At 34.5% G+C, this 144,179-nt stretch overlaps 1 long non-coding RNA gene and 1 pseudogene across 1 annotated transcript; both read right to left on the bottom strand.

Moving 5' to 3' along the window:
* Window positions 1-34,857: 34,857 nt before the first annotated feature.
* Window positions 34,858-133,141, bottom strand: LOC141522980 (uncharacterized). Its single transcript, XR_012478281.1, has 2 exons — window positions 132,974-133,141; window positions 34,858-35,062 (listed from the first exon to the last, which is right to left on the bottom strand). It is a non-coding gene; the product is annotated as an uncharacterized LOC141522980 (long non-coding RNA).
* LOC141522979 (large ribosomal subunit protein eL36-like) lies at window positions 37,139-37,511 on the bottom strand (annotated as a pseudogene).
* Window positions 133,142-144,179: the final 11,038 nt, after the last annotated feature.

The following is a 144,179-nucleotide window of genomic DNA, read 5'->3' as shown; positions in this document are numbered from 1 at the left end:
GCAACATGGGGGTGATGATCAACCTTGATGGACTTGCTCATTCCTTCAGTGTAACAACCAAGGACAATTTGGGGCTGTCTGTGATGGAGGATACCATCTGTATCCGGAGAAAAATGAGGGACTTTAAAACAAAGACCTAAGACTATTACCTTCAAATTTAAAAAAAAAATTGTATTATGTAATTTTACTATTTCGTACTTTATTTTTCTTCCTTAAGGATATGATTTTTCTCTCATAATATTCAACTCAGACCAATGTATAACATGGAACCAATGTAAAGACTAACAGAATGCCTTCTGTGGGGGATGGGGGGAGGAAAGCAAGAATGGTGGAAAAATTGTTAAACACAATAAATAAAATCTTTCAAAGAGAAACAAAATAAAAAAAGACAAAGAACATTTTTAGGGCAAAATTTAGAGCAGTATATACAGTTCATAACTATTACCATGTCCATTATAATTACTACCTCCATTCTTTGTTCCTCTTCATTATAGATATTTGTATTTACTTTTATGATACATATAAAGGTAGTAGCTTTTATGAAGGGTATGGAAGATAAGTGAAAAAGAAATATCAGTCTCTTGTAGATCTCCTAATGTTTTTAGAGTTTTTAAATTAATAACCAAGATATGTGACTCATTCTTGTGGGAAATTACATGTGGATTTTATTGGAACCTAAATGTGAATAAACAGTTGTTTTCTGAAGGAAAAACAAGCAAACAAACAACTAAAGCAACTAATGCCCCGTTTGGCTGCACTTATTTATATATTGTTCATATATCCTAACACGGTATCTTTAGGGGTCCCTGGCCTTGTCATCTGGCCTTTAGCTCATCTTAATTTTTTTTTATCTTTCTCAAATAAAGTAAGGGTTATTTTAGCACAGGCTATCATGCTTTTTTTCCTCTTTGTATTCCAACAATTACCATTGCTTGGCAAATATCAAACATTCAATAAATAAATGCTTTTTCATTTCCCCTTTTCCACTACCTTCACCAGCATCTTACTGCATTCTCTGAAATTTTCTTCTACTTCAACTCATATCTCTTCAAATGGTGTAGTTATTTGCATGCCGTCTTCCCAATTAGAAGAAAAAAACCATATATTCTTTTTTCAACCCTAGCACTTAGCAACATGTCTGCCTCCTAGTCTCCAATAAACTCTTGTTGATTTTAAATCATTTCCAAAATTGAAGTTATGATTCCACTTTATTTATTCTTAATATAAACTATACTTCAGTTGAAGGTGAGGGATTTAAGTGATGCATGCTGTTGACACATTCAATACAACTAAAAAAGAGCAAAAGAATGTTGAGTACCCTCAAAACCACAAGGATGGGTAAAGAAACTGAAAATGTTTAACCTGGAGCAAAGAATTCTTGAGAGCTCAGAAGAGAGCTTCAAGGATTTGAATGGGTGTAACATGGATGAAGGACAAAATCTCTTCTTTTTGGCCTTAGAAGAAAGACCAAAGAACAATTAATGGATGTGGGGTGAAAGAGGAATTAGGAAATTTGAAAATGAAATCTTTACTAAGGTGCTTTGGAAAGTAGTGAAGACTTTCATCATTAATGTTTTCAAACAGACTCCTAATCACCCCCTGTTGGTTTGTAAAGATGATTCTAATTCAGGTACTTTTCAACATGATGCAATTAGATTTGGAGGTTCATGGCAAATCTGAGATTCTGGGATTCTTTGACATATTGGTAACACTTATTCAACTAAATAAGAGTGGGCAAATTTATCTTGCAGGAGAGGAGTTTGAAACAGAATAAATAATTGAAAATAACAAAATATATAATTGAATGAGAAACATTTTATCAGAGAGGGGCATTTTTTCCTTCTTTAAGGAAATTAAAATTTTAGTATTATTCCCAATATGAAGGAGATTCAGTGTGGTATAGCAGGTAGAGTGCTATGCTCAGAATTAATAAAATTTGGATTCAAATTCTTCTTCTGCCCTGTAATGAGTAAGTGGCACTAGGCAAGTTATTTAACTGCTTAGAGTTTTGTGAAAATGATCTACCATTAAGTTATAGAGACTTGCATTAGTTCCATTATATGGGAGTCAACTCATTAATTGAATTTATAGATTTAGTCTTTTCCCAAAAATATAGAAGTTTTAGTTAACTTTGTATCAACAGCGTTTCTGGAGAAGATTAAATGAAAACATTAATTATACAATTTTATTTATCCAACATTCAAAAAAATTGAAAAATAATAATTGTTCACTTAAGGGGGAAAAGGTTACAACAGGAAACACATTTCACTAATGGACCAAAGAATGTGAATGGAATGGGGTTGCCAAATCTGCGTGGAGGACACATCTGGAAAATGAAAGTTTTAAGACAAAGTGACAGTCCATTGAAATATTTTAAGATTCTTGGGTTCAAAATGCACTGCTCAGTCTGGTAATACAGAAAATACCATTTACAATAGTATATAATTGAAGTCTGGCATTCATTTCCTTTGATCTTCTCTTTGGGGAAGCCTTGCTATTTGAAGCCTGCCAAAGGGGAAGAATGAGCAAAGTAGTGAGCTTGATTGACCACAGTTTGCCCAATTCAATTGGCATCAAACAAATTCTCAGGCTCAATGTTACTTCTGAAGCTTTTGCTTAGCTCGAAATAACACTCTGGAACCTTTTATCATTCGGCCCATGAAGTTGAGATAATCCTATAGCAGTAGAGGAAGTGTTGTCCAGGAGATTGACTGGAAAGGATATCATTAAAGCTGTATTATTAAGTTATTTAGGAATTTTCAGTGATGGCCTTCTAGAACAAGGTTCAGAGAGGATATTTAATTTGTTTTGCCAACTGGATTTACTAGAAACCAAAAGATGCAAAGCAATCTAATTCAAGAAAAAGAGTACTATGTGAATGTGGAGACAGAATAGCTAGGTTCACATCCCATCTCTGATGTTCATTCCCTATATATTCTTGGTAGAAGAGGAGTCAAGATAGTCCTGAGCTCTCTTCACTTTCCCTCTCAAACATTAACCAAGCCTCTAAAGGGATTCAAAAGATAGGATGAAGCAATATTTCAGCTTAAAATATATTGGGAGAACTTTAGAAAAGGTCTGTTTGTCTCCCTTGAGGAAAAGGGACAAAGCCAAGCCTAGGGAGGGGGTGGGAAGTCAACAGGTCAGCACCTGGGACACCTCCAAACTCAGATCAGCACCCAAGACACCTCCATCTCAGATCAGCACCTGAGAGCCTCCATCTCACCTCGGCAGGTCAGCAGTATAGCAGGGCTGCTATGAGCACGAAAAAGCCACCAGCCCCTGTGACACCAGGGACTGGGCACACCCCCCCCCCTGCCCCCCGCCAACAGCTCTGCCTTAGAAAACACAAATCAAAGTAAAAAGAAAAAAGAAACAGAAAAAAATGAATACTTTTGAATACTATTGTTCTATAAGAAACCATAAAGGGCCAGACTCTAGAGATGCACTGAATGACTTATGGGATCTGATGCTGAGAAAAGGGAGTAGAACCAGGAGAGCAATGTACACATCAATAACAACATTGTGAGATGATCAGCCTTGTGGGATGCAGCTGCTCTCAGCCGTCCAGAGAGCCAGGACAATGCTACCCTCATCCAGAGGAAGAAAAACAAAACAATACAAAAGATAAAAAAAAAATCCCTTCCAAATCTGAACACTTTATATGTGAAATGCTAACCTGGCTGTTCCCCTATTCAATTTCAATTAGGTATATTAGGTCATGCCAAATATTTTATATAAATCTTGTTGTAAGAGAAAACAATTAAAATAAAATAATAAAGATAAACACTTTTTAAAAAGTCTGCTTTAATCTCTATTCACATTTCAAAAGTTTTCTTAAGAGGCAAACAGAATTTTCATCATGGGTGCTTTGGGATTGTCCTGGATTATATACTTCATCAGAGTAGCTAAGTATTTCACTTAGCTACTGTCCATTCTTACAGAAATGTTGCAATATATATATATATATATATATATATATATATGTATATATATATACATATATATATGTGTGTGTGTGTGTGTGTGTGTGTGTGTGTGTGTGTGTGTGTATATATATATATATATATAAATCAATCCTTCTTCTGCTTCTACTCATTTCACTTTGCATCAGTTCATATAAATCTCTGGATTTTCTGAAGCTGTTTTACTTATCATTAATTACATAGCTTTTAAAATTATATCCCACAAATTGTTCCACCATTCCCATATTTGTGGACATCCTCTTGATTTCCCAATCCTTGACACAAGATGAAGAATTGATGTAAATAGTTATTTCTACATCTGAGACTTTTTTCCCCTTTTCTTTTATTTCTTTGGTATACAGACCTAGTGGTATTATTCCTGGGATCTACAAAGAATATACACAGTTTAGATCCATTAGGGAGTTTTTCCAAATTCTCCAGAACATTTAGAATAGATAACAATGCCATCTATATATGTTATATCATTTTTTTCCATATTCCTAAAAGTAGTCCTAATTTTTTGTCATGTTAGCCAATCTAAAAGCTATGAGATTAAATTTAATTTTCAATTTCAAAGAAGAGTAATTTTAATTTGCTTTTTTTAATTGGTGTTGATTAAGAACACCTTTTCATATGACTATGGAGAATTTTCATTTCTTCCAAAAATAGCCTGTTCAAATCTTTGAAAGGTCTTTGTCAAAGAAAGTTCCTGCAAAATGTTTCCTATTTCTCTTTTCCTTCAAACATTGGCTACATTAGTTTTGTTTGTGCAAAAGCTTTTTAATTTCATGTAATCAAAATTATTTTTTTATTCCCATAATCCCTCTAATCTTTTATTTGATCATAAATTCTTCCTTTATTCATAGATTTATGAAGCATTTTTCTGTTTCACTAATTTACTTATGTCTAAATCATTCATATTTTGACCTTATCTGGATATATGGTGTAAAGTACTGGTACATTATTAGTTTGTGCCAAATTGATTTCCAATTTATCCATAGATTTTGATGAACTTTTAGTTTTTATCCCAAAATTTAGGGATTTATCAAATATTAGATTAATATGTTCCTTCAGTATAGTATATTATATTCTACCACTCCCTTAGCCAGGACCAGATTGCTTTGATGATTACTACTTTGCAATAGAGTTTGAAATCTGGCACTGCTGGTCAGTAGAGTTAACTTTCATTCCTTCATGTCCCAAACATAAACTATATGGACCCAAGGAAGTTAACTCTCTGGAGAAAGTTAGGGTCACAGTGAATAGAAGCTTGATCTTAGAGTCAAAAAAGATCAGAGTTCACATCAGATACTTATGAGTGATATGACTATGAGGAAGTCACTTCTGTTTGACTCAGTTTCCTCACCAGTAAAATGAGGATAGTAATAGCATCCATTTCAGACGTTTATTTTGAAGATCAAATGGAATATTTTTGGGAAGTGCTTAGTTCAGTTTTTGACTCATGGTAAATGCTAAAGAAAAGTTTGTTTGCTTCTTTTCATTTTTAATTCAGTTTCCTTATGTATAGATTAAATTCATTAAGTAGCATAAAGGCTTTGAGGGCAAGGCCTCCTTATTACTTCTAGCATTAAAATAATGACTACCTGGTCTATAATCACTGTGTGCTGTATGGAATCAAAAATTTGAATGTTGAAGGGAGGTTCTTGGACTAAATGATCTCTAAGCTCTTTTCCATCTCTCATTGGATATTTCCTATATGCATCATTTTCTCCTATGTTTGCATTCTCCAATACAGTGTCTTTCACTTACTTATTCAGAAAATGCTTATGGAATTGACCTCATTTCCCCCTAGTTTCTCTTTGTTTGATGGAATTCCTGGGGATGTGACAATTACATTGGAAGAAAGTAATTTCTTCTAACATTCTCTAAATTTTTGCTCTCTCACCAAATGCTTGGTTTCCTTGACTTTGTTAAACCATTAATTTTGACCAAGTGTTATTTTTGATTGTTTGCTATTTGTTTGGGGTTTTTTGGCAAGGCAATGGGGCTAAGTGATTTGTCTAAGGTCACCCAACAAGTAAGTATCAAGTGTCTGATTTGAACTCAGCTGGTCCTGACACCAGGGCACTATCCATTGGTACTCCATCCACTGTACCATCTAGGTGCACCAATCATGTATTATTTGTAAGGATCCCATTATAAACCTTTATTATTGCTCACATGATGTCATAATACCCACTCTCTATTTCCAAAGATATTCTCTATTCCCCCTTCAAAAATCTCCTTTGCTGTCTTTTTTGGGGGAATGTCTCTTCCTTATGAAGAATGAATTTTGCCTACATTTTTATCAGTTTAATCATTCAACAGCTATTTATTTAGGTCTCACAAAACTCATTAATTAGTGAACCCACTGGATCTATAATGACAAAAGTAAGCACTCTTGGTACTTTATAGTTTATTGGGAAATGTACCTTGCAACACTATAAAGCTGGGAGGGATACACAGGATCTGGAAAGACTGCTAGTTGGAGATGATACTGTACCAATCTCAATAAATACTAAAGATTAGAAGTGTACATTAAGAAGGAGGGGATACCGGGTAAAGGGAATCATCTCAGCAAAGCAATCCTTAATAGATGAAGAAATATTTGTGTACATGTCTTTGCCCAGTTTTCAAAGATGCCCAGTGTGATTGGACCTGCATCCTTCTCCACCATGGGACTGGTCTCTAACTCCTTTTAACCTTTTAACCTTTTCTAGCAGCTACTAAAGATTAAAAGGAACAATGAAATTGGATATCTATAACGAAGCTTAATGTTCATAACAGAGAGTCATATTTACCTAGAATTATGAAAATGAAATACACTCAAAGTCTATTTTGAAATAAAATTAATAAAATGGATAAATCCTAAGATATTATTTTCTCATACTTTTATTGAATCCCCCATATGAATCCATAATAAAGGGCAGCATTGGTGCAAATGTGAGGAATAGTTAAAGGATTATAATGGCATCCTAATAAACAATATATCATTGGTGCACCTAGGTAATTATTAAGTATCTGAGGCTGGATTTGAACTCAGGTACTCCTGACTCCAGAGCCAGTGCTCTATTCACTGTGCCACCTAGACTCCCCAAATAGTCAACTTGTTAAAGTCTTGTACTATGCACTTGGGAAGTCCCTGTTTCCCAGTCAATTTTCTCTGAGTTATAGATAACCTCAAATTCAATATATTTCAAGGTGAAGAGATTTCCCAGGAAATCTCTTAGGAGTTCCTAAGGATTGGGAAAAGGATGAAATCTCTTAATATACACACAATAAACATTGATGCAAACATCACACATACATACACTTATATTTAAATGTATATTTGTATTTAAGAGTATGTTTATTTTAGTACTTTAAGAAAATATTTAGATAAACTTAATGGAGAAAGATCCCCCAGCAGGTTGTGGCAGTAGATTGGGCATGATGTGATTAAAGCCTGTACTAGAGTGGTGGTAATGTTAAGGTAGAGAAGGTACACATTTAAGTGATGTTGCAAAGTTATAATCAACAGTCCTTGTCAGTGAGGAATCCAGTATGACTCCTCATTTTTAGGCTTGAAGGATTGGGGATTGGTAATGGTGCTTTCCTCAACAGCAAAAAAAATATTAATAACTTTGTGGAGGAACGTTGGTGAGTTTGACAACATATTGGATCATTTTGAATGATCCAAGACTTGATAGCCTATGATTGGTGATATGAAAAGGGTACTAGGGATTCAAGGGAGGAGGACAGTATAAAATCGCATTGGTTCACCAAGGGATCAGGGTGGGTTAGGTGATCACAGAGTGACTAATATGGGGAAAATAGCCTGGATGAGATTTGAAAGATGAAATGATTGAGGATGAAGGTAGAAATGAAGAATATAGCTTTGTATAGGAAGTCATAGAGAGATATAAAAATTAAATACAATTTGGTCATAGAAGGTGATTTCAGAATTCTTGAACATAGAAGTCACACATTAATGAGTAATGACTAAATCAAAGTTATAATCATCTTTGTGTGTGGTATGGGAAGAAAGTAGTTTTAGAAAATGGATGTTTAGAATATTTTAAGAAGAATCAATATAGAAATTCTCATCCTTTGGTAAGAGTATAGGAGTTGGAAAGAAAGATATTGTGAGTCAGGTAAGAAACACATAATGGAAACAAGGCAAGTAGCATGGGGGTCTATAGACAATAGCTACCAAGATTTTTGATTTAGTGGAAGATACAAACATCATAAGCTTTGAAAAAGAGAGGTGACTGAGTGATGGATAAAAGGGGATAACTTAGATGTGTAATCGAGTACAAGGAACATTCCAATTTCCTCACCTCAGTCACTGAGTTAAGGAAAATAAATTGTCACATCCAGTACTCAAAAAATGGTCATAAAGGGTAGAATATCTGGGGGGTGAGGGGTCAGATTTAATTAACAATTTTTTAATGGAAGGAGTATGAAAGGAAAAGATTTAAGATGAAAGGAAACTTATTACTTATAGATCAAGCATTCCCTAGGATACAACAAAAGGATTGTATGAAGTGAGGTTGAAATTTGGGGGTAGGAGGATCGAGAAAGTCGGGTATGAGTGTGGAAGTGTAGAATGAGATTTGCATGATGACATCTAGAAGTTCAAAGTCATTGGGTTGTAAAGGGTATGACCAGGTGTGAGAAGGATTGGGGATTGGTAATGGTGCTGTCCTCAACAGCTAAAATAATATTGATAACTTTGAGGAGGAAAGTTGGTGAGTTTGATAACATATTCGATCATTCTGAATAATCCAAGACTTGATAGGTTATAATTGGTGATATGAAAAGGGTACTAGAGAGTCAAGGGGGGAGAACAATGGTTCCCCAAGGGATCAGGATGAGTTAGGTGAGTATTGAGTTGAGGGTACACTCCTCTTCCATTAGTGGATAGGTACTGCAAGAAATGAAAGTCCAGAAGTCTAAGGAAGGATTGCTTTTCTTTTTACAAGAGTTGCTCCATGTCTCAATTGGGAGATTGAACTAAAAGTAATAGGAAGAATTTATCTTTGTTGGCACAAATGTAAGGCTGCTTTGGGTCCCACCTCAAGGAATACACTGTATCTAGCAGGAGACTGAAGGCAAAAAATGTGTGGTGACCTTTCCTGAGAATATGAATCTCCAAATTTATCCAGGCTGATTCTTGGCAACTGATAACTTTTTCCTGGATGTCTCATATCTGTAGGATAGAATGGTCTTGGGTACCAGAGGGGCAAGTTTCTACTGCAACAAAACATTGTAAAAAATGATTATTTAAAAAAACCCAACAACTTGAACTTGTAATAAGAAACTGTTTATTAATAATTGATTGGTAAGTAGGAAATGATCCATGAAAGAGAAAGAATTTGAAGCCTAAACATGATTTTAATGAGAGAAGTTTCAGAAGGAACTCCACAGGTGAGTGAGTATCCACCATGGGACAAATTCTACAAGGGGGAAAAACAAAACAACAAAATAGGGCAAGCAGAAGCTTTGCCAAATAGTGAATAAAGAATTTACAGCTAAAAAAAATTATTCAAGGTAAAAAGTTTGTTTGAGATCGAGCCATAAAGGATTTGATTTATGATAAGGTAAGAATAACAGAAAGCACAGATATGGTCAGAAAGAGAGAACAATTTTTGGGAAGAGGGAAATTTGAAAGAACAAGATCCGTTCTTCTGGAGTACACTCATAGTAATAAAGTACAAAATTGCAAAGACAAATATAGGCATAAAGTCTGGAAACACTTTCTTATGATTAAAACCTTTTAAAGTGGAATGAGTTAACAAGAGAAATAAAATGAGTTTCTACCCTCACCCTCCCTCCATTGGAGGTCTTCAGGAAAAGTTTGGATCACCATTGGTTGGTTGGATATTTTGTTTTGTTTTTGCAAGGCAATGTGGTTATGTGACTTGCCCAAGGTCACATAGCTCATAAGTGTCAAATGCTTGGGACTAGATTTGAACTCTAGTCTTCTTGACTGCATGACTGGTGCTCTATCCACTTTTAGCCCCTAGCTGCATCATGGTTGAATTTTTTTTGCTAGGATTTTTATTTAGATTCAGGTATACTTGATGGACACTGAGGAGATCTCTTCAAAGTCTGCTATTTTGTGAAATATTGATTTGGTTTCCTATTGTCTTGTCAGAATTAGGAAAGGGGGGAGAGGTAGCCTCCCATTCTGTAGTAAATTCATACTTGAAAAGTGCCCTGCCAACCATCAGTCACTTTGTAATTTGTAGATTTTAGCTGGATTAGAAGACATCTGTTTCCCAATTTAATCTTAAACGTCTCAGGATGACATGCATAAAATTCACAAACACTGAACAAGCATGAATAAGTTACAATATTTATGATTCGAAAAATTAAGCACATTTATGAGATTCAAGGTCCATTTGAGCATTTGAGAGTACCTCAGAATTTAAAGGGACCATTAGGGGTATTAATCCACAGTATAATAATCTCTATTTTATTTTCTGATTTGGTGTCTATGACTTTTAATCCATAAGGGGATACTTCATATGGAAAACTGCTTTGGGAGGTTAATCATTAGCTCATCCTGGGATCAGCGATTTTATCTCTGCTTATCTTTTATACATATCATGCTTTATATAAAGTGAACTTTAATGGATTACAAGTGCAATGGGGCTACTTCTTTAAAGTGTGTTACGGAAATGGGAAAGGGTCTATCCACCAACCCAGGTCTTTACAGACTAATTAAGTAACTGATATCTGGCCCATTACCTTCATGGAGTATCCATTTTATGTGTGATAGATCTGGGAAATATCCATATTTTTCTGGGATGCCATAGAGAATGTAGGAAAAGAATATTTTCAGGATGCTTACCAGCTCATTTTTTAACAATGTGAAGATTGCCAGCAGATATAACTCAGATTTTTAATAAGAAATGTGAATTTCTGGAAGAAAGTACTCTTAAATAATAAAATTCACAAAATTGCCAGAGTCACCATTTCTCTGGGAATAGGGGGTTGTCTCAAATCTGGCAGCCACTGAAAGGCCTTGACATCAGTTGGCAGCATCTAGGTGAATGAGTTACCTTCCACAGATGGATCTGGCAGCCTTCAGGCTCCGATTCACTTACAGGAATTGAGAACTTTTTAATCTTTATTGTTTTCTGTAAGATACACTGTCTGGAATCCACATAGCAAGAACACTACTGTTTATGACACTCACTTATTTTCCAGAATCGAGTGGGGAAGTGTGCTAGAGCTGGGTGTGGAGAGCTTATCTAGATAAGAAGTTTTCATTCTGACCCTGCAGTCCACTAACTGCAATTTCAGCCCATTGCCTTTATTTGAGTAAGTCATTTTCCTCATTTCACCCACAAAGGGCAGGGAAGGGGATAAATAGATATTGACTATTTTAATACAATCCATAATTTTATAAATAGAGATCTGGGCGTACTCAAACTCCCTTACAGACTTTCAATCTGGAATCAGAGATTTTTAGAGCTTAGAAATTTAGGAGTCATCTCTTTGACCTAAAAACCCTCATTATATAAATTTAGACAATATATCTTTGTTCAGTGATTAGAAAACTGCTGGAAGAGAATGAGTATTTTAAATCACTTTCTATGTTCACTTGAACTAAGAATTTTTGGAAATACCTTATTTATCCTCACAAGCAACCATGTGAGGTATGTGTTGCTCTAATCATCTTTATTTCAGAATTAAAGGTAACTGAGGGGGAAAAAAGAAGATAAATGATTTGCCTAGAGTTACACAAGCAGAAACTGTCTGTGACTGAATTTGTCTTCCTGACTTTAAGCCCACCATTCTGTCCACTGTGCCACCTAGTTGCCCAGTGACTATCCTAATATCTGAAAATAGAATGATGCAAGCATAGTGAAGGAATTCAAAATGTGACCTCCTTTACCCCTCAATATACCTAAGATATTAAAATAGTGTCACTTCCATTTTTAAAATCAGGAAAGTGAATCTTTGAGAGATCAAGTGATTTGACCAATCCCAACGATCTGGATGACCACTTATTGGCTCCTCACCAACCCTAGACTCAATGTATCAATGCTAGAACTAATAGACTTTATAGTCCTTGAGGTACAGAAGGTTAAGTGACTTATCTGTGTTCATATTTTCAATATGCAGCAGTGAGATCTAATCCCTTACCATGCTGGTTCTAGCTAGCTATCTAGATCCTGTGATATTGCCTACTCTCCATTTTACTAATGTATTTACAAATCCAGCCTTGAATATGCTAATTTGCCACCCTATCTTACCTTTACCCTCAAATAGGATATATAACCTTTCAATTTGGTGCTCAAAATTTTGTTTTATCACCTTTATCAGCAAATATTTAGGGAAATTTTATGAAATTATTTTGTCAAATTATAGAATCATCTTTTAAGGTATAAATGTATATCATATATATCAATATATAGGATAAATATATAGTATATAATACATAGACTAAACATATGTATGATATATATAGGATAAATATATATAAGGGAAGTATAGAGTGGGAGAAGAATTTAAGAGAAATAATCACTCAAATAGCACTCAGAAATATCTCTCAGATAACGAGTCTATCACATGATTCATTGTCTGATTCTTTTCCCCTTCATTTTCAAAAAGCACCAATGGCATCATGGGTGAAGTGTTGACTTGGGCATGAATCTGAATATAAGTGAGGCAGACTTGCACAAAACCATCTCTCTTCCTGAGTCCTCAAAGTTCACTAACAGGACCACAGTCAATGTGACTGTGGAGACAGTGAATGATCTTGACATCTTTGATGTCTGACCAAATTCTATAATACCTCCTTCATTTGCCTTCATGACCACTGGGGGAGTGTGTTCGGGGGGAGAAATGTTCTCATTCACACATTTCACTGATAGAAGTCTTCATATGCTTGGGGTAGACATCTACCTAATTCACCGACAGGTCTGGCACCTGTCAGTTTAGTTGATTTGCCATGTTAATTTACTGGGGTGAAGCTACTACATACATTACAGCTCTTGAAACCACAGGTGACAATTTGGGGCTAGGTGGATACCAAAAGTGGGTGAGCAGCCCAGAGAAGGGCCCACAAAAGTACCACTTCAGAAGTGCTCATTCTCCTTGAAAACCGATACACAACCATTGTCTGATAACTTAGTATTGGCTGCTTAGATAATCATAAGGAAGGGGAAAACAATGAGATCTTTATTTCTGATTTTTGCGTTATATCTTTTGAAGAGAACTATTTCTGCTTCAGTGAGATTATCAATATCTATCACCTGTAATTTCTACAGCTATACATCTATTTAAAGCAACAATAGAATGGAAAAGAAAATCAGTTATCATAAGATCCAGGAGTCAGCTGGATTACAATCTGTCTCTGATATTCCTACGTGATAATGAACTAGTTTTTTCACCTTCCCAAGGCTGAAGTTACTCATCTGTAAATCTGAGATAATACTGCCTCTGATACTCACCTTATAGGCTTGTTGTTAGGGGCAAGTGAGATACTTAGTATAAAATGGATCTTAAGCTTTAATATATTATATGGAGGGCAGTTATTCATATTAATTTAAAGTTCTGTTCGACTATTAGAGTAAAATTTAGGTTTATACTGAAAATATACATTTACAACAAGGTATTCATTTGCAAACAATGCAAACTAAAGCCAAACTAAAGTTGATGCCAACATGCAGATCAAGTTGGGGCAAGAGTGACGTTGTTTCATTTAGAAGCTACATCTAATTATTTTTCTTAATTTTTTTCCCTTATCCATAAATATCCCCAATATGAAACTTTGTTTTTCTTTTCCTATCTGTACAGTCTTATCGGTTTCAACAATTTTTCTTCTCATTTTCTTTCCTCCATCTCTTCAAATCAGGATACACTTCGACTCCACTCTGAAAACAATGTTTTCTTCTATAGAAATGAAATTAACTTCCAAATCTTAATTCAAGAAGAAAAAAAAGTCTCAAGTAGAAACTTGGTTCCCAATTTTGTCTTTCTCTTCTGAAATTCTCCGCTTTAATAATCAGCTAGAAGGATAATTTCCTGCCACGCCTCTGAGAACTTCAATCACCTGCCAAACACATCAGAATCATTAGTGGCACTTTCCAATTTCCTTTTGACTTTATCAATTTTGCCTTTATGAATATCTAGAACTGGCAGTCACTCATCTTTGATTAATCTTGGAAAAGTCTTTGCAGCACCTTTAAGTATCATTCCAGAAAGACAGCTGACCTTTTTATTGCCTTCAGGTCAAGGAAAAGCTCCTTCCCATCCCTGAGTGGCCAAAGATTGCTACTATTCTTCTGTCATTCCTCTTAATTTTGATGGATAGTGCTCTGCCCTTGGTCCTTAGGGATTCAGATAATACATTATTGGAAGACAGACAGCTGCTTCATCTTGCAAGATTCTGGCTTTCTCAATTTATAGAGCACCTTTTGTATTTCTTAACTCTAAATATTGAGTTGCAAATGAGACAGTCCACCACCCCTTCTCTGCCCCAAGCACCCTCTTGAAACTGAGATTCCCCATATCTTAGAATTCATCTTCTTTGTTTCCACAAGGAAGTTATTCTTCCATCATTTCAGACCAATCAATTTTACCCTATAAGCAATTGGTGGAATAAAAAATTCATTGATTCATTGAACATCTTTTCATTTTCTTCTAAGTAGGAGATCAGCCTGTCATTTTCCAAGAGTCACCCTTAGGCTATAGGAGAAATACAAATATGGGACATTTTCTGCTGGTACCTTCAAAATCTTAGCCCTTTATATACAACAAACACGAATACCTTCTTTTTCAATGTTCTGGCTTGGAGGTTTTTTGCACAATTCCTCACAATTCTTACTACTTCATAAATAGTAACTATCACAAATAAGATTTAAACTTAAATGCTAAATTTATTCCCTCCTGTCTCTGTACCACACTGTTTTTTATTGGGTTTTTTTTTTTTTTTGCCAAGAAAGTGGGGTTAAGTGACTTGCCCAAAGTCACACAGCTAGTTAATTATTAAATGTCTGAGGCCACATTTGAACTCAGGTCTTTGTGCCTCCAGGTCTAGGGCTCTATCCATTGTACCACCTAGCTGCCCCTTAGCAGAGTGCTTTTTATCATCGTATAGACATGTTAGTTAATTTAAAAGAATTTAATTAAAAATCAATAGAAGTAACTTATTTTGGCGGCTACTTACATGCAAATTAATAAATATCAATGTACATTTCATGTCATAAAATATTTTCAGATAGTGCCTTAATATTAACATCAAAATATTCCATCCAATTATTTTGTTTTCCTATTCTTATAAACTTGGAGCAAATTTGTACTGATTTTTTGGAATTCATTTACTTACTGTTTTTATTTACATTTCAATAAAAGTTCTTTTGAGAATTGTTTATTATGTTCTTAATAGCATTCAATTACCTTAATGAACCTGGATTTATTTTAGTTATTTCACTATCTGAATAATTCATTTGTTTTCAGGCTTTTTTGTTTCTTTGTTTTGTTTTTGCAAATTTATAAATTGTGAAAAAATATGAAGAGGGTTTTTGTTAGCTTTTGATCATTAGTTTTAATATATTTCATCTGGATTTATTAGATCAAAAGATATTTTTAGACTGTTATCAAATGCTGCCACATTACTTTAGAGAAATATTTTGTAAGTTAGTAGTTACACCATTGGTGCATGTGAACCTTATTTCCTCATTGACTTATCACTAATGTTTGAGAGTTATTGATCATGTTTTACTCATTTTATAGTTATAAGGGAAAGCTCACCCTTATTTAATTTTGCTTCTCTTTAATCATTAATGAGGTCAAGCATTTTTTTCAAGTAATTCAATTCGTTTTCCTATTTTTTTAATTGTTTTTGTCCCTCAACACTTAGCCATTGTGGACTAGGATTTATCCACTCTAACTTTTAATAATTACTTGTTTCCGATAGCTAGGCTTTTTTTATTAATATCTTACAGTTGATTTAGCTAATTCTTTGATATTTTTAGGTCATGATTTTTTTTAATACACAAATATCTAATTTTAAATTTCTAAAGGAAAAATTTTGTAAGTTGACTTTTGGAATGAATAAAGCACTGAATCTATAATCAAGGAAGCCCAAGGTCAATCCATAAATCTACATTTATGTCTGGGTATGTTTCTATATTTCTGTCTGTCATTGTTTCTTCAAATGTAAAAGGGGAATAATACACCTACCTGCTAAGGCATTTGTGAAAGGACAAAATGAGATAAAAATTTCAAGCTATTTAAAAACCTTTAAAAAATGCTAGTCATTTAAAAAAAATAATTCCTTCCAATTGCTACATTGATAGAAAACTCACCTGATGAATTTAAGGAGACGAATTTCTGTGGAATCCTAAGAATCAATATCTAAGTAGTTAGGAACACAATGAAAATGATCATAAATGGAAAAGAATAACAGTTAATGTCCATAATAAATTTATTTTAGGGAAAAGAAATCTGCTTCCTGCCCACAATAGAGCAGATCTTTTGTGATAGTATTTTTGGTTACTGTTTCTTTTCATTTTGCTTTATTATGGGAAATCCAATTATGGTTAACTATATTTTGATTGACCTCCAGCGAAAGTCCTGTTTCTGGAAAGAAATGAGGTCCAGGTTGACTGAGAGAAATTGGCTCCTTTGTTTTCACCTGACTTTGTGAGGATTTTACTTTTATAGTTCCACTGGGTAGCATTACACTACAAAGATTCAAAGTTAAAGGAGATAGCCCACCTTTATACTCAAATCAAATTTCTTGGTTCCCCCAAAATTCCTGTCAAAAGTTGACTCTCCATGTCTTTGAATCCTATCTTGCTAAGGTTATTTTTGATTATATAATAATACTAAAAATCTGCAATAGAGCAAATTAGAGGAATATAAGAGGAGGGAATAAATGTAGATTCTTGTTCCAGGATAATTGATAGCATAAACTTCATTTGAAAGGTTAACAGGCACTTGATGACTGTTGAATCAAGTACAAGCCCATGTATCTATGTGATTATGTTCTGCTAGCAGATGGCATATTCCTTTTTTATTAGATTAAAATTCCTTACAATTCCATCATGGCTAACAAATACTTAAAATAAGGACATTCTAGTATATCATGTAAAATTAAATTTTCTAAAAACAGTTCACAATGTGAAACAAGGTTTTTAATGAAACAGTTGGAGCTCATCTTCATGAGTAAAATGCCACTTATTATGTGATCTTGAATTTTTCACCTGTTTCCAAAAATCCTTTTTCATTAGCATCATCAGTAGTAGGTATAAGATATCTTCAGTAACAAGAGATTTTTGCATAAGTGGGCAAAATGGTGTACTTGAAAAAAGTAGTGCCACGAGATATTTTGCTTTAGTTGCTGAAAGCACTTAGATACGTTTCCTGTGGCGACCTTGGGAAGATGAGAAAATCAGGGAGAAAAAGACAAAGTCTGTGTCTGATGCAACTAACGCCTTCTAATCAGCATCACCCACCCACCACTCATTCCCAGGAGCATTAACCCTGAAATGACGTTCACGGTGACACTGGGTGACATTTAAAATCACCTAAACTCACCAAAAAAAGTGTGTTGCCAGTCAGGAAATCACTGGTCATTTAAAGTCTATTCTTAATTATTGCATGGCATTAGAGGCTGTTTCTCTAAGAGACTAAAGTTTCTAAAGGTACTGGATGGTAGGCTCTCAATCCTTGCCAATGAAATATAGAAGAGGGATGATGAGTGAAGGATATTTGTGTGTGGCTCCTGTTCAACCTAAGCTGCAGGAAATATACAGTCTCTTTTGACTGATTGCCATGGGGACAGGAACCCAACTTTATCTATCTTGTGATTCAATTTTTTTTTTTATTTTGCATTGCTTTGTTTTGAATTTTTTTTGGTTTTGGCAAGGCAATGGGGTTAAGTGACTTGTAGAAGCTCACACAACTAGGCAATTATCAAGTTATGAGGCAACTTTGAACTCAGGTCCTCCTGACTTCAGGGCCAGTGCCCTATTCACGTTGCCACCTAGCTGCCCCTCATCTGATTCAGATGAATGCCCCAGCCCTGACCACTCTCAGGAATTATGCTTAAAATCCTCCTCATTCAGTGGGCTCTGGGACTTGCTGTCATTTTGCTGATGCTTACCCTGATCTATGTCATTGATCAGAAATAGAAATTAACTATGAGTCAGTCCTGTAAATCACTGATCACCCACTACCTAGTTCTCACACGACCAGGGCAACAGGATGTGGCCTCAGATATCAGATGCTAGAAACTGATAGGAATATAGAGAAGGGGAGCCTATTTCCATATGGAATTCCCTGACATTCTTTAAGGAAGTAGAGTTACTGACATAGAGTATGTGTCTTATCAGGGCTATTCTGCTTTCCAAGAAGGTCCACATTGACAATGAGGTTGTCACAGACATTGCCAGAGCTAGCTCAGTATTTGGGAGGCTTTGAAAGAAAGTGTGGGAGACAAGAGGCATTATACTAACTACCAAACTAAAGGTCCATGAAGCTGCTGTCCTAACCTCAATGCTATAGAAACCTGGACAGTCTACAAGTGCCAGGTCAGGAAACGGAATTTCTTCCATTTAAATTGTCTTAGGAAGATTCTAAAGATCATCTGACAGGAGAAGAAGATACTAGACACTGAAGTTTTTTTTTCTCAAGCTAAACTTCTTAGCATTCCAACATTACTACAGAGAGTACAACTATGATGGACTGGTCATTTTGTTAGAATGCCAGACGGACCTTTGCCAAAAAGACTACTTTTATGGAGAACTCCCACAGGGTAAGCTCGCACAAGGCGAGTCAGAAGAAATGAAACCAAGACAGCCTGAAGGTCTCATTGAAGAAATTTAGAATTGACTGTACAGTATGGGAGACCCTTGCACAGGATCATCCAGCATGGCATGCCTTCAGCAGTGAGGGGGCTGCACACTATGAGGATGGCAAAATTGAAGCAGCTCAAAGGAAATGACATCTGTAAATTCAGAGTCCCCACCCCAGGTGTTCCTATGTACTATTTGTGCACCACCTATTGTAGAGTATTCTGAACTTTTAGTGATCTGATTAGTCCCAGTCAGACACACTGTCCTCTGTCTCAAACATAGTGATGTCATTTTAGTCTTCTTTGATCACAAATGACAAGAACCAATGCTACTTTTAGAAAGGTCCTCACTTTTCAATTATTTCTGTTTTTTTTCTAGTGTTGACTTTTGGGAACAAGAAAACCAAGGCAGCAGTGCAGCAAAAGACATACTCAGATTATCAATGATCATTTATGAACCTTGACCCAATCATTGTGTCATTAAATGAAGTTTCAAAGAAAGGTAAAAAAGCAGAGTCTGCTCTCAGTGAACTCATTTTAAAAAATAGATTACTACTATATTTTGCATTTACTTTGCCTTGTATTGCCACTATACATTTCTTTTCAGAAATTAATCCCTTCTGACAATAGTTTTAATAAAAAGAAAAGACAAAAGGGGAAAATATCATCAAAATCAATCATAGCATTTATTCGCCTCTTGATGACTTTCCATATCTTCTATACCATTCCTCCACCTGAACTTTCTCTTTGTCAATAGTTACCTCATCTTTCCACCTTCTGCTGTACAAACCATCATTTGACATATTCTTTACTGTATTATTGAGTTCTAAAAGGCTAAACATTGGCTCCACAAAAGTCCTGCCTTTATTTCTCCTTTCTTCTCTCACTATCACCCATCCCTTGAAAATCTGATTCATGGAATCAATCAATATTTCTATGTCTGTGATTTCCCATTTTATATAACCAGGTTTAAATTTTGCACTGTGTTTGTGGAAATCTCTCTTTAAATGTGTTGGGGACATCTGAAATTCAACATGACCCAAATGAAAAGCACTATGATCTCTCAATAACTCCCCTTCCTCCATACTTCCTTCTTTATATGTGATGCACCATCCTTCGTAAAGTAAAGGAATCCTTAGTTTTACTTAGTAAGTAATGACATCCTTAGCTCTTCTCTCTCTCCTTCACTTCATGTCTGAACATAGAAAATTCATCTTTGTAGAATTTCTCCCTGTATCTCCTTAAGATTTACAGACCCACCATTTTAGCAAATATCTCCATTTCCCCCACCTACATAGCTTTCAACTTTATGTCTTTGCTTCCAGATCCTCTCCTTCTTCTCCATCTTACTTCTTCAAGCTTAAAATATTCTTTCCCAAAATAATTCAATTTAATTCAATACAAGAGTAACTTCTGAAATATCATTATCCTTTTGACTCTGTGTGAGTCCCTAGGGATATGAAACCAAATGTATAACATTTCCTGTCCTTCAAAAGCTAACATCCAACTAAGGGGTCCCAATATGTATACAGATGAATAATTGTTAAACATATAAAAGTTAATAAGGAGTAATACATGAATGAAGCCAGAGAATGCTAACAATTAAGAAAAATCAAAACTGGACCTTAAAGGAAATCTGGGATGTAAAGAAATAGAGAAAATGGACAGAAAATATCGTAGGCATGCAGGCAAGACAATATAACAGGATGAAGGCATAAGATGCAATCATGGATTTAGGAAACAGCAAATAAGCCAGTGTATCTGAATTGTGTAGTGAAAGGAGGGCAAGGGTGGTGTGGAATCAAGGAGCCAGAGGGCGATGAGTAGTAAATATAAAGTTGTCATCGTCAATACATATTTATTAAACACCGACTATTTATTAGACACATACACAACCATAGAACAGATCCTTTCCTTAAGAAACTTACATCTCATGGGGGGAGAAAATATACATAAGCAAGATTGACATGAAGGGAAGGGGAAGGCATCCAATGAAAGACCAGAGAAGTTGAAACTTTTCCTTGAAGTAACAGGGACTCACAAAAGCTTCTTGAGGAAAGGAGTAGCAACAAAGAAATCATGCTTTACCAATCTTACTTTAGTGAACATGGGAATTACAGAAAGTAAATATTGTGTGCATGGTTATTTCACTGATAAGGGGGAGAAAATTGACGAGGTCATACTACCTAGATGATTAGAGGACAGGAGAGGCAAGTAACAGATGATGAAATATTAGCATCTTGGAAAATTTTGAGTTCTTTCATTTTTGTGCCTTATGAGATGTAAAAAAGTCATTTGTTTAAGATTTATGACAACTTTATGATGACTTAGCGGAAGATGGGTCACAACCTGGAATGGGGATGGATTTATAATTCAAAACAAAATATTACACTAGTTTTCCAATGCTGAAAACCATCCTTGAAGTTTATAGAACCTCTTAGAATCATTGCTTTTTCATAGTTTCCCCTCATTGTGCTTCTAGAGAATAATGGTGAGCAAGATTCATTTTTTTCCATCCTACCTACTTCTCTCCCTTTTATTAAAGCATGCCGCTTTCTCTTGGAGTTACCCAACATCAGACCTTGTACCTTTCACAGAATACACAGAGTCAGAAGAGGTTGTTCCAAAGCACAGAAGATGAAAGCAAAGTATAGTTTTAAGAGGAATAAATTAGCTGTGGCAATGAGAAACTAGGTGGCAAAGAAAGAGCCCCCAAAGTAAGCCAGACTGAGTGACCTGAACAAAAGAGATACTCCATCAAGGCAGGAACATCATCAGGACTATGGAAAAGATAAAAAGACATGGGGTCTTGCAAGATTGAGGTTATAATTTGTCTTACTTTCATGTTTTTTTCTACATGTGTTTTAGGTACTGTAAGAGTCTGTTTCTTTCTACTTTCTTTTTTACTGATGATCCAAGAATTTGTGGTTTACCCTAGTTTTTATGAGAAGCATGTTTGATTACTTCAGTTCAAAATAGAACATTTTATAAACTATCATTTGCTTTGCTATCTTTGGGATCTTCAGTTTGACTATTGAAAAAGTGAACCAATGAGGACTATTGAACTATAGTTTTATGAGTTCAAATACACAGAGATAAAAGAAGTAGTCACTCTCTAGTGACCCACATCACTACTGATGTGAGTCAAATTGGAAAGGTAACCTCTTTTAACTATGTTACAATAGGAAACCAGGGAGGAAATTATTGCAAAAGTGAAGAAAGTTCTAACTAAATCTTACCTCAAGGGTCAACATTCACAGGAGAGTATTGCTCTTCAACTTAGTTGCTAATATACCCTTCAGAACCTATGTGGTATTCATTTTGCATATGCTTTTATATGTGTGTTGCTTCTCTGAAAGTTTTGCTGTCAATCTCTGGAGGGCAAGAGACCCTATGCTTGTTTTATATGGCCATCAAGTAGCTGAGAATTAGTGAACAATTCTTCTTTCTCTCATATAGAATCTGCAAATTATTAGATAGGTAGGAGGAAGAAGAGGAGGAGGAGAAAAGAGTCAAAGATGGCATTGAAGTGTAGAACCTGGGTTGTTGCCAGAATGGAAATGTCATTGACATAAAATGAAAAGGTAGTAGGAAATGTGGATTTTAGGGCAAATGCACAGTTGCATTTTGAATATGAATTTGAGCTATCTGTGGAATATTCCTTTTTATTTCATCATTCTGATTTTCTCACTGCAACATTTCTTTTCAGACTTGCTTCTTTTTATTTCCTTACTGTCTCTTCATTACGATTAAATTCTTCAGCTTCCTGCCATTAATAAAGTTATTGTGTTTGTCTTTTTCCCTTACTTCAAAGTCTTTTCCACACATTTCTTCCTTATCAATGTTTTTAAAGACCTCAATTCTTTATTTTTAAAAATTCATTTCATTTTTCTAATTACATGCACAGGCAGTTTTCAAATTGATCCATCTGTAAGTTCATGACTTCCATATTTTTCAAGTACCCTCCTTTCTCCCCCTCACCATGGCATTGAACAATCTGATAAAAGTTTTTTTATGTACCCTTGTGTTTAACTTATTTCTATTAGTCGTGTTAAACATGAATTAGAATTAAATGGGAAAACACCACAAGAAAGAAAGAAAAGCAACAACTCATTCACATTTTGGGCTATGATTACTAACTCTTTATTTCCCTCCATGTCATCTCATCCTTTAGACTTTGCTTTTTCTTTTCCCCTTATTCCTTCTCACCAATATTTTGCTTCTAATTTCTACCTCTTGATCAGCCCATCCTTCTATCAGTCCCTTTCCCTTTCCTCCTCTCTTTCCCCTTTTATGTTTCTTTTTATCTTTACCCTTACCTTGATTTTAGTTTTACTCTGTTTATTATCAGCCCCTTCTTTTCCTATTTTTCCCTTTTGCTAATTGGGAATATATGTAATTTCCACTTTTGGTTAAATCTGTTGAGACTAAGATTTACGCAGTGTGCCCATTTTTTCCTCTCCTTTAATAGATCTTTGTGCCTCTTCATGCGGTGATAAGCCTTACATTTTCCTAGTATAATCCTTGTGTTTCATGTTTTGACTTTTAAATTTGTCTTATACCCACAACTTTTGTCACAATATACTCCTTTTAACCATCCTGATAGAAGTAAAATTCCTAAGGATTGATTGATTGATTTACATGCAAAATTTCCTCATGATCACTACATACCCAGAAACTTTGACCAAATGCATTCCCATCAACTGTCCCATTAGGAATACAATTCTCAAGAGTCATAAACCTCATCAAATTATAATCAATTCATAATTCACTCTCTGAGTATCTTCTATAGAAATACAATCCTCAGGAGTTGAAGTATCATGTAAAATAAAATCATTTCATGATTCATTTATATCCACTCCCTCACAGATTGCTCCTTCCAATTGTAGAGGAAGTATCACATATGATCCATTTATGTCCAGACTCTCTAAATTCACTTCCTCCCACTGTCCCAATAAAAAAAAAATCACCTTCATGGACTAAATCAAAATGACTTTATAATCCATTTATACACACAACCTCCAAGTACACTCTTTCCAACTATATTCAACACTCATATTCTAAATTATCTGCTAAAGAATCATCCCTTTCATGATCAGCCTATACCTCTAAGTATGCTTCTTTTTACTATCCTAAAAGAAATATATTTTACAAGAGTTTTAAGTATTGCCTTTCAGTGGAGGTGTGAATGCAGTTTAATATTTTGCCTAATGTTTTTCCCAATTTATTTAACTCTTTATGCATCTATTCAGTCTTTTATTAGAAGATTGAATTTTCTTTTCAGTCCTGTACTTTTTATCAGAAAATTAATAAATTACTCTATTTCATTGAAATTCTATCTTTTTTTCCTGAAAGAATATGTGGAATATTGTAGTGTTGATTCTTGGTTGTAATTCAAGCTCTTTTGCCCTCCAGAATTTCATATTCCAGGTCATTCAATGCTAGAATATATAAGATGATAAATCCTGCATAATCCTGACTGTGTGTCATTGGTATTTAAATTGCTTCTTTTTGGCTACTTGCAGGATTTGCTCCTTTTGCTGAAAATTCTAATATTTGGCCACAATATTTCTTGAAGTTTATATTTTTGAATATCTTACTAGAGATGATTGGTGAATTCGTTCAAGAAGTATTTTGTCTTCTTGTTAAAGGATATTAGGGGAGGCAGGGAGCTCTCTGATAAAATTCATCAGCTAAGGACTCTAACTAAACTTTCGAGAGACAGAACCCACAAAGGGACCCAGTGAGGCAGTTCTCCTACTCAAGGTAACCTGGAAAAGAGCAGAAAGGCTCTGCTCCCTGGGGTCGGAGGGGCGGCCCGCCAGAGGGGTGGCCTGCCAGAGCCAAAGAACCTCAGCCTCCCGGAGGCAGCCCCAGGGTGCTGGGGGTCTCAACTCACAGCAGCAGGGGAGTCTCCTGAGCTGCACCCCAAGGAGCACCAGGCACAAAGTAGGTGAACAGCTGGGACCTCTGCTAGAGGGAGCACATGGAGCCCAGCCCTCAGGGCACCAAGCAAGCAGCATCTTCTTTCCCCAGCCCTGATCCAGGAAACAGAAGTAGGTGGAGCCCATAAGCAGGAGCCCCCAGGGCATGAGCCCATTGAGCTGAGGGAGGGGAGTAAAGAGAGAGAGACTGCAGAGCTCTGTCCTCTGCCCCTGGAACAGGACTCTGGGGCTCTGACCACATTCAGATCCTGACCACAGTCTAGGCCCCACCATAGAACAGCAGCCCCCCACCCCCACATCAGCACCTTGGCAGAGGGGGACGCTTATGGTCATTCACAGACCAGGAGGGAGGACAGAACCTCACATACTGAGACCCTAGTGGGAGTGTCCCAAAAAGCTCAAGAAACACCCCAAACCAGGCCCAGGCTGGGAAAATGAGCAAGCAGAGAAACAAAAAGAAGACTATTGAGAAATATTTTGCAAATGAGCCCAAGAAGGACCAAAATACTCAGTCTGAAGATGAGGAAGCACAAGCTCCTGCATCTAAAGACTCCAAGAAAAACAGAAATTGGTCTCAGGCTATGATAGAGCTCAAAAAAGACTTTGAAAATCAAATGAGGGAGAAAAACTGGGAAAGAAAGGAGAAAGATGCAGGAAAAACATGAAAATGAAGTCAGCAGCTTAGTCAAGGAAATCCCTCCCCAAATGCTGAAAAAAATAGCATGCTAAAAACCAGCTTAGGTCAAATGGATAGAATAAGTTCAAAAAAGTTATTGAGGAGAAGAATGCTTTAAAAAGCAAAATTGGCCAGATGGAAAAAGAGATAAGAAAACTCTCTGAGGAGAACAAATCCTTCAGGCAAAGAATAGAATTCAGGGAAATTGATGAATTTAACAGAAATCAGGAATCAATACTTCAAAACCAAAAAAATGAAAAATTAGAAGAAAATGTGAAATATCTCATTGAAAAAACAACTGATATGGAAAACAGACTTAGGAAAGATAATTTAAAAATTATTGGAATAGCTGAAAGTCATGATCAGGAAAAGAGCCTTGACATCATTTTCAAAGAATTACTACAGGAAAATTGCCCTTATATTCTAGAAGCAGAGGGCAAAATAGAAATGGAGAGAATCCACCGATCTGCCAGAGAAAGAGATCCCAAAAAACCAACCCCTAGAAATATTATAGCCAAGTTCCAGAACTCCTAAGTCAAAGAGAAAATATTACAAGCAGCCAGAAGGACACAATTCAAATATAGTGGAGCTGCAGTCAGGATCACACAGGACTTAGCAGCAGCTACATTGGAAGCTCGTAGGGCTTGGAATATACCGGAAGGCAAAAGAGCTTAGAATGCAGCCAAGAATGAACTACCCAGCAAGGCTGAATGTCCTCTTCCAGGGAAAAAGATGGACTTTCCATGAACCAAGGGAATTTGAAAGGTTCCTTTTGGAATGGCCAGAGCTGAACAGAAGGTTTGATCTTCAGATACAGGACTCAGGTGAAGCATAATTGGAGGAGAGGGGGGAAATATGAAGGACTTAATGAGGATGAACTGCATGCATTCCTGCATAGAAAAATGACATTGATAATACTCATATGAACCTTCTCAGTTAATAGATCAGGTAGAGAGAGCTTTTGTAGTTGAAGCCCAGGAGAAAGCTGAATTCCAAGATAAAATATGGTGTAAAAATAGAGTCAATAGAAAAAAAAAAGGGTAATGGAATGGGAGAAAGAAAAAGGAGAGGGGGAATAGTCCAAGATATTTCACATAAGATTTTTTTTAATTACAATGAGCTATTGCAATGTTATGGAAGGGGGAGGCAAGGGGGAATGAGGGAAACTTGGCTCTCATCAGAGATGGCTAGGAGAGGAAACAGCAAATATACTCAATGGGGTATAGACAACTGGAGTAAGAAGGAGGGGGGAGCAGGGGGAAGGGGTGGGGATGTGAATAAAGGAGGAGAGGATGGACCATCGGGGGAGAGTGGTCAGATATAACATATTTTCTTTCTTACCTCTTGCAAGGGGCTGGGATTGGAAGGCCTGCCCAGGACCACAGGGCCAGGTAGATTCTGGGCCTAAGGGGTGGTATGGGGGCTCAGGGCTTCTTGGCCCCGGGACCAGGGATCTGTCTGCTGCGCTACTCAGCTACCCTACAGTAGAGTCATAGTGAAAGGAGAGAGAAAATAGAGTACATGGTAGTGGAGAAATAAGAAGGAGGGAGTTGCGATCAGCAAAGGCAATGGAAAAATATGGAAGTAACTTTTGTGATGGACTTATCATAAAGAATGAGATCCACCCATGACAGAGTTGTTGGTGTTGGAACAAAGACTCAAGCACATTTTTTGTTGTTATTATTTGGGGGAGGGTGCAGGGCAAGTGGGGCTGGGTGGCCTGCCTGGGGCCACATAGCGGGGTGATCTTTGGGTGTCTGGGGCCGGATTTGGACCCAGGTGCTCCTGGCTCAAGGGCCAATGCTCTGTCTGCCACCCAGCCACCCCTACTATTATTACTATTTTACTTTATTTTGGTCTTTTTTCTTTCTTTCTTTTTTTTGGGGTTTTTGCAGGGCAGTGGGGATCAGGTGGCTTGCATGTCACATGGCTGGGTGATTGTTGGGTTTACGAGGCTGGATATGGACTCGGGTACTTGTGGCTCCAGGGCTGGTGCTTCGTCCATTGCGCCACCTGGCCATACCTACAATTATTACTATTATTATTTTTTTATTTTGATTTTTTTCTCTCCCCTTTACTTTTTTCGCCCAAACAAGTCTATCTATATTCATGGGGGAGGAGGAGGGGTATTTTGTTTACTTGTAAACAAGAATATTTTATTAATGTAAAAAAACATTTGTACAAAATGAGAATAAAAAAATAAATTTAAAAGAAAGTCTAAAGGATATTAGGGCATTTTGCATGATAATTTCCTAAAATTTATTTTCCAGGCTTTTTTTAATCAAGGATTTTGGTGGACCAATATGTCATCAATCTTTCTTCAATCTATTTTCCAGGTTTGACTTTTTCCGTAACAGGAACTTTACATTTTCTTCAATTTTCTTCAGCCTATTGGTTTTCTTTGATGAAATTTTGGTTTTTCATAGATTCATTAGTTTCCACTTGTCCAATGATAATTTTTAGGATTTTATTTTCTTCAATTAGCTTGTGTGTTTCCTTTCCTAGTTGGTTAATTTTACTTTTTGACAGTTATATTTCCCATTGTTTCTTTTTACTTTTAAAGGAGTTTCTTCCTTCATTTGTTTTCATAAATCTCCTGCATGATTCTCTTTTCTTCATTGATCTTCTTCCTTTCTGCTTTGGTTTTGAAAATCTTTATTGAGCTCTTCTAAGTGGTCTTCTTGGATTTGAGGCTAATTCATAAACTCCTCTGAGGCTTCACATGTGCATATTTTGCCACTGTTTTCCTCTTGATGGCATTTTTATCATCCATATCTTAGGAGTAGCCTTTTATAGTTACTGCATTTTTGTTGTTATTTATTTTAATAGGTTAGTTCAGCATTTGAGGCATAGGTAGTATAGACCCAAGCGTTTAGCACTAGGGTCAGAATCTGGTACCTGGCTAATTGCTTGCTTATGTTGTTGCCTGTGAAGTGGTTTGCTCCCTCCTTTATGACGAGGTGCTGCATGTTTGACTGTTTATTTTCTTTTCTCCCAGCATTGAGGTAGCCCAAACCATGTCCATCTGTTGCAACAGCATTGACAGGTCTTGACGTTTGTCTTCTAAGCTGGGTTTGGTATTCGAACTGCAGCTGAGCCTTGACTGGAGCTATACTGTGGCTAAGAACTTCCCAGTTCCCCCATCTAAACTTCTATCTTACTTAGGAGAGACAGACTTTTACTCAAGTTCCACCATGATATCTTGAGTTTAGAATGTATGATCTGTAAATTTAAAGTCTGTGGAGAGGCTTCATTTAAAATTGTTTAGAAAAAGCTCTGGGAGCTGCCTAGATTTGCCCTGCCATTTGACTCCATCCCAGAAGTCTAACCATTTCTTTACATTTTTAATTGTTTTAGAAAGATTTTATTTAGTTTGAGTTTTAGAATTTTCCCCCATCCTTGCTTCTCTCCCCCCACAGGAGGCAGGCTGTGGTAATAGTCTTTGGTCTTTGTTTAATCTCCACAATTCTTTATCTGGATACAGATGGTATTCTCCACTGAAGATAGCCCAATATTGTCCCTGTTTGTTACATGAATGGAATGAGCAAGTCCATCAAGTTTGATCATCAACCCCATGTTCCTGTTAGGGTATGCAGTGTTATTCTGCTTCTACTCATCTTGCTCAGTATCAATTCATGAAAATCCCTACAAGTTTCCCTGAATCCCCATCCCTCCATGGAACAATAGTATTCCATGACATACATATTCCTCAGTTTGCTAAGCCATTCCCCAATTGAAGGACATTCACTTAATTTCCAATTCTTTACCACCACAAACAGGGCTGCTATGAATATTTTTGTACAAGTGATGTTTTTACCCATTTTCATCATCTCTTCAGGTATAGACCCAGTAGTCTTGGTATTGCTGGGTCAAAGGGTATGCACATTTTTGTTGCCCTTTGGGCATAATTCCAAATTGCTCTCCAGAATGGTTGAATGAGTTCACAGCTCCACCAACAATGTATTAATGTCCCAGATTTCTTACATCCCTTCCAACACTGATCATTGGCCAGTCTGAGAGATGTGAGATGGTATCTGAGAGAGATGTTTCAATTTGCATTTCTCTATTAAGTAATGATTTGGAGCAATTTTTCATATGACTAAGGATTTCTTTGATTTCCTCAGCTGTAAATTTCCTTTGCATATCCTTTGAAAATTTTTCAATTGGGTAATGGCTTGTTTTTTTGAAAATTTGACAGTTCTCTGTATATTTTAGAAATGAGTCCTTTGTCAGAAATACTAGTTGTAAATATTGTTTCCCAATTTACTGCATTTCTTTTGTCCTTGGTTACAGTGGTTTTGTCTGTGCAAAAGTTTTTTTTTTAATTTAATGTAATCAAAATTATCTAGTTTGTTTTTAATGATAATATCCATCTCTTCTTTGGTCAAAAACTGCAGTGCATTAATGCCTCAATGTTCCCAATCTTCATCCAATATTTGCCATTTTCCTTTTCTGTCAAAATTAGCTAAACTGATAGATTTGGGGTGGCACCTCAGAGTTATTTAAATTTACATTTCTTAAACAAATAGTGATTTGAAGCATTTTTATAATGATTAAAGGAAAACTTTCCTTACTTTTTCTGATAATTACATGTTCATATCCTTTGAGCATTTTCATAATTGAAGAATTTCTCTTTTTTGGTAAATATGATTGAGTTTTCTGTTTGAGAAAAGAAGTCAGAGAAACTTGCAGTATTTTTTTCATAATCTCAATTACTAACTGTATTTCAATCCTGTTTATTCAGCTTTCTCTCCTTTCACCCTGTCCATCTTCAAAAGTATTTTGCTTCTGACTACCATTTTCCTCAATGTGCCCCACCATACATCCATTCTTCTTATACTCTTCATATCCTACTTTCCAATAGGATGAGACTGATTACTTTGAGTAAATTCTAATGTGAATAAGCTTCCCCCATCTTCTCCTCCACTATTAAAATACTTTAATAGCACTTTCATGAGATTATTTACCACATTCAACCTCTCCTTTCCCCCTTCTCTCAGTGCATTCTTCTTTTTCACTCTTTTTATCATATCAAACTCACATACATTCCCTATGTCTATATACTTCTTCTAATGCCCCTTATAATGATAAAGCTCTTAGGAGTTACAAGTATCATCTTCCTACATAGGAATATGAACAGCTTAACCTTAATAAGTCTTTATGATTACTCTTTCCTGTTTACTTTTTTTTGCTTCTCTTGAATCATTTATCCAGAAGTTAAATTTTCTATTCAGTTCTGCTCTTTCCATATGAAATGGAATATCCATTGAATATCACTGAATATCCACCATTTCATGCACAGTTTTGCTGAGTAGATGATTTTGGGTTGTAATAGTAACTCCTTTCATCTTCAGAATATCACATTCCAGACTCTTTCATGTTTTAATGCAAAAGCTGCTAAATCTTATAGAATCCTGATTTGATGTTTGAATTGCTTCTTTCAGGCTAATTACAGTATTTTCTTCATGACTTCAGAGTCCTAGAGTTTGCCTAAAATCTTCCTGGGAGGTTTCATTGTGGTATAACTATCAAGAGGGAAATTGGTAGATTTAAGTAATTTCCATTTTATTCTTTGCTTCTAGAATATCAGGTCAGTGTTTTATTCCCTTAATAATTATGAAAGAGGATTTCTAGTCTCGTTTTTTTCATTGTAGCTTTCAAGTAGACCAATAATTTTAAAATTAACACTTCTAGAGCTATTTTCTAAATCAGTTGTTTTTTCAATTAGATGTTTCATGATTTCTTAATTTTTTTAAAAAAAATCTTGATATTTACCTTATTGTTTCTTTATGTTTTATGGAGTTGTTAGCTTCCATTTGTCTAATTCTAATTTTTAAGTAATTATTTTCTTCAATGACCTTTTGTGTCTTCTTCCATTTGGTGAATTACAATTTATAAGGAATACTTCTTTTCAGTGGAATCTGTTTTTTTAAGAAGTTCATTATCTTCAATAGCTTTAGTGTTAAATTTAAGAAGCTGTTGACTCTTTTCCATGGTTTTCTTGCATCACTGTCATCATCCCTCAATTTTTTCCTCAGTCTCTCTCAATTGTTTTTTTTAAATTTTTTTGAGTACTTTCAGACATAATTTTTGGACCTGAGAACTTTACACATTTTTTTAGGCTTTAGTTGTAGTAGTTTTGATCTTGTTTTCTTCTTAGAAATGTATGTTTTACTTTCCATGTCACCATAGTAATTTTCTATTTTCAGAATTTTTTTGTTGTTTATTTGCTCATTTTCCCCAGTATATATCTTGATTTTGTAATAATTTTGGGCTCTGTTACTGGAATGAAGGGGTACTCTTTTAAGCTTTGAATCTTTTGCAGTTTGTTCTGGTGGTCTATAACTTTCAGTTCTTGTTAAGGTGATATGATCTAAGCAGAGGCATATTTCTTGTCTCCTGGTCTCTGTGTAGCCAAAAATACTCATTTTCACTCTGTTACTGAATCTATGCTCCCCAGAGGCCTGGGATTGAAAGCTCTGATGTTGTAGTATTCCTCTTTCTCTTGGAACTGAAGCAGGATTGCAGTCTAGGATTGAACATGGATAATCCAGCACAGCAAAGGAACCCCTCTAATTTCCCCTGACAAATTTAAAACCCCTTACTGCCTGTGAATTAAGCGTTTGAAAAGCAACTATTCCAGCAATTGATTCAGTCACTTCCAAGGATTATTGCTGGTTGTCTAGGTGTTGCCTTCCTTGGGGTATAACCTGTGTTTGACACTCACCTGTGCAATAGACCTTTCCTGCAAATCTTTTAAATTGTCTTGAATTGAAAAATTGTTTTGCTTGAACTTTTTTGGGATTCTATCATTCCAGATTTTGATCTGAATATCTGAATTATTATTTAAAGTTTTAGTGGAGGAAATTTTGGTATAGCTCAGATGAATTCCTCTCTTTCTCTGCCATCTTGTCTCTTTCCCAACACTATGCATTTCATATTCTAGTTCTAAACTATATATGAAATCTAAGTGAATCATCATGGAATTCAAGTTTTATTCTTAACTTTGATTCCCAAATCTACCAACTCTTCCGTGGACAGAAGCTAATCAGTTAAGCTCACTGGGATACAGTTTCTTTTGCTAAAAACAATGGATCATTGAATTTAATGATCCTTGAAGTATCTAGCTGGTTAACTTTCTATTTTCAACTATTGTATTAGCACATTATTTCATGCCTTCATATATAAAGTTTACAAATTCTTTTAATTACGCTCTTTGGGAAAGAAAAAAAAATCTTTTGAAGTTCTTGAATATGTTGGCCCCTTGTTGCCTGACTTTAAGCCTCTAAAAAAATCCTATTGCAAAAGTCTTTATTTTAAAGTTCCAGGAAGAAAATCCTGATTATAGAAAGGTGTTAATCATGGGATTATAATTCTTAGCCTTGTAACTAAAATGGATTAAGTTGGTACCATTTCTTTCTGCTACAGAACAGTGCCCAGAACTGAATTTATGTTGGGCAGTTTCTCTCCTTGTTACAAGCTTTGTCACAGGAATTAGGTTTCAGAACTTTATAGCCTCATATGTTCTCTGGAAGATAACACTAAACTGGACGACTTTGACCTTTTCTGTGGTCTATAATTTCACTGAATGGTCATCCTGATCTTTCCCCTTACCTTATCAGCAGCCAATGAAACAAGATAGAGAATGCTGAGGAAAATGTGATTCGAAATAGGAAAAAAGCACCAAAAACTGAAAATGGTGGTTTGGGAAGATTCTCAAGGCAATCTGAGTTTTCATATTGATTAATAAAGCTACAGAAATTAATTGGAAGTAAAAGGTACTGTTAGGGATACTTTCATCCTTTCCTTGTATAAGTATTAATTAAGCATCTACTATGTGTCAAAAACAATTCTCATTCTGGGAATAAAATACAAAACAAGAAATAATATTTTCCCTTAAGGTTTTTTTTTTTTTATTATTTTTATTGTGGCGAATTGACCTAATGATCAATAGTATCTCTTAACCCTAAACTTCAACAAAGATGTTTCGGGAAATTCATTTCCTCAAATATGTGATCCAAGAACATGACATTCAAGTTAGACATGAGAAATTTTTTTTTAGATTTTTGCAAGGCAATGGGGTTAAGTGGCTTGCCCAAGGCCATACAGCTAGGTAATTATTAAGTGTCTGAGGTTGGATTTGAACTCAGGTCCTCCTGACTCCAGGGTTGGTGCTCTATCCACTGATCTACCTAGCCACCCCTACATGAGAACTTTTTCAGGGAAGGTCAGGGTTGAAGTTTGCCTTGTGAGTAATAGCCAAGGTAAGGGGTTAAGACATCTAAACTTATAGGTAGAAGGAAAATTTATTCAGCATCCTATTTTGAGAAGGTAACAAAATAATAACATTTTCATATCACTTTAAAGTTAGCAAAATACTTTATATCTAGTATCTAAATTTGTTCTAAAAATCTCATTAGGTAGGTGCCATTACTGTGCCTATATCAAAGAATACACTGTACTCTTTGGGCAAAAAAATACTGCAGTAGCTCAAAAGAAATGTCAGATGCACACATTTAGATATGTTTCCACTACAAATTTTCAGATGATCTATTTGTGGTTGATCTGTGGCTGAGTCCTCTAAGCTCATATTGATCTGAACAGCCATAAACAGACCACTGTTCCTTAGTTCAGAGCGAGTAATGCCATTTTGGTCTTCTTCAAAAATTAAGGACAACAACCAACTAATAATTCTCATGATTTCTGTAAATAGAGGGATAGTAATGACTAAGTTCACAGAATTAGAAGGAGGAAAGTCCACATTATTCATTATTGATTGTGCTTGGCTTGGGTATTTTAATAAAAATATCCAATTAAGAGACAAATAAACAGACAAACAACCACAAAAAAAGAACCAGTCGTTCAATGTATAATTGATTCTCTTCCCAAGAGAAGTTCCATATTTACAAGTAATTTTTTTCAATTGTCCCCTCACCTTAATCCAGATCTCTGAATATCTGATTCAGGGATACCAATTAATGTTGCTTTACCTAAAAGTCAGAATATCTATCCCTTCATTACTATTCCATGAATAAAAGATTCAGGAAATTTGCATAACAACTGGCTTGCTTTGCAAAGTGGTGAGAGAGTAGCTGCTGAATTTCCTTATTAAAATATTAATGGTAGAGATAACCATGCTCAACACCAAGACTGTTGGGGGAAAATGAGTTTGAGAAGAAAAGCTCATTTGAAAATTAGGTATACTGTAGGTCCCTCTGGTTTAGAAACAAATTATGTGGACTAAGGAAACAGTTAAATGTTCTGCCAATCTGATTTCATGATGAAGCAGGAAAAAAATGTTTTTTTTTTCATTCAGTGAACATGGGCTTACATTTTTCATCTACCTTCATACTAGCATGACCTTAGCTCTTCATCTGGAAAATGAAAGGTCTGAATCAAATAACCTTGAAGGTCTCCCCAATCTCAAATATATCATTCACAGGTTTATATTTTTAGAGGGGAAAAAAGAGGTTTAAGTTCATGTATTTATTTAGATTGTGTCTTAAAATTGTGACAAAAAAGACAAAATTGATAATGTGAAAAAAGAGTAAAGGCGATATAGGCTGAAATTTGATGTGAACATTGGTCTTATGATTACCCAATTTCTGGAGCAGGATTCTCTGCAGATGGCAAAGTACTCTGTTTGATCTTCTTTCTAGGGGACATTTTGCACCACCTGAAACATGATAGATCACTCATGAATAAGTTTCATATTGCTGAAAATTTATATTATAGTGTTATTGATACAGAAATTTTACTTAAAACATTGCCACAGAAAGAGTGGTCATAGTGTGTTAGAACACAAAAAGTTCTAAAAGGTTTACTGGAAAGAGTTCCCATAAAAACATTTGGAGGAAAGGGTGGAGTACAGAAAGAAATAAGGGAAGGTTTCATGAAATTCATGACCAATATAATCTTAAAGGATAAAATAGACTTTTCCAGATGGATGCCATGAGTAGGGAAATGCACTCAGTTATATTCTTTAATTATTTATTTCTTTTCATCCATATGCTGATGCATATTTTCAAGTTATAAAAAATCCCTCCACCCTTCCTTCCCATCCCCCTCCTCTCAGCAGGAAACAGTCAGGTTAGTTTTACTTACAGATTTTGATAAAAATGTTTACAAATTAGTAATTTACAAATGAGGAATAAGGATTAAGGAAAAGAGAGATAGATAAGAGATATTTTTTTTTAAGTTTCATTAGAATCAGAAGGGCTGTTGGGTTTTTTGGTTCATTTTTCTTCCTCTGAATGGGGATAATATAATCCATATTCAATAAAATACAATCATCCTAGTTCTCTGGATTGTTGAGAGGAGTTGCTTCCATCAAGGTTTTGCATCTCACAATGTTGTTGTTGATGTGTGCATTGTTCTCTTGGTTCTGCTCCCTTCATTCAGCACCAGATTCATAAGTTATTCCATGCTTTTCTGGAGTCCAACTATTAATGGGTTCTTTTCTTTTTTTTTGCAAGGCAGTGGGATTAAGAGATTTGTCCAAGCCCACACAGCTAGGTAATTATGAAGGGTTTGAGGATGGATTTTAACTCAAGTACTCATGACATCAGGGCCGATGCTCTATCCACTGTACCACCTAGCTGCCCCTATTTATGGTTTCTTATAGAAAATAATATTTCATAGTATTCATGTATCATAACATGTTGAGCCAATCCCCAATTGATGGATATCCCTTCCATTTCCAGTTCTTTACCATTACAAAAAGAGCTGCTATAAAGATTTTGGAATATGGAGGACTTTTTTTCCATTTTTTATAATTTCTTCTGGATATAGATCTAGAATTGGAATTGCTGTGTCAAAGGGTATGAACAGTTTTATTTCTCTTTAGGCATAGTTCCATATTGCTCTCCAGAAAGTTCGGATCTGTTCACAACTCCACTAGCAATGCATCAACATCCCAGTCCTCCCACAACCTCTCCAGCATTAATCATCTTCCTTATTATCATCTTGGCTAACCTAATAGGATTGAGATGATATCTCAGAGTTGTTGTAATTTGCATTTCTCTAATCAGTGGTGATTTGGAGTATTTTTTCATATGATTTTATATCTCTATATCTCTATATAGAGATATAAAACTTTAATTTCTTCATTTGAAAATAGTCTATTCATGTCTTTTGATAATTTATCAATTAATTGTATTTGATGAAATTCTCTCTATATATATTGTAGAAATGAGACCTTTCTCAGAACCTGCTTGTGGAGACTGTTACCCACTTTTCTGATTTTCTTCTAATTTTGGCAGTATTGATTTTTTGTGCAAAAACTATTTAATTTAATAAAGTCAAAATCATTCATTTTGCAGTTTATAATATACTCTAATTCCTGTTGGGTAATAAATTTATCCCTTTTCCATAGATCTGATAGAATATCTTTTAGTCTATTAATTCATCTATGGTATCACTATTTATTTCTAAATCCTGTAGCCATTTTGACCTTATTCTAGTATAGGATGTGAGATATGGATGTATGCCTAACTTTTGCTATAGTATTTTCTAGTTTTCCCAACAATTTTTGTCAAAATAGTGAGTTTTTATAACAGAAGCTAATGTTTTTGGATTTTTCAAATCGTAGATTATTACTTCTTTTGAACCTATCCTAATTTGCTTATCCATTTTCTATTTCTTAATAAGGACCAGGTATTTTTGATGACTGCTGGTTTATTTCACATCATTATTATTTTTTCTATTTCTCAAATCTTTATTGGGTAAAAGGGGAAGGCAGGCAGGGTCCAGTTTAATCCTTCTTGGCAGCAGCCTTCCTCATGGCAGCTAAGACATTGCTGAGCTCTTCTCTCTTCCTCTTTGCATGGATGTGAGTTCCCACTCTTTTATTTTATCTTTTTTTAATGAAGGTAATGGCTAGCTTATCCTTGGAAACCTTTTACAATTCCACAGGCAACCTCTCATAAGGGGCAAACCCACACACCACCTAGATCATGTCTTTCACAGATTTGGTGTGTTTGGTCAAACGTCCACGGTGGCGGCAGTGGCATCACTTTGCAATGTTTGTGGTAACTTTATGGCCCTTGTTGAGGCCTACAACCATGGGGTATCAGAGGGCCATGGCTGCAGTGGTAGCATAGTCACAATGGCAGCCACAGAAGCATGACTGCTGTTTTATAGTATAGCTTTAGATCCGGCACAGCTAGACTACCTTCCTTTACATGTTTTTCCATCAGTTTCCTTGCTATATTTGCCCATTTGGTTGTAGCAGATGAATTTTATTACTATTTTTTTTTTTCTAGCTCGGGAAAGTAGTTATTTGGTAGTTTGACTGGTATGGCAGAATACACTCAGTTCTACGCTATTACATTAAATTCAAATTAGCACTCTTAATTAAATGTTTCTATTTAATGGTTGAACTGGTCAATGAAGATAGGAAGTGGATGATCCTTATCACCCCATGCTGATGCTCTCAATAACAGAATCATTTTTATTTAAGTCATCATAACAATTATCAATATAATATAATTTATTTATATACGATTTATTTTTTTGCAAATGCACAGGGGCAAGAGAAAGTTAAAAAAAAAAGGAGAATGGACTGAGATTTCCTCATAGAAGACAGAGATAAAAACAGTATGAGAAAAGGTTGGCAATGTAGTTTGATGTTATAAACATGAGGATTTTAAATGATGCCCTAAAAGACAAATTTCTTTTCTCCTACTTCCACCCTACCACCCCAGGAGAACCTTTTGAGCCACTTAAGGTTTTTTTAGCTGAGGTGTGAGATTTGTTATCAAAATCATTTTGGAATTCAGAAAAAAACACTGTAGGAAAACTATAATAGGAAAATCTAGCCAATCTTATTGTGTTTATTTTGTTTTGCTTTGTTTCAAATCTTTGGAATTTGAAATATTTCAAGAATCGTAGCCATATAACATTATGAAATAAATACTAGTGTTGAAATGATAGACCATTATTTGAGGGATATCTGACATCATTTAGTGAACTACACTTTTTCTAAGGCCATGCCACACAATCTTCTATTTCATTAATTCCAGAATCTTTTCAGTATGCATTTCAATGCCTTTTCTACATACATAGTTAAATGGATGAGCCTTATTGGATATCTATGTAATTTCCTCCTTTGAAATAGACACTATCAATTTTATTTTCTTCTTAATTCATAAATATATGTGACTCTATTGTCTGAATCATTTTGAGTGATTATGGTTGTCATGGATTATTTGCTGCTATGTTTTAGGGCATTATACACTCAGTAAAATGCCATAGTGTCTGAAAATATCTGAAGTGCCCTACATTTTCTTTGTAATTCCTTTGAACTTTACTGGAGATCCTCCATGATGGTTGGAGACACTTATTTAGGCAACAATACATGTCCCTTTTTTCACCTGATAAGCATAATCATAGTGTCATTAATTTATTCTGCTTATAGTTACAACTTTGAAGATTATTCTTTTTACTTTAGCATATGCATGGGAGAGAAATTGTTGGGACACAGTTTCAAAGGAGATATTTTCTTGAAAATATCAATTATTTTCTTATATTCAACAAATAACATGGTGAATGGTTGCATTTTATTAAGACAATTGTGTGAAGAGAAAGATATAGTCTAATGTAGTTATGAAAGTTTCAATATTCTTTACATAAAAATTCATGCAAAATAATACTGATAATTTTACAAAATATTTTAGATATGATAGAAATGGAAATTTAGGAATATGAGCAAATAGATATTGGAATTTTTCCAAATATTTTCAATTGTCAGAGAAAGAAAGAAAGAAAGAAAGAAAAAGGGAGAGAAGAGTGAGAGAAAGAGGTTGAAGAAAAAGAAAGGAAGGAAAGAAGGAAGGATGGAAGGAAGGAGGGAAGGAAGGAAGGAAGGAAGGAAGGAAGGAAGGAAGGAAGGAAGGAAGGAAGGAAGGAAGGAAGGAAGGAAGGAAGGAAGGAAAAAAGAAATAAAAGAGAGGAAGGAAGGAAGGGAGAAAGGGAGGGAGATAAGAAGGAAGGAAAAGGAGGATAGGAAGAAAGAAAATTGAGTACTCTTGCTGCTGTCCATAATAGATCATTACAAATGCATATTGATTGATTCCTCATATTGGGGACTATTATATTATTTGTGATAGATGAGAAGTCTCTTATAATAAATTTGTGAGATTTTTTTTTTAACATTTTCCTTCTTTTGAAGTCTTCTATTCATTTGATTCTAAAATTCTTTAGGAATTAATTTGTTTAAATGTTTCTTTTATCAGTCATTCTGCATTTTTTCTACTACCTTTCATTATTTTATGAATATAATATAATTCATGGTTTCCAAAGAACTTCCATATTTTACATAAAGAATTATGTTTTTAATAGCTGTTACTTTGCTGATTAAGGTTCTTTTTTAGGTTACTTGGTTCATAATTGCTGTGAATGATTAACAGTGTCTAAATTTAGAAGCAAAAAACTAATAAGAAGTGACAACTATGTTAATGTTTGTTCTATGAATTTCTTTTTGAGGACATTAATTGCTTATTTTGATAGGTCAGGTTGGAATTTTAATTACATATGATATATTTTTCATTTTTATTCTTTCTTCGAATATGGTTTTGATTTGGATCTTTTCTCTAACAAGTCTATGATACTGGATTCCCATAACTGTATTCACTCATGTCTTGTCCGTGAAGATATAAATAATTTAATTTTAAAAAAAAAATTTCACTGCTAATGACAATACATTCTGAAAAGTCCTTAGAGCTATGCACATATATTTTAGTGGACAAGCACAAAAAATTCTTAGGTTTTTCTAATAATTGTTGATTTTACATTATATTTCACAGCTTTGACCTTGTGAAATTTGTGAGAATTTTTTCCCAACTAAAAATCAACAATGTGCCTTAGTGAGATTTCTCAAACCTAGGTGAGTTTTTCTATATTTACTCAATTTTAATGGTATTTTGGGGTATAGCTCAAATCACAAGAGCTTATCAAAATGTGTTTGGTTGCCATTTATAACACAAATCACTTAGAAATATCTTTTCAGAAATTGGTTTCTCCCTTGAGAATTCACATTTCTTGCACTCTCTACCTTTTATTGATTAAACTGTGAAAGTCAGTAAACAAATTAATCTCTGGCACTTCTTTACCTAGACAGTGTTGAAAGTCTTGCCAGTTTCTGAAAACTTGCTTAGCCTAAATCTATATTGACTATCATTCTTCACTTCCTTTTTCTTTCTTATGTCCTCCCATTCACTTCTGTATATTTATATGTATCTTGTCATATCTATAAGAACTGAAATCTTTATATTCCTTCAGGGTTTTTCCTTGAGATGTCACCATTGCACTGACCATCCTCTTCTGTTTCCCCATTACTTAATCACTCCAACAGTGTCCAATTCTCCTGAGTCACTTGTCCCATGATCAATTCATCTTTGCCTGCTGAGTATCAACTTTGGATTATATTGATATCTGGTCCATTAACTCCTACTGAACATGATTCCAAAGAAAGATCAAAAGTATTAAGAAATCCTTACTGGAACTGTTAGAAATATATGTCACACAAACTCAACTGAGTTATCACTGTCTCATGGGTGCACACACACACACAAACACACACACAAACACACAAACAGAAAGAAACAAGTCTTTTACATTTCTATAATCAACTCTCTTTCTCAATTACCACAATTCACTTGCTAAACCATTTCTTTCTTCTCCAAATATCCTGACTTCCCATCCTTCTGCTCAGTTGGGAAACTTGCCCCTCTTTTACCAAGTCCTCTTTTACATCTCTTTATCTGATTTTCATCTCACATCACTAGATGTCATCTTTTTAAAACTACAGGGCTAATATGCACACATGCCAATTTATATACATATATATATATATGTATATATATGTACTATGTAGGTAAGTATCCACACATATAATATACATATGCATAAAAGCATCTGATAGCACAGTGATCAGAGCATTTGACATGGAATCAGGAAGTTTATTTGTTTTGCTTTCTATTTTGCAACACAATGAGGTTAAGTAATTTGCCAAAGGTCAAACAGCCAGGTTATTATTGAATGAGTCTGGATTTGAACTCAGGTCCTCCTGACTGCAGAACTGGTGCTCTATTTATGATGCCTCCTAGCTATTCCTTGGAATCAGAAAGTTCTGAATTCAAATTTGATCTCAGTTTCCTCAAATGTAAAATGGAGAAGATAACAGTGCCTATGCCCTAAGAGCATTTTGAGGATCAAATGAGAGAGTTGTAAAATGCTTAACACCATTGCTGGTATATATTTCTATATAAATGTTTATTGTTTTCTTCTTCCCTTTAAAAATAATAAAATCATAAATGTATCTTTCATTTTGCCTTTAATTCTCAGAATTCAAGTTATTTTCTTTGTGTGATATGTTTGTCCTTTATTTATGCTGCTTTTATCTTAGCTATCATTTTTAACCAAATACAATGTAAAGATATTTTAAAAATTAAATAGTTAATATATTTTATCATTACCATCACTGGACCCATTACCAGTTCAAGGTATTAAAACCATTCAGAATGGAGACACCATATTTTAGGATAGCTATTCCTAAAATTTTTATAGAATATTTACAGAAGAAAAGTCAGTATAGTCAATACATATATATATATATATATATATATATATATACATGTATATAGCTATAGATCTATGTATCTCTCTATTTTTCTATCTATTATATAATGTGTATTCATTTCTAGACCCAAAGAAGAGAACTAGAAATAATGGCTAGAAATTCTAAAAAGAAAACAAAACAAAACATAAGTTTGAATCCTCAAAAACTTTCCTAATGGAGCTAGTGAAAAATGGAATTGTATTTCTCACAAAGTATTTATTTCTCCATCACTGTATTTCTTCAAACAGAAGAGACAAACCACTTATGAGGAGCAATATAGAGAAATTTCTATTTTTAACTTTGAACTATATGTTATTTTGGGATAGAATCATTTATTTGTCAGAGTATATTAATCTCTCTTCTGCTTTTTTGTATAGATTATTCTTGTACTATTCAATTTCTTTTCCTTTGTATTTGAAAATATGTGTAATAGTTGATTTTATTTTCAAATTTTAATTGAAATTTTATCCAGTATATATCTTGGAGTTTGAGGCATATTTATTATTTTTGTATATTCTATTTTATTTTTAAAAACTATAAGAATTCACTGGATTATTTTCGGAGATGGTGTCCTCCTACCTAGTAAGATGGCAAAGTTAATAAAGCACCGGGTTTGGAGTCATGAAGATCCGCATTCAATGACATTGATTAATTATTTGATCCTACATCAGTTATGTAACCCTGTTTGCCTCAATTTTCTCATGTGTAAAATGAGTTGGAGAATGAAATGGAAAACTATTCCATTATCTTTGCCAAGAAAATTCCCAAAAGGTAACAAAGTTGGATATGAGCAATAATACTAAACAACAAAATCCTCTCCTACCCCCATCTGGAAGATCGGAGCAGATTTCTTATTTCATTTTACATTCGTGTTTAAGTTTGTCAATCTGTCCTGCTTATATTATCCTTACATAATCCCAAGCCCCAAATATCAAAAATTTAAGTCTTTTGCTTGTTAAGAGACAATATTTTCTTTAAATGTCTTTGATTTTCATTCTTTTTTTCCCCAGATTATTATTTATTTCAGGATATTTCCTTTCTAGTAAGTCATTCTCTACATCGCTGCTTTAACGTATCTTTGTCTTATAGATTCGACTTTTTGTTTTATGCAGATTATTTCTAGTGTACAGTTCATAAATGATTCTATTTGTTCATATTATGACCATAACCATATGGAATGCTTGCCCATGTACCTTCCATTCTATGGTTCTGTTATTATACTGAATCAATATTTGAAGCTTTAACTAGAGTTGAGGTGTTGTAGTGTGACTATTCTTTTAAGAACCATGCAACTTTCTTGTTCCTGTAACCAAGGACCACCTTTGATAGCAGAAAACCCAATATTCTTCCATTCTTTATACCTTGTCCTTGTTTTTCACCTCAGTGGTAAGAATAATGATCTTCGAACTTGTGTCGAAAAGGATGATGATGGGAGCTAAGGTGTGAGGTTTGTTGGCAATCTTCACAGCCAGAGGGAAATCCCAGATTGGATTGAAAAGCAGAAGCCTATGTGTCCTTGTGTGCATCTGGTCAAAGATGAGAGGATGGTGATCAAGATAACAGAGTAACGGTATCACGGTTTAGCACTCTCGGGCGATACTGTACTTAGGCCTAGTTTTGCATGTTGTTGATCATGCAATCTCCTCTGGATCTTTGATGGACAGTTGTTCAGTTGTTTCACTTATGTTCGACTCTTCACGAACTCATTTGGGACATTTTTTTTGCAAAAATACTAAAGTGATTTGTCATGTCCTTCTCCAGGTCATCACAGATGACAAAGTTAAGAAAAATATGGTTGAGACTTGCCCAGGGTTACACAACTATTAAGTGTTTGAGGACAAATTTGAACTCACAAAAAAGGGTCTTCCTGACTCCAGACCTGGCTTCCATAACTAACCGCCTCAGTTCACTACTGAGGCCACTACCAAATTTAATTTTTAATAATTTTTGGAAAATGTTATCTATAATTTATAGATCATTTAATAAAAGTAGTTTACAGTATTTAGTGTTTTTGCATGTGCTTAAATAATACAAAGATTTCCCATATTGTACACTTAACTCATTCTTTACTAAGTTGCTACACTTTTGGAAAGCTTCATGAAAAATGGCTCGGGAATAAATGTACTCAGTGGTTTGGTTTTAGCCTTCCTCTGTAGAACTGAATAATTTAATTATTGATTGAAATTTTTAATTGCATCATTTGTTGGACTGCCTAAGTTTCCACTCAATTGGAATTGAATGTCCAATAACTATGAAAGGGATTCAAAGATTCTTGAGTAAAGATTCCTACTTTTCCCCCTTTATATTTGCCAGAAAAAATTCATTAAGAAAATAATTATGAAATAGAATTTTATACAGTGACTCAATAAGATATACCTAGAATTGGGAGTTTAAAATTTTAGAAGTCACATAATACAATACCTGAATTTGGAAAGGTCAAAAATAAAACACCAGAAAATTACTTGCCATTGGACAGGTTGGGTAATAAAACAACAAATAACACTACGAGGTAATTCTTCTAGATGTTCTAGAAAATATCATAGAAACAAAGCAAGCCCTGACTTTGCAGAACTTCCATTCTTCTGTACACCAATAAATAAATACAGAATATATAGAGATAAATGAACAAGTTGGTTTGATATGATAGCTAACTAGCCTCAAATACAGGAAGACATAGGCATAAGACCCAACTCTGACAGTACTTATCAAATATTCTTTCAGTCAACTAATACCAGTGTCATCGGCAACTTCTTCTTCTTGCTCTTCTTCCTCCTCTTCTTCATTTCTGTGGGGCAATGAGGTTCAATAATTTGTGCAAGGTTACAGAGCTCTAGTAGATACCAAGTATCTGAGGCTAGATTTGAACTCAGGTCCTCCTGACTCCAGGGTTTGTGCTCTATCCTCTATGCCACCTAGCTGCCCTGCAACACCAATAACTATGTCAACTTACAAGACTTTAAATTTCAGCGAAGATGTCTTTACTTAATTGGTAGAAAAAATATTTCATCTGGAGATTCTTACATGTGTGCAATCACTAGGCAGTACATAGAAATATCCATACAATGTGCACTGCACATACATACATACATATTAGCTATAGTTATTATATTCAAATATGAGAATATTTATGCGCCTATATGTATGCATATAATGTGTGCATATATTTATATTCATGCATGTATGTATATTTAATACATGTAATACAATCTTAGTGGGAATTAAAAACTGAGTCTCTGGCAGGAGGTGATAGAAATAAGACTAAGAAGCAGAAAGGAGGATAAAAGAACACTCCAGTCCTGGAGAAGTAACTTCTGCAAAAACTTCAAAGTGGAAGATGGCATTTCCTACATAGGAAAGAGAAAGCAAACCAGTTTGCAAAGAATACCTAACATTCTGTGGCATTGTGTGTTATGTTACATGTTAATTGAAAATGATGTGCGATCCATTTAGAAAAATAGACAAGAGCCCGATTCAATTAGTTTTAAATGCCAGGCAGTGGTGTGTGTTTTTTTTTTTATTTTATACTAGAGATAATATGGAAACGTAGAGGATGGCATAGCAAAAATCCATAGTGAAAGCCTAGGTCAATAATTATTGATCATCAAACCATTTAATAAGAACTTAATGACTCAATTGACATCAGCATTAACCTTGACCCTGGGGCAAGTACAGAGTATAGATGAGACATGATCACTGACTGTCATTCCCCATCTCCAGTATTAAACATTTAATAAGACAAAGAGGGAAAGTATAATATTATTCCTTATAATGAATGTTACAATTTGCCCGCTAATTATCAACTAAAACAAGGACATTTGCTATTATTATTTTAGACTACTAAACTCTACAAAGCATAATGTGTCAATGCTATTAAACTACCAAAAAACTAGTGCAATCTATTATTGTGGAGTGGCAGAGAGGAGAAGTTAAAAGAGAAGGAAGAGGAGGTATTATAGTTTATCACATTACTAGTCTTAATCTGGGAGTATGGGCACAGGGTTCTGGGGGAGAAAAAGAACATCTTATAATAAATCAGACTTCTGAGGCCAGCTCAAAGGGCAAAGACCAGTACTTCATGTCTGAGCCCTGTGATGTTCCAAAATTTTCAAACTTGTTCATTAGTTTCTGTCTAGCTTCCTTTCTCTACGTTTCTTGTGGTGAGATATAAAGCTAAGATAGTATTTTATGGATATGTGTTCCATTCTTGGTGTAATGCAAATCAATAACTTTTTGCATCTTGTAGTGTTAAATCAGTTGCTTGGGTATTGAAAGTTTAAGTGACAGGTCCAGGTAGAGTCAAACATCTAATATATGACTGAGGTGAACCTTGAAATCCAGTGTTCTCGACTCCCAAGTTTAATCTTGTATTCTGTCTTCCACACTGGCTCTCATTTCTCATCATGAAGGTTTAGACCATGAGGAAGCAAAAGAGGAATAGAAGTTACATGCCACGTTGTTCTGCAGTGGAAGATATTCAGAATTCATGGCTCAGGAGCCCAGCACACCAAAAGACCTTTAGGCTTTTCAATCTGCAATGGTCAAAAGAATCTCTCCTTGAATGAAACTCAGGTTCATCAGAGTCTCAAGGATGCAGCTCAGACACTTAACTTCTAAAGAGAAAGAATCTAAATTTGGAGCAACAATTAATTTTATTTTGAACCAAAGTCAGCATTGGGACTTTTCACAGTCCTGTAAACTCTGTCATCTTTAACAAAAATAGGAACCATTTATCACTGTTAGAGTTGCCAAATAAATTTTCATTTATAATATAAACGGAATCCTTAGAAGCTTGACTTGCCATAACCATGGAACGCATTTGTTTTCTCCAGAGGCCTATTACTAATTAATCACTTTAAAGAACTTTCAATTCCTTGGTGTTTTTATCACACACACACACACACATACACACACACACACACACACACAAACACACAATCACAAAATGTACAAATTCATATATTCTGAAAGACAGTCCTTTCATTAAGACCTTTCTATCTAAGAAATTAAGAGAAACTGGGTGTTATGTTTTCTTTATGTTCCTGGGTCACTTGATTTTAATAAGACCTTCATATTCTTATTTTGTATAATCTTTCACCCAGGGGCCAATTCACAAGATTAAGTTTGGATGGAAGGATGCCCAGGAGAGGTAAAATTAAGAGCATTGCACCCTGACTATCAGCACTATCATGCTTTGTTGCAGAGTACCAATATCCATGGGAGAGGAAGGGAAGTCCTCCACATCTGCTGTACTTTCCTTCGTGGAAATTTATTTCTTCCCTTCCGCAGATCAGTTACAATGCCCTCCTCATGGCTCATACCTACTGCTAATTTTAACTATTGAAATAGGACCCTGATCCTTCCACAATCCATAATGCCAGACCCCAGGTTTTGACAATTAGATGAGTTTCAGTAATATAGATATTTTATTTTAGGTGAAATTAAGTTATAAATGTTGGGAGGAGAGGGCACTGATGAATGGGCAAGCAGAAATAATTCAGGGCATGTAATTAGAAGTCCACCAAACAGTAGGGCAGGGTATTGGATAGAGATATTAGCTGAATATCTTGAGAAAAGAGAGAAAATGACCTGGGAAGATATCATGAATAGCCATCAGGAAACACATAGTGTGATATATCTGGACTTAATGAACTTCCATCAGGGGTTGAACATTGAATGGACTTAAAGCTTTAATTGTGGGCCTTGATATTTTTTTTCACATCTGTCTCTTTTTATATTTTCTAATGAATTCTTCTTATTGACATGAGACTCTTATTTGGAAAATTGACAATTAAATTAACATTGATGGGTAGTGTTAAAACTGTGATTCTTAAACCCCTCTAAAAGTAATCCTTTTGTACTAGTATAATCCTTGAAGTGCTAAGAGAAAGTTAAAATACAGAAAGCATCAGAGGGAGGGCTCAAACCAGATCTTCCTGACTTGAGGTCTAAGATCCTATCCATATCCAATTCACCATTCATCTGAATTCTATGTCAATTGAATTCTGACTATGTCATACATGTAAGGTAGAGATAGGAATTACACCAAGACTTCATTAATTTAAGAACATCTGAACCAAACATATTCCATTAGCAACTAGGTCAACAGCTTCTTTATAATTTATATTTTATAAATTCATCTATCCCACTGAAAGATTAGGTAATTTGTCCTGAGTCACTGGGCCCAGTGTTCAGATAGGAATCAGGAGGATTGGAAATGGCCCTAGATGCGAGGCAATCAACATTAAATGACTTGACAAAAACACTCAATTAATAAATCTGATACCCAATTTTGGAAAAGCACTTCAAATATTGGGAACAGTCATAGAATGTGAGGAAGATGTTCTTTCAAGATCATCTGTCACCATTTGTTTCCTGAAACAACAATGGGTCTCCTTTGGCAACAGCAAACTTGATCTCCTCCACTCTAAACTGCCCTTTTGTTAACTGTTCAGGAAGAGTCATGTCCTCTTGCTTTCTTATGCAATATGAAAATGGTAGAAGGTTAGGTTGGAATAATAAGAGTCTTCTGCTGACAACTCATGTGCTGTAGACATGGTTAGTTTAAGATTTCTACTGGACATCCAGTTTGAGAATCTGAAAGGCAGTTGGAGATGTGAGATTCTTGGTTAGTCAATGTAGAGTTTGAGGCAGGATATGAAAATCATCAAATAGATCTGATAATTAAATATAGGGCATTGATAAGATTACAAAATTTTAAAAAGTATAGACAGAGGAAAAAGAGAAGCCCAGGACAAAACCCTGAGGGACACTTGTTGTATGGTTGTCCTTTGTTTTTTAAGAGTACCAATGGCATCATGGGTTATTTTCTTGACTCATTCATGAACTGGATTTAAGTTGCATAAAGTCATCTTCACATTTTAACAATTCAAAATAAAGATTGGACAATGGGACATGAAATATTCTTGGGATGTCAATCATTCCTAATTTTCTTTCTATCTTACTGCTCCTAGTGGGAGCACATAATAGGAACTCAGTAAATATTTATTGATTGGTTTTTTGAACTGCTGATTGTATTATTCCTCACTCACTTTTTAATTCTTGCTATTATATAATCAAAAGATTTGTGTACTTTTAATTCAGTGAGAATAACTCTTAGTGTGAGAATATTCCCCCACTGGGGCAGCTAGATGGCGCAGTAGATGGAGCACCGGCCCTGGAGTCAGGAGTACCTGCGTTCAAATCCGGTCTCAGACACTTAATAATTACCTAACTGTGTGGCCTTGGGCAAGCCACTTAACCCCATTTGCCTTGCAGAAACCTAACAAAAAAAAAAAAAAACATCTTATAATTTATCTAATATGGGGTAGACAGACAGATTGAAATCTGCCTTTGTGGGGGAGACTGGATTTGAACCCAGGTACTCCTGACTCCAAGGCCGGTACTTTATCCACTACACCACCTAGCCACCCCAATTATAGGATGTTTTGTGCAGATAAAGTGACTTTTTTAAGATGACACAACTACTGAGAACAATATTAAATCAGTCTTTAACCTAGCATTTCCCAAATCCCAGCCTAAAACTCAAGCTAATATGCCAAAGTGCCTCTACTATTTCACAGGTGATAATATGGAAAATAAACTGTTCTGGGATACTAAGTAAACTTAAATCATCACCATCAATCCACAAGCCCCAAGCCAAACTCTAGTATATAAGCTGATCATTGAAAGTTGGGCACCTTTAAAAGTTGCATTCAACCTTTCTATGCCTAGTGTAGAATGATACAAATTAATATATAGCTTCAATATTCTCCGTAGGACCTTGGAGGCTTCAGAGAGAACATCCTAAAGTGCGACGTCTGCAGCCAGGATTCACTGCAGAAACTGTGTCTGTTGGATTCATGGCTCCTCTCAAACCCTTGGAGGTAACTTGTAGCTCATAAACTGAAACTCATTTAGAAAGATAAGGACTTACTTTACATATTTTCCTCAAGAGACAAGGGAAATTTGGTTACAAATAGTTCACAGCTCATCAAATTAGACTCTCAATGAGTTTTCCAGAATTGTTTCTCTAGAAAAGCCAATGGAGATCCCAAGTGGCTCATTGCTTCAGTGCCTGCTCTACCAGACTATTCAGTTTGTTGCTATCTTTATGCTCCACATTACAATGACTTCATAAAAATAACGTGTAGCATCAATCCAGTGAAAGTCTTCATAATCTGGTAATTCTCCAATCAATTAGTGATTTATCTAAATAACACTTTTAGACTTTCCAATTATATTGAAACCAGACAAAAGCAAAGTACTCGATTTTAAAGCAAAAGTTTTTAATAATCTGATGCTGCCAAAAGACAATATTTTGAAAAGAAATAAATATCTAGCAGATTTCAGTACTGTATATAAATTGGAAATAACTTTATTGTTCAATCCTTTCAGTTTTATGAATCTCTGTGATCCCAGGTGAGATTATTTTTGCAAAAATAATGAAGTGATTTGCCCTACTCTTCTGTAGCTCATTTCTACAGATGAGAAAATAGTAACAAAGACAGAAAGAGATGGACAGAGATAGAGATGCAGAGAGTCAGAGACAGAAAGAGAAAAAAGAAGCAGATATGCAACAGGTAAAAATCCCCTGAATCTCACTCTCATTGCATTTGGCTCAAAGAGAGATTAACGCAGACACACACACACACACACACACACACACACACACACACACACACACACACAAACAAAAAGTTGAAATTAGAAATGTATTTCATTCTTTAAAGAATTAGGAGGAGAAAGGGGGTGGGGTGGGGGGCAGAAGGGACTGATAGAAGGGAGAGAAGGAAGAAAAGGGAGGGTGGTAGATAGTAGCGGGGACAAATTGAGCAGGGCAGTATTCAGAAGCAAAACACTGGGGAATAGGGATGAGGGGAAAGGCTAGGAAAAATATAAATGGAGGGGAAATAGCATGGAGGACAATAAAGTGTTTGTAAACATAATGGAGAATGTGAATTGGATGAACTCTCCCTTAAAACCAAAGTGGATAACAGAGTGGATTAAAAAACCAAAACACTACAATATGCTGCTTACAAGAAACAGATTTGGAGTAGAGAGATACACACAGAGTAAAGGAAAAAGACTGGAGCATAATATATTATACTTCAGCTGAAATGAAATAAAGTAGGGGTAGCAACTCATCTAGACAAAGCAATTACAAAAATAGATCTTATGAAAAAAGATAATAAAGGTAACTACACTCTCTAAAAAGGTAGTATAGACAATGAATTAATTTCAATATTAAAGATATATAAATCCAGTTGTGTAGCATCCTCATTTTTAGAGGAGAAGCTAAAATAGTTACGGGAAGACATAGATACCAGAACTCTATTGTTTCAGTACCTCAAACTTCATCTGAAAGTATTAAATAAATCTAACCATTAAAGAAACAAGAAGGAAATTGAGGAGATAAATAGAATAGGAGAAAATTTAAATATGACAGAACTCTGGAGAAAATTGAATGGGGAAAGAAAGGAGTATACCTTTTTTCCTACTTCCCTGGCACCTATACAGCAATTTATAAGGACATAAAAATCTCATGATCAAATTTAGACAGACAGAAATATTAACTGTACCCTTTTCAGATCAAGACACAATAAAGAGCCATGGAGAGATCGACCTAAAGTTAATTGGATAATAAATAAGCCAATTTTAAAGAATTAGTGGATCAAGCAACAAATCATAGAAATAATTAATGATTTTATGCAAGACAATAACAATAAAGAAACAACATACTGAAACTTATGGGATACAACCAAATGAGGTATTAGGTGAAACATAACTCCAAATGTTTACATGAATAAAATAGAGAATGAGTAAATCAATGACCTGGGCATGCAACCTAAAAAGTTAGAGGAAAGAACAAGTTAAAAATCCTCAAATAAATACCAAATTAGAAATTCTGAAAATTAAAGGTGAAATAAATAAAACTAAGAGTTGGTGTTATGAAAAAATAAAATATGTAAATCTTTGGTTAATTTGATTTAAAAAAAGAAAGAAAGCCAAATTACAAGTTACAAAATTTTAAAAAGGTAAATTTACCACCAATGAGGAAAAAATAAAGTAATAATTTCACCCAACTCTATGCCAATAAATTTAACAGTCAAGTAAAATGGATGAGATTTTATAAAAAACAAACTGTGTTAAAAGGAGAGGAAATTAAATACTTAAATGACCCCATCTCAGAAAAAGAAATTGAATAAGCCATCAATGAACTCTCTAAGGAACAAAAACTGGCCCAAATGGATTCCCCAATGACTTTTCCCAAACATTTAAGGGAAAATTAGTACTTATTCTATATAAATTGTTTGAAGAAATAGGTGAAGGAGTTCTGCCAAATTGCTTCTATGACACCATAATGGTTCTTATATCTACACCAAGATGAATCAACATAGAGAAAGAAAATTTTAGACCAATTATTCAAATGAATATGGATGCAAAATTTTAAAATAAAACATTAACAAAATGTTTACAGCAAGTTATTGCTAGGACAATACACTATGATTAAGGAGGATATATACCAGGAATGGAGAGTTTGTTCAATATTAGGAAAAATCTTGGCATGTTTGACCACATAAATAACAATCCTAACCTAAGAAATCAAACAATTATCTTGATAGATGTTGAAAAACTGTTTGAAAAAAAATGCAGTACCCTTTTCTTTTAAAACATTACTGATCACAGTAATCAATTGATTGTTCCCTAAAATGATAAGCAGTATCCATCTAAAACCATCAAAAGAATGATTTTAAATGGAGATGGTAGAAGCAATCCCTACAAGATTGGAATGAAACAAGGATGTCCATTATCACCACTGTTATTCAATTTTGCATTAGAAATGTTAGCTTTAGCAATGAGATGAAAAGGAAATTGAAGGAATTAGAATCAATAATGAAAAAACAAATTCTCACTCTTTGTAGATGATATGATGGTATATCTAAAGAACCCTAGAAAATCATGTAAAATATTACTGGAAACAACAGCAACTTTAGTAAAGTCACAGGAAATAAAAGAAATACACATAAATCCTCAACATTTCCATATTTTACTAACAAGACACAATAGCAAGAGACAGAAAGAGAAATCTCATTTAAAATAACTGCAGACAATATAAAATATTTGGGTGTTTACCTACAGAGGTAGACTCAACAAGCTACCATAAAAAATAACTTCACACAAATAAAATCAGATCCATATAACTGGTGAATGTCAATTGTTCATGGGTAGACTGAGCCAATATGATAAAAATGACTGTAAATTAAACTACTTAAGTGCCATACCAAACAAACTTCCAAAAATTACTTTAATGACCTAGAACAAATCGTAACTGAATTTAGATGGAAGCTCAAATGGTCAGCAACATTAAAAGAATCAATAAAAAAATGCAAAGGCAGGCGGCCTAACCATATCTGATCTAAAATTATATTATAAATCATCAGTCATCAAAACTCTTTGGTACTGGCTAAGAAATAGAAAGATAGATCAGTGGAATATATTTAATTGTAAAAGAAACAGCAGTAAGTGACTAGTACTCTACTCCTTGATAAACCTAAAGATTCCAATTTCTGGGATATAAAAACTCATGCTTCAAATCAACCTTCTGGCATACCTGGGAGATAATATGGAAGAAACTTAGAAACAACCCATCTTACACCCTATATACCAAGGTAATGTGGAAATGGGTGGAGGATTTAAACGTAAAAGGTGGTAGTATAAGCCAATTATGAGAACAAGTAATAGTTTACTTGTCAGGTGTATGGAAAGGGGAGCAATTTATGACCAAAGAAGAAATAGAGAATATTATGAAAAGAAACTGGATAATTTTTATTATATTAAATTAAAATGTTTTTGCTCAAACAAAACTACTGCACCCAAGAGTAAAAAGAACATAGTAAGTTGGGAAACAATTTTTCCAATTAGTGGCTCTGACAAATAATTCATTTATAAAAACATATAGAGAATTGGGTCAAATTTATTTTTAAAAAAGCCATTCCCCAATTGAGAAATGGTTAAAAATATGGAAGGCAACTCTCAAATTAAGAAAACATCTTTGAGGTATTATCTCACAGCTATCGTATTTGAAAGGATGTGAGAAAACTGGAACACTAATGCATTGTTGGTGGAGTTGTGAACTGATTCAACCTTTCTGAAGAGCAATTTGAAATTATGACTGAAGGGTGATAAAAACGTGCATGCCCTTTGATCCAACAATACCACAACTACAAGTCTATAATCCTGCAGAGATCATGAAAAAGGGTAAAAATTCCTCAGTTACAAAAATATTCATAACAGCTCTTCTTGTTGTGACAAAGAATTGAAAGTTGCAAGGATGCCCATTGATTGAGGTATGGTTGAACACATTGAGATATATGTATATAATTGAAATATGCATATGATTGGAACATTTTTGTTCCATAAGAAATCATGAAGGCTGGAATTTCAGAAAAGCCTCGAGAGACTTGCAGGAATTGATGCTGAGTGAAGTAAGCAGAACCAGAAGGATGTTCTACACACCACCAACAACACGGGGTAATGATCAACTATGATGGACTTGTTCATTTTCAGCAATAAAAAGACAATTTTAAAAGACTTGTGGTGGAAGAAGACCATCCATATCCAGAGAAGAAACGGTGGAGTTTAAGTGAAGTCTAAAGCTTAATATCTTCAATTTTTAAAAGTTGTCTTATGGATGATATCATAGTTTTCTCTCCAAGGTTTTCTTTCTTCCCTTTTGGATTTGATTCATCTTTCACAGTATGATCAATACTGTGGATTGATCCAGTGGATCTATATTTAGTATGGATATCAATGTAGAGCCTAGATCATATTGCTTTTTTTTTTTTTTCAGGGGGAGGGGGGAGGTAAGAGAGGGAGAGAGGAAATTGCAAAACTCAAAATTTTGCAAGAATATTAAGTGGTTCAAAACTACCGGAGCATGGAGTTGGAAAAACAAACAAATAAAATATTTTTTAAAAAAGAAAGGAAGGATGGATGAAACTTAGAAATAGGGGGTGGCTAGGTAGAGTAGTGGATAAAGCACCAGCCTTGGAGTCAGGAGTACCTGGGTTCAAATCAGGTCTCAGACATTTAATAATTAACTAGTTGTCTGGCCTTGGGCAAGCCACTTAACACAATTTGCCTTGCAAAATCCAAAAAAAAAAAAAAAAAAAAAACAAAACAAAAAAACAGAAATAGACAAAGAATGAAAGAAAAAATATTAGCTTCAATCAATCCTCAATCAATATCAGTTCTTTGTTCTAGAAACAGACCACTGTTTCATGTCTTTTGGGTTTGTATTGAATCATTATATTGCTGAGAATAGCTAAGTCATTTACAATGCTTCAATGTATGATGTGGCTGTTCCTGTTCCTGTTTTCAGCAATTCTAATTTCCCTTTACCCTGTGGTTACAAAATGGTTCTTTTAAACTAAGCTGAAGATTTTATTAGCAGATCAGTGATTTGTTGGTTTAGAGATATCAAAGTGATATTTTCTACCAATTCAGAAAAGCACCTTGATAAAGTCTGATAGTCTTAAAGAGCTGGGTGGAGCACAGTAAAGTTAAAGGGCTTGGACAGGAACACTTCATTACTATGTACCTGAGGCAAAATCCTCTCCTCTCTTCTTTGGCCATGAATTCATCCCTATCCACACAGGGACATCTTTGCAATCTCCTTTAATTTACTTGAGAAATCACAGAAATGTTTGTTCAAGATGTTTGTCCTAAGATGTTAGATATTTGTGTACCTAATTTTTTGCACTGATCTATCAGCACTCTATTTCTTAGTCAGTTCCAGATTATTTTGATGATTATCACTTTCTAATATAATTTGCATTTCTTAATCTTTTTATTATTGATTCATTTGATATCTTTATATATTTGCATCTTCATAAGAATTTTGTTATTTTTTCTAGTTCTATGAAATGAATATTTGATAACTGATTTTATAATACTGAACAAATAAATTGAGAGGTAAAATTGTTTTTATTACTTCAACTCAGTTTATACATTAGCAACTAATTTTCCCTAATTGTATATATCTAACATTTTTGTATGAATTGTTTTATAATTATATTTATATGTACCCTGGTTTTGCCTTGTAAGATAGATTCCTAAGAATGTTAGATAGTCAGCAATGATTTTAAATGGAATTTCCCAATCTCTTGTTGCTGTTTTGCTGGAAGTATTTAAAAGGATGATTTATATTGTTTTATTTTATATGATGCAAATGATATCAAAATATCACCTGTAAAGATTAAAAATTTTGTTTATGAGGCTGAGTGAGATGAGCAGAAGCAGAAAAACATTGTACAACCTAACACCAACATGGGGGTGATGATGAACCTTGATGGACTCGCTCATTTCATCAGTGCAACAACCAGGGACAATTTGAGGCTGTCCACAACGGAGAATCCCATCTGTATCCAGAGAGAAAGAACTGTGGAATTTGAACAAGGACTGAGGACTAGCTTTTATTTAGAAAAAAAAAATCTTATTGTCTGATCTTACTATCTCTTATACTTCATATTTCCTCCTTAAGGTTATGATTTCTCTCTCATCACATTCAACTTAAATCAGTGTATATCATGGAAATAATGTAAAGACTAACAGATTACCTTTTGTGGGGGGGTGGCAGGAGGGAAGCAAGATTAGAAGGAAAATTGTAAAACTCAAAATAAAATTTTAAGTTATTTAAAATAAATTTTAAATTATAAAATTATAAAAATTATAAAATCAAAATTATAAATAAAATTATAGAATTTTGTTTACCAATTATTTATTTTTGTACTTTCAATTTGTTGTCCTTCACTCATTGATATAGATAGTGATTCTACTACAATATTGAATAATAGTGTTGACCTGGATTATCCTTATTTCATACCTGATTGTATTAGAAGATTTATTCCCATTATGCCTAATTCTTGTTCTTCCTTTTGGACAGAAAATACTTATGTAGTAAGGATTCATTAATTCCTTTGCTTTCTAGTATTTCATAGAAATGTGTTGCATTTTGATGTTTAATAATATGTACAAATTATTATCAAAATGGTCAATAATTTTGACTATTCATGATATTAAATAAGACAAATATAATTGACATAAATTTCAACTAGTCATCGTGTTTGTGTGTGTGTGTGTGTGTGTGTGTGTGTGTGTGTGTGTGTGTGTGTGTGTGTAGTGTGTGTGGTCTTTATGATATACTCCTTTATTCTCATTTGTAGGATTTTTTTCTTTCTGCAGTGATATTCACTAAGGAATTCTTCATTCTCTGATTTTTTCCTTCTCTTTTTTTCTCTGCATTAGGCTTTAAAGCTATATTTGCATAATAAAATAAATATAAATCTTGCATATTTTCCCAAGTGGATTTTATACTACTGTTTCCTATAATTGCCAATTTTGTCTATTTTAGTTTTCCTTTATGAAATGGTTATTTCTTTGATTTTTCTTTAATTCACACTTTAGGATTAGACTATTGTGATTACAAATGTTCATACAACACTTCTTCTCATGCTATTTTCTACATCATCTATTTATGAGGTATTTCATGTTTTCTTTTTTTAATTCTTTGACTTTGCAAGAATTTATTCTTTGGTGCCAATCCAATTTTGAGGGGAATATCTTCTTAACTGAACCTTTGTGTCACTTTTTTTCCATTTGATCAGTTTGTTTTTTTAAAAAGATGTCATTTTCATCATTGTATTTTGTCCCCTTTCAACCAAGATGTTGTCTTTTCATAATCTTCTTCCTTTTTCAATTCTTTGTTTATTTTTCCCTCTTTCACACTTATTTTATTTTTTAAAAATTCCTTTTTAAGCTTTCTTTAAGTAATTCTTTTATTTCTTATTAACATCTCTCTTGTATGTTTTACTTTTAGCTGTTTTGACTTCATTGTCTACTTTTCTTGCTTCTGTCTTGATCTTCCCTATCACCATAGTAGTTTTTTTTTTATTTTGATCAGGCTCTTTTGTTATTATCTATTCATTTCCACCCTAATCCTTCATTTGATATTTATATTAATGTTTGCCTCTGTTCCTGACATGGGAGGAATGGATATTCTCCTTCTTAAGGTTTAGTCTTTTTAGTTTTTAGAGTTATTCCTGGGGATTTGGAAGGTTTTGGTGCTTCTAAAATGGTGAGATCTGGGGAGAGTTGTGCTCATCTGCTTCCTGGTTTGCATTTTGGTCCTTTTCTAAGAAGGAATTTTTTAGCTTTGGGGATTACAATAGGTCCTGTTCCTCTTGGTCCCTGATCTAATTCATTTAGAAGTGATGCTGCCCCTCAGGGTTCCCAATTAATCTTGCAAGGAAAAAGATCTTCCCTGTCATTGAACCCAGAAGTGGATATAGATAATAGCATCTCCAAATAGTTTCTTCTCATGGCTTCCACTGACTCTTGATTGGCAGTACTTCTCTTTACCTTCAATCTATGACCAGAAAAAAAGATTCTGCTACAATCTCGTTCTGACCATTTGTCACGTTCTCTTCCCATGTTTGACTTGGGACCTCCTGAAGCTTCTGCCACTTCTATCTCAGCCACCTAACTGCAAAACCCATGTTTCATCTGTGTTGCCTCCAGGTGAGTTCTAGGCCAACCTCTACCCCTATGTCACAGAGTGCTCTTTTGGAACCACCAAGCTGTCTTGGGATGGAAGAATTTCTTGCCTTAATTTTAGTTTTATTCTAGCACTTGAGAAAATGTTTTAAAGCAACATTTTAGAGTTTTTTGAGGGAAAAGTTGAGAATCTCAGCTAAGTGCTTTCTTTTCTCAGTCATCTTGACTCTATCTCCAGAAGTTTCATTTTTTATTTTAAAATAAATAAACTATGATCCATGTTATTTTTTTCATAAATTTGGAGATTCAACTATATTTGCTGACATTGAAATCAAGCAGGTGAAGCTTTCAAGTAATGTCATGAATTTGTGATTTCATTCATTTGATATTACCTACAAAAATAATTTAATAAATCATGATGCATTCATTAAGCACCTTAGGATTAATTAGATGGTTCATTCTTATAAGTTGTCAAATGTCTCAAAGACATTACTAGACACTAGGAATTATACACATCATATATACTTACTTTATATAAACAGGTATATATAGTTATACACTTATTTTCATATATGTAATCTCAAGTGTGTGTATACACACATATAAATATATGTATACATATTTATTCATTCTTAATAATATCAGTATCTGTCTCTCTCTCTCTCTCTCTCTCACACACACACACACACACACACACACACTCACACAAACACATATATACACACACACGCTTACTGACCATAAGAAATTTCCATTCTGATGGGGGGAAGAAGATATATAAATAAATGACCATATAGGGGAATTTATAGAAAATAAATTCAAGTTAATTTGAGGATGGAACCAACTAGGGACTAAGGGATTCTTAGGGTAAAAATCCTCCTACAAAATTTATTACTTGATCTGTCTTAAAGAGACCATGTGGGAATAGCTAGTGGGAATAGCCAGAGCACTGACCCTTAGGAGGACCTAAGTTAAAATCTGACTTCAGACACCAAATATTTAATTAACTGTGACTTTGGGCAAATCACTCAACCCCATTGTCTTATAAAAGTCACAAAAAGGTAATGGGTTCGCAGAGGCAAATGTGAGGAGAACATGTAAGGCTGAATTAGTTAGCGGAAAGGGACATAGGCTACTGCACTTGAACAATAAGAAAGAGCGCCTGACTGTACTGTTTTGCAGGACGTAAAGGACCACCTGTCAAAATATGACTTTTTAAAGAAGTTACTCAGTCCTTTGATATATATCTAATTCCATTCTGCTAGACAACTATTTAAAACATCATAGTCCAATGGCAGGATTGGGGCTGGGGAAATTTCTTTCTTTCTTTCTTCCCTCTATTTTCAACAACATTGCTTTCTCTGAAGAGCCCCTTTGACACTAAATTTCCAATGATGGATTTCATGTCAAAAAAGGATTGTTGAGGAAAATTTCATTACATTCTTTCACCCAAATTTTGAGTTATTAAAGTGTGAATAAAATATTTACTTTGTAGTGACATTTTTTCCCAGAAACTCAATATTCAGCTCACATTTGAAATATTCTGCCTGAGGTTAGCATTGCTATGAAAGAAGCTAAAAACTTGAGAAATCTGAGGAAGATAGAGAAAGCAACCTGAGACCAATTTAGATTATCTCCATTGTGTCTGAGATTTTTTTTTTCCTTTTTTCAGAAAGACAAGCTGTTAACATCCACAGTGACCTTCATAGATCATAGGAACATAGGTTTGGAGTTGAAAAAGACCTTAGAGATGATCTTACCCAACCTTCGCATTTTAAAGAAGGAATTGGCATAGTGCTCTTAAGGAGTTTGACCAAGGTCATATAGGTACTAAGAAAGAAAAGTCAGGTTCTCTATCTCAAAGCCCAGCAGTCTTTCCCAGCTGCGTTATGCTGTCAGGAGAGTTTTGAAAAGAAAATCTTAAACTCAGGGAAGAGAGAAAAATGTTTCTTTCTAAATGGTCGAATTTATGGTTAATTGACATTGCTGGGAATAATGCCTTTAAGAACCTAATATAGAGGTTTAAAATCTTGTGGGATGAAGAATCAAATATTATTATTTAAATCCTATTGGCTGGAGCCCCAATGATGTAAGTCAGTTTTACTCTATCTTGTCCCATGACAATGTTCGCTGGTCAATGGACAGAGCACTAGTCCTGGAGATGGGAAGGTCTGAATGAAAATTCAGTTTCAGACACTCTTGGTGTGATTCTGGCCAAGTCATTTCATCTTTGCCTTCCCTAGTTTTCTCAACAATAAAATGGGAATAAGAATGATATATCCTCCCAGACTTATGAGTATAATATGAGATTAAAGATAGCAAAATTCTTTGAAAACCTAAAATTGCTAAATAAATTCCAGGTGTTATCATAGCAACCATCATCATTATTTTTAAAATTGCTATTTTTATCAACACTGAGGTTGTCACCTTGTAGCATTAAGTAAATAGAATTTGGTATCCAAAAACCTAAACTTGAATTCCTCCCTCATTATGTCTTCCTGTTGATTAGTGCAGGCCATGAAAAACATGTGATATTCATTGTAAAGTGTTTCTCACAGTTACTGGAACATAAGAGGCATTTGATACAAGGTTTGTTTCTTTCTCCATTTAATCCTCAATTTTCTCATGGGAGTCTTTTCCTTTCCAGGATGCAATTTTGTTTTCAGCAAAGTAATGGGGATGTCATGATGATTTCTGAGTTTCTTCAAGCTCTCAATTGAATTGTTCTAATCTGCTTCAGTACTTCTAGATTTTGTCTTTTTTGTTGTGGATCCAAGAAAATGAAGGAATACTTAGGTTGAGATAGCAACATCAAATACCTGCTTAACCCTTCATAATATGGCTCAGCTTCTCATATAACTAACATTATATGGTTCTCCCAGACCTCCATAGTTATTTTGTTTGTTTGTTTTACTTTGTTTGTACTTATTTATTTGCTTTTTAGACGAAACACATGCATATAAGAATTAGGATCATTAATTCCAAAGATTATATGACATAATTGCAACAGAACTTTATTGTTTGCAATATTAATTGCAATTTTGTCACAGGACTTTGAGAATAGATTTTAAAAAGCACCAACTGCATTTCAGTATATTTGCTCTTCTTTTCTCAGTTGACATCAAGACATTCATTGCCTGAAAACTTTCAAATAGAATGTATAGAATTGAATTCCGATATGCAAATAAAGGAAACGTATTCAAGTGTCTTTATTGTTCTTAATTGTATCTGCTTAAAGAAAAAATATGACCTTTTCACAAACATGTCTCATTCATGATGTCTCTTTTAGGGCGTATGTAATCTGAGTATGTATATGTTTCCATAGGAAGAATAGAAAAAAACTGAATAAAAAGCATCATGAAAATAGTGTATATATCATTACAACCTCCATTTAATGAGATATAGATCCACTGGTATCAAAAAGAGTGGACTCAGTCTTCACATTAAAAATGGCATGTTGGCACAGTGGATAGAGCACCGGCCCTGGAGTCAGGAGAACCCGAGTTCAAATCCAGCCTCAGACACTTAATAATGACCTAGCTGTGTGGCCTTGGGCAAGCCACTCAACCCCATTGCCTTGCAAAAAAATGGCATGTTCTTATTCTTTATTTTAAAAGTAAATATTTTTTACTCATTGTTATTCTTACACCTTATCTCAGTTTATTATAATTTATTATTATACTCATTTGCAATATGAGTTATATTGTAGTTATACATAAATATCAAATTTTATATGTGGTACTTGACAAGATTTTATTGGACAGAAGTGTTAAATGGTCTTACATCCATGTTCTGCAATTGGTCAGAGGCAAAATAAGACAATATCCTCAATACAGTAGACAAAGTTTGCAAATGATGGCTGAGATCACTTACATGAAATAAAAAATGTTAAAGTGATATCACAGGGTCTGATTTTGCACAAATTTTGAGACTTCTCTTTTTCATCTTCATGATCTTATCTAATTCTCACCAAAGCTCCCAGACAGAAGTACTCTGAAGAGTTATGATTTGTTAGCCTGCAGACCACTTCAATTGAAGGGTGAATTGATGCAGAAATTAAACTAATTTTCTACATTGTGACTTAGAAAAATAACTTCAAAGATGTTAGATATCACCCTAGGTCAAATAAACAATTGATTAGAGGTAATAATAAAACCATAAGCAGAAGTCAAAAAAAATGGAATGTGTCTGTGCTTGATTCTTAGCAATCAAAGTAATACTGCACTAAATTATGGAAAATGATATAAAAATCTGAAGACTTATTAAATCATACTATGTGTAGTGTGGTTCTGGGGATACAGATTGGAGAAAAGAAATAGCTTATAAATTTAAGTAGACAAGATATATATGTCACTGACTGATAAAACTGTCTAGCTGATGATGAATTTCAATATGACCATCTATGTGGTGAAGTGATTAAATTATCTTTTAGATAAATTTCCCTCTTGATCTATGATCTCCTTAAATCCAATAGAAGTACAATCTGATAAATATACTTCAGAAGTCAAGAAAGGGAGGAATGCGATATTGAGAGAAAACTTTGTCTTTTCTTTTGGTTATTTTTGTTGCAAAAGATAATATCAGGAAAAATTTCATCGTTGAGGGGCCAACTGTTCTAGATATTAAAAGGAAAAAAAATATTGAAATAGGTAGAATTAGGGAAGGGGATATATTCTAGACTTTTATGGATCAATCTATTTGATCTGGCAGTTGAGAGGTTATTAATGATTTCAGTAAATGCAAGTCATAGAATTGTCTTGAATATAGACTGTAAGGTAATAAAATAAGACGATGTTCATGGTTTAAATCGTGATTTGTGACATATCCTAGGATGCAGGTAAATGAGTTCTTATTATTCAGGATGGTGTCAAATATCTCTACTAATCTTATGACTATTTCTTGGAGGGGTGGGTTCACAGTTAGCCTTCTCAACAGCAAGGGGAAATTTTTATTAAAAAACTATTTCTTTTTCATCGATCAGCAATCTTTATCTGTTTATCTCTCCTATCTGGTTGTGGGTCCTTTGAGAGAGGAATACCTTGTTCTGTTTGTTTTGTTTCATTTGTTTTTGGTATCCTCAGCACTAACAAAGTGTCTGAGCAACTCTTTCCCTAACTTGGAGCCTGAATGTATCACTTGGGTATTAAAAGATTAAGTGACTTCTCCCTAGTCCCAAGTCCATATCAGAAAAAGGAATTTGACCTGGGCTCTGCATTGGAGGCCAATCTCTAATCATTACTAATTCTATTCTTCAGGTAGAAGGAAGAAATAAAAAATACAAACCTGACTTTTACCACGATCTTATTTGCCTGTTAACAATGGACTTAAATCTTATATTTTGTTTTTCAGTGGGACATTGATGCTGAACAAGTTAACACATCTCCGAAAATCCATTTTTAGTTCATGGTTTTTGAAGAACTACAGCTTAGCAATCTATCATTGAAAACCCTTCATGGTACTTTAGGCAGCACAGCCAGCCAGAAAATAGAAAGTGAGCCTGCATTCAAAGCAAGGGGCCGTGTTCCTCCCTAGCATGGGCTGTATAATCTACTATTTGTAAAGTGGCACACCATTAAAAAACCAAACCTCTCAGAAAAGAGAGTCTGCCTTCCTTATTGTTTACTTACAGTCTTTGCACAGGAGATCTAAAGTAAGAATAATAAAGGAGGAAAAAGGCAATTATCATCATTTCACATATCCTGAGCACCCAGTGGGTAGAGAACATAACACAATGGTGCTTGTGAGATGCACCTTGTGTCATTCCTACAATTATCAAAAGAAATTGCTTCAAATGATCAGATAAATTCCTTTTCTGTCATCTTTATGCTGGACAACCATGACTAGATCAACATATTCATCTACATCAAATTAGTATGCTCCTGGCAGACTGGATTTTAAATCATTTGGATCCGTGGAGCTCCAAGACAGCCTATGTACTTTAAGAGGACCAAAAGTGTAATCAAATTTCAATAGTTTGAAGCATTCATTGGAGCAGAGGATACCTTGACTAATGTGGTGAAACTCAACAAATGTTTATTGAGCGGTTTCTATGCATAGGACCCTGTACTAGGGCAATAAAACTAGTGAGAAAGGACGGAGTAATTATCTTATCTGTAAAATGGGAGCAATAATAACATTGTACAATATCAAATAAGATAACCTCTATATAGTACATGCAAAACTTTAACCTGAAACAGCATAATATTGAGAATTATTAAAATTATTATTATCAATATTATGATTTTTATATTTGCCAGATAAATGATTATAAGCAACTCAATTGATCTTAAATTCAGAGCATTTAGAAAGGTCCTCAGAAACTGTCTGGTCTCTGGGACCCCTAACATGAGAATCAATGCTCTTTCCACTGTATCAATCTCTTCAGAGAATTTTTTTCATTGATAAAAATGGAGATTTTATGCAGTATCTTAGAGATTCAAATGAGAAAATGTATGTACAGTATTCTGGAAAAAAATGAAAAGACATCACATTTCTTGATTGAATTATGAGTTCAATTTTTAGGTCATGTTTTTATGTATGTCTGCAGTAGGATCTCCATATACATACATACATACATACACATATATATATGTATATATATATATATTTTTTTTTTTAAATATAAAATGTAAATTTAATGAACAATCAATAGAAGGTATCCAGCAGCACATTTGTTTTGGAAAGCAAACATAGAAGGATTATACGTTGTAGCCTGAATTGAATTACAGGAAGAAATTAAGAGAGGTAATTTTGGTAAATTAAACATTTTTTTCCAACAAATGTAAAATTTGTTCTAAAGACAGGTTCATCATTTTAATTGTTATATTCTTACAATAGCAATCTATGCATACAAACATTTTGTGCAGAATTCAAAGGAATTACACTTGCCAAAAAAAAATGTCCCAAGAGGGTACAAGATTGGAAGAGAAGATGAACAAAGGAAAGAGAAAGGATTGACTAATGGACAATTTGTGTGCTCCAATGGATTCAATCTATAGCAATAGATTGTTAAGAGTATTAGTGAAATTCCTTACATTTGGACAAATCCTGTACAAAATATCTCTAAGAGGAAAAAGACAACAGCCCTAAAGAAATCCTGTGTTATAGTTCACAAGGTTGCAAAGAATATTAAAATAATTGAGATTGTAGATACATATGAGCATATTGTCATCCACAAGTTTTTAGATAAAAAATATTTTAATGAATATTATTATAGCAACACCTGATAGGAAGAAGTCTTTTATAAACAAATAAAAACAATCTGGAAATTTGCATCTCCAATGTCAATTTGCAAGTATGTATTTGAAAATATCCATGTATCCAAGAATCCATTTCTTCCAAGTACAGACAAAGAACTCTTGCCAAAATGACACAAGTAAAAATGAAGTGTGGATGCTAACTTTAGCTATTGTGTATATTATTACTTCTATAATTCTGTCATCTTACTTACCATAAAACTGCAGACCATAAAAAGATGAAAAAGGCAATGAGAGAATTCTTATCAAAATAAATAAAAATTCGATAAAAACATAGTTAACCTGAATTTGTGATTTTTCCAAGTCAACTTTTGGCACACATGGATCGTTTTTTTTTTTTTCCATTTGAGTTGAACACTACTGAAGCAGTCCTGAAAAGCTAAGTGACTTTTCCTAGAAGATGGTATGAGTTGTTTTCAAAATGATGAAACTGAAAAAAAATGTGGAGACTGGTAAAAAATGGACTCATTTAATTTTTTAATTTAGAATTTGCTCAATGTACAAATTTTGAGATGGTGATGATGATGATGATGATAATGATAATGATGATGATGATGATAATGATGTTTGACCTTTATTCTAAAAGAAGACCATGACTTCAGGGAGGTATGCTGTGACAAGCACATGAATTGAATTTTAGTGAAAGTGGTGCTGGGTTTAAGTCACCAGATTCACTTTCTTCTCCAGAACTATCTGGGTCCAGCCACCAGATATGAATCAGGATGACTGGAGATGGTCCTAGATGTGAGGTGAGGCAATAGGGTTCAGATCACACAAGTTAGTGAATATCAAGTGTCTGAGGCTAGAATTGAACTCCCATCCTCCTCATTCCAAGACCAATGCTCTCCTTTCACTGCACCTTAGGGCACTGCTGCATAAATAAAATATGATCAGAGTTCTGTGGATCCAGGAAGATGAATCAATGGTCACAACAGGAAATACATGGATTTTTGGTTGATGTAAATGTCTTCCTATTTCATATACAGCTTCCTCCCTTTTGAAAAACAATGATTATAATACAAACTTTTTTTCTTCAATATTCCAAGTCAAGATTGCCTTTTGGGCCTGGATCACATAATCCTTGGTAGTATGGATCTATTTTATGTAATATCATTAATCAAAGGTTCTCAGGCACTTCTAAATATCAGTGAGAAGCATTTATCTGGGTATGCCTTCATGACTAGTGGAATGTATCTAAATGCAAACTTTATGATTTTTGGATCAGATATAAACAACTTATGTGAAACACTTTTATGCCTTCAGAACATGAAGCTTATTCTCTGAATAACCAGTTGTATAAAATACCTCTCACCTCAAATGAGATCTCTAGTAAAGATGCACTGGGGATTTGGCCATGAATATTTTAAATACCCCTGATTCTTCCTAATTTCCTCTTCTTTGCATCTGGTATAAATGATACATTAAAAAGTCCATTCTCAAGTAGATTAGCCTTTCTTCTTGGGGACACTTCATTTATCTTGATGATCTAGGAAGTTGTCTTTTCTTGAATCCTCTCCTGACCCCTATGTCTAAGGATAAATACTATCCCCAAATCCTTCTATCTCTTCACTACACAGATACGACAAGGAAATTTCACTTTCTAATGCCTACTCAAGCACTTAAAAAATGATGTATTGTATTTACACTCCAGTGACTCAGGAAGATGTTAAAGTAAGAATGAGATAGAATATTTGAGCGTATTGCAGAATGATTTTGGAAATTTGGTTCCCCTCTTCAATAACAAGGAAAAAATAACAATTTTAAGGACATTGCTACCTTCATATATTTCTTCTCTTTTAAATAGGGTGATTCAACATTTCTTTGGTTACTCCTTTTCTCTTTTCTACTATTATAAGTATGAAATGATGGATGGAGTGAAGACATTCCAGTGACAGATGCCAGTCTTCCTTTGAAATGTATTTATTACTTGTATGATCCTGGAGAAGTCATTTAAACTTGATGTCACTCAGTTAATACATCTGTTTTGTATGAATAATAACTTATCAAGAGTTGTTTATAGTATTACAAGGTCATATGTTTAGAACTGAAAGATATCTTAAATGCCATTGATTCTAATTCCTTCATTTTACTGATGAGGAAAATATGAAGCAGGATTTGAATCCTGGTCTTTGTGATCCCAATTAAATCTCTAGCCACTTCTCAGGGCTGCTTCCCCAAGAAATTTTTTTTTCCATGTGTTCAAACTTGACACCTACTTATAAATTCTCAGACCTACTATGTGAGAATCATGAGGTTTACAAAATGTTGCACCCATTAAAGTAATTTGTTTGTTTGTTTGCTTGCTTCAAATTGAGTAGGTGGTGGAGTAGATAAGAGCATTAAATATGGGGTCAGGAAGAAATGAATTCAAATCTTGCTTCAGATACTAATTATTCATGTAATGTTGGCCAGATGCTGGACAGGTCCCTTCAGGTCTTTGTTCTTCATTTTTTGCCCCTTAATGTGGGAATAATAATAACATTTACCTCCCAGGATGGCTTTGGGAATCAAAAAAGCATCTTTAGATCATTTTGCTTAGCATGAGGTTCTATGTAGTCGTTAATTGACATACACTATTATTTCTTTGATTACACCGACTACATCTGTGCAAAACCCTTTGCTCATCATAGATACCTAACATGTATGTGTTGATGAAACAAAAGAATGCATGGAAACAGAAGACCAAAAAAGGTATTTAAATGTGAAATAATTCTAATGCCATTTTCAGAGTTTTTGAATTGGAAGTAGTTGCTATGATATCATTATTGTGTGACTCTGTCAACTACTGTCCCATATCAAGTGATCCAAATGAAGCATAATGGTGTTATTTAAAATATTTTTGACATCAGGTACAGGGCAAGAACAATGCATTTAAGATCAAACAAAGGGTATGGATTCCTTGACTTGGTCTCTGTTTGGGCAAGAGAGAACACGGAAATGCTAATTAACTGGCATGAAGTAAAATAATTGAAACCATTTGCATGATTTCAATATGTTACATTCTTTAAAAATAATATACAGCAGGCCCTTCCTGTGTCCTTTTCATTTGTTTTACATGATGTGGTATTGAATTCAGATTTTAGTTGAACTTAATTTAGCTGAATTTAGACACACTCTTTAACTGGTTTGAAATCCCGGAGGTTACTCGACTATTGAAGTATGCTAATCTCTATCTCTAGAGAAGGAAGTCTGATTAAATGCTTTCTCTCTTGTCTATCTTATAAAGAATGCTGCTTTAGAGTCCTGGAAAGGTATGTTCAAAGTTCACCTTAGTTGTCGAATATCCCAGTGATGCTGGGCAAGTCTCTTAATCTCTTTAAAACGGGTCCACCTTAGTTCCAAAAAGGGAAGAGTAATACTTTTACTTTCTAACTTACAGAGACATTGCATTTATTAAGGTAAAAATTGAAAGGAAAGCATATTGTACATCCTAGAAAGACACTATAAATATGAACCATAATGTCTTTTATGACTAAAGAATAGTCTTTTCTCAATACACCTCACTACGTCCCCAATATTTACCACAGTATAAGTGTTTGAACATTTTTATTAACTGACCACCTAACTGCAGTAGACTAAGGAGAATCAGGTTTATTTTATTCTAATTTCTTACGGTTGACAACGTCCAACATATTTACAAATGCTGACCTTCAGATAGCTTAGAAGTAGCTAAGCAGCTGACAGATATCGGTGGTCATGATATTCAGAAGAACTGAAATCAATATTAAGTAGCTTGGTACATGTTGCATATATTATTAATTTTTGAGTAATCCTACAAAAATCTTAGAGAATATCATGAGTTGGAATGAATACTGGTCTTGAAGTTTGAGGTACTGGGTTAAATACCTTTTTGGAAGGATAACTAAGGCCCAGTCTTTTAGGTTCTGTTCTTCTCACCTGTAAAATCATTGCTTTACATAGATGACATGTTACATACCTCCCAATTCTAAATCTAGGTTTCTATTCATTGTCCAACCAGACATGAGAAAGTGGAAAGCCCTTAGTCAAAATTTATTTCAATTCTAATGCAAAATTTCTTTTTCTTTCTCTTGTTCTCTTTTACTTCCTCATTCATACTACCTTTCTCTCTTCTTCCTTTCCTCCTTCCTTTCTTTCCTTCATTCATTACTTCATTACTTCCTTCCTTCTCTCTCTCTCTCTCTCTCTCTCTCTCTCTCTCTCTCTCTCATTCTGTCATTAACTCTATCTTTGCTTATCTAGGTATCTGTCTCTCCTTTTCTCTTTCTCTTTCTCTTTCTCCCTGTCTTCTGAGGACATAACCAAAAGGAAGAGGATAGTAAGTTGATCCAAATCACAATGCTTGTTACTTTTAAACTAGGGCTAGTACCAAGGTCTCAACTCTCAGTACACTGCTCTTTGTATTACACCTAAGTTTAGAACAAAACCTTAAGTTATTTATTCTTAAACATTTAGAATTTTTTTTAATTTTTAAGCTAGCCCTTGACTTAATGCTACTGCTGCATGAATTCCTTCCTTAGCCCAATATATACAAAGCTATGAAATATTCCACTTACATATGTGTTCCTCACTGTGTTCCTCTAATATGCTCACCTTTCCCCTTCCACTGCCAAACTTTCCAGTTCTCAACCCGAAAAATCATTACTCTCATGAGTGACTCCACACTCCCATGGCTCCATGTCTAACTGCAAGAATTCTATAAGCCAATATAATGTTCTTTGTTTATTGCTAATCCCTATTAGATTAAAATCTCTTCTATACGAGGTACTATCATTCAGTTTACATCTGTAGCCCTTTAGATTAGTTAGTTGCTTGATAAATAAGTCCTCATGAATTTAAATTATTCATTAAGGATTCAATTCAATTCTCCATAAATGTTATTTTAGCGGTTGTTTTGTTGTTCTTTCACTAAGGCATGTCTGACTTTTCACGACCCAGGCCAGGCCCTTTTATCATTCACAAGTTCTCAAAGTCTGTCCAAGCTTACATTCATTGTTTCCATGATATGAGATATCCATCTTATCTAATACATATAAATATTGATTTATTTGATCTCCTTGCTGTCCAAGGAAGAAGCGAACATTTTCTCTAGCACCACGATTCCAAGGAAGGCACGCAAAGGTATTTGTTGTATGACCTTTAGCTCAGCTTATAGGGCCACTTTTACAGCTGTGCCATGCTACTGGAAAACAACACTAACCACAAGATACCTTTGACTATACAGAACTTTGCCAAGAAGACAACGGCTCTTCATCTTAGCATGCTGTCCAGATCTGGCATTGCTTCCTTCTCCAGGACTAAGCACCTTTTCATTTCATGGCTGTTGTCACTGTCTGAAGTGACTTGGAGCCCAAGAATACAAAATCTGACACTTCTTCCATTTCTTCTCCCCTTATTTGCAAGGTATGGGACAGTAACCAAGAAGAGGCTATGTGATTCCTCTGCACTTTCTGCTATCATAATAAATAGTATTGACTGATAATAACAATGTTCACCGTAGCTATTGATAACACACCAAATTCATTACAGTTTGCAAAGCACAAAGTAATAGCCATTTTCCCATTTTAGAAATGAGTTACCTGAGATTGAGAAAGATGAAATATTTTAGCAAAGAATGTCTTGACTTCAGATCCAGCCTTCTATTGCTGTTACAGAAAAGACACTTTGCTAAGGTATGAGGGACAAACAACCTTGAGAAAAGCTGTGCCTTTGAGGCATTGACATTCTTACTTGATGATATAATGTCTATTATGGCACCTCAATACCATTCTGGACTGCAATAGGAGTACATAGAATGACACACACACACACACAAACACAAGAGTAAGAACCTCTGCTTTAGGGAAGTTGACCTGATTTTATCTATGGAAAGATTTTCCAATGCTTTGTTTTTACTGAATAACATGGATATTGTGGACCTGCCTAGTGGAGAATTAAAATTATACTCTAAAAAATACTTTGTGTGATATTCTGCAAGTCCCTCAATAACTCCAGACAATGGTTCCCTCATGTGTAAAATGAGAATTTTGTTGGATCCTATTTCCTAGGATTGTTTTGAGGCTAAAAGACTAATCCTTACAATTCTATATGAATATTATTATTATAATTAAAATAATTATTATTATTATAATTATTTTCAGTGTCATCAACATTATTACTAATTAACATTCAAGACTCTGTCCATGAAGTATTTAAAGACTTTTGTAAACTTGAAAGCCTCCATATTTACCAAATTATAATTATAAATTAGCATCTAAGGTCTCAATAGAAAAAAACAATAAGGGACTTGATGGCTTTTTTCACATTTGCCCTCTCAGTAGTTGACCAAAACTGTTGCTGACCTTCTTTGAATTCAATTTCAATAATCACATTCCTCAACTGTGAACAGAATAATATCCCACCATGCTATCCCACCATGCATAATAATTAAGATAGACAATTATGTTAGAACTTTCAATTATTTGATTAGATTATTATGTTAGAAAACTGATCTTTAAAGAAAAGAGAAAATTGTGGAAGGCAACAAATATCATTTTGGAAAGGGACGTTCATCAGTCCTGACTGCAAAATGCCTCCACATGCAAATCTGACCATTTGGGGGTAAAATAAGAAGTCTGTATGAAATACAATATGATATGATGAATTTTTTGACTTATGTAACTGGTACCAAAACAGTTTTTGCTGTAATGGCAAACGTTGACCTAGGGTGGTCTTGGGATAATTACTACACTTCTAGAAATTCATTCTCTCTCTCTCTCCCTCTCTCTCCCTCTCTCTCTCTCTCTCTCTCTCTCTCTCTCTCTCTCTCAGAACAAGAGTCAATCAATTATTAGTCCAGGAATTGAAAACATTACAGAATGACAGTTTTTCTTATTACGTGCTTCATTTGTTTTGCTTTTGGTTTGTCTATTTGTTTTTGGAACTGAAGGCCTTAAAAATGACCTAAGCCAAATTCCTAATGTTTATAAGGAGGAAAATAAGGCAATGAACATGACTTAATGAAGTTCACACAATGAGAGATTCTAGATTATATATAAAGCTCCAAGCCAAGTCTCATGACCCTTGTCCACTCTTCTTTTCAGTCCCTCACTTTTGGGGAAAATGAATAATATTTTAGATTATTACAAAATAAATGATTATTTGGTTGCTTGCTTTGAGAAGAGAGGGATCATGCATAAATACCAAAAAGAGAAAAGAAAATTAGATGTATTCTCTCACAAAGGGAAACACTAGGAAAATGTCTAGGATTTAAATAGAGGGTGATATAAAATTACTGGAAAGAAATAATTTCCAATGATTAAAGGTCTCCAAAAAATGAAAAGCATGTTTTGAATGTGAGTCCTGACTCACTGAAGAGAAACAAATAAACTAGTATATGGACTTTTGTTTAAGCTTTATGGATCTGGAAATAGACCTTATATGTGGAGAAGAATGGAGGGCCTTAAAAATGACCTGAGTCAAATTCCTCATTTTTATATGGAGGAAAATAAAGCAATGAGCTCAACTTAATGAAGTTCACACAATCGATGTGAGATTCTAGATTATATTTAAAGCTCTAGGTGTTGTCTTAGGTCCCACTGGACCCCAAAACTTGAATTTGGAGAGGAAGAGAATTGAATGATATTACTGATTCTAAATGTGGTTTTCTTTCCATAAGAAGTCAAATCAAAAGTCAATAAAAGACTAGTTTTATTAAGGTCTCCCACCACCTATGTGGGCGAATAAGTATACATAGATAAGTATCTCTTCTTTGAGAAAAATAAGTAATTTGAAGGAATTCTAAAGGAATCCACCAGCTCAAAATGGCCTTGATTCTCTATGGAGTGATTTCAGGCCTACTAGAAAACTCACCTGACCTAAAAGACAACTCTAATGTGAGGCAAATGAAAGCTATTTTTAAATATAGAATTAAAACAGCATGATATGGTGAATAAAGGGCCAGCTTCAGTGTTCAGTGAGACCGGCATTTCTGTGCTGGTTCTGAAACTTAAGAATTGCATGATGATAGACTAGTCATCAGACAACTCAGTGATTCAAACAACTTTCCAAGGATATAATAGATATGGTGAAAGCTGCTTTAGTGGTGGACATTTTCACTGCAAAGGTTTTCTTTCCAGGGGGCAAATAGGTGGCTCAGTGAATAGAACACAGGCCGTGGAGTCAGGAGGACCTGAGTTCGAATTTGACCTCAGACACTTATTAATAATTGCCTAGCTTTGTGACCTTGGGCAAGTCACTCTTAACCTCATTGCCTTAAATAAATAAAATTTTAAAAAGATTCTCCTTCCAAAAGAAATACTCTGAAAATGCTATAGAAATGGTTCATAAAATTTAGGACCAATTTACTCTTCAGAGTAAATAAGTTTATTAGAACTTTCATGAGAATCAAACTTAATAAGTAAGCAGGAGGCAAAATATGAAATTATTGAATATATGAAAGGGGTATGGAGGAAATATGATCCGTAGGGTCAAATTTAGCAAATTAGGGCTTAGGTCATGGAAGGCTAATTTCCCATGCATACCAAGCATATATAGACATATTTATATCTCAATCATTCTGGATAACAAATGGAATCATGTCAAAATGCCTTCCTCCTAACCTGGAGAAAAAGCTTGTGGCCCTGAGGCTAAGATGAGCAGAGGATAAGGCCAAAGTCAAAGAACACAAGAAGCACAAGCTCAAAGCAGAAGCTATGCAGGTATGGAAGACCAAACTACAACAACAGTTTGTAGAGCAGCAGAAGAAGCTCAAGGATCGCTGGAATGAATGAAACAATTCCTTAGGAGCCAAAAAACATCATATGGAGGACAGGACTGACATGGTAGATACTATAGACATTCCTACTTCCCAAGGAATGGCTGAGGAGCATGCAGAGACCTTGAAGTAGGATGTGGAACAGAGTAGGAGACACTCAGAACTGACCTACATATCCTCAAAAACAAAACTGAGAAGGGGTCAGATGGGGCTTCATCCAGTCACCAGCTCAAGCAGCTAATGGGCCAGAATGCCCTTCTGATGCCCTGGGGAGATGGGGAGCTCTCTGGTCCTCAAGCACCCATCCCATGTCAGAAACTCAAAGAGTAGAAGAATGTAGAACTGCAGATACTGAGCTATTCATGGAAAGGTCTTCAGAAAGAAATGAGTCACTCTGAGGGCACCATTGTTGAGCTCCAGAAGCTGAGGAGACAATCACAGAATCAGAAGAGATGGTGGAGGCACTGACAGGCAGGACCATGAGCCTGAAGGAGAAAGATTGGAAGTTGCAGGAAATTTGAAGACCTTGAATTTAGGAAAAAGATGACTAATGAACTGCAAGGAGGCAGATTTTAAGCTTCAGAACCAGACAGACATGGTGCATGCACAAGTGAGAGAGGCCCAGAAGCTTGGACAGGCTACTCCGCAACTCTAACAACCAATAGACTCTAAAGAAATATGACAGCTGAATGTTCAACTGGATGTCCTGAATCTAGATCTGATATACCGACAGGAAGTCTTAGAAGGGCAGGAAGAAGCTGCTACCCTGGAGACCTTTGCTTTCAAGATTAAGTTTGCTGAGCTCAGCAATTACACCAATTGAAGATGAAGCTGAGGCAAATAGAAGGGATCCAGACCAAATGGAACAATCTTATGGTCTTCATTTCAGATAGCTTTGACTGGATTCTTGTTCTGCTGCTCATTCTCCATTTCATTTGTAAAAGAGAGCTAATAAGCAGCAGACATAGGAAAGATTCGATCTGAATGAGAACTGTGCAGGGTGACTTGGTTTTCAAGGGCATTCTAGGAGGCAGTTCAGGTTTGCAGTTAACCTGATATAATCACTGAAGCCCTAGGAAATCATGTGAAATTGATATGAGCTTTTCAAGCTCCAGCCCTGACAAGTATGGATTCCTACAAGAAGCTTGGCAGTCTCTACCCTGAGATAGATGATCATTAAGTATTGTATGATCTTCTTCATTGAGCTGCTGTACAGGGAAGGACCAGGTGCATGAGGTGGTCATCATAGATTCCCTCCCCAAGGTCATCAGACATTACCAATACTTGTTTAGAATCTACCTTACTAAGTAGCCCAGGGACTGTATGATGCAGCTGGTTGACCATATCACAAAACCTCCCTCATGAGTGAGGGAACTGGAAAATGGCATGCTATTCTATAGTGGGGAAAGGGCCTCAAACTTGTACCTCCTTCTCTGCAACCTAGAAATATCCTGTACAACATCTGATGCTTCTGTCAAAAGATTCAAAGTTGGATGCCTAGGAAAGAAGCTTCTGGGATCCCAGTTGCTCCTGATTGGGGTTTTATGTGTCAAATACACTTCCAGATTGTCAAAAACATCTGCCCTATGTGGGGGCTGGCTGTGTGTGCCACAAGAGATAGCTGTTGCTGCCCCCATGGCCTCCCTGACTGAGGAGTCCCCTTAGGAATTCGGGAAGAGTTAGCCTTTGAGGGATGGTCCCCCATCTAGTGAGCTCTATGAGTGCCCTCAGCATTCATCGAGAATCCCCATTGCCATCATGAATGAGCTGACCAAAGTCATGCAAGAGAGAGAAAATGATATAAAAAGACCCCTGCAATATTCCCCCAGTATCCTTCATCTGAAGATCTTCGATCTAGGAACTTAGACCTAGGATCTTAGACCCAGGAACTGGGGCTACAATCAGAGAACTAGGAAACTGTCTTTGAATCATTGGAGATATCACTGAATAGCAAGGCAGTAGAGTGAGTGAAGCCAATGTATGATGTATCCTCCTCACAAAGAAACTGGACAGTGAACTCCAGAACCTAGATGAGAGAATCAAAAAAATGCAGTGAACTACAGCAAGCCCAAACTCTGCAAGAGAAGGAGAAAGATTTTGAGAAGCTATGGCTCCCTCAGGTAAACATTAACTAATTGGAGGCTGAAAAACTGGAGGTGAAGGATCAACTGAGCAGTCAATATAAAAAAATTTATTGAGGGACTGAGGGCAGGACCTACCTTGGGCACCATTGGTGAACAGCAGTGTGTATCCAGCAGCTGCCTAATCATCTGGTACATAGTTCCAGCTGCTAGTGTACTATCTGAACCTTACCACACTGTGGTTGCCAGCTTGGCTACATGCAGAGGAGACAAAGGTGCCAGTGTTGCCTTCATCTGGGCTCCATTGAGCATGTTGGAAAGTGTGCAGTCTCATGACAGAGACTTTGTACCAGATGATTAGACAGCTGCTGGATACACTTCATCAGTTCAATGCATGTGAGAGATATCCCAAGGGCTAGAGCTGCTGCAGAAAGCCCTGGGGGCCAGCTTCTGGAGCAGCTTTATCAGCTCTGATCCCTGAGTGACAAAATCAATAAACTGCAGGATAAGGTGATGAGGGAGACTATTTATCAGAGCCCAGGAGCCCCTCAGGGAGGTGGGTAGGACAGGGTTGACCTGGCTCAGGGGAGAGGTGCTCACCCCAGCATGGAGGCTTCATCCTCTCAAAAAAGCTGCTCCTTCCTCAATAAAAAACATTTATTGAGCATTTGCTACTTGTATGGCATTGTGCATTCTTCACAAAAAAAAAAAAGATGGAAAGAAAAGAAAGCAGTTCTTGTCCTCCAGTGTTAAAGTGAACAATGACTGAAGTTTAGTTTCAAAGCACCCATCCAATAAACTTTGTATTCATGAACAAATGACTTAACCCCTAGGAGTTTCAACTTCCTCAACATCAAAAGGCTGAGATAAGATTATCTGCTGGGACTCTCTCAATGTATGGTTGAGTTCTTTGCCTCAAAAGATGTCATTATTTGCATATCTTTAAGCTTAGATAACTATCAGTAGGGGTAGGAATACTAAATATATGTCAATTATTTTTGCTTTCCTTTTGATTCCTTTGCAATGATTAATGATCACATTAAAGAATTTCAAAAACTGAATGACAAAAAAAAAAAAAAAGAAAATTAAGAGACCAAGTGGTAGATTGGAGCAGGATTATATAACTGAAAAGGAAAATTGAAGAATGGCAGTAAAAATCTCATCAGGGAAATGTGTCATAAAAAGAAAATAGAGGCTGCTTAAGTGGCAAGGTTGAACAATGATGGCTATCCAGCTTCAAGGCTTTGACACCCTAGGGTGTCAGAATAAAAGGCTCATGACTCCATTTTGGATGACTACTTCTAATGTGTTTGTAATGAAGATACGAACTAGAACCACCAAAGTTGAGTATTCATGGATGAGTTGCCATCTTTATCATACAAGTAAATTTCTACCATGAGATCCCTTAACCATCGAAGCATGTGAATAATGATCATAATGGTATCACTAGTTTGGTATATTTGTTTTTAGGCTACCGTTTAAACAAACAGGACAAATGCTAGTTTGTGAAGATATTCTATGGATGTCAGGTTAGTGGGATGGACACACAACTGTTGAATCTGTCAGAAAACATGAGTTCAGATCCAGACCTTGCTGCTGAGTAGCTGTTTGAACATGAGAAATTTCTTGCTTTGCTCATTTTTAAAGTGAAGATTGTAGATATTAAAGTGCAAAGGATTCTGGTTTTCTACTTTCTTCATAGTCACATGGAAATTGTTGCTTTCTCATATTTTTCCTCCATAAAACCTTTGAAGTTCTGTATAAATGTGACATATCATAAGAGAATGTTCAAGGCAAGAAGGAAGTAGCCTTCACTCCAATTCAGCAAAAATCTATTAGGTACTTAATATATTCAGGCAGTGTTTTATCTTGTGGGTACACAAATAAGCACAGAAAAGATAGTCCCTGTCCTCATGGAGCTTACAATCCTCTGAGGAAAGACAGCACAAAGAAGGAAGTTCAAAAGAGGGGACGTGTTTGAAGTCAGGCACAATAATGCCTATAAATGCTCTAGCTCTCTCAGAATCTAACCCAGTAATTTAAATAGATGGAGTTCTTAATTAATGTTTGATTCATTGTTTTTTTATTGCATTGCAGCAATGAAATAATTTCCACTTTAATGCTAGGTGGCTCAAGACCAGACACAAGACTTGAGTTCCTTGTGTAGAGAATAAACTCTCCCTGAACAGTTTTATTGGTCTAAGGAAATAGATGCTCTTTATCAAAATTGTCTAAAGCATACCAACACTTCTTACAGTAAAACGGATAGATGTGCCATTATCCTCTTTGAGATCATACTGTTTTCTCATGACCTGAAATCTCTGTAGTTCCTGATTTTAGAGTTCTCTCAAAAGTAAATTTGTCCTTACTGGAGACAGATATTTGAGTTACAGAAAATCTTGCCAAAAGTCCATGACAATCTAATGATAACATTTGGACATTATAGTTCAAGGTCATGATCATTTATATTGTACCTTTCCAAGAACTATGCTAAGTGTGGGGAATGCAAATAAATGAACAAAAATTCTGATTTCAAGGTGCTTACAACCTTTTGCCCTCACAAGGATGGGAAAATTAATAAATCAAGTGCTAGACTGGAAATTAAGAAACTGGATTCAAATCAACCTTAGCTATGTATTAACCTTGTGGTCACAGGAAACTATTAAACCTTTTTTATGCTCATTTAATTTCAATAATAATAATAATAATAAGAAGAAGAAGAATAAACACATTATCTACTTCTGACAGATGTTGTAAGACACGCAGAATATTCTAATAATAAATAATAAATTATAATATTATATTATATTATGTTGTTTTTTATGTTGTTATGTTATATTAATTATATGATGTTATATGATGTTATATCGTGTTATATTATGCTATATTATTCTATATTACATTATATATAATAATATAATAAAGTCAACTTCAAATATTACACTGTTATGTAAATTTTAGGTGTTAAAAGTAGTAGTCATTGCTGTTGTTGCTGTGGTCATCATAGTCATAAATGAATTTCTAGAGCAATTACTAACAATTTTTCCTCCAATGATAGACATCCCAAACCTTCCATAACTAGGCATCAGATGCTAATTTAGTTCTCATATTTAAACCACAGGACACCTACTGAAGTTATGAGTGGTCTTCCTTATTTACTCATGATAGTAAATGGGAACTAAAAGCAAACAAGCTGCTCATTAATTATTTCTTCTTTTTTGTCATTTTATCAAAATCACTTACAAGTCTAAAGCCTCTATTTTTTCAAGAAGATTCATTCTATTCCATCTCTCCCAAAAGATATCTGCCTTCTATAATATCTTCTCTATTCTTTCAGGCCAATCTCTCCCTCTCACCTCACTAATATTCTACATAAAATTGTATAACTTGCCTTTGCTATCTTGAGAAAAGTTCTCATGTGGCCCTTCCATTCCTTCTGATTTCTGTTATTTGCCCTTTGTAGCTAAACTCCTCTTAAGCTCGTACAATCAAACCTATTTTTCCACCCAATCTTGATTATCAAATCCAATGGTTTTGTCTTCTGGTCTCACTCTCCTTGGTGTATCTGCAATCTTTGGTACTTCTTGAGCATTCTCTTCTTCTATATATGTATCCCATCCTCTCTAGCTTTAGGGGACATTAAAATTTTCTGCTTTTCTTCCTCTCTAATTCACTTCTCCTGTTCCCTGGAATGAATTTTTCTCTAAATCATACTTCTTAACAAGAAGAATCCCTCAGGATTCTGTCTTGGGCCCTATTTTCTTTTCTATCACTTGATTATTTCATTAACTCCCAAGGATTGTATTAGCATCTCAATGCTGATGATTCTCAAACCTACCTTCCCTACCCAATTTTTGCTGACCACCAATCTCATATCTCTGTTTTCAGCTACTTCAAATTGGATTCACCAGGCAACTTATATTCAATATGTTCAAAATAGAATGTATTATCTTTTCCTCAGACTCCCCCCCTTCTATCTTCTCTTTTACTCTATAGGGGAAAAACCATCCTCTCCTTCCTTCAGGCTCACAATTTTAGTGTTATCCTGGATTCCTTACTATTTCTCATTACCCATACCCAAGCTATTGCTAAGACCTATTTAAATGACTACTGTAAAAATCTCTTACTACTTAAAAAATATCTTCTACAAGGATGGGGTGACTTTCCAGCCCAAGTCAACAGATATTGTCATTAAAGATATGTCTCACTAGGGTCAAAGTGGAGCATCGTCCTCTACAGATGATGCCTTGGCAAGAATGCAGTAGACTCTACATTGGCAAGCCAGAAGTGGACCACGGACAGAGCTAAATCAGAAACCAATGCTTCCAGAGCTCTCAAACCACAGATGGTTAGGGTGTCAGCCAAGTGATCACAATAAAAGGATCCCATTTCTGATATTAGGTGCAAGAAGACTATTGCATGGTTCATACAGACATCCTGGTCATAGATTTGGGTTGCAGTTTGAGAGAAAGGAACACACTAACACTCTCAAGCTTACAGTTTCAGGGAAGAGAAAAGCCAGGTCATAAAATGTTTTAAGAAATTATCAAAGAAAAATGTTTTGCTATTCTACAAACAAAAAGTAAATAGAAATTTGAATAATACATTGACTACCTCATGAAAAGGATCCCCAAATGACAAATTCCCAGGACTATTATCACTAGATTCAAAGGATTCCAGGTCAAAGAGAAAATACAGAAAGCATGCAAAAATCAAATTCAATAAATAATATGCAGGATAATACAAGATTTAGCAGTTTCTACAGTTAAGTATTAGGAGATTTGTAATGTGATATTTCAGAGGGCAAAGGAGCTAGAATGACAGCAATCACTAACTCAGCAACACAGCAAAACATTTTCCCTTCTAAGGAAAATGGATATTCATTGAAATAGAGGACTTTCAAACATTTCTTATAAAAAACAATTAAATAGAAACTTTAATGTTCATCTCCAAGATTCAAGATGGATATTAAAAATAATCACAGAAGTTAAAGGAGGTTCAAGAAGATTAAATGCTTTACATTCCTACAAGAGAAAGATGATATGTCGAATTCCTAAGAATTATCATTATTATGATAACTGGACTATACAAAGAAAGAGGGCACAAGTGTGAATGTGTTGAATATAATGGGAGTGTATTTAAATGACAAAATTAACAGGTAAGAAAGAGAAATAAACTGGGAGAATGGGAAGGAAAATTAAATTATCTCATAAAAGAGGTATGGAAGCGTTTTCACACTGGAAGGGGAAGATGAGGGTCAGTAGGGAAGTAAATAATCTTACTCTCATTGGAATTGACTCAAAGAGAGAAGAACCCCTAATCAATGGGATATAGAAATCAATGTGAAGGAAGTGGTGTTCAGAAGAAAAACATTTTTTTTCAGACAGACAGGAAGAAAAAGAGAAGACAAACAGAGACAGACAGACACAAAGAAACAGAAGATTTAGAAACAGACAGAAAGAGATAGAAACAGAAAGAGAAATAGAGAGACAGAGAAAGATAGACAGAGAGTAGACTAAATGGAAAGTAAATAGGAATACTAGGATGAAGAGAAATACACAGTAAAACAAAAAAACAGTGAAAAAATTCCAATAAGTTTCTCTGATAAAAATCTCATTCCTCAAAGACCTGAGTCAAAATCATAAAAAAACAAACAACAAAAAAACAACAAAAAATTCTCTAATTGATAAAGGTTAGAGGATTTGAATAACTTTGAAGTCCTATAAAAATGCTCTAAATCGCTATTGATTAGAACAATATAAATTTAAACAACTCTAAAGTAACATCCACACCTGTCAGATTAGCTAACATGACAAAAAAGGAGAATGACATGTTGGAGAGAGAGTATGGAAAATTGAAATACTAAAGTATTTGTTGAAACTGTGAAGTGATTCAACCATTCCATGGAATAATTAGGAACTATGCCCAAAGACTATAAAATTAAATATACTCTTTAAACCAACAAAACTACTACTAGGTCTAAAATCCAAAGAGACAGGAAGGAAAAAGGAAAAAAGACTTATAATTACAGAAATATGTGTAGTCGCTCTTTTGCAAAATAAAAAAAAAACCCTCAAATTTGAGGGGATGTCTATCAATTAATTCAACAGAAATGAACAGAAACTGGAGAACGTCATTGTTGTTCTCCAGTTTCTGTACATTTCTGTTCATTTCACTGTGTATCAGTTTATGTAAGTCTTTCCAGGTTTTCTGAGAATATCCCACTCATCATTTGCCCAAATGTGTTACAACCTGCTCCCATCTTCCTGTCTAATCCCTGACCTAAACTTAAGGTTTATTTGAAGATTTATCTAAATCTCTCTCTGTCCCTGTCTCTCTGTGTCTCTGTCTGTCTCTATCTCTTCTTTCTATGTCCATTTCTCTTTTTTGTGTGTGTCTCTCTTTTTCTTTCTCTCCCCCACAGATGGATGATATCGCAATTTGACTATTTAAATAAATATCATCTTTGCTTTCCAATATTCAGTCACTCAGAAGGATTAATTCAAGTCAGCCAAACCTACTGAAACATAATTTTCAATGAGAAATTTTCCTAAATTTCCCTAAAATGAACTACTTGGGGGAGAGAGCACTCAAATGATTATACATATAACTTTATTTACTTCTTTGATATATAAGTATTGTTATTCCCCCCTCCCCAAATTGAAATGGAGCAAACAATGTAACTTTAATAAAACAATAAAGCATGGACAAAATCTTCAAGTTGAAAAATCTTAATTTTACTTGGAAACCATTCTGAAGATAGCAAGAGCAAAAATGAACTGCCACAATGTGATGGAAGCACTTAAATAATGCTGCAACATTATTTAATGATACCCTTGTCTTTTAAGTTAATTTCATATTTATTATAATAAGTTAAATTATGAGACTTCTTTAATATCATTTATTGTCATCAATAACCATCCATGGGAATTTAGGATTAATCAGTATTCATTAATGGCTTACCCCCAAAATACTATTAATTATATTTATACAGTGCCTGAACTATATGAAACAATGTAATACTATAATAAAAAGAGAATTATATTTGGAGTTTGAGTACCATGGTTCAAATGTCAGCTCTGTCAAGCAAAGTTTCCTTCACACCATATTCTCTCCCGACTTCAATTTCCTCAACTTTGAGCAACTAAATTATCTTGGCTATTGTAAATACCCAAATAAACTAAATAGGACCAATGAAGGAAGATATCAGTATTTAGAGAAAGAATAAATAAAATTCTTATTTTAACGAATTGAAGAATGATTATGTATTTATGTGTCTAACAGCAGCCAATCACTAGGGTGTAGGAGGAAGGGAAGGGAAAAAAGACAAAAAGAAAGTTACATGATAATTTCATTATATATTTAAAAGGAATAGCAAATTGTACATAGTAGATCTGTAGCTTCATGTGTATTTTTTTCTGATTCCATGTTATATAAATGGTTTTTTTTATTTCTTAAATTCAAAAATCTAAAAATAGATATACTTCCTAAAATAAAAAAAAATCTGGTAATGATTCCTTAAAATAAGATGAAAATCAATGTATAGGAACTGCAATCAGGAATATGTAGCCTGTGATTGTAAGGATGAAAAATAGAGGTAGATTTGTACCTGTGAGTCCATTTCTATGGGATGCTACTGAGAGGAAAATCATATCATTGTTTTTGATTTTCCATTTGTCTATAATTATTTACTCTTAGAGAATTGTCTTATATTTTATTTTTTGTTTGCTTTGATCTACTTTGCCTTCATTTGAATCTTCAGAACTTATTAGTGGAGTCGGGGCATAAATGTTTTTTTTTTAAAAACTACCTATTGGAGTTGGGTTTCAAGCACTGTTAGAGATAACACTTGAATCCTTGATTTCTGATGGCCAGACTACTGACCAATATACAACGGCCCAACTCTTCCTAGTCATTATTAGTATATAAGGATGGAAATGGTTATCAGGAGAATTATGAATTCATGATCATAGGAGACTTTTTAAAAATACTGATTTAGTAAAAATGAAGAAATGTTTAAGTGAATTTTTGTACAGATACTGGTTGACTAAGATGATCTTTGAAGTTCATCCTTTCTCTGAGATTTGGTGATCCCTTAAGACTTCTAGGGGTACAGTTTATTAATTAAATAGTCTCTCTTTCATAATTGTAGTAATAGCCCAGAAAGTTTTGTTAAGTGCTTACGATATGTGAGGTTCTCTGCTAAGTACTGGTGTTATGAAAAGAAATAATACCTGCCATCAATAAATTCTCAGTCTAATGGGAGACACAACAAGAAAACAAATGTATATGCAAAGGTATAAACTGGATAAATTGGAAATAAAAGAGAGAGATGGAACAAAGAACCTCTGTATTGATCTATGCATATTCTCTCATCCTCCTTCACCTTCCCTTATGTTATCATGCATTTAAAACAGGTTTGATTAGATATAAAACACTTAGATGACTAGGAGCAAATGTCTTTCCTCTAAGAAGGAAGCTGTTGCTACAAACATTTAACCTGAGACCTACTGAATGACAGAATCTAATCCATTGAACCCAATATTTTTGAATCAAAATCTGAAATTGTTCTTGTATTCTGTATTTAAATTATTCTAATGTTTCAGGGAAATAAACAAAATGAAACAACTTAAAAAAGCAAATAATCTAACATGGAAAGTAAAATCAAAGATTTTAATATACAAACAACAAAAAAAATAATTAGGTTTCAAAGTGAATAGACAGATAAATAGGAATCAAGTAGTTCTAAATCTTTAGCCTATCTGAGACACACTTATAAGAAGTGTGATACTGGGAAAATTATTTAGCACCTTTTTGCTTCTATTTCTTCTTCTATAAAATTGAGGAAATATTAATATATGCATCTAAAATATCTTATGAGGATAAAAATTCATAAAACATTTTTCAAACTTTTAATTTTTATATCGGTGACACTCTTAATTCACTGCCCTCATTTAATAGATGATGCAACTAAGACAAAGAGAGAAGGAAGTTGTCATTCCCATTTTCCCAAAGGTGGTATTTAAAAAGTCTAAGATTTGAATCTAGCCCAGTTCCTTCTCTCTCTCTCTCTCTCTGTCTCTCTCTGCACATATGTATATATCTGTATATGTATATGTGTGTGTATATATATATATATATATATATATATATCCTCTAGGTAATGTTTGTAATGCATGAAAATATACACATAACCAATATTATGACTAACAAAATGTAGGGCAATGCTAAAGGATCATTAAAACAACATAAAATTATCATTAGACCATGAATGAATAAAATGCAATGGGATGTATATTAGACAATCCTTCTGCCTCCATGATGTTGGGTTTTTTTTAGGTTTTTGCAAGGCAATGGGGTTAAGTGGCTCGCCCAAGGCCACACAGCTAGGTAATTATTAAGTGTCTGAGGCTGGATTTGAACTCAGGTACTCCTGACTCCAGGGCCTGTGCTCTATCCACTGCATCACCTAGACGCCCCTGCCTACGTGTTTTTAAAAAGAAATTTTTTATATGCTGTTCCCTATGATGTTGCTTAAAACAAATATTTTAAAGCAGAGTACTGTGTCAACAGTCAATTAATTGTTTTCAGAGTGGCAGAAAATAATAGATGAGCCAGCTTTATACGGAGATTATTTATCCCATGTTTACTTAAACCCTTGTCGAGAGAACAATATGAATGAATGAGTGAATTAATTAAAACTTTAATTAATAAAAATTAATGAACACAATATGCAAAGATTCTGAATGGTATTATATTATTTCCCATATTGGTTAATAGCTAATCATCCAAATAGGTATTCCTATTTATCAATGAGTACATTTCCATATAAATGTCCTATAATTTTAATGAGATCACATAAAAATTCCCTATAAAATCATTTGAAGAAGGTCCAACATTTTTCTCTTCATGAAACTTATTTCCCAACTGTGTATGAATATGTCCCCAAAGACAGAGCTAATCTGAGCCCTGCACACCGGGGAAATGCATTGGTTGAAATAGAGATCAATGCGTTTCTCTCTCTGTGGCCTGTCACCATTTCAACTACTGCTTTTTGAGGAAATGAGGGCTGTCATTAAAGCTCTGTTGCCATCCATCATGGGATCCAGAATGGATTAGTGCTTAGACTGGGTGATGTGGCAACATATCCTTCTGTCTATAGCTTTATGATTGAAGACTGGCAAGAAGAAGAAAGCTTAATGTAGCAGAAGGTCTGGCAAATCTGATTTCCAGGCTCTGGGCTTATAAGCAGAATATTTTATTCATCATCTTGAAAAACATGGAAAATAGTGCTCTGTATGTGGATCTCCAGTAAGTGATATAAGAAAAGATAGTCCAATTTATAAATTAATTTGAAAAGAACTTTTGAAAGATAAAAAATCACATATTGTTTGCAATGATCATATGGACATATATTTTGGAAATGTCCCTTAATGGAATGAATTACTAGGCATTCATAGGTGCCCATGTAAGTCCAAAAATTTTTCAATTTAGAATCCAATGCATTGTTTTCTTTTTCTACTAAAATGATGGGATGTTAGCAGAGAACATGAACTTTCCATTGGCTATGTAGACTCTTGACTAATGAAGAGAAGCACAGTGCAGTTGAAAGATTGTCCATTCTCTTTCCAATTGTATTTATCATCAATAATGTTCCTTCATTTCCATCTCTTTTATAGGTTTCTTTTGTCAGACTTATGAGATTTATCTTTCTTATGTCTTCTGAGTATTTTTCACTTTCTTTTCTGCTTTTTTTTTGTTTTTTGTTTTTGCAAGGCAAACGGGGTTCAGTGGCTTGCCCAAGGCCACACAGCTAGGTAATTATTAAGTGTCTGAGACCGGATTTGAACCCAGGTACTCTTGACTCCAGGGCCGGTGCTCTATCCACTGCGCCACCTAGCTGTCCCTTCTTTTCTTCTTTAAATAGCTTTTTCTCCTAACAACATGACAGCAAAGACAGAATACTGAGTTGAGATTTGAACCTTTGTTTTAGTAAGAATATAGGGTCATTGATAATTTTGATAATCCCAAAGGGTATCTAAACCAGTTGAATCTTAGACTCAATTTGAGGTTGTGATTCCATAAATGAGATTCCATTGCAAGGTATCTCTGAAGCCATCTAGTCCAACTTCCTCATTTTATGGATAAGGAAAGTGAAGACCAGAGTAATTAAAAGAATTTGACCGAGATCATGGAAGCAACAAGTTATGGATACAGGATTTGAACACAGATCCTCTCAATATAAAACGTGTACTACTGCATGAGTTTCTGTCTGTCCAACAATGATGGAAAAGTCCCTCTATTTCAGCATCCAAGTCAGGAAATAGGCATTTGTTAGTCACTTGTTTCTTCCATGGTTCATAACTGAAAAAAATACTTTGAAATAGCTTTTAGGAACCCCTTTTAGGAAGCTATGCAATAATCCAGGATTTGATGTAGTAACCACAGTAGCATCCAGAAAAAGAAGCATTAATTCACAATTTATGGAGAAACCTTCTTCAACTTGATGTCTGTGTTGTTTCCTCTCCATTAGTGGCAAATTGATTCTGTTTTATACCAAACATTATATCAAAGATCAGAGGCTTTGCTCTATTATTTTTATCTTTGTCAATACCATTCAAAGGATTATATATCATCCAAATTGTACACTGGAGAAACCCAGTTGGAAGATAGTTTCCAAGCCAGTTTTTTGTTCTGTGAAATATTTCTCCCCTAGTGAGTTAAAAATAAGCATGTTTTGGGGCTGCTAGGTGGCGCAGTAGATAGAGCACCGGCCCTGGAGTAAGGAGGACCTGAGTTCAAATCAGCCCTCAGACACTTAATAATTGCCTAGCTCTGTGACCCTGGGCAAGTCACTTAAATCCATTGCCTTGGATAAATAAAAAAGAAAATCAAAAATATAAACATGTTTTTTTATAATGAAACAAACATTTAAAAATGTAAATTAAAATAAATAAACATATGTATGGTGCTGTACCCCTCTCTACCATTTTCCATGAACTGGGTTAAAGTGTGATAGTAAATGTGGTCTACCATGGGATATGACCCATGTAAACTTACTTTCTCTTCTCTTCACAAATGAATGGGAAATAAACAAAAAATAAATTTAAAAGTAAACTGCCTTTGACCTTAAGAAGCTAGATAAATACATTGTTTTGTTTTTGTTCTTGTTCAATAGTTTCAGTCATATGTGATTCTTTGTAACTCCAATTAGGGGTTTTCTCAATATAGATATAGTGGTTTTCCATTTTCTTCTCCAGTTCATTTTACAAGAGAGGAAACAGACAAAATGGTTAATTTTAAATCTCCCAGGATCACATACCTAGTGAAATCTGAGATCAGCTTTGAATTCAAGTCTTCCTGTCTCTAGGTTCTGTGCTCTATCTACTGTGCTGCTTATTTTCAGAAATAAAAATAGAGGAAAAAATGGAGAGCAAAAGCCTATTTGATTAACCCTGAAATAATGATGTTAGTGACCATGTAGGGAATTGTGACAAATAGCTATTAGAGCAGCTGCGAAGTCAGAGACTATCAGCAAAGGTATCCCTGGAGAAGACAGTGAAAAGGTAATAGGAAAGTTGACAAAAGACATCAAATCCTTTACACATGATAGGAATGTTCCATTGTATCAAAGCAGAAGAAGTGTTGAATAGTGGAATGTGTTGAAGTAATGATAAATATGCCCACTGCTGAATTCAGTTCCATGGTATGTCTTCATTTTTTGCCCTCTACTAGATGCTAGGGTTAAAAATAAAATTAAATAAAAAAATAATTCCCATTCTAAGATTTGTTTACATTATCCTGGGAATGGGGGGGTTACTTTAAAACTTTTGCAAAAACTAAAATTTGAACTATGTTGGATGAAATTAAGGATTCCAAAATGCAGAGTGAAGGAGTGATAACTGTCACTTGCCTGATGCTTTAATGGGGACAGATCTCTTCCTATAAATTTTCTTATTTAATCTTGGGACAATTCTGTGAGCTCTGAAATTTGGCTACTAGGTTCTTGGGAGTTTTCATTTGGGGATCTCTTTCAGGTGGTCATTGGTGAATCCTTAATTTCTGGGCATTTTTCCTTGATAATTTCTTTAGAAATAATGTCTACATTTTTTATGGTTATGACTTTAAGGATTCCCAAAATTTTCAAATTATTTTTCCTGAATATATTTGCCATATCAGCTGTTTCCCGTTGGGTTATTTCCCTTTTTCTCTATTTTTAATTTTTTGGGTTTTGTTTTATTTTTTCTACACTTTTTTACAGTCATTAGATTCCCCTTTTTGAACTCTAAATTTTAAAGAATTATTTTCTTCAATGAGTTTTTATAACTTACTTTCATTTGACAATTCTACTTTTTAAGCAGGTTTTTTTTTTTCCTTCAGTGAATTTTTCTACCTCTTTAGCTATTTGAACTATTCTGATTTTTAAAGTGTTTTATATGCTTCAGCATTTTTTGGACTTTAGATGTTTCTGACTTGTTTTTCATGATTTTCTTGCATCATTTTCATATCCCTTTTCAATTTTTGTTCTACCTTTTTAATTGTTTTTTAAAGTTCTTTTTTGAGCTTTTAAATTTTCTGACACGAATTCATAGATTTCTTGGAGCCTTGTGATGTAAGAGTTATAGTTTGTTACCTTCTTTTCTCTATTTTTTTTTTCTATTTTATTTTAGGTTTTTGAAAGGCATTGGGGTTAAGTGGCTTGCCCAATGCCACACAGCTAGGTATTTATTAAGTATCTGAGGTCAAATTTGAACTCAAGTCCTCCTGACTCCAGGGCCAGTGATCTATCCATTGTGGCACCTAGCCACCCCCCCCACACCTTTGTTACCTTCTTTCGGTTGTGTTTTAATCTTCTTTATCATCATAGTTACTTTCTATGGTCAAATTTCTGGGGGTTTTATTGTTTGCCTATTACTCCAACATGTGACTTGATTTTAAGACTTTGTTAAGGTATTGCTCTGCTTCTAGACTAGAAGTTGTTCCAAGCTTTTGCAGGTATTTTTGGGCAGCTATTTTTAGAGATACTTCTAGTCACCTGAACATTTTCTGTTCTTCCAAAGTGATATGATCTAAGGAGAGGTTTTCACTATTCTCTTGGCCTCTGCTCTGTGAGTGACCACAAATAGTCTTTTTTTAACCTGGAATTTTGAAAGGGGTCCTTGCTCCCCTGAGGAACCACTTCTCCTTCTCTTCCTAGGACTGAGACCCAGGATTGGGATACAGATCCAAGTATGAACAAAACAACAAAATCCTGCCTCAGTGTTATCAAAGAAACGCCTGCAATCTCCTTCTGACCTTATTACTGTCGGTAGGATAAGAGTTCATGTTTCCACGGCTAATTCAATGATGCCCAAGAGCTACCTGCTCCTGATCTGCAGGGTCCAGGGCTGCACTACTCTGTTCTGTGTTGGACTCTGCTCTCATCTTGTGACAGCAGTCCTTTGCTGCTGAACTTCCAGGTTGTCTTTGATATCTCTTGCCTGAGAAGTATGGAAACTGCCCCTGGATGTGTGGTCCTGGATTGCTGAGGATGATCTGGGCTACTCTCACACCCTGAAACCACATGATACATGATACATTTCTAAGTTGCTTCAGACTGGAAAATTGTTTTATTCTTTCCTTTTGTGGGTTTTGCCACTGTAGATTTAAAGGAATTTGTATGAATTGAGGAGAGTTCCCATGAGCCCCTGCCTTTTCTCCACCATCTTGGCTCAATCTCCATTGATTGATTCTTGATTTAAAACTGTTTATATGTCATTAATTTGATAGTTTTTTTTAAATGACACCAAATCTTGGAATCTCATTAGTTTCTTATATGCACACTGAAGCCAGGGATTAAGCAAATTAACTTCTCAGAAATATTTCCTTGGCATTTCTGTAATTTCCACTTACATTTTACATGATTACATAATTGTTCCTTATTAGATTACAAGATCCTGTTACACCAAAGTATGTTTTATAAATATAAAGCCTACCTCAATAAATTTTGAATGAATAAATGAAGATGTAAACAGTTTTACCAAGTAGAAGACTCAAAAAGTCATTAATTCAAATTCTGACTAAAATGTTGTCTTACATAACTCTCTTAACCTAATTCAATCAGTTTACCAATGTCTAAAATATCTTGATAGTCACTGACAAGGCAATTATGAAGATCACTGGAAATATGCTGTGATATTCAGAATACAAAGGAAAATACCTTCCAAAATTTAAAGAAGCCAAATATTAATCATTTAATAAGAAATGATAAATCAGTTACTATATTATAAGAACTATGCCAGATGCTATGAATATTAATATAAAAGAAACATTGCTTAACTTCCCCCCAAAAATCTTTCATTCTAATACAATAGGGTCAAACTCAAATACAAATGGATGCCACTAATCCATATATAAGCATCTCTGTGAATGAGACTTGACAGTTTTAAATTACATTATCTACATTTCATTTAATCTTTGTTTATTTTGTAAAATATTTTCTTTTACAGTTTATTTTGTAAATTAATTTTCTTTTACATTTTATTCTGATTCTGGCTCAAAAATCTGGAGTTTGACTTCTACTTTCTAATGGGAAGAGATGGAATTTCTGTTAATTATTATCCTCATGAATCTTAGAGGAAAGAAAGTTCTGTAAAACTCAGAAAGTCATACCAAGGAATTCCTGTTCTGGAAAGGCAAAGTTTTTTGTTTGTTTGCTTGTTATGAAATAGATAAATAAGTTATGACTTCTTTTGCTAAGCAATTAATTTACTAATTTTTATTGTGCTGTTTTATCTTGGATTCATCTGTTATTTATATATAGAGATATAGACATAGACATAGACATAGACATAGACATAGACATAGACAGATAGATATAGATGATATAGATATAGACATATAGATATAGATATAGATATATACATATACTTAAAAAAATAAACACACAGGTAAGAGGCAGCATTTAAGTGTTGAGTTTAGAACCAAAAAAGCCTCAGTTTAAACTTCCCAATTTTTACTCTGCAACAGATACAAAAGAAAATGAGATTATAACTAACCATTATTTGACTTACTTAGCCTGAATCATCTCTGAAAATTATATGAAGGTTTAGGTCAAAATTGCCTGGAGAACTTCCCATGGAAGAAGATTGACAAAATGTGGAATCAATGATTCTTCCTGCATACACAATCCTTCTCTTTTGCTTCAGATATAAGTACTGCAGCATGTAGACCATATCTCAAAAACTAATTATTGAAGGGAATATTGATCAATATCAGCAGCAATATCATAATATTCTCTCTCTCTCTCTCTCTCTATATATATATATATATACATATATATATATATGAATCTACATATATCTATCTTCAAATATATCCTACTTGAGGAAATGGTCTAGAAACACATGTACATATACATATATGCTCATATAAATACAATTTTGTAAAATTATATTATTGTCTCTATTATTTCTTCTCCATGAGAGACTAAGCGCAAATCAAAACTTTGGGATTTCTAATCCTAACCCAGAGGTGAGTAGAAAATATTTGTACACTGATTTGGAGATAGGGAATATTCTTTCTCTGAATTGTATAGGTATTTTGTGATTCAGCTGGAATGTTATATAGATCAATCATTTTCCTCATTGAAAATCAGGGAAATCTGTTTGTCTCTACTATCAAAACCTCTGTGACCTTAAGCAAACAAAATAGTTTTTGTGAACTTTACTTAGCTTTACAATGTGATAGTTGGAAGTAAATAATCTCTAAGTTGCCTCTTGATTCAAAATCCTAAAAGAAAATCAAAGCAATACAATAATTTCAGCAGCTCCATTCATTGTGAAATATATTATTTTATGTCCAGTGATTCATACTGCTATGGAGCTGCCTATGCAGATAATAGCAATTGTTTGAATTTTTCTTTGATTCTCCAAAAATAAAGTGGAGAAAAGAATAAGCTGGAGTTGAACATCTTGATGTGATGGAGCTTGGTAGGATGGTGAGAAAATAAATATATAACCAAGAGTACTAATAAATGAATTTATTTAAATATGTATGTGTCAGTTATTGTGAGACTCTCTTCTCTCTCTCTCTCCATTTATCTACATCTATCCACGCAAATCCTATTCATACATATGTATATATTTGTATAGATATGGATGCATCTATATTTTGTTGTCTGGGGTGATGAATGAAACATCATTGAAATGACTGAATGATAAGAAAATATAAAATCTATCCATTTAGACCTTTCTCTGTATATTTCAGAGTACTTGCCACATACACACACACATGCGCACACACACACACACACACACACACAAACACTGACAAACACACACTGGGAGAGAGAGAGAGAGAGAGAGAGAGAGAGAGAGAGAGAGAGAGAGAGAGAGAGAGAGAGAGAGAACATCAAGATTTATATAGCTCTAATAACCTGGTAAGTAAAATAATTGCTATTGTGAAAATATTTTATCTCCCCTAGAAACATTCAATGGAGGTTGGAAATTATGTTTGGAAACTTGTTTTGTTTAATAGCAAAAAATTTATTTATCTCCACTATAAACGTGGAAATGAGTAAACTCAGAATTTTTAAATCATTTCACTTTAATCACATGGCCAAATTGTGATGCAGTTAGGGTTCCAACCCTTATCTTCAGAGACCACAGCTTTTTCTATTACATGACAGTAGTTTCCATTTTGCTTCAGAAACTCCTTCAGTACTTTTGTCATAATAGGCACTTAAAATTTGTTTGACAGAGAGTAAATATATCCTTTGTGAGTTTGCTGTGAACACAACATTAAAACTAATTTTCTTTACTATCATTGACTCTTTCTCTAAAAGTTTTCACCTCTTTCATATGATAGAAGATATATTTTAAAAGTATTAATAGTGAAAGGAAATATAGTTTCTCAGTTCTTTTTTTTTTAACCTGAACACTTATCCCATTTTAATGCAATAATCTAATAATCTTTAGGATACTGGAAAAACAAAACACAACAAAATCAAGAAGTCTCCTTACTATAATTTGCAAGATAATATTAAAGATAATTGTTTTCTTAATAAAGTTATACAGATCAGCTTTGTTTTACCTTGATGGAATTATAGTTTTGATCACTTGGGAAGGTTAGATTTCTTTGAAAATCTTCCCAACCTGCTGTGTCTAATTTTAAAGTTGTGGGATTATTAAAAGAACTCATTATTTACTTTATCTTTTCATCATCTCATACTCATTTTAATCAGAAATATTTGTTCTAATACTTTGCCAGACTGATAAATGAGTTCCTATGTAGTTCTCTAATGACTTCTCCTTGATACTAGATAAAGTTAAAACTTTTCAAAAGTGCTGAGTTTCCTACATAGTCAGAATGTTGCATAGAATTTCAGTCTCAGAGTTGAGAAGGCTATCACAAGCCATTTACTTTAAGCCATAAATGACCAAAATTCTTCTTTCAGCAATACCTGATAAGCAGTTGTCCATGTCTAGGTAGGTTTCATGTTGTGGGTTGCTGAATACTATTTATGGGTAATCAGGAAGTAAAGGACCAAAATATGGATTTGGAGGAGATATTAGCCCATGCAATTTTTACCAAACACTGACTTTTCCATACATTCATCAAGAGTTATAAGAGAAGTGAATAACATTTTAAACTCTGTGGACTTTCTTTTTCACTTTTTTACTTTGAAGAGTCCTAGCTAGGAGAACGTCGGACCCTGGAGGGGAATTCATTCTACCATGGAATGGATATAATTGTTCCTTTTCTTCTATTTACTAAAATTGACAGAGTTGATTTTTGAATTAATTTCCTGATGAAAAAAAAAACACAGTACTATTCCCCCATATCATGCATTCACTGACACAGTAGGGTTTTTCTGTTGTTTGCTGTGAAATTCCTCCTCTCACTTTTAATTTTAGTAATTTTATCATATATATTCTCTCTCTTTTCTATGTATTTATGTGGCTTATGTTTTTAATGGCAATTTCAAAGACATATTTTTCATATTCAATTTTTAATTCATTTTTGAATCTCAAAACATTATTTCATTTTTAACTTTGTGTCAGTTTGCATCTAGTTGCTTTTTTTAAATCCATGTTTGATTGACTAGGCATGTTTTGCCTACTTTATTAACAAAAACAGCTATAATGAATTTCTCTTAAAGAACTTCTATAAGAATAGTCAACACATTTTTCATTGTGCTACTAATATCATCCTTATATGATTTACAAAAATTCCAATGATATCTTATAATCTAGTTTAGATATTAGTATATTTTGAATATATAAGTCCAATATGTATATGCATTTATTTATGATATGCATATGTGATTATGTATATGAGGTTATATAATAATATGTTTATTAACACACTCATGAATGGATATATCATATATGTATGTATATAAACTTATACTCACAGAGATGCAAATATATAATTGCCTCTTTTCTTGATATTTTATCACTCATTCTTTCAGTCTTTGAGATTGATGGCAAAGAAAAAGTCAAGATGACTTTTTCAGTGTTTTGGGAGGCAGTAGTTGATTTTGTTGTCTTTGGTGACTAACCAAACTGCAAGCTCTCGACAATTCCTGCTCCCACCACCTTCGAGGTTGGTTGGAACACAGATTGCCATTGCCCTATTCCACCAAGGAGGTCTGCGCATGTTTGGTGTAGACACTCCACTAATTCACTGGTAGGTCGGAGGCTTGATGGTTACCCTCAGTCTTTTTAAATCTGTCTGCCAAAATGATTTTACCAGGATGTGGTCACTGTTCATGCCACAGCTTAATAGAGTGACAAGTGAGAGTTGTATAGAAGGTAGACACATAAGGTAGAAAGCAGTCCCTAAAGATGACTTGAAAAATAAAACAGACACACACACACACACACACACACACACACACACAAGTAATACAATAAAAAAGGACTTGACAGGAGGCAGAGCCAAGATACTGAGTAAAGGCAGAGACTCACCCAAGCTCTACCCTCCAAATATCTTTAAATAATATATTAAATTCTAAAGTAGAAGAATCCATAATATGATGACGTGAAATAATTTTCCAGCTAAAGATGACGTGGGAGATCAGTCAGGAAAGGCTGAGTATACCTGCGTGAGAGAGGAGCGCATTTCAGAGTAGGGTCTCAGCTTGAGCTATCAGGAACAGGCAGAGGGGCGACTGTATCAGTGGAAGACAGGGTGGTTTTCAGTCCTCTCAGCCTGGACATTGTCAAGGAGAACTTGGAAGGTCATCAGCAAAAGGATGACACCCCAAAGTGAGAGTGGATCGTATCCAGTGCAGACCTGCTTCCAGCAGACCAGGAGCAGGACTTGGAAAATAGCAGCAGATGCATCCATCGCTCTCTTGAGAGAATGAGATATTACAGGGATCTGTTTGCTTTCACTGAGGCAGGACTCTGATGCTTTGCCCATACTCTGGTCTGGGTCCCAGTCCTAGGAAGAAAAGGAGCAGTAGCACAACAGAAATTGTTCTTATTGTGGATGGGAAAGTTGAGGGTGGAGGAAGAGAATTCCCCCAGCGGGAGAGTAACCATTCTCAACATTCCAAGACAGAAAGGAACTCTTGGGGGTCACCCAGAGATAAAAGCAGAGTCCAGGAGAGAAGCAAAGGCCTCTCCTTATACCATACCATCTTGGTAGTAATGAAAACTTGCATTTCACTAGAAGTATCTCTGAAAATAACTGCAAAAATTCTTATAGGTTTGGTACATTGTATCCTCCACCTTGCAAGAAGAAACTTACAAGATGATAAAATCAAGGGAAACAAGCAAAGAAATGAAGAAAGAAATCTGACTATAGAAAACTATAATGGTGACAAAGAAGAGTAAAACACACAAACACTCTCTGTAGAAGATAACAACATTAAAGTTCTTACATCCAAAATTGACAAGAAAAAAAAAAAACATTCTCAGGCCATGGAAGAACTCAAAAAGGGATTTTGAAAATGAAGTAAGAGAGGTCAAGAAAAAAATTGGGAAGAAAAAATAGGAGTGATGCAAAACAGCATGATATCTGAGTTAGCAGCTTGGTGAAAGAGACAAAAACATACTGAAGAAAATAATTTTAAATTTCAGAGTGGACAAAAGGGAAAAAGTCGATGAGGAGAAGGGTGCCTTAAAAATACCCAAATGGAAAAGGAATTACAAAAGCTCAATAAAGAAAAAAAAATTCCTTAAAATATAGAATTAAGCAAAGGGAAACTTAATATGTGAGAAATCAAGAAACTTTAAAAAAAAAACAAAATGTTGCAAAACTATATGAGAATGTGAAATATAACATTTGAAAAATAACTAATATGAAAAGTAGATGCAGGTGAAATAATTTAAAAATTATTGGAGTACCTGAAAATCACGATAAAAATAAAAGGGTCCTAGATATTTTCTTTCAAGACATTATCAAGTAAAACTGCTTTGACACTCTAGAACAGAAGATAAAATAGAAATTGAAAGACTCCATCGACTGGAATGAACCTAAGATGTCACAGGGTACGGGTTGATCCTCTGTTGTTTGTGGTTATTTTGTTGTGACAACTAACCTCAAGAAAACAGAACTTCTTTATCAGTTAGCACCACATCAGTCATGTGGTAAATCATTGGTTACAATAAATGGAAATTATTTTGAATGTTGTGAATTAGTTCACTTACTTTTGGCAATATACTTTCCCAAGATTACACTTAGATCATGAATTTGGCACATACACACATTGCCAAAGCAATCTTATCATTTATGAGACTTTGAGAGAAACTATGAAAGATAAGGGATATTCACTGTCTATCAAACTGTAGTACAAAGGAGTCATTGTGTTGATCTCATTGCTATTTTGTGAAACCTGGACAATACACCAATGCCATATGAGGAAACTAAATTGCTACTTTTTGAATTGTTTTAGTTATAGTCTGCAAATCATTTTGTGAGATAAGCTTCCAGACATTTTCTCAAGGTCCTTTCTTGAGATGAACTGCCCAGTTTTCAAACTGTACCACAGAGAGCACAGACTCTAATGGACTAGCCACATGATTTGAATGCCAAAAATAGGTTTACATAAAAAAAAACAAAAAAAAAACTTCTGTATGGAGAACTCATTCAAGGCAGATTTTCATATGGAAGTCAGAAAAAATGATATTAGGATATTCACAAGGCATTTCTGAGGAACTTTGATTTGTGACACGGCAGACACTGGCACAACACTTTCCAACATGTTGGCCGATGAAGGCACTGTACTCTAGTTAGCAAGGCAAAATAAAAGTAGCTCAAAGGAAATGGAAGGTTCACAAATTTACCGACATCTTCATCCCCAATGTTCTTGTCAACTATTTATCCTTGACTTGTAATAGTGCCTTCTGAGCTCATATTTATATGATCAACCAGTCAAATCACTATAGACATTGGTACGCAGCATTCTATTTGGATTCTCGTCATCTTTGTGCACAGACAAGAACAAAGAAAAGAAATCATATTATTGGTTTATTAATCACCATCTAACAGCAATATGATGTAAATGTAGTAAATTTTTTTGATTAACCATGTAATCAATGTTTTCAGACTATAACTAAGAAAATTGAAAAAGTAGTAACTTAGTTTCCTCACATGGCATGGCATTGCTGTATTGTCCAGGTTTTATAATATAACAATGAGATCAGCACAATGACTCTGTTGTACTACAGTGTGGTAGACAGTGACTACCCCTTATCTTTCACACTTTCTTTCAAACAATGGCTACCCATGAAATAGAAATAAATATCTCCTAGCTTATGAAATTCAATCTTCTTCAAATGATGGTCATTAAGTTTAAAAATAGAGAAAAGACAAGAAAGGTATAAATTGTATATAAGTTTATAATATTAATAAATGTTAACTACTGAATTTATGTTGTGAAATGTTAATTCAATGGCCAATGAAAGAAACTTGTAACTAAGGAAATGAAATATGTCAATCATAGAAATTTTTATATAAATGAAGCAAATTAAATGATATTAAACTGGGTGGAAGAAGGTCTCACAGATTTTTCCCTTGAGAATAACATAGATAAGATGGGATAATTTAATTATGCATCCTAAAGCAACCATAAAGTTCATTGTTTTAGATAATAAATCATTTCATACTGTAGGGCTCAAGATAAACTAAGAAAAAAGAACTCTTTACTTTTTATGCACCAGTACATATTAATAATCTAGACATAAATCCTTCAAATTAAATGAATATGTATTTAATATGTGATAATATTGATTGATATGTTGGTAATATTAGTAAAAATGCTGATATGCAAGCTTGATGGACATGCTAACTTCATTGGTGCAACAATCAGGGACAATTTTGGGCTGTCTACAATGGAGTATACCATCTGTATCCAGATAAAGAACCCTGGAATTTGAACAGAGTCCAAGGACTATTCCCTTTAATTTTGAAAAGAAAACTGATACCTTATTATCTGATCTTGTTATCTCTTATGCTTTATGTTTCTTCCTTAAGGATATGATTTCTCTCTCATCACACTCAATCTGGATCAATGTATATCATGGAATGTAAAGACTGGCAAATCAGAGGTGGATAGGTCGTACAGTGGATAAAGCACCAGCCCTGCAGTCAGGAGTACCTGGGTTCAAATCCGGTCTCAGGCACTTAATAATTACCTAGCTGTGTGGCCTTGAGCAAGGCACTTAACCCCATTTGCCTTTCAAGAAAAACCTAAAAAAAAAAAAGACTGGCAACTTTCCTTCTGTGGGGCGTTGGGGAAGGGAAGTAAGATTAGGGGAAAAATTGTACAACTCAAAATAAATAAAATCCTTAATTTAAAAAAATGCTGATAATGGTTAACATATGAGAATTCAAATGAGTAAATATAGGAAGGGCAATATGAAATTTAGAAAACATGGTGTATATATAAGAAATGGTAAATAACAAAACATAGTCTATAAAGTAAATTTATTTATTTTTATATTTTCTATAACAGGAACAGAAAATTATAGGCATAATAAACATCAAATGATATTGTAACATTTATTTCTAAAGTCATATGTTAATATTATATACGTGTCAGACCTACAATATTTTAAAATATTTATTTTTCTGGGGGGACTGAATAGTTATTTTATTGGTGATAGGGATGGATGTTGAGAAAAAATTCTTGTTTTCATCGAGATTAGCAGCTATTTTGAGGGATCAGTAAGAATTTAAATAACTCATCAAATAACTCATCACATAATCCATATATTTCAGAAGATGAAAATGACTTCAGGTCTTTCTAACTCCATATCTGGCCTTTATTTTATTATTCCATGTTGTTTCTCTAAAATAACAAAGCACATAATTTATATTCATATTTTGATCCACAAATTTCAACATGTATTCTTCTTTAAGTTTTTTAATCTTTCAAATATTCCTAATGGGTCGTTAATGAAACTAATTTCCCCTATTTATTAAACAAAGAAACAAATACAAAGAAACTCTCTTCATATAGCTAATAGGTTTTCGACCTGGGGATAAAACCTCGGTCTTATGACATCTAGTTTTGTTTTCTTTTTCTTTATGCTTGCTTGTTGAATGCCTTTGATGCTGATGTCGAGATAAATTCATTTTTCAGAAGAATTTTTTTTACATTTTGACACATTATTTGGAAGTTTTTCAGGTCATCACAATTCTCTTACATGTCAAAAAATCAAGGTTGCTTTATAAAAGATCAAGATGCTCACATCTTTTAACTGTTCTAATAATGAGACAAATTGTAAATAAAAGCAATAAAATATTTCCTCTTAAATCTGAAAGAATTAAAGTTGCTAAACCTGAAGTAGATGTTTTTACAAGGAACACATTTAACTTAGCAAAGACCTTTTAATAAAAAGTTTCTTTATTTCTTTGTGCCCTCCCACCAATTTGCACTTGGCAAAATTTGAAAGTACATAAAACTTCATGGCATAAAAAGTAATATCAATGAGGGAAATACATATAGTGCAACAATCCATATGGCATCTGATAACCTATACAAAAGTTCTCTTTAGAATGATTAGTGAAAATTCAGGTATATATTATAAATGAACTTAGCAACTTAGTGGAATAATGGTTGTACACTTTATAAAGTCCAAGTTGCCAGAAAATTTTGTAATTTTTGTACCTAGCAAAGCATTTTACAAATTATAGTCACCTAATACATTTTTTGATTTCTTCACTGGACAGAATTATTTTTTCAATGCATCTATCCCAACATTAGATCAGCACCTACTATGAAACAACTTCAACATGTAAAGCCATATATACACTTTGCATAAGGGTGAATTTAGTTATTTGAACTTCCTACTTTGTTCTCTTTCTGGTTTCTAAACCCACTATACTCTGAAAGAGAAAAACAAGTATTTAAAATATTTCCATTCTATATTTTAAGGGGGCTCTGGTAGTAGTACTTTTAGACAAATTGGAAAATTTATCACCTTGGAAAGATGCTCCTCCTTTAGAAGAAGCAGTTTACCATTTGAAGCTATCTTGAAAGGGTGAAAGCAGTCCTGATGATCTAGTAAATTCAGGATTTATTGAACCACAGATGTGAAAGACAATGCTCTTAAAATTCAATATAGCTGCAAATAGATCCAGGAGATGTAAAGAAAGTTTTGCTTTTTCATTCTTGAAGCAGATTTTGAAATGGATAAATGAAAGGAAAGAACAAATCCATTCACAGATACCATTCCTTATGTCCTTGGGTTGTCTTTGATGAATTATCTGATGAGATGTCATAGTTTCATTGATCTTGGTGTTTTACCTCTTGACTTCATGGTTATCAAAGGACTCTTAGAAAATACTGAAATCTGATCAACATTAAGTGAGAATATTCGCTTTTGTCTCTGAATTCAGTTTGGTTCAATAAAATCTTTTCTTAATCATGAAAGTAATATGTTACAGAATCCAGTAAATAGATCATGTAAGTGATCTCATCTTTACTTTTAAGACTGAACAAAAACACCATAGAACTTATAATATTTTTTTTCCTTTCAGTTGTGAGTTCAGTTCTGGTTTCTTCATATATATGAAACATTTTTCTTAGCCAGACACACTCCAAATACATTAGCAGAGATAGTTCAGACTGGAGTGCATTTGGGAAATTATGAGGTGCTTTCAAATACTCAATTCTTATTTCTAAAATAAAAATCCATCTTTTAATATAAACTCTGTTTGTTTTTTTCTCCAATGATTCTACATCATTGTGAATCATGAAATAACATTCTTCCCAAGGTTTTAAATTTGTGTTTACCCAAGGGCAAATGGACAAATAAATAGTAGGTTTAAATAATCTGAATCATATTATTAATTACATAGTAATAAAACATAATAAAATCTATCATGAAACATGAGTTTGTCCTGTGGAGATTTGGGATGAAAGATGCCTAGATATCAAAAGAAATAATCAGACTGTTTTGGGTGAACCTCCCAAGGACTTTCATGACATGATCAAGAGAAGATTTGTAGAACATGTAGAAGTATAGGTGAATGAAAATATGAACCACTGAAAAGAGATTCCATGAGGAAAAGAGATTTTAGATTTCTTTTGAAATATTGAACAAGAAAATCCTTAGAATCACAATAGTGTGATACTACTTTGATCTGTCATGTTTTGCCTGGAACAATCTATTTATGTATTTTGGTGGGCTAGAAAGCATAAAGTCAGTCACATTATCTATTATTCTAAAGCTGCTAGGGATCCATGAAACAATAAGACAGTTGCAAAAAGTTTTATTCCTCCATGTCACCATTTAAGAAACTCATTTTTTGTTTTCAGAGCAATTTCCATATGTGCTTTCAAAGTAGGTCAAAAAAAAATCTGCCATCAATGAAATTTCAATATCAATAATATCCGTGAGCTTAATGTGAGATACAAATACAAACACGTGGAGATTGCATCAAATTGCGAAAGTCAAGTATCAGATATTCTCAATGAGGAGATTATTAATAGATTAGTATCTATCTGATTGCCAATCATAGTGTAAGATCATAATAAACTATTTGACTGTCATTTATCTTTCAATTTATTCATTTTATAATCATTTTTATACCTATTCATATATCATTTTTTATCTCTACCTCTGTCTATCTATCTATTCATTCATATCTCCCGTTATTTATTAACTGTTTATTTATTCAGAATTCAGATACAGGCTGAACTTCTTTGAGCTTCTCCTACTCTGAAATCTTGTAAAATAAGAAAATTAAGGGTTTCACATTGATTCTAGACCTTCACCTCTATAACATCCATGGAATGAGCAATGGCTCTGCAGTCAGGAGATTTGGGCTTCAATATCTCCATGGATGTTTACTATCTGTATGATCATGAATTTGCCCCAAGCTTCCCTGACCAGGATATTCTTTATGTACAAAATAAGATAGTTGAACTAGCTGAGGTCTCTTCCATTTCTACATTTGTGATGCTTAGGAATAAAGTGTGCTGTTGTAGTAAATTTGGAGTTTTACTGGGTTGGGCTAGTACCCCAAATTAACCACTTACTGTCCCCTCTTGCATATCAAATAAATAGAAAACAATTTACAGACATTTTTCAAATTTCCTAAGAGTAAATGCAGAGGACAAAATTTGGAGTAGAGGTTCCTAACCATGTGGTATATATTTCATCAGTATTTGTATTCTTTTTTTTTTGCAAAGTGAAGAATTTGGAGTACTCCTAAAGCCTCTTCCAAATCTCAGTACAATGAGTAGTTGATGTTGTGTGTCAGCCACAATTTTCTCATTTATGATCCCCTCATCTCTTCTGATATAATGGATTGCAAACTCTCAGGACTATTCTAGTCAAATCCCAGACCCCCCAGGTCAAAGAGAAAATATTACAAACAACCAAAAAAAAAAAAAAAAAGCAAGAATTCAAGTATTGTGCAGCCACAGTCAGGATAACATGAGATTTGGCATCTTCTCCAGTAAAGTATCAAAGGACTTAGAATATGATAGTCTATAAGGCAAAAATCTTTGGATTATAAGCAAAAAATAAACTCCCCAGTGAAACCAGGCATACGTTTTAGGAGAAAAGATAGATATTCAGGGGAAAATAGGAACTTTCAAACTCTTATGATGAAATAACTAGAGCTGAACAGAAAATTTGACTTTAAAATATTAGATTCAAGAGAAGTATAAAAAGGTAAATGGGAAATGGAAAATATAAGGAACTTATTTATGTATTTATTTTATATTCTGTTTACATTTCTGTTTAAGAAGATAAAAGTGATCACTGATAAGAAACATCTTATCAGGGCAGTTAGAATGAGTGTATATAGAGAGAGGGCACAGGAGTAATTTGAATATGAAGGGATGATATCTAAAACAATAAAATTAAGGGTGAGTGAGGAATATCCTGGAAGAAAAGAACAGGAAAGTTTAAATGGAGCAAATTATCTCAGATAAAAGAGGAAAGAAAAAAGCTTCTGCAGTGAAGGAGAATTAGGAGGTGAGATAGAATGGGTGAAAATCTATTAGAATTGACTCAAATAAAATAGACAGTTAATACAGGTCAGAAATCTATCTAAACCCTACAGTTAAGTAGAAGGGAAAGGGAATAACAAAATAGAAGGGTTTTGGAAGGGAGAGAAGATTGGGGGAGAAGATAGAAACAAAACTCTTTTTAGGATGGACAAAGTGAAAGAGAGGGAATAGAATGAAAAGGAAGAAATGGGGTCAAGAGAAATGCAGTTAATAATACTCATTGTGGAAAAAAAACACTGAAGAATGCCTCTTTAAGAAAGATCTTATTTCTGAAAACTATAGAGAACTGAATAAAATTTGTAAAAATAAAAACCATTTCCCAATTAATAAATAATCAAAAGATAAAAAAAGCTTTCAGATGAAATAATTAAAGCTATACATAGCCATTTGAAAAAATAAAATTTTCTCTCATTCTTCTTTGGATAAATGCAAATTACCACTAGACTGAGGTAGTACCTCATGCTATTCAATTTGCTAATAAGACAGAAAAGGAAAGGGACAAATTTTTGTCCGGGGAAAGGGAAAATGTAATATTAATGCATTGTTGGTAGAGCTGAGAACTGATTCAACCATTCTGCAGAGCAATTTGGAACTATGCTCAAAAGGCTATAAATTGGAGCAGAGTCAAGATGGTGGCAGTAGAAAAGCCTCTCATAGGTTCTCTCTCCAAAATATTTCAAAAATCTTAAAATTATGACTCTAACTTAATTTTTGAGAGACAGAATGCATAGAAGGATCCAGTGAGGCAATTTTCCAGGCCAAGGTAACCTGGGAAATAGTGGAAGAACTCTGTTCCACAGGGTTGGAGCAGTAGCCATGCCAGAGTGAAGGAACTTCAATATTTAGGGAACAACCCCAGGGAGCCTGGGAGCTTCTGCTCCCAGCAGCAGAAGCACTTTCCTGACCTGTACCCGAGGGAGCACCAAACACAGCATGGAAGATCAGCAGGGAGACCTCTGCCAGAGCTAGCTCAAAGTCCAGGCCCTCAGTGCTGTCACAGCACTCAAAGGAGAGAGAAAATATAACAGATGGTAGTGGGGAGGAATAGATGGACAGAATTGCAATCAGCAACAGCAAGTGTGGAAAAGTATAGAAGTAACTACTCTGAAGAAAGTGATCCACGGGAGATGGAGCTTATGGTATCAGAACCCAGACTGAACACAGTATTTTCTCTTTCTTTTACTTTATTTCTCATGAGGTTTTATATTTTTGTGGGGGAGGGGGTATTATGTTTACTCAAACAAGAACATTTTAGTAATGCATAAATAAAAAATAAATAAAATCTTTCTTTACAAAAAAGGCTACAAAAGTATGAATACTCTTTGATCTAATAATACTAATTGTCTGTATCCTAAAAAAAAGAATTAAAGAACACAAAAAGGAAAATATATGAACCAATTCTATTTATAATACACCTAGTGGTAAAGAATTGGAAACTGAGGGGAGGTCCATTAATTAGGGAATGGCTGAACAAACTACAGTATGTGATTAGGATGGAATACTAGCATAGTTATGAAATGACGAGCAGGCTGCTCTCATAAAAAAATCTGGAAAGGGGATGGAATCCAAGATGATGGGGTAAAGGGAGGGACTCACCTGAGCTCTGCTCCAAATCAGTCCAAATACCTTTAAATAATGAGTCTAAATAAACTCATTATGAGTCGCAGAATCCGCTAAAATATTGAGTGGGGCAATTTCCCAGTCCATGACAACTTGGAAGATCCCGGGGAGTTGTGGGGAGGGTCTGCTGCATCAGGGTGAGGGAATGCAAGACAATGGAGAGCACACTAGAGGGAACCTGCTTGAGCAATCCAAAGGTGCATCAAGGGAGGCAGCTACGATTAGGGTCAGTGGTGAGGGTTTCCAGATGACTCAGTCCAGTAACTGCAGGACAAATTGGATGTTCAACAAGAAAACAACAGTCAGATACATGGGAGAGCAGAGTTCAGTACAGGTTTCAGCAGTACCGACTTTGTCTCAGTGCTCCATGAGCAGTACTTGGGAACTGCCAAAACAGTACTGTAATTTCTTCCAGAATTCTTGTCCCACAGAAAGTAAGAAGATCAGAAGGAGATTGGAAAGGTCTCTTTGCTATCACTGAGTCAGAACTGTTTCTTTGTCCATACTCTGATCAGGGTCACTTCTAGTTCCAGGAAGAAAAGGAGTCATAGCACAACAGAGCTTGCTGCTTCAGAGGAGCAGGAACTCTCTCAGAGTTCAAGGGCAGAAACGAGGACTTGTGGTGACCCACTGAACAGAGCACAGGCCAGGAGAGAATCAATAAACACCTCTCCTTACATCTTACTATCTTGGAAGTACTGAAACCTTTCAGGTCCTTAAAAGTATGTCTACAAATAACTGCAAAAATCCAAAAGCTTTGGGTAGTGTGACCTCTACCCTGGAAGGGCCCTACCTCAGAGTTCAAATCAAATCATAGGCTAGGGAAATGTGCAAAGAATGGAAGAAAAATAATCTGACCATGGAAAGCTACTATGGATTTGGGGAATATCAAAACACATACTCAGCAGGAGATAACAAAGTCAAAGCTTCTACATCCAAAGCTTCCAAAAAACAAACAAATAACCAAGAATTGTTCTCGGTGCACATAAAAGCTCAAATAGGATTTTGAAAATGAAGTAAGGGAGTTAGAGGAAAAATAGGGGAGAAAACTGAGATTGATATGGGAGAAATCATGAAAATCCAGTCAGCAGATTTGGTGAAACAGATATAAAAATACTGAACAAAATAACACCATAAAAATCAGGTCGAAAGAAAATAACACCATAAAAATAGGTTCAAAAAGTCATTGAGGAGAAGCAAGTCTTAAAAAAAACAAAAATGGGGGGCAGCTAGGTGGCCCAGTGGATTGAGCACCGGCTCTGGAGTCAGGAGTGCCTGAGTTCAGATCCAGTCTCAGACACTTAATAATTACCTATCTGTGTGGCCTTGGGCAAGACACTTAACCCCATTGCCTTGCAAAAAAAAAGAACACAGAAATGGAAAAGGAGATACAAAAGCTCATTGAAAAAAAAATTCCTTAAAAATAAAGAATTAAGTAAAGGGAAGTTTATGACTGTGAGAATTCAAGAAATAATGAAACAAAATCAAAAGAATAAAAAAAAACTAAAGGAAAAAACGTTGACCTAGAAAATGGATGCAAAAGACATCATTTAAAAATACAAAGACTACCTAAAAGTCATGTTCAGGAGAAAAACCTTACCAAAAATTATCAAGGAAAACTGTCCTGATATTCTAGAATTATTAAGTTGAAATTGAAAGAATCCCCTGATCACCACCTCAAAGAGATCCCAAAAATGAAAACTACCAGGAATATTATAGACAAATTTCTGAGCTCACAAGTCATGGAGAAAATACTGTAAGCAGCCAGAAAGGAACATTTCAATTATTGGGGAGAAAAAGACAGGTTAACACAGGATTTCGCAGCTACTACTTTAAGGAATTATAGGACTTAAGAAGATGATATTCCAGAAGCAAAAGTGCTTGATTCACAACCAAGAGTCAAATTTCCAGAAAAATGTAAACATAGTCTAGTCTTTCAAGGGCAAAGGACATTTAATGACATAGGGGATTTGAAATTTCAACCTTTCCTGATGAAAAGTTCAGTGCTGTACAGAAACGTTAATTATTAAAATATTTAACTCAAGAGAAGCATAAAAATATAAATAGAAAAGTCAAACCATAAAGAACTTAATGATGTTGAACTGATTATATTCCTGCATGGAAAGATGGTAATAATAAGTCATATGAACTTTCTTATTCATTAGGGCATTTAGAGGGAACATATATAGACAAGGCACAGTTGGAGTGAATATGAAGGCATAATTTATTAAAAAGATGGAGTGAAGGAGTGAGAAAGGAATCCACAGAGAGAAAGGAAAAGGGAGAAGGAGAATAGGATAGGCTATTTCATATAAAAGAGAAAAGTAAAAGCTTTTGCAGTGTAGTAGAAAATGGGACAGTTGCGGAATGAGTGAGTCTTACTCTCATTGACATTGGCCCAGAGAATAATCAACACATGTAATAGTGTATAGAAATTGTGTATAGAAATTTCCCTAGATGAAAGTAAGATAGGAAGGGAATGGGAAAAAGGGAGAGAAGATTGTGAGAGGGATTTTTTTGCAGGGGGAGTGTAGTGAATAGAGCACTGACCTTGGAGTCTGGAGGACCTGAGTTTGAATCCATTCTCAGACACTTGACACTTATTAGTTGCATGACCTTAGGCAAATAATTTTACCCTGACGACCTCACATCCAGGGCCATCCCCAGTTGCCCTGATCCATATCTGATCACTGAACCCAGATGACTCTGGAGGAGAAAGTGAGACTAGTGATTTAGCACAGCACCCCTTTCAGTAAGAATCAATTCATGTGATTGCCATGGCATCACCTCCCTGACATCATGGTCCTCTTCGAAAATGAAGGACAAACATTATTAGCTATGCTGGGTCTGTGTCCTTCATTGATGTTCTTCTTACACCACTGACCTGATGAGCCTGGATCCAGATATTTTGGTTGCTGAGGTGTGCTGTGGCTAAGAGCCTTGTGCTGGTGTTCCAGTTCTCCTGCAGACTCTGGGCTGTACTTTCCTTTTAAACACGTGAAATAAATACTATTTGAAGTTCCTTCAAGGTATCTTGTGCTGAAAAGTTGTTTCACTCTTTCTTTTTATGATTTCTATTACTCTGGGGTCTGTTTAGAGGCTTAATCTTGACTCCACCAGGAAGTCCTACCAACTATATCAATATATATTTTTGTCTTTGTAGACATATATTTTATTTTGAAAATTTATAAAAATCATTCTTAGAGGGGACTACATAGGTTTTACTAGACTGCCATAATACAACAAGGGTCAAAAACTTTTGGTACCAACAAAAAAGATCTAATTAGATTTGCAGCTAAATATAAAAAAAACACTTTATTTTTTAATGAAACATAGAGAACATGGAGAATAAAAAGCAATATCTTTTCTCCAATTATGAAGTAATTCTCAACCCACCAAAGGATGATGAAGATAAAATAAAGAATAAGAGCATAAAATTAAGTTAATTTTGAATACACAAAATTCAAAAGCTTTCATATGAATAAAATCAATAAGATGAGCCTCGAATAAAAATTATTCGTAACAAAATTGATAAAATTTCATGCCCAAGCTCTATATCAACTTAACACCAAATAAATAAGGCAAAGAGTTTCATGAAAGCTCATCGATAAATGGTTTACCAATCAATCGAGAGTCATCCATGAAGCACTTACTTAAAAAGAAAGTTACTGTACTCATCATAGGTATCCCAAATCTCAAAACAATATCTTTCCTCAAGGAGCTTCCACTCTAGCAAATAAGACAGAAGGTGCATTCATTTGGAAACAAATTATTTACCAGGGAATACATGGCACGATTATAACAAAGTGCCCTAGGAACTCATTGGTTCAGCACAGACCTTCAGAAGCTTGTGCCTGAGCTGAGTATTCCAAGAAATAGAAGATTCTGAAAGATCAAGGTGAGAAAAGAGTAACCTTCATATAAGGAATGGGCAGTAAAAAGTTTCAGAGAAAGAGTTCCCACCTTCATACTAGGCATACATTTCAGCATAAATTTCCTAGTTTCCTAATTTCCAATGTTCTTTTGCTTGGCACATTGGTCAACTAAGAATTTTCTGAAGAGACAGAATTTGCTCTTTCTTTGGCTTTTACCTCTTCTCTCAAATGGAATATTTAGTGGAAATTTTACAGCTAAAATCCACTGACCAGGGAGGCTCGAACCAATTAACTGCCATACTTAGGGGAATCCAGCTTCATTTCTTCAAGTAAAGCAGCACAAACAGTGATACAATAATAAAAATAAAGCATAGATGGATTAATTGTTTGAAAATACTTAACTATACCAATTTCCCATGATTTCTTATGAGAATACAGCTCAGCAGGAGTATATTTAATTAGACTAAATGGGAGTGTAACCCCAGTTGGCCCTCTTTGTATTATCAGACTCAAATATTACTGCAAGCCATAGCAAGAAATTTTTAATGTTAAGATTTCCATTATCTATCAGAAATGATATTAAATTGCCATTATCTAGCATGCAATCTCATAAACACCACCCCACTCTGGTTCTCTGCATTTTGATGCTGTCAGGACAAAGCACAGTTTGTGGTTATGTCACTGACAATATGAACAATGTGCAAAAGAAAAGATATGAGGCAAATGTTAAGTCATAGAGTCTAATCTCAAAAGAAAATAAAAGGCAACTATCCAGGATCGATATGGACTGTCTTCATTAGTAGGCATTGCAAAGTGATATTTTTAAGAATGATTAAATTCGAATTTGACTTTTCATTTTTCCTTCCCCTTCCCCCTTCCCCTTCTCTTCCCTTCTCCCTTGACCTATGCCTTCCAATACTAACAAACTGACATATTGTCAGTGGGCAGATATCAATAGACTGACTTCTCAGGAACCACAACTAGCAACAATCAAAAAAATCCTTAATTGCCACTGGGCTTGGCATTATCTAATAGTTCAAATTCAGAAAACTCAATAGATTTTTAATCACTGAAAATGATATCAAAATATGTATTATCATCTCTGTGCTTTGCTACTGGAGATAAAATAACTATGGGCCCTTTTTAAAATATTTATTATAATCTTATATACAAACATACACATGTTATGCATTCACTTTTTCCCTTCAATGAAAATATGAACAGGATTTTTTTTGTATTTGTAGCACTAATGATTAGCAAAATATCTTTACTTTCATAATTTTTAATAAATGTCTTTTTATAACTTTAATTGGTTCCTTCCTGAAAGGGAAAGAAGAAAGAGTAAAGGAGAGGAGAGGAAAAGAGAGGGGGAGAGAGAGAGAGAGAGAGAGAGAGAGAGAGAGAGAGACAGACAGACAGACAGACAGACAGACAGACAGACAGACAAGAGAGGTCATGTCCTAGAATGGAAAAACTAAAAATGTAAAGGAGCCAAAGTTCACTTTAGATCAGTGATATTAAAAATCAGTTTTCCTATAAGAGTTCTAGCTTACAAAAATATTGACAATCTCCTACATGAAGAACTGTATCACTAGTAGGTCTGTGTATGACCATCCTATCATTTTCTACTCAACCAAACTGACCAATTAAAAAGCAAAAACAAAAACAGGATCTATTGGATGTGAATGAAAGCTAGGATTTTGCATATCAAGTTTAAATTTTAGTGCTGTGGTCAACTGCAGTTACATGAAGCAAAAGGACATTAATTGCAATAACTGGAAAGCAAGAAGGTGGAAGATTTTTAAAAATATCATTTTATGTTCTTCACTAAATCACCAAGGATTGAGATTTTTTTGTTTGTTTTGCAAGGCAATGGGGTTAATAGATTTGTCCAAGGTCACTCAACTATGGAAATTAAGTGTCTGAGGTTGGATTTGAAGTCAGGCCCTCCTGACTGCAGAGTAGGTATTCTTTCCACTACACCACCCAGATCACTCAAGGATTTAGTTTAATAATTCCAATTCACATAATAACATTATAGTGTTTAAGGAACATTAGAGGTAGTCTGGGCTATTCTATGTGATTTTGGGGGATAAAAGAGGAAGAGATCCCAATAAAGATGAAATGACTTGCAAAAAGTAAAATTGAAATAGCAAATGTTTCCCACAGTGGTGACCAGAAGATGAAATCTGAACAAATAATAGGTAAGTTAATCAAAAATACTTCTTAAAGAAATTGGTTGTGGAGATGTTCTTCCTAGGAATTGCAGGTTCATAGAATTTCAAGATCAAAAGAACTTAGGGCTCTCTGGGTCAATCTCTTCAAAGGAGTTTAGATTTAGGACAAAAATGGGTTTTAGGAGACATTGAGTCCAAGTATTCCTTTTAATGATGAAATAACTAAAACAATGATTAAGTTATTTACCCAGGTCACAGAGCGAGTAAATATTTGAGGCAGGATCTGAATTCATCTGATCTAAGCAAATCTAGTGACATCTCCATCATACTATATTGCCTCTCTACATATAAGGAAACAGGGGTTCATCACCAGTCAAAATTTTTAATAACAGAATCATTAAGAGTTAATTAGGTGTTTGCTGATCCTGGAGATGAGAAATACACCGAGTAAAGTAAGGAAGCATAAATAGTTCTAATCTGAAGTAATTCAAACTATGTCTAATCACTATAATGCTTTGGTTGCTAAGAAATATGAAGACATCAAACTGAGGTGGAATATTTGGAAGCCAATCTAATAGAAAGTGGTACACTGTCATTTAAATGTTTGAAGTGAAGAAAAACTTATGCTCTTTTAGAGTCAAAGAATTTTGTGGTACTGAATACAATAGACTTTAGAATGTTAGTAGGTCATTTTATCACTCTGATTTTCAGTATCTTCCCTTATACAATTGGAATCCTAATACTTAAACTACACAGTATTATTTTTACTGAAAACTCACAGGAAGTTCTCTTTGCAAATGGGAACTTTCATTGAGATGGAGGTTACAAGGTCACATTCAGATTATGATGATTAGCTGTGAAGTAGCTTCTTTACTTATTATTATGACACAAACGACTTGGAATACACATTTTTTCACCATTATTTTGCCTTTAGCAGATATAAACACCAAGCAGGGCTTCCTTTCATTTCATTTCTCTCTAAATTTGTATAAATATAATCTTCTTGCACTGGTCTTGTCCATAGTTCTGAAAAAGCTTTCAGCATCTTGTGCAATCAATACAAAGGTTTATCCATGAAGTAAAATACATGGGTTCAAATTTTGGCATTGTTACACGTATCAAGTGTGTACTGGAGAAAGTCACAAATTTTCTGGCCCTCAGTTTCCTTATTTGCAAAATTAAATATGTGTACTGGACAGCCTCTAGTGTCATTCCTGTTTTTAGATCTATAACTTTGAGTCTAAGATTTTAGTGTCAGTCTCTAGTGTCCTGTCTAATTTATTCAGGAGTCATATAGGAATGAAGACTCCCATGGATAGTAAATAAGTGATCCACATAACTGAGCTTCATCCAAGAAAGTTGCATAATATATGTTTAAAAGTTTCTATGAGGGGCAGCTAGGTGGTGTAGTGGATAAAGCACCAGCCTGGGAGTCAGGAGTACCTGAGTTCAAATCCGACCTCAGACACTTAATAATTACCTAGCTGTGTGGCCTTGGGCAAGCCACTTAACTCCATTTGCCTTGCAAAAAAAAAAAGTTTCTATGAAACTCAGAAAATGTATTACTGCTCCCCCTCACCCAAAATTATCTGGAACATCATTTTGAGTCCATGCTTACTGATTCCAGGTTTTCAGACAGAAATAATAAAATTTATCTTTGCACCCAAAGGGGAGAACCAAAAGAACTTGGTATATATTTCAAAAAAGCAAAATCATGCTGAATGCCCAACAGCTTTAAGTGATATCGAGCTTTTTTTAAAAAGCTTTTAGAACCTTTTAAAAAACCTTTTGAAAAAGGTTCTAAGAACTTTTAATCATTTAAGACAGCTATGGGTATGCTGAATCAAGAATCAGGAACCTGAGTTCAAATTATACTATGCAATAATTACTAGCCCTGTTAAACCGGTCAATTTTCCCAACTATTACATGAGGGTTATTACAATAACCCTATATATCAGAATTCTTGAAAGAATCAAATGAGATACGTGCTTACTGTACTTAAATGTAAATAAGAGGAAAGATGTAAAACCTTATTCACTTTTGCTCCTTCTCTTCACCTTTGTTTAAAGACTATTAACTAAATGTTTGTTGATTATTCATTGTGTACTTTTGTCAGGATGTGGTTTGGACAAGGTAAATTCTGAGGAGTTTTCTAGCTCCAAATTTTACTGTTAGGTAATGCAGTTATGATGTCATTCATCGCCCTTTCTTCATTCTTTATCAATAATAACTATAATTTCTCCTACTTGGACTGAAATGCTCGTTAGCACATTTCTAATCCCTTTACCCAACTGTATTCTTGATTATTCTTCGTCTAGAAACACACATGTATTTATCCATTGAGCTAGTTATCTAGCTATTTGTCTATCTCTTTGCCCATCTACCTATCTATCTCTTTAGCTACCTATTCAGCATAATACATATGTGAATATAATGGGGTATTTCAAGAGGACTAGTACATTTTGTGTGATGATTGTTAAGCTCCATCCAAGGTTGCTGATCCACTTCTGGTGGATTTCACTCAACTTTCACCTGTGGCAACAAGTGCATCACTACATCTGAAGAAACTGTCTTGGTACAAGGGATAAACCAGATTGAGTATAAGCAGCAGATCTCAACACTATTGGTGCATTAGGAGACTGCCTCTCCCAAGTAGGGGAAGACTTTCTCCAGTGATCTGGGTGGATGAAAATGATGTGTTCCAGTAGTCACAAAGGGGCCACTATGGATTGTTTAGAGTCTGGTCAGAGATCAAAGGAACAAATATCACCCACTGCATACCAGACTATTCATAGTTATCTTAACATTTGTCTTGTCCCTGGACTTCGATGATCAGAAGTGAGAGGTTGATCATTTCCTTCAAATCTTAATTAGGTTCATTTCATGTGCAAATCAAAACCTTTTCTTTATAATGCCAATGATTCTTTAAAAAAAGATGTATGTGTATAAAATACAATCACAATAACTATAAAAATACAAATATATTAATATACAAACAGAAACAAATATAGGTAGAGTATAGACATAAGTAAAGACATGGATAAATAATATATATATATATATATATATATATATATATATATATATATATAAATTAACCTTCTCAAAAATATCCTAAAAATAAAGATAATAATATTAATATCATTTATAAACTGATTTGAAGTTTACAATATTCTTGACAAGTGCTAGCTCATTTGATTAACATAATGAACCTGTGAAGTTAATGCTATTTTTTTTTTATCTCCACTAAAGACATGAGGAATAAAAAAAAGGAGTTGTGGGCAGAACCAAGATGGCAACAGAAGAAGAGGCACTCCTAGGCGCTCTCACTAAAATATTCCAAAAACATTAAAATGATGACCCTAACTAAATTTTCAAGAGACAGAACCCACAGAAAGTTCCAGTGAGGGAATTCTCCAACCCAAGGTAACCTGGAAAATACTAGAAATAATTCTACTCCACAGGGTCAGAGGGAAGGTCCTGACAGAGTGAAGAAACTTCAGCATCCCTGGAACAGCTCCAGGGCACCTGGGAGCCTTGGCTCCCAGTAGCAGAAGCAATTTCTTAACCTGCAACCCAGGGAAAATCAAGCACAACTTGGAAGATCAGCAGGGAGACCTCTCCCAGAATGAGCATCAAGCTCAGGCTCGGAGGTCATGGCAATCAGCATAGCCACAGGGCAGCCTACAGCCCAGATCCAGGAAATGGAAGCAGGCCTGCAGAGCCAGCAAGCAGTACCTTCTAGACAGGTGCACCCTGAGTGCTCATCCCACCAAAGGTAAGGGAGTAGAGGGAGACTTCCAAGGTCTGTCCTCTGTCCCAGGAACAGGACTCTGGGGCTCTGACCACATTCAGATCCTGATCCCAGTCTAGGCCCCCCATAGAACAGGGAACTCAGCACCATGGCAGAGGGGTGCACTTGGGGTCATTCACAGACCAGGAGAGAAGTCAGAGCCTCACTCACTGAGGTCCTTGTGGGGCTGTCCCAATAAAACTCAAAAGCTCAGGAAGTACCCCCCAAAACAGGTACAGGGTGGGGAAATGAGTAAGCAGAACAAAAAGGACCTGACTATTAAAAAATACTTTATCTATTATCCCAAGGAGGATCAAAATATTCAATCTGAAGATGAGGAAGTTCAGGATTCTGCATCTAAAGACTCCAAGAAAAATGGAAGTGGGTCCCAGGCTATGACAGAGTTCAAAAAGATTTTGAAAATCAAGTAAGGGACATAGAAGAAAACTTGGGAAAAGAAATGAGAGAGATGCAGGAAAAACATTAAAACAAAATCATCAGTTTAGTCAAGGAGATTAAAAAATCCTGATGAAAATAACATGTTAAAAATCAACTTAAATCAAATGGATAAAACAGTTCATAAAGTTATTGAGGAGAAGAATAGGGCAGATGGAAAAGGAGATAAGAAAGCTTTCTGAGGAAAACAAATCTTTTAGATGTAGAATGGAGCTAAAGGAAGCTGATGAATTTATGAAAAGTCAAGACACAATACTTCAACACCAAAAAAGAATGAAAAATTAGAAGAAAATGTGAAACATCTCTTTGAAAAAAAAAAACAACTGACAGGAAAACACATTCAGGAAAGATAATTTAAAAATTATTGCGATACCTGAAAGTCATGATCAGGAAAAGAGTCTTGGTCTCATTTTTAAAGAATTCCTACAGGAAAATTGTCCTGATATCGTGAAAGCAGAGGGCAAAATAGAAATTGAGAGAATCCATAGATCTCCCAAAAACAATCACCAGAAATATTATAGCCAAGTTCAAGAACTCTTAAGTCAAGGAGATAATGTTACAAGCAGCCCGAAGGACACAATTCAAATATCATGGAACTACAGTTAAGACAACACAGGACATAGCAGCAAATACATTAAGGGCTCATAGGTCTTGAAATATAATCTCCCGGAAGGCAAAAGATCTTGGAATACAACTGAGAAAAAAGCTATCCAGCAAACCTGAACATCATCTCCCAGGGGAAGAGATGGACTTTGAATGAAACAAGGGAATTTCAATGTTCATGCTGAAATGACCAGAGCTGCACAGGCAGTTTGACCTTCAAGTACAGGACTCAGGTGAAGCATAGAGAGTGGAGGAGAAGGGTAAATTATGAGGGACTTAATGATGATGAACTGCACGTATTCCTACATGGGAAGATGATACCGATAATACTCATATGAACTTCCTCATTTAATAGAGCAAGTAGGAATTTTTATAGATTAAGCACAGGAGAGAGCTGAATTTGAAGTTATAATGTAGTATAAAAATGGAGTCAATGGCTGAAAGGAAATTTCACTGGTAGCAAGAGAAAGGAGAGGTGGAATAGGCTAAGATATTTGATATAAAGATATTTTTTTGCAATGAACGTTTGCTATGACAGGGAACCTTCAATCTCATCAGAAATGGCTCAGAGAGGAAATAGCATACACACTCAATAGGGCATAGACATCTAGAGTTAAAAGGAGAGAAAGGGGATGGGGAGAAGGGGAGTGTGTGGGTGATAGAGGAGAGAGGAAATCATAGGGGAGAATAATCATATATAATACATTTTCTATTTTTACTTTTTTGCAAGGTGTTGGGATTGAGTGACCTGTCTGGGATCATGGGACTAGGTGGTTAGTGGGTCTCTGGGGTGTTATGTGGGCTTTCTACCTCTTGGCCCCAGAGATGGTGCTTTGTCCACTACACCACTCAGCTAGCCTACAGCACATTTTAGAAGAAGGACAGAGTGAAAGGAGAGAGAAAATATAATAGAAGGTCGAGGGGAGGAATGGATGGAGGGAATTACAATCAGTAACAGCAACTGTGAAAAAATAAGGAAGCAACTTCTGTGATGAACTTATGATAGAGAATGTGATCCACCCAAGACAGAGCTGATGGTATCAGAAAACAGACTGAAAAACATTTTTTTCCTCTTTTATTTTATTTCTCATGAGGTTCTATATTTTTGTGGGGGAGGGTGTATTATGTTTATTCTTAAACAGGAGTATTTTAGTAATGTAGAAATAAAATCATATTAACCCCCAAAAAAGAAACCTGGAGGGATGGGAATTCATGGAAGCATGGAAGAATTTGCATGAACTGATGCTGAGCAAGATGAGCAGAACCAGAAAAACATTGTATACCCTAACAGCAACATGGGGGTGATGATCAACCTTGATGGACTTGTTCATTACATCAGGGCAGCAATCAGAGTCAATTTTGGGGTATCTGTGATGGAGAATACCATCTGTATCCTGTGAAAGAATTGTGGAGTTTGAACAAAGACAAAAGACTATTACCTTCAATTTAGAAAAAAAAAAACCTGTTATTTTACTATATAATTTTGCTATTTCTTATACTTTATTTTTTTTAGTTTTTCAAGGCAATGGGGTTAAGTGGCTTGCCCAAGGTCACACAGTTAGGAAATTAATAAGTGTCTGAGGCCAGATTTGAAGTCAGGTACTCCTGACTCCAGGGCCGGTGCTCTATCCAGTGTGCCACCTAACTGCCCCTAATTTTCATCCTTAAGGATATGATTTCTGCCTATTTTTCGACCTTAAGGATATGATTTCTCTCTCCTCAAATTCAACTTAGATCAATGTATACCATGGAAACAATGTAAAGACTAACAGACTATCTTCTGTGGGGGGGTAGGGGAGGGAAGCAAAAATGGGTAAATTTGTAAAACTAAAAATAAATAAAATCTTTCATTGAAAAAAAATAAAGAGATGAAGAATCCAAGGGTGACAGATCAACTTAAATCATTTCCTTAGAGATACAGAGGTCATAAGTTTCTGAGGCAGGATCCAAACTGAATTCCTCTGACAGCAAGATCAGCTTTCTACCCATTGTACCACCTAGCTGAATGTTGAGATAGCACTTGCAATGGTTGGATTCTCCTCCAAGGAGAGGGATACCTGCAAAGTTGAAGGTTTGGACAATGACTGTCCAGTTGTCCTGACAACAACTTTGAGACTGTATGTGGAATGACGGGAAGTAGTAGCCATTTTTGGGTCCCCTCCCCTATTTCAATTTCCTGTCAAACCAAGGGCTTCATATTTGCACAGTCCTAGATTCAGTCATTCTCCATATAAATAGCGTGTCAAATTTCTATGTATGAATAAAGTCAGCTACTAAAAGCCTACACTACAAATTTATTTATGCTGTCATTTAAGTGAATGACAAGTGAATCCAAATTCTAACAAAGAATATCAGGTTCGATTATAAAAGCAATATGCAAAAACTAGAAGATATGGAAAAGCAAAATAAAAAGTTCATAAGTATTATGTGATAGTAAAAAGCAATGATAAGACCTCTCTATATTAGGAAGAATCTCTCAGATTTTATTTCTAATTCATGACTGGTAAAGCCAGGCCTGGCATCCTTTGGGGGGGAATATAGATATTTACAAATGGCACCACTTTTGGCACATTCATTTAAAAACATCTTGTGGGAACTAAATATATGTGGATTTAGGGGGTTAATGTACAGCTACTTTGACAGCATAATGTTCCTGATTCCTAAAATCTGCACTCTGGGGTGTTGCTGGCTTTTATGTTCATGTCCAATAGTCAGTCTTGCTTAGGGCTTTCTATGCAAAGCTGGCAGTGCCTGCATTTCCCTTTGGATTATTTGCAGCCAACACAAATAAAAATGACATATTGATACTGGACACCATTTCCTAGTCTCAATCTATACCATGTTTCTAAATAAAAGTGGGTGCATGATAAACATGTAAAAAGTGAGTGAGGCATTATAGAGTGATGTCAGAGTCAGAAATCTATGGATCTTAGTGGCACAATTCATTAAATTTGATGGTTTTATAAGTGACTATCTCTTACAATTCAATGTGCTCATCTCTAACATAGGATAATATGTATTGTATAGAATATTTGTTATCTTAGAGGATCCCACTTAGAAACAGGCTTTGAAGGTAATCTCATTCTTGTTATAAGCAAGTAAAATGACTTCCATAGAGACAAAGGGGTATTTCTAAGTTGCCCTAGATGTTAGATCACAGTCAGAATTTGAATATATGTCTTTTACCCACAATTTCAGTACTCTAATATCAAGTTGGGAGGGTGAGTAAAATTTGATGATTTCAGGAATATGAATTGACTCTTTTAAAATTGTACATGTGCATAATGTCTTAGCATTGGTACTTTCATTTATTCAATTACTATTTTTGTTTTCAACTACTCTTATAATTTTACCAGGTTAGGAAAATTAGAACCTCCAACTTCAGAACCACTCTATTAATCCAGAGAAGCATCCTTTCTACTACTTATTCACACAAATTTAGTAAATGTCAGGAAGATGGTTTGATCTGAAATCTTTTGGAAACTAAGACTGGCTATCCATAATATGAGTATAACCCAACTATTTTCATACTGTGAAAAAAGTGCTAACGACATCAAGCATGTTGCATGGTTCATCAGTGGCAATCATTTTGAAGGGCATAAATGAGTATCATACTGGATGAGCAGTGATAGATTGATTACAATTTTCCTTTTGGAGAAGTATCCTAAATCAGTGAGAAAAGAAATCTTTTTGATTACTTGAGCTTAGAAACCAAAAAACATACATACTTATATCAGAATTGAATGTTTAGGAAAAACAAATATGTACATATCTTCCATCAAATTCATGAAAATATAGGATTCTGGAAGGTTGAAGAGTTGACCTCATACTGATTTCTCTAGAGAACATCAAATTAAAGACAACATTTCTACTTTTACTCTTAGTAATACTTGGGCTTTTCAAGTAGCATGTTTAAAGTCAGTTAAGAAAAAAAAATCTGTTCACCATATAGCCCACAGTCAGTTGTAAGGAATCTACACTATTTAGGGAACTCCTGCTTCTCAGGTCTGACAGGGATCATCTGTTTGTATTAATGATAACTTTATCATTATATTCTATCATTAATTATTTAATTTTAAAACAATTTTAAAAATTTAAATTTTTATCAAGTTTTTTTTTCAATCCAACCAAAGGCAATAAGATAAAGTATCTAGTTGTTGGAATTCTGGAATGGATGATTTTATGGAAAATAGAAGGGATGGCTAGGTGGTGCAGTGGATAGAGCACTGGCCCTGGAGTCAGGAGGACCTGAGTTCAAATCTGACCTCAGACACTTAATAATTACCTAGCTGTGTGGCCTTGGGCAAGCCACTTAACCCCATTTACCTTGCAAAAACCTTAAAAAAATGGAAAAAAAATGGTACAAGCATGATAAACTATAAAATATTCTTTCCATAAGGGAAACAAAAGTTCCTTTAACTTGTAGCCTGAGAAGCAAGAAGATTATAAGAGTGTTAATGGTCTTTAAAAAAAATTGAGTAAACAACATATGTAATTACTCTGTAGGGAAATGCTGCTTAATTAAAATGTAACGTCATTCCATTAGCATACACACCTGCTGCTCCTATGGTTCATTTCTTCTTGGAAAAAAGTTCTATGCAGGAATAGGTCTTTTCTAGTTCACCTCCTTTGTAAGGCCTACTTCACGGTTCTCTCTTAGTCATGCTGGGGTCTATTCTGAACTCATATTAAGAGTGGGTTTGATAGAATCTCAATTGCAGAACTAGTACAATTTGAGTGCTGTCTTATAGAAGGCGACCCATCAACCAGACTCAGCCCATCAACTCTCAATGCCAAAGTGGTATACTCTCATCTCTAGAAATTCAATACAGTCAGCATTAATTATCTCTCCAAGATAATTAGGAAGATAATAAGAGAGGCCCTACATAATTTAATGAGCCCATCACCTGGGCAACTGTGACTGTATATTGAAATAACTAGCAGATGTAATCACTGAAACTGTCAGTAATAATGGGAAAATTTGTGGGGAATGAGAGAGTTAACAAAGATTTGCAACTCAGGAAAAATGTCTTCTTTCTTAGCAAGATACCGATAGATAGATACAGACCGATATGGAGAGAATTGCAGAGATAGAGAGATAGATAGAGATGGAAGAAAATGGTATTCATAAAATGTAAGCCATTGTTCTTCTATTTGAGTAGTGGTAAAAAACCGCATTACTTTAGTAACATTAGGATATCTGGAAACAGAAATGGTAAAGGAGCAATCACCCACAAATAGCATGGAATTATGAAGAACAGGGCATGCTAAATGAACCTTATTCCCTGAATGGAAAGAGTTCATATTGTAGATCACATATTCTAAATCATGACTCATCTATGACTTAAAGAAGCTGAAGTGACTTCAGTGGCTGTGCTACAAAACTTCCAATTTATTTTTTAAAAAACAAGTAAAAATACTGAGTAAACCTGACTAATCTAGATTTATTCTGATTTTATCTGTTAGAGAAACCATTTGAACTTGGATATGATAACTCTAAAACTTTGGACTCAATCTGATAGATGCTAATAAAAATCTATGTAAACTCTATGGAGATGACTAGAAGCTGGAAGCTGCAGCAGCTTCCAGAAACTTTTAGTTCATAGATGGTAAGGAAGTCAGACAATTGGGCAGAAAGACATGACAGGGATCCTATTGCTAGCACTAAGTGTAGGACCCTATTGCATTATTCACATATACTTTCTGGTCACAAGTCTAGGGTAACCAGGACACTAGGTCTTATGGCCAAAGATGAGAAGAGACTGTGTTCACAGTTTTCAGTAGCATTGCATGTAGCTGCATGGCTGCAGGGGCATAGGAGCCCTGATCACAATTCCAAGAGAGTAGGAGCCCTGATCTCAGGTTCAAGGCAGAAATTAGCACTAGCATTTGTGGCTTCAGGAAATTCGGGAACATAGTGATAGTTTCATAGCCAAGAGAACTCCTAACACTTGTGACTGAAGGAATCCAAAGTTCCTTCATAGAAAAGACGAAAATAAAGAAAGAAGAGAAGTAATCACACTTCTCCCTGCTATCATTTCATCTTGGAAGCACTAAATCCTAAGCACAAAAGTCCTCAGACATGAAGCATTGCACCTTCCACTCCAGGAACAGATTATATATTATAAATTATATATATAATTTCTCTATTCACACACACACACACACACACACACACACACACATATATATACATATATATATATATATATATATATATATATATATATATATGTTATAAAGTTAAAAGTCAAGAAATAGTCTGTAAGGGAATTTCTAGTACTAAATCCAAGATGCAAACTAAAGAAAGCTTTCAATTGAATTATCCCAACAATGTATTTCAAACAATTTTAAAATAATGCTTCAAATCAAATTTTGGAAGGACAGAATAAAGAAGATATCAGAGTCATTCTTCCCAATAATATTTAGGAGTTTAGAAGTAGATAAAACAGGAGATGAGATAAGATCATATGTGGATGAATCACTCCTGCTCTAGCCAGGAGATAGTGACAGAATCAGCTGCAGTTTCAGGACCATTCAAGCCAGAAATGTAATGGGGACCTGGGAATTATTAAAAAAATAATATTATGATGACCCCAGTACTAGGCCTGGATTCAAATGCAGACTTTGGCAATCTTATTTCTTACTTGCATTTCTGGGTCATAATTCAAGCGTGGAAAGGGATAATTTTGTTCAAGAGGGAACAGAATTACTAAGGGGCAGTATTTCCTTTAGTCACAATGGACTTCCAGGGCAGAGTCAAGATGCTGTTGTGAAACTAGCATGCTCTCAGAGGTTTTCCCTACACATTCTTAAATAAAGTCTCTACACAGATACTAAAGCTACAGATTCCACGAAAGAAAGAAAAGATGGAAACACATTTTCAATGTAGATATCATGGAGAATTTTCAGTGAAGGTTTGTCATTTTTGTGGAAAAGGGGGAGAAAGCCCACCTAGGTGGGAGAGTGGGAAAGTTATCAGAAGGTTTTTAGACACAGTGCAGCACCGGACCTGGGTATTGGTACACTGCAACTCAATTCCCAACCACTAGATAGCAACCCAGGTCCTGGCTCTACTAAATAGCAAGCCAGCAGTGAGGGTCCCAAACTCAAACAAAATCTGAGCATGGGAATGTTGGAGAAACTGATAGAACTGGTTTGAGGGGAAACCAGTGAAAAAGCAAAGATTGGGCAAAAAGGAGAAAACAAATCTTTGCATAGGCAATGCCTGGGTTGCATATGCAACACTTTGGCAAGCAGTAAATCAGGGACCTGATCCTGACCCCAGAAAAAAAAAAAAAACAGGTATATACACCCTGTATCCTAGGAGCAGAGCTCAACTATCAAAATGAGAGGGGGGGGAAAAAAGGAAATGGAGCACTCATTATAGAAAGCTACTATTCAGATAGGGTTGATAAACCATCTCAGAAGAAGACTACAGTTATAAATTACCTAGATGGCATATATCAAAGAAGTTTATAAATTGGACCCAAGTACAAAATGCCATAGAAGAGCCTAAAATCAATTTTAAATCATACAGAAGAATGGAAGAAGAAAGATGAAAGAAAAATGAGAGATATGCAGGGGAATTATGAAAAACTGACTGAAGAAATCAACTGTTTTAAAAGTAAAAATGAACAACTGAAAAAGAATGTAACTCATCAAAAAATAAAATTGACTAATTGGAAAAGGAAAATAACTTATTAAAAAGAAAAATTAACCTACTGGAAAAAGAAACACAAAAGCTCACTGAAGAAAATGATATCCTAAAAATTAAAATTAGACAAATGGAAACTAATGATTTTATGAGACACCAAGATTACATCAAAGTATATCAAAGGGCTGAAAAATAGAATAAAATGTAAATCACCTTTTTTAAGAAAAAAATAAAAGTGGGAAGCTAGGTGGCACAGTGGATAGATCACTGGCCTTGGAGTCAGGAGTACCTGAGTTCAGATTTGGCCTGAGACACTTAACAATTACCTAGCCATGTGGCCTTGGGCAAGCCACTTAACCCCATTGCCTTGAAAAAAAATTAAAAAAAGCCCTGGGAATTGGATCCATGAGAGACAATTTATGAAATAGAAAGTCTAGATAAACAAAAGAGATTAAAATATATTTTAGGAAGTTATCATGAATACAACCCTAATATCCTCGATCAAGAAGACAAAATAGTCCTTGAAAGAATAAAACAAAACAAACATATCAAGGAACATCATAGCCAAATTTCAGAATTTTCAACTTAGGGGAAAGATATGGCAAGCAGTCAAAAAGAACCAATTTAAATACCGAGTTAGCACAATTAGAATTATACAGGATTTCTTTACCTCAACATTAAAGGATAGGGGAGGGGCCATAGAATATGATTTTTAAGGGCAAAAAGATCATTGAATTACCACCAAGAATTAACTACCCTGATAAATTCAGCAAATTCAGGGGAAAATATATATCCTGATTAAAATAGAGGTCTTCCAAAATTTTCTGATAAAAAGAAAAGATTTGAACAGAAAATTTGATCTTCAAGCACAAGACTCAAAAAATGCATAAAAAGGCAAATGGAAAGGAGGAAAAAAATACTAGTCAAGAACATCATACTGTATACATTCCTACAATAGAACATGATACTTGTAACTTTGGGGAATTATATCTCACTTTGGTAATTAAAAGTAACATGCTGAGAGAGAAGGTATGGGTATAGCATGACCCTGAAAGTGTTGAGCCTCTTAGTCAGTACATCAGCTAATTATGGTTGAATATAATTGAAGGGATTGTTCATAAGGGATTTGGATATAAATGAGACATGAAATGATGTTGATTATAAGGGTGATATTTCCTATTGAGACAGAGGGAGGGAGAGTACTTTGAGAGTCTATACATAATTAAGTCACTGCTTGATCTCACTTTACTAGATACTTTAATTGGGACAGTGGGTGAGAGCATACTTAGAAGCGTTGGACAAAAATAGATCATGAAGTAAAATCTTGTCTTATTCCATATTTTAGTTAGCAAGGGTCATAGTACAGTACTATAATCTGAGTACTATAGGAACAGCGGGAGAGAATGCACCTGAACCTTTGGTTGGCTAGGGTTGTAGCATTATATTTAGAATTCTATAGGGACAGAAGGGAGAGAGTGTACCTGATATACTTTTAGAGTTGTTATGCTGTGATGAGAATACTATAGGAATGAAGGGAGATGGTACATTTAGAGGGATTAGACATGCAAAGATCATGAAACAATTTTGCTTTATTTCATGCTCTGACTACACCTAGAGGAATTGTGCTTGGGGGCAGGGGGAAATATAAATAGATCATGAAATAGTTCAACTTTGCATGATATTTTGGCTCAAGAGGATTGCATATCCATGGAGGATACTAGAAAAGAAGGTGTGGTAGAAACTGACTATAATCTGATGTGATTTATTGCTCTCTAGAAACGTATTTCCAATGGGACAGAAGAGGGGAGAGTGCTTAGTGACTTTTAGGCAGTGTTGCTAATTAATGAATCAAACAATCAATCAGCACTTTAGAAAGGTACATTTTTTTGGGAAGGCAATGAGGTTAAGTGGCTAGCCCAAGGCCACACAGGTAATTATTAAGTGTCTGGAGCCGGATTTGAACTCAAGTACTCCTGACTCCAGGGCCAGTATTCTATCCACACGCCACCTAGTCGCCGCAAAAGGTACTTCTAATAGGAAAGATAAAAGAAGTATATTTTGACAGAGGGGTTGTAGGTAAAAGACCGGCTTAAAACAATAAAGATAAGAAAAGAAGGATTATACTAGGAGAAGGCTAGGCTTTTGAGGAGAAATAATACCATGTGAAGAGGCAAAAAGACCTACTATAGTGGAAGGGAACATGGAAGGGTATGAACACTGAAGAAAATATATTCTTAACAGATTTGGCCCAAAGAGGGAATAACATACTTTCCAAATAACATACTCTCCCCTCAGAAAAATAGGGAGGAGAAAGGGAAAGAAAGGGAAAGAAGAGACTGGAAAAAGTGAAGGAAAAGGAAAGCTAAAGTTAAAATATAAAAGAAAAAATAAAGGGCAAGGGAACAAAATATAGGTGAATAGAAATAAGAGGAAAGAAAAAAGAAAAGAGTAAATGGAGAAATACAAGATTGAGGAAATACAGATTTACTAATTTTAACTGTAAATGTGAATGGGATCAACTCTTCCACAAAATGGAAGTAGAGAGAAAGACATAGGGTAAAAGGAAAAAAGTTGGATCAAAATATATTGTGGTTCAGCAGAAGCAAAAATTCAGGAGTAGCAATCCTGATCTCAGACAAAGGGAAAGGAAAATAGAATGTCATTAAAAGGAATAAGAAAGGAAACTACATCTTCTTTAAAAGGCACCATAGGCTTTGAAGTTATATCAGTATTAAATATATAAGCAACAAGTGGTATAGCATCCAAATTCTTAGAAGTCAAATGAATTAGAGGGAGGCAGCTAAACTATAATAGAGAGGAATATCAGACTCTCTCCCTGAGAATTTGATGAATCTAACCACAAAATACGCAAGATGGAAGTTAAGAAGGTAAATATAAATCTTAGAAAACTTAAATATGTAAGACCTCTTGAGAAAAATGAATAGAAAGGAATTTATATTTTTCTCTGTATTTTATGCCATCTATACCAAAATTGACCATATACTAGGGCATAAATTCCTTATAATCAAAGGCAGAAATATCAAATATGCATTTTTAGATCACAATGCAATAAAAATTACATAAAGGGAAATGGAAAGATAAACTAAATACAAATTGGAATCTAAATAGCCTATTTTTTTTAAAGACTGACAGGATCAAAAAATGAGTAATAGATATAATAAACCATTTCATCCAAGAAAATGACATGATACCAAAATTTATCGAATGCAGCCCCAGCAGTTTTAGGGGAAATTTATATCTCTAAATATCTATATGAATAAAAGAGAAAGAAAGATATCAACCATATCAATAACAGAACCAAAGAAATTATATGATTATCATAATAGATACTGAAAAGTTGGATAAAATAAAACAGGCATTCTTATTAAAACACCAGGGCATATAGGAATAAATGGAGTTTTCCTTAAAATGATAATCAGTATCTAAAACCACAAAAAACATTATATGCAATGGACATAAATTAGGAGCATTTTCATAAATATCAGGGGTCAAAATAAGGATACCCATTATCATCAGCAATGTTAGCTTGGTGAAAAAGAAATTGAAGGAATTAGAACTGGTACAGAGGAAGTAGAATTGCCACTGTTTGTCATTGATGTAATGATATATTTAGGAAACCCTAGAAAATCAACTAATAAACTACTTGAAGCAAATAACAATTTCAGTAAAGTAGCAAGATATATAATAAATTGACATAATTCGGTATTTCTATTTATAAACACCAAAGCCCAAGGGCAAAAGAGAGAAAAAAAGAAATTCCACTTACATGTACAACTGTAGATAATATGAAATTCTTGGGGATCTACCTCCCAAGAAACTATTTGAGCACAATTATAAAATACTTTTCACACAAATAATTCAGACTTAAACAACTGGAAAAAATTCTATAACCCTTGGTTAGGCTAAACTAATATAATAAAAATGATAATTCTACCAAAATTAAATTACTTATACAATACCATATCAATCAAACCACCAAAAAAATTAATTTACAGAGATAGAAAAGAAAAATTATAAAATTCCTCTGGGACAACAAAAGGTCAAGAATACAAGGGAATTATAGAAGAAAAAGCAAATGAGCTATCTTATAAAATGGAAGCCATCAAAAATGACTGGTACTGGTTAAGAAAGAGAGTAATAGATTAGTGGATTAGAAAAGGCTCAAAAGAAACTGTGGTGGTGCAGCTAAGTGGCACAGTGAATAGAACACTGGCCCTGGAGTCAGGAGGACCTGAGTTCAAATCCAGCCTCAGAAACATAATAATTACCTAGCTTGGTAACCCTGGGCAAGTCACTTAACATCACTGTCTTGTAAAAGGAAACAGTGGTAAAAGACTTCGATAATTTATCAATTGACAAACTCAAAAATATTAGTTTCTGGTATAAGAACTCCCTATTCAACAAAAACTGCTAGGAACATTGGAGAACAGTATAGGAAAAACTAGGCATAGACCCACGTCTCACAACCATACCAAAATAACATCAAAAGAATTTAGACATAAAGGATGATATCAAAGACCAATTAAGAATTCAAGAAATACTCTATCAGATCCATCGAAAGGGGAAAATGTATGATCAAACAAGAAATAAAGAACATTCTAAATTGCAAAATGGATGATTTTTATTATATTAAAATATTTGCACAAATAAAAGAAATGAAGTCAGGATTAGAAGAAAAACAGAAAGGTAGGAAATATTTTTCACAGTTAGTGTTTCTGAGAAAATATAAAAGAGAACTGAATGAAATTTATAAGAACACAAATTATTCCTCAGTTGATAAATTATCAAAGGATATGAAAAATGTGTTTGCAAATAAAGAAATTAAAACTATATATAATCTTGTGGAAAAATGCTCCAAACATTTATTGATTAGAGAAATGCAAATTAAGACAACTATGGGATACCACCTCACATCTATCAGATTGGCTAAGATGACAAAAAAAGGAAAATGATCAATGTTGAGGAGGATATGGGAAAATTAGAATATTAATGCACTATTGGTGGAGTTGGTAACTGATACAACCATTCTGGAGAACCATCTGAAACTATGCTCAAAGAGCAATAAAACTGATCATACCCATTGACTCAGCAAAAGCAATACTAGGTATATATCCAAAAGAAATAATTAAAAATAGGTATGTTCTCACATATTCAAAAATGTTCATAGCATCTCTTTTTTTGCAGGGGCAAAAAATCAGAAATTGAGAGGATGAATAGCTGAACAAGTTATTGTATAAGAAAATTATGGAGTACTTTTTACTGTAAAAAACTATGAGTGGTTGAACTTTAGAGATGCATGGAAAGAATTTCATGAACTGATGATATGTGAAGGAAGTAAGACTAAGAGATCACTGTACACATTAACAATGGCATTGTGAATCTATCAACTATGACAGACACAAATCCTCTAAGCAGTTCAGAGATCAAGAACAACCCTGGGATTCCTGTTATGGTCAATGCTATCCACATCCAGGGGAAAAACAAACAAGCAAACATAAAAGTAAAACAAACAAACAAACAAACAAAAAACTACAGAATCTGAATATATACTGTATTCATTGTTTTCAAACTTCTCTTATGGTTTTCCCATGCTATTTCAAGATTTGCTTCCTTTTCCCTTAATTAGTGCCAATTCTTCTTACACAAAATGACAGATATGTGAATATGTTAAAAAGAAATGTACATGTACAACTTTATCAGTCTGTTTGCCATCATGGGGGGGAGAGAAGAGAGGGAGACAGAAAAATGTGTAACTTATACATTTTCAAATGGAGGAAAATTGACAAACTACCAAGGAATGTAATTGAAAAATGAAATAAAATATGTTTCAGTTTTTGAATAAAAAAATGGAACATAAGTCAGTTCCCTAAGGAAAAAAAATCTCCAGGAACAGGAGGATTCTCAAGTGAGTTCTATGAAAAATTGAAGGAACAACTAATTCCAATACCATAAAAGCTGTTTGGAAAAATAATTCAATATGTAATCTTTCTAAATCCCTTTTATGACTGAAATATTAACACAGACAAAAAATGAAAACTGTATTCCAATTTCTCTATTAAATATTGATGCAAAAATTTATATAATTACTAAGAATGAGATTATGACAATATTTCAGAAAGGTCATACCATAAGGGAATTTATACATGGAATGGATGGCTGTTTCATTATTAGGAAAGCTATCAGTATAACTGTCATATCAATAATAAAGATAGCAATTATTATTTCAATAGATGAGGGTATAGCTTTTGATAAAATAAAACTATCATTAAAACAATAGAAAGCATGTTAAGAAATAGATTTATTTGGCAGTACAGTGGATAGACAATTGGCCTTAGAGTCAGGAGGCCCAGAATTCAAATTCAGCCTCAGACACTTGACAATAGCTGTGTGTAACATTGGGAAATTCAGATAACCCTGATTGTCTGTCATCTAGAGCCATTTCTAATCATATTGGCCACTGGACTCAGATGAGTCTGGAGAAGAAAATGAAACTGGTGACTTAGCACAGCCTCTCCCTCAAATCCAAGTCATGTATTTGCCATGGCTTCACCTCCCCTAAGGTTATGATCTTCTTTGAGAAGAAGGAAAATATCACCATCATCATCAATTTAAATTTCATTTAAAACCATTGACAAGCATTTTCTTTATTAGGGATCAGCTAGAAGTCTCCCCAGTAAGATTAGAAGTGAGTCAAGTTTGCCCATTATCACTACTGTTGTTCAGTATTTTACTTCAACTTCTTGCTATAGCAATGAGTCAAATAAAAGAAAATGAAGGCGTTGCAAAAGGCAAAGAAAGGAATCTAACATTCTTTGCAGAGGCAAGATATAAAATATAATCACATAAATTGCTAGCATTTCTATAATCAATATATGAACACAATTACAAATATTGTTTTTACAAAAAAAGCAGATCTAAGCTACTGAAAAATATTGTTTATGGGTAAACCAAGTCAAAAAATTAAAATGACAATTCTATCTAAATTAAATTAGTTATAATTTACTTATTCAGTGCCATATCAATTAAGGTCAAGAATATCAAGGGAATTGATGTAAAAAAATACGTGAAGCCTACATTAAAAGCAATAATCCTGAAACCAATCTGATTCTGTCTAAGAAAGAAAATGATAGATCATTGGAAATGATCAGGTACATAATACACAGGAAGAAAGGAGCTTTGGGGGAAAGAACTCAATATTTGACAAAAATGCTGGGGGAAAAAATTGACAAGGTAAGGTAAAATTGGACCCATGGTTTTTAAAGAAAAATACTCCAAGCAATTTAGGAGGTCATAGAAAATTTTGACTGTGAGATTTACAAATAAGGTAAGAATTTATGACCAAATAGTTGATAGAGAAAAAATTATTACAAATAGTAAAATTATTAATGTTCATTATATTAGATTAAAAATATTTTGCACATAAAAATTCAGACAATATTAGAAGAGAATGAAGAAGCTGTAGATAAAAAAATACTTTAATTTCAATGACAATTAATTTCTCAAAAATTTAGAGCATGGAATCAAGTGCATTAAAATAATGATCCCTTTCTCAATTGAAAAAATTGCTCAATTTTATTATCTGACAGTTTTAAGAAGAAGAAATAAAGTTTATAGTCATACGTACAAGGCTCTAAATCTCTATTTATTAGAGAAATGAAAATTGAAACAACTATGACTTACCATCTAACACCTAGAAATAAAAACTGGCAAATGTTGGAGGGAATCTGGTGTTACAAGCTTAGTTGGAGAAGTTGTGAATTAATCCAACCATTATGGAATATAATTTGGAACTTTGTCCAAAAGTCTTTAAGACTATGCAGATCTTTTGACCCATCAATACTCCTGCTAGTTCTGTATCCCAAAGAAGAAGTCCTCAAAATGGGAATATGCTCTTGATGATAGCAAAGAGTAGAAAATTGTGACATCGTCTATCTATTGGGTATAATATTGTGATGGAATAATATGTTAACAGAAATCACAAGCAGGAAGACTTCAGAAAAACCTGGAAAACCTGGCATGAACTCATGTAAAGTGAAGGGAACAGAACCAGGGAGATATTACACATATTAACAGCAATATTGTAAGATGATTTAGCCATCCTGAGCAATACAAAGATCCATTATGATTACAAAAGCTATCCAGATGCATTGGAAGAATTCAAAGAATGTGAAGATGTTATTAAGCATATATTTTTATTTCATTTTTCTTCCTTTTTCTCAACCTAATTTGTTTCTTGTTTTCTTTCAACATGGCTAATATGTCAATATGTTTTGCATGGTTTAACATATATAATTTATATCACATTTTGAGCCTTTACAATGTGTGGGAATGAAATAATTCATTACATTTTTAAAATTAATTCTCCAATAATAAAAAATTTTAAATCTGCTATGAGAAATCAAACTCAACAATATTACAGATCTCCATATTTTGTTTTTGTCTCACTTCTCTAATGACAAAGGTAAGGAATCTGATTATATTATCCACAAATGTTATTCCTTATTTCTCAGGAAGTCCTTTCCCATAACTCTCTGAAATATCTTCTTTGTTTTACCTAATGACTTTAAAAAAATTACAGCATATTTTTAAATGGACATAAAGTTAGTTGCTCTTTTCTCAGCTGCTAAAAATTGAAGTATCTTCCACTCAAAAGGATACAAATGTACTATTTTATGTTAAATAAACACTATTTTTTTCATTTTTTTTAGTTTTATTTTTTCATCATGATGACACTGGACCTTATTATAAAGAATACTATGTTGTTTGGAAATATCCCATGTCTCACTGAGATATTAAGTCCAAGTGGACAGGAATGACTTATATTATGCTAAATATTTTACAAGGCTCACTCAGGCTGAAACAAGAGGGAAAACCATTCATAGACATATTGTCAAGTGGAGATTCTGTCTTTAGAATGTGGATATCATTAAGTTGTGTCCAATTCTTTGTGACCCCACTCGAGTGTTTTCTTGACAAACACTGAAGTAGTTTGCCACTTCCAACTCATTTTACAGATGAGTGATCTGAAGCAAACACGTTTTAAGTCAGTTGCTTAAGATCACACAGCTTGTATGTGTCTGAGACCAGATTTGAACCGATAAATCTCCTTAACTCCAGGCTCAGCAATGTATCCACTGAGCCAGCTAACTGCTCTCAAGATACCTAGTTGCCCTGAGAACACTCCTTCTTTATTGGGGTTCTCTTTTATGTCTCCTTAGGCATTTGTATGTAATAAGTCAGGATCAAGACCTATCCTCCCACCATTTTCTTCCTTTCTTCAAAATCTACCTTCCCTCAAACCAACAAGCATTAATTAAGCACCTATTGAATGCATTATTTATAAGTAAAAAAAAAAGTTCAAAACAAATCTCTCTGGGCAAATTTGAGGATTAGAAGTAATACAAAGAATAGGTGTTTTTCACAATGTAACAAGTAATTTTTTAAATTGTTTTTTTATTTTTTTAAGTTTTTTTCTTTTTTGCAAGGCAAATGGGGTAAAGTGGCTTGCCCAAGGCCACACAGCTAGGTAATTTTTAAGTGTCTGAGGCTGGATTTGAACACAGGTACTCCTGACTCCAGGGCGGGTGCTCTATCTACTGCGCCACCTAGCTGCCCCCATAACGAGATAACAAGTCTATTTATCTTTGATGGAAGTTTTTTTGTTTAAGATTTAATATTTTAGGGGTAGCTAGGTGGCACATTGGAAAGAGCACCGGCCCTGAAGTCAGGAGTACCTGAGTTCAAATCCGGCCTCAGACACTTAATAATTACGTAGCTGTGTGACCTTGGGCAAGCCACTTCACCCCATTTGCCTTGCAAAAAAAAAAAAAAAAAAAACTTTAATAACGATTTAGTATTTTATTTGACTTTCAATTATATACAATAGTAGTTTCTATCTATCATTTTTTGGTAAAGTTTTGAATTTTACACATTTTCCCCCCACCCTCCCTTCCCTCCTCCTGCCTCGCCACAGAAGGTGGTCTGATAATCTTCACGTTTCCATGCTATACATTGATCAAAATTGAATGTGTTGAGAGAGAAATCATATCCTCGAGGAAAAAATAAAATATTAGAGATAGAAAAATTATGTTAATACATAAGACATTTTTTAATTAAAGGTAATGGTCTTTGTTTAAACTTCACAATTCTTTCTCTGAATACAAATGGTATTCTCTACCACAGATAACCTAAAATTGTCCCTTTTTATTGCACTGATGGAATGAGCAAGTCCATTAAGGTTGATCATCACCCACATGTTGCCGTTAGGGTGTACAATAGTCCTCTGGCTCTGTTCATCTCACTCGGCATCAGTTCATGCCAATCCTTCCAGGCTTCTCTGAAATCCCATCCAGCCTAATTGTGTTCCATAATGTATATATGCCACAATTTTTTCAGCGATTCCCTGATTGATAGACTTTCACTCAATTTCCAATTCTTTATTACCACAAACAGAGCTGCTGTGATTATTTTTGTACAAGTGATATTTTTATCTTTTTTCATGATCTCTTCAGGGTATAAACCCAGTAGTGGCATTGCTAGATCAAAGCTATGCACATTTTTATTGCCCTTTGGGCATAATTCTAAAATGCTCTCTAGAAAGTTTAGATGAATTCACAGCTCCACCAAAAATGCATTAGTGTCCCAAATTTCCCATATCATTTCCAACATTGATCATTGTCCTTTCTGGTCCTATTGGCTAATCTCAGAGGTGTGAGGTGGTACCTCAGAGTACTTAATTTTCATTTCTCCAATCAGTAAAGAGTTAGACCAATTTTTCATATGACAATGCTTAGCTTTGATTTCCTCATCCACAAATTGTCTTTGCATATCCTGTGACTATTTGTCAATTGGGGAATAGCCTGTTTCTTTATCCATCCATTCATTCATTCCTTTGTTTGTTTGCTTGTTTATTTAGGCTTTTGCAAGGCAATGTGGTTAAGTAATTTGCCCAGAGTCATACAGCAAGGTAATTTTTAAGTGTCTGGGGCCAAATTTGAACTCAGATCCTCCTGCCTCCAGGGCTTCTTCTTTATCCAGTGTGCCACCTAGATTCTGCAAATGACTTTTTTTTTTGTAAATTTGACTCAGTTCTCTGTATATTTTAGAATTGAGTCCTCTGTCAGAAATACAAGGTATAAATTTTTTTTTCCCAAATAACTTTATTTCTTTTGATCTTGGTTAGACTGTTTTTGTTGATGTAGAAGCATTTTAATTTAACCTAATCAAAATTATTCATTTTGTTTTTAATGATGTTCTCCATCTCTTCCTTGGTCATAAACTACTTCCCTTTCCATAGATGTGACAGGTAAACTATTCCTTGATCTCCAAGTTTGTTTATAGTAATGTCTTTTACATCTAAATTCTGTACCCATTTTGCTCTTTTCTTGGTATAGGAAGTGAGACGTTGGTCTAATCCAAGTTTCTGCCATACTAACTTCCAATTTTCCTGACAGTTTTTTTATGAAAGAGAGAGTCTCTTATTCCATAAGCTCAGAAGGGCTCTTTGGGTGTATCAAACAGCAGATTACTATCATCATTTCCTGCTGTCTCTTTTACACCTAGTCTATTCCACTGATCCACCACTGTTATTTCTTAGCCACTACCACACAGTTTTCATTACTAATGATATATGATATAATTTTAGATATAAATTGTATATATTTTATTATATATATTCTTTATATTTAATACATACATATGTATTTATAATGTAATTTATAATTTAAGCCACCTTCTTTTGCACTTTGTTTTCATTAAATCTCTTGATATTCTTGACATTTTGTTCCTCCATATGAATTTAGTTACATTTTTTTTCCAGCTCATTAAAATTATTTTTTGGTAGTTTGATTGTTAAGGCACTAAAAGAGTAGTTCAATTTTTTGTAGAATTGTCATTTTTATTATAACAGCTTGGCCTAGCCATGAGCAATTGATATTTGCTCAGTTTTTTAAAATATGATTTTTTGTGTAAAAAGGATTTTATAGTTGTTTTCATAGAGTTTCTGAGACTTCCTTGGCAAGTAGACTCCCAAGTATTTTATAATGACTAAAGTTACTTTAAACGGGATTTCTCTTGCTAGCTCTTACTACTGAATCTTTATAGAAATATATAAAAATGCTCAGGATTTATATGGGTTTATTTTATCTCCTGTGACTTTGCTAAAGTTGCTGTTTTTTTCTAATAGTTTTTTAGATGACTTTTTAGGTGTACCATCATGTCATCTACAGAGTGAGAATTTTCTCCTTTCCTCCTCAATTCTAATTCCTTCAATTTCTTTTTCTTCTCTTATTGCTGAAACTAACATTTCTAGTATTATATTGAATAGTAGAGGTGATAACAGGCATCTCTGTTTCAGCCCCAAACTTATTGCCAATGACTCTAGCCTATCCTCATTGAATATGATGTTTGTTGACAGTTTCAGATAGCTACTGCTTATGATTCTAAGGAACAATCCATTTATTTGTATACTCTCTAGTTTTTTTAGTAGGAAGGGGTGCTGTATTTTGTCAAAGGCTTTTCCAACATCTATTGAGATAATTTTATGATTTCGGTTAGGTTTGTTACTGATATAGTCAATTATGCTAAGAGTTTTCCTATTATTGAACCAACCCTGCATTCCTGGGATAAATCCTTCTTGGTCATAATGTATCATTCCAGTGATAACTTGCTGTCATCACTTTGCTAAAATCATATTTAAAATTTTTGCATCCATATTCATCAGGGAAATTAGTCTATAATTTCCTTTCTCTGTTTTAACTCTTGCTAGTTTAGGTATCAGCATATATTGATGTCATAGAAAGAGTTAGGCAAAGTTCCAGTCTCATCTATTTTCCCAAAGTGTTTATGTAGAATTGGAACAAATTTTTCCCTAAATGTTTGATAGAATTCTCTTGTGAATCCATCTGGTCCCGGAGATTGTTTCTTAGGGAGTTCAATGATGGCTGGTTGAGACAGGGTTACTTATGTATTTAATTTCCTCTTCCCTCCGTTTCACTTATATTATCAAATTAATTGGCGTGCATTTGGGTAAAATAGTTCTAATTTCTTGCTTTAATTTCATCCTCATTGATGGTGAGTTCACCTTTTTCATTTGTGATATTAGCAATTTGGTTTTCTTCTTTCTTATTTTAGATCTAATTGACCATAGGTCTATCTATTCTATTTTTTTCTTCTTCAGAAAACCAACTTTTAGTTTAATTTATTAATTCAATAGTTTTCTTGCTTTTGATTTTTATTAATTTCTCCTTTAATTTTTTGAATTTCTAATTTGGTATTTAATTGGGGGGTTAATTAGTTCTTTAATTTTTTATTTGCATACTTAGTTCATTAATTTCTTCTTACTCTATAATATTCATGTATTCTATCTATAGTTTTTTTAATTGATCCACTCATTCTTTAAAATGAAGTTATTTAGTTTATGGCTCATTATTGCAAATGATTTTTATTGAATTATGATCTGAGAATGAAGTATTCACTATTTCTGTCTTTCTGAACTTGATTATGATGTTTTTATGCCCTAGTATATGGTCAATTGTGTGGAAGTGCCATGTACTGTAGAAATAAAAAATATATTCCTTTCTATCCCCATTCAACTTTCTTCAACCATCTATCATGTCTATGGTTTCTAACATTCTATTTACCTTCTTAACTTCCTTGTTACTTTATGGTTAGATTTATCTAAATCTGAGAGAGGGAGATTGAGGTCTCCCACCAGTATATATTGGTCTTCCTGTAAGTCATTCAGCTTCTCTTCGATTAATTTGGATGCTATAACACTTGGGGCATACATATTTACCATTGAAATTGCTTCATTGCCTATGATACCTTTGAGAAATATATAGTTTCCTTCCTTATCTCATTTAATGAGATCTATTTTTGCAGCTGCTTTGTCTGAGAAGAGGATTGTTACTCTGACTTTTTCACTTCAGCTGAAGCAAATTATATTCTTCTCCAACCTTTTAGCTTTCCTCTATTATGTATCTCTCTGCTTCAAATAAGTTTTTTATAAGGAGCATATTGTAGGTTCCTGATTTTTAATCCACTCTGCTATTCACTTTGATTTAATGGGAGAGTTCATCCCATTCACATTCCACAGTATTTTGCTTCTGAATGCCACTTCCTTCAGAGTATGTCCCTCCTTATATCCAAACTTCTCCCCTTTCTTTGACCCCTTCACTTTGCCCATCTTCCTTCCCTTTCTTTGGTTAGTTTCTCTTTTCCTTCAAATCCTTCTTTCGCATTTTAATACTTGAAAGATAAATTTCTTAATTGAGTGTATGTTAATCCTTCTTTGAGTCAAATCTGATGAGAGTAAGATTCAGGTGCATTTCACCTCTTTCCTTCTTTCACTCTATTGCAGTAGGTCCTATATAACTCTTCTTGTACTGTGATTTACCCCATTCAATATCTTCCATCCTCCTGTCTCTTTACTGCCTGCCTCTTTTAGTAGATATTGTTTTTAAATCATTTTATCAAAGTCATCGACAAATCATGATTGTCCATTAATTGTGGCTAAGTATATTCTTTCTAATAGATTTATAATTCTCAAGAGTTATGAGAATATTTCTCCCATGTGGGGATATAGCCTGTTACATCATATTTGATAGCAGTTTTCCTTTCCCTGTTTTACCTTTACATGTTTCTCTCGAGTCTCTTGTTTGAAGTCCAGACATTCTATTTAGCCCTGATCTTTTCATCAAGAAAAGTTGGAAGTCTCCTAGTTTATTAAATGTCCATCCTTTCCCCTGTAAGAGAAGAATCAGTTTTGCCAAATAATGAATTGTTGGATGTAGTCCAAGATCCTTTGCTCTTCAAACAAACACATTCATGTCCTGTATAATCCTTATTGTAGTTCCTTGTTATCTAAATTGTTTCTTTCTGGCTGCTTGCAGGATTTCTCTTTTATTTGATATTTCTGTAATTTGGCCATAGTATTCCTTGGTGTTTATATTTTGGTATCCTTTTCAAGAGAGGATCAATGTATTCTTTCAATAATTATTTTGCCCTCTGGTTCCATGATATCAGGGGCAATTTTCCTTCACTAAAACCTGAGGAATTGTTCCAGGCTTTTTTATCATCAGTGTTATCAAGTAGCCAGTGATTCTTAAGTCGTCTATCCTGTATCTATTTTCTAGGTTGGATGTTTTAGAAATGAGGTATTTTATATTTTCTTTTATTTTTTCAAAGTTTTTGGTTTTGTTTAACAGATTTTTCTTGTCTCATGAAGTAACTAGCTTCCACAGATTCTAATCTTTTTTTTTAGAGAAGAATTTTCTTCATTTACATTTTGCAACTCCTTTTTCTATTTGCCCATCTGGAATTTTGACAGAATTATTTGCTTTTATGCACTTGTCCAATTGTATTTTCCAAGGATTTGTTTTGTTATTGCAATTAATTCTTAATTCTCTCTTGCAAAGTGTTAATTTTTTCTTGTATTTATATTTCCTTTTTTCCCAATCTATTTTTAAACTCCTGCCTGATCTCTTCAAAGAAGGCTTTCTGGGCTGGCAACCTATTCATATTCTTTTCAGACATTCTAAATCTCACCACCTCACACCTCTCAGACTGGCCAATATGACTAGAAAGGACAATGATCAATGCTGGAAAGGTTGTGGGAAATCTGGGACACTAATACATTATTGGTGGAGTAGTGAAATCATCCAACCTTTTGGGAATTATGCCCAAAGGGCAACATAAGTGTGCATACCATTTGATCCAGCGATAACACTACTGGGTCTGCACACTGAAAAGATTATGAAAAAAACATAAAAACATCAAAAAATATGGAACATATGGAACAATGACTTAGTTGTATAGTTTTCAGTCCAAGTGTCATAATAGATACTTAAAAGATAATTGTTGGCTAACTTACTGGTTGATTTTAGGACTTATAAGAAGTTAGATAGCTGATTGATTGGAATAAAAATTACTCATTGACTTTTCTTTTCTGGTCTATTCATAGTCTTCTAATTAGACTCCCAGACTGCTACTATTATCTTTTGATCTAATACACAGGTAGCAAAATAATCTTTCAAAACTGAAGGGATGAAAGTGTCACTCCTATGCATAAAAAGAATTCAGTGACTTGTTAAGTTATATAGACTAAAATACTAATCTCTGTTAATTTAAAATCTTTTACAATATTCCTCCAATGTATTTATCTAGACAAAGACAATTGATCAATGTTGGAAAGGATGTGGGAAATCTGGGACGCTAATACATTATTGGTAATGAACTCATGCAATTAGAAGACTATGAATAGAACAGAAAAGTCAATGAGTAATTTTTATTCCAATAAATCATTAACATTGTACAAAAATATTTATAGTAGCCCTGTTTGTGGTGGCAAAGAATTGGAAATTAAGTGAATGTCCTTCAATTGGAGAATGGCTTAACAAACTGTGGTATATTTATGTCATGGAACACTATTGTTTTATTAGAAACTAGGAGGGATGGGAATTCAGGGACCCCTGCAAGGATTTCCATGAATTGATGCTGAGTGAGACAAGCAGAACCAGAAAAACATTGTATACCCTAACAGCAACATGGGGGTGATGATCAACCTTGATGAACTTGCTCATTCCTTCAATGCAACAATCAGGGACAATTTGGGGCTGTCTGTAATGGAGAGTGCCATCTGTATCCAGAGAATGAATTGTGGAGTTTGAACAAAGACCAAAGACTATTACCTTCAATTTAGGAAAAAAACCCATTATCTTATATAATTTTGCCATTACTTATACTTCATTTTTCTTCCTTAGGATATGATCTCTCATCACATTTGAGATCAATGTATACCATGGAGAGAATGTAAAGACCAACAAAATGCCTTCTGTAGGGGGTGTGGGGGAGGGAATCAAGAATGGGGAAAAATCTTTCTGAAAAAAATAAATAAATAAATTCTAGATCTCTCTGAATTAGGATCTTTGCCTTCAAGTTAGGTTTCAATGGATCCCCTTTCTGCTGGCTTTTCTTCATTTTCCAAGGTCTTAAATTGGTTGGAGGAGCTGGTTCCCAGACCTTTAGTGTTGCTATCCCTAGAAACCTGGCTTGCTGGGTTTAATAATCCCAAGTGTCCCAGCCAGTAGAGGTTGCTCGTTACTTCCTTTGGAGTATCTGTGACCTAGATTTGAAGACCTCTCCATAAGCCTGGAGGAGGTGGGGGTATAGCTGCATACTGTTATCCTTGAAAAATGTGGGCTGTGCCCTCAAGCAATGTAGTTAATCTCATTAATCTTTATTCAGTACTGAGCAAGTTCTGCTGCCCCCACACCTGAAGCTGGGAGGTGGGGAGGTTGTTACTGAGGTTGTTCTGGGAAGAACCACTATTTCCCACAGGGATGGGGAGAGGGGACTCAACTGGTAACATAGGGATTCTGTGACCCTGGTCTTTCAGACCAGCTGAGCTGACCAGAATGATGTCTAACCTCAATATGGTACTCTCTCGCCTCCTGTGCTTGAAATCTCCTGGTAGCCTTGCTGGATCTCTCCCTCTGACTGCTCACACAGCCAAAACTTCCATGGCTGTTCTCAGGTTAGTCCCTGGACCTCACCCCACCATCCCTGTTCTGGCTCTTTCCTCTTTGTTCCCCATTCTCCCATGCTCCCCTGAGACAGACCTAAGTACTTTTCCTGGGTTTTGTAGATCAGAATTCTGTTAAGAGATTTGATTCATATTAGTTCAGAGGGAAAGTCAGGAGACATTAGCACAGTGCCTGAATTCTCTCTGCCACCTTGGCTAGAAGTCCTTGAAGGATGTTTCACAGTGATTTGTACATATAATGATACACTAGTGCAAAGGCATGGTGATAGGAAATGGAAAGCTTAGTTTGAGGAACATAAAATTGGTTGTTTTAGCTATTACCTGGATATAGTGGAAGTAATTAGAGGTAATTAATTTCAAATAAGTCTAGATAAATACATTGGAGGAATATTGTAAAAGATTTTAAATTAACAGACAGATTAGTATTTTATTCTACAGAAAATAACAAGTCACTGCATCCTTTTATGCATAGGAATGACAGTTACATCCCTTCAGTTTTGAAAGATTATTTTGCTACCTTTGTATTAGATCAAAAGAATAGTAGCAGTCTGGGAGTCCAATTAGAAGACTATGAATAGACCAGAATAGAAAAGTCAATGAGTAATTTTTATTCTAATCAATGAGCTTTCTAACTTCTTACAAAGATAAGCCCTAAAATCAACCAGTAAATTAGCCAACAGTTATCTTTAAGTATCTATTATGACTGTTGGACAGAAAACTATACAACTAAGTCATTGTAGCAAAAAAATAAATCCTGTCAATATGTATTTTTCTTGTAGCACTAATAACAAGACATTATGATGAATCAGGATCTGAGAAAATGAGAATCCTTCTGCTAAAGCATATCAAGTGTTATATATAAATCAACATTTAAGAGAAATCTCCATACTCACAAGGTAGGCTTCAGGTATTTCTCCCAAGATCATAGCATTAACAATTGTTAAAGTGAGAGAAAATATTCAGTTCTCCTGCCTCCTAGTTCAAAGCCTTCTTCATCACTGAATGTTCCCAGATTTGTAGGCAACAACTGGGCCAGATCCCATACTTCCTTAAATAGACTAATAATTCTAATAATTTGGATTGGTAAATTATGATTGTCTTAGTATTGTATTACAAGGATGAGCTTTCCAATATGCTCTTTCCAGAAGGTCCCTATTCATTAGTCTTTGCCAGAACTGAGAATGTTTCTGTATATAATAACATTGATGAGAGGATTTTGCTAGAACTTAAATAGGAGACTTTGAATGGTTGCTGGCCAGGATACTCATAATGATCTATAAGATTAAGATATTATTTGTTTCACACTTTAAAATATTGCAAGCTATCATCAAACAGGAAACCTGG

Source organism: Macrotis lagotis, chromosome 4 (genome assembly GCF_037893015.1).
Source record: "Macrotis lagotis isolate mMagLag1 chromosome 4, bilby.v1.9.chrom.fasta, whole genome shotgun sequence".
Taxonomy (NCBI): domain Eukaryota; kingdom Metazoa; phylum Chordata; class Mammalia; order Peramelemorphia; family Peramelidae; genus Macrotis; species Macrotis lagotis.
Note: the sequence above shows the minus strand (reverse complement) of the source record. Positions and strands in the feature narration are given on the sequence as shown.